The following is a 143,405-nucleotide window of genomic DNA, read 5'->3' as shown; positions in this document are numbered from 1 at the left end:
CCTATAAATCACGGGAGGTAAAAAAATCAGGGGCTCTTTTTCACTCCTTTAGTCTTTCACAGCACTCTAAAATTCATTAATACCCATCTCATCACGGCACAAGTGGACATGGTGCTGTAGCAGCTCACTGTGATAACCAAGACTTCTTTAGAGCGAGTGATTCAGAGGAAGGTACCTCCCTTCATGTCCTCAGCCGTCCACTTAGAAACAGTCAAGCTCAAGCAAACCAGGCTCACTAAATTCTTACCCCATCTCCTATACCCAAAGACATTCTCTGGAGCCCTGGAAGAGCCTAGACACTCACACCTGGGCAGCAGGTATGGAATTTCATTTGCAATTTAGCCACACACGCATGTTCAGATACCTTATCTTCCCTATCAACTTCACAAGCAAGGGAAAAGTACATTCAAAATGTACTGGGCATGCAGAGTGTGTTGTTTTTATAACTGTCGAGTCCAATCAGTTTTCTCTAAGATACTGAAAGGAATTCTATGATAGCTATTTCATAGTAAATTATCAACTTTGCAGCTCATTTATTTTACGATAAAGTTCTTCCAAAAAGCTCCTATGGTCAGGGAGGAGGGGAAGGAGGGAGATAAACAGAAGTAAATCACCTCTAACTGGAAGCAAAGAGCTTAGATTTAGCCCTAAAATGAACAACTCAAGAATAGCACAAATGGATCCTGTTACAATTCCTTTCTGGAAATAAGTCTATCTTTACCACCACATAAACTAAATACTATATGCAAAACGTACATAGAGTGATTTTCTTTATCAAGTTGGCTTGGTTTTACTTACGCATTAAGTTCTCCCGTTTTTAAGCTATACATACTGGTCAGGGTTATGACTTACCACGTGAAAAAAAAAAAGCAGGAACTTCGTAGAAGCCATTTTTCACATAGCAGTCAGACATCACAGGCAAAGAGCAGATCCTTTCAGGAGTGGAGTCCTGCTAGCTCCTACAACTAAATTATCGCCCCTTTGATTAACAACAGGCTATTGCACAAACTATGAGCTTGCAGCAAACAACTGCAATGATGTTCACCAGGTTTTAAAACTTTCATTCAGTAGAAATACTCATATACTAAGGAAAAAAACCAGAAGAGATGATAAAATTTGAATACATCTTCTAAAAGCAGGGATGAGGGGTTCCAAAAATTAAGCTACTGTTGATTTGTCTTTTCTAAGAGGGTTTGAAAATGATCAGCAGCGTTCAGTCATATGCCACTTTATCTGCCCAAGCACAGAGGCTACTTCATCAATTAAGATACCAGTAGCTCTAGGGAAATAAATGGGGGCATCGAGTGAAAATGAACAAAAGACAAAACAAAAGAAAATGGCATGGCCCTGTTCATCAGACAAACTTCTGATAGGCTGGTATAAAGGGGTTTTTACAGAAAGACACGGAATCTCCACATTGCTGTAGCTCTGTATGGTGAGTTCACCACCGCAGAGCACAGGCAAGGCATCTGCAAGCCCCTGTGCATACAGACACAGCAGATAACTACCTTGGGCTTTTGGCATTTTGCGTGGGGGAGAAAGAAGGGCAATCAGCCTGAGTAGGGGCAGGTGCCGCTGCTGGAGCCCTGTGAACAGCTTGTCCACCGAGATCAGTGGCAGGAAAAAGGCATTGGGATAATCAGCTCTGCCCACACCAGCCACTTCAGCACAGCTGGTTGGCTCAATATTCGTTCACATTTTCAGGGCACAGGCTATGACATCAGTCATGTTAGATATAAAACTCCTCACACACACAAAGCTTATACAGCTGTAAAGACACAAATAAATAGCTACTCAGTTTTTAAGACCATTTTATGACCAGTCCAGCAAGGTCACATGCTTCTGTGTGGAAGACCTAGTTCTGAAGCTCACCATAACCTTGCACTCCCTAAGTGATGTGCTACAAACACTTTTTCTCCCAGTTTTGCATTTCTGCAAACCTGCTGAGAGAGGATGTCTGTTCCATCACCCCGGGCAGATGTTAGAGAGCGTCGGCCCCGGCGCTGACCCTGGGCTACACCACTAGTGGTTGGCCTCCAGCTGGACTTTGTGGCACTGCTCAAGATCAAGATGAGAAACAAATTAGTTTACAATTCTGATGAGACAGACAATTCAGTAGTCCCAGTAGGCTTAGACCTTCAGCTTATTATGCACATGCATAACCTCCCCCACTCCAAGCAGAGTGCGTTACATCACATCCAAAACAAGAGAGCTCAGACCAACTCACAGAGACAGAGCTTCAGGGCTTTTTGTACCATTTGTACAGGACTTTTGTCGTGGCACAGCAAATATCACATCTTCATGCACAAAAAAAAACCTCACAGAGGATGGAAAGCTAAAGAAAAAGACCATTTTCACCTCAGTCAGCACAAGCAAGTTACGGTTCTCACTTGTCTTACACAGAAGTTCTGGATACCATTGAGTCTCGCACTGTGGCAGCTCTTTGGTGACCTCACCTCAGCGAGGATATTTTAGCCACACACAAACTTCCTAAGTCACGGTGTGCAATATCAACAGTGCAGCACGACTAAGCTAGAGCTGATCTGGGCACTGAAGGTAGTGTAGCCATGACACTCAGCTCAGGCCAAAGCAGCACTGACAACTCTTTCTCCAAAGCACACTCCAACCTACATGTAAACGAAGAACACTAATTACAATCCTCTCCCACAAAAAAAACCACACTTTCGTTCTCTGAAGTACTGTTGGCAGCCTACAGAAGTACTTTTGTTAAGATTTTTGTCCAAGCTTGCTCTTTCCTCTCTCCTTACTCCCGAGAAAGAAAAAACATTAAGAGATTTCATTTTTTTCCCCCTACTATTTAACATGATCAGTTTCTGTGTCTGGATGGTTTGAAATATGTTCTCCATCGGACAGAAAAGACTTGGGCAAATGACTGACCTTTGGAAATAATATTTATAATTTTAGAAATGTAAAACTTAACATTCTTTAGTAATCCAATATTAAAATACATTTAAGTTGATCTATTAAATGCTATGATTCAGACTTCAAAAAAAATGTGCAATAGAAAAACATTAACAACGTGTGTGGTTTAGAAAAATTCATTTATACAGCAGTTTGCAATGTCATGATGTATTTTAAATAAAAGAGCTACAGACAAAGGTATTGATTTTAGAGACTTAACTAAATAAACAGTATGTAAATTCTGTCTTTTTCTATAAAATTAGATCAGGACACACATATTACACTGTCTTTTTCTAAGGGAATGACAGCTATTGAATTTGGCAGACATTGGAATTTGGTTAAAGAGTTAAAGACCTTTGATCTTTGGTTTACAGTTAAATGATACCACTGTAAAAGGACAGTAGCGTAGTGGGCCAGACAGTATTTATGAGGCACAGCTGCGAGCGGGAGGTGTTATGGCTTCGGGCTCCCCGTAAAACAGCTCTGGGTCTTGTTCTGCATTACTAACACAATGTCAGCTCCGAGGACCATAACAGAGGTAGGAGTGACCCTGGCCAGGCACCAGGAACTGCTTTGGGTGCCTCTCTTGGTTTTCTGACAGTCCCCTGCTGACGCTGCCTTTTCCAGCCTGCACTGGGGCACCACGAGCAACGACGGGGTTTCTGGAGAGCCCTGGCTTGGGGATCACTTGTGGGGGGGTACTATAAATAGGAAAGTAAACTTTGGGCTGAATAATTTCCAAGGCAATGAATCTTTTCTACAAGCCCTGCGTGGAGCAGCTCGCTGGCACCCAGGCGAGCCCTTCTCCCTCCCACCTAGCTGTGGCGTGTCTCCCAGTTTATAGCTTGAAGAAGAGCAACACTGACCATCATTATACAGAAAAAAAAGAAAGAGGAAGATTTATTGATAACCTTTCTAACAAAGGGAAGATCATTCCCCAAGTTCCTTATTAATTTATGCTCCTCTATAATTATCACTTAGAGTAACCACTGGAGCTCTAATAAATGTATAATGAAAGCAAAACCATAGCACGCTGCGGTGCCTAATCTGAGATTACGTGTTTATAGTAACAAAATGTGCGATTCGAGCCTAGTTCGGGTCTTTCCATCCCAGCCCACTCTCTCTGAGGGCTGGGATGGGGTTTTTTCCCCCCCCCTTCTTTGTTATGTCATTCTGCAGACAGATCCCAGGCTGTTCCCTGTCACCCACCAGAGCAAACGGCTCAACAGAAAGCACAGTTGGACAGCCCTTAATTAGTGCTACTTGGGATAGGCAGGATGAGAGCCTGTGTCAGCATCTCAGATCCCCATTCGGTGGGGTCCTGAGTGCCCCTGGCTCCTGCCAGATGCGCCCGTGGGGAGGGTGCGGGGACGTGCTCAGCACCAGCCCCGATGCAGCCCTTCGGCAGCGGGAAAGGAGCACCGAGAACCAAGATGACAATCTGAAACGCAGGACACTGGGTCTTTTTCGCTCCCACCTGCAGTAATACAATGCATGCTGCACGACTGGTAATGTTGGCAGAAGTGTAGGAAATAATGTTCTTTATGTTAAATGGCCTCAAATTGTTCCGATACGTTTTTCATAGTATTTATTTCTCTAGGCTAGCACTACGCAGCTTAGCTGCTCTGCTGAATCACTGCTAGAGATGTGAGCATAAATAGATAAATATCAAAATGGCTTTGCAGATGTCTAAAAACCCAGAATGGAAATCAAAACGTTACTATTCAGCTATTTCAACACACAATCCCTCTATCTCATTTGAAAAGCAAGAGGGACCGCGCTGAAGTATTCGATTGCCTCTACTTATTAAGAATGTACTGTAGCATTCCACAGTAAATAACCAATTGTGTGAAAAAGCAGCAAAATTGTACCCCCATGACACTGACTTGCAACTGGAAGTTTGCCAGCAGGTGTATTCAAGGAATTGCATGGGAACATCCTGAGTATCACATTTTAGCTTCTGTTATTTTAACAATTTCACTTTCAGCTTAAATCAGGTGGAAACGTCGGCACATTGCCGGGATGAAGTTGCATCAAGGCACCGCCACCCAGAATTCCAGATGACTCACACATTCCTACCCAAACAAGTCGTGCTTTCATTTTGTTATGATCAACACTACACCCAAACTGAAGCTGATGCCATTTTTCTGTTGCAAGTTTGTCAGATTCGTAAACCTAGTTGGGCATCTGCTAACGCCTTCATCATCTGTGGGTAAACTTAAGCAGTTCAGATACTTTTTGGTTCAGAGTTTCTACCAAATTATTTGCTTTGGAGATTCAGTATTCATGGTGGCTTCAGCCACAACCAGTCACCTGCACTATTTCTGCTCCCAGACTGGAGGAACTCAACTGTTAAACAGCTAATGGTGCCTGGAGCCGTGCAGGACGCACACCGCCTTCCACTTGTGTGGAAACCACGTAGGATGCTGAGGTCTGCGAGTACTTCACAGACACCTTGCAGATCTCCACATCCAAACAATTAAAGCCATGATCACGAGAGAACAGAACAAAACCAAACGGGAGCTCCGCTGGCTTGTCATCCTTCTCCCTAACGCTCTACCAGCTACGCTCAGAGTTCAGGCAGTAAACAGCATGATTGATTGTCTTCGAGGTACAAGTAGCAAAAACTGGAGATTCAGCTCGTTCTCTCGCTCCATTTTTCTTTCACTGCTACACCATTAGAGCTGGATACCATCAATTTAAGCAGGTACAGGATCATACCCTAAAAATAACTCGCCTGATCTCTCTGTTTCTTGTCAGAGGAGATGTAGTCGGGGGCTTTGGCTACGGGGTAACGTGCTTGCGTTGCCGATTCCTACTGCGCTATCAACTGCCAAGACACTCTGTCGTTCACCACCCACCAACGTTACGGGGCACCAGGTGTATTTAGGAGGCAGAAGCCCCTCCATCCCGTCGGAATGGCTGCTGTTTGCCTGCACTCTGTGCCTGCAGCAGCTGCGCTCCCTGCCAGCGCGCCGCAGAAGCATGGTGGCTTTCAAGGCTGGTGGCAGCACTGCCTGCTTTATAAGGATGAATGAAGATGAAAAGGAAGACAAATAGAAGTGAATGAGGCACTGCTTTATGTGATTCATGATAGCTTGCAGTAAGCCTGTTAGCCTCCGCCTGGCTCCCTTCTCCGAGAATAATGGATAGTTACAGTGTGTATAGTGACATTGTCAAACCATCAGGAATTGCTGATTATAGTGCTAAATATTGATCTCTGCTTCACATGTGTCAAAATTCTTTCTTCCCTTAATTAGAACTTCCCTAAGCACCATACAAGAACAAACCGAATATATCAGATCTCCGTGAAAGGGAGTGTGATACCAGAATATAATTGTGACCTCTTGTCTTCTTCTTCTCTCTGGAGTTTTGAGATGACTTCAGCTGTCTATCCTGCCCTTCCCAGCACATGTGATAATCATACTCATTTTTCCCAATCTAACCATAGGAAGATTTTTCCAAGGCTGTGCTTTTCATCATTTCAACCCACCGGGGCTGCAGTCAGATGGCAGGGAAACTTAAAGTGCCAGAAGGTGCCTTTTTCTATTTGTTTGTTTCATGGTACACTGCACCAGGCAATGACCTGTGGCAAGAGTGTCACGCAAAACGGAGACAGGTTCACCCAATCAAAGGGAGCTTTAAAATTAACACAGATCCCTTCATTTCTTCGTGCGGGATCGGGGAAGGGCAATTTAATGGATGTCATAGTCTTCTGATTATCACCCTGCAATCACCAGCTATAAAAAATTAACTTTTGTTATCGTGATTACTCCACATTATTTATATTAAAAGCACATTTCCTCATCAACGGAGTCATGACAATTAGTACTAATTTTGTATTACTGTTCAATCATCTTTCCTACTCTTTACAGTATTTATAATACAAAATAATGAAAGGCCGTGATGTATGGTTTCAATTTACTCCACAAACTGAGCACTTAAGCCATTTATCTTAGTTTATCTGTAATATACTGGGGCTTGGGATTTTTTTGTATTGTTTTTCTTAAACATGACACAACGGTACATTTACCTTTAGTTTGATGTGCTTGATAAAAATCAATACTTCATTAAAAGATTCCCCAAAAAAGAAAAAACTGCTCAGACCAGTTTGAGCACGGGAAAGGGAGTGGGGATGAAGGAAGGTGCTCAGATTTAAACCACCGCCGTTTGTATAATCATGTATATGCAGTGCTATCCACTGCCAGCTTGCAAACCAACAGGGATAAAGATGTGCAATCTGTGGAAATCGTGAAGAAGGCAGAGGGAGGGGAACGGCCCCGTTCTCTCTGAGCTCACTGGGAAGCCAAAGAGACAGCAGTCAGCTAGAAAAGGGAGTTATTCCCCAGTACGAAACTTCTAGGAAAGCACTGCAACAAGTGGTTTGCTTTAACCTCCCTCACCTCCAGCCCAGAGCACACCAGCCAAGAAAATTCAACTTAATGGGAGTTCTTAATTGCTCTATGTTAAGCTTCTTAACAAAGCCATCCATTCCTCTCAAGGCACTGCCCTGGTTTTAATTTAGGATGAACTTCCTCAGCAGTGGCAACCATCAGCTGACAACACCACGGCAGAGCTGGAGGTCCTGAATCATGAACCAGCAGAGCAGATCCCTGGGAGGAGACAAGACATTTGGGGGACATATGGGGAACACTACACTTCCCCTGAGACACTGGAAGTGCAGTGAGCAATGCTGCATGGGCAATACTGGCTTCTCTTAAAGCCTGGAGATGCTCTGGGGTTTATCATCATTGTTTGGTTACTTGATCCTACTGATTTCAGTGCTTTCAAAACAACAAGAACACTCCTTGTACCTACCCAAATGGGCTCTGTTTCAATAAGGCAGATCATGCAGAAAGTCACGGTCAGGTAGCACCAGATCTCCAATTCCCACATGCCTCCTCTTTCCTTGGTCCAGCAGCCCGTGTGGATCAATGAGACAAGCCCTAGAAGCACACCAAGCACAACGTGCTGCAGCTACATCCCACCATGAAGAGCGAGCCCTGCTTCATGATCTACCTCATAAGCTCAAGTAGCTATTACTAAAAAGACAACCGATGCTTCTGAATGCCCGTTGTGTCCTTGGAAAGGGAAAACAGAAAGTACCTATCACTAGCACATTTTCTTTAATTCCAAATCACACTGAGGAACTTCCATTTTTGTAGGTTGCCCTTTTGCAAGAAGGAGTGATGAGAATTTGGATCTGCTTTGTACAAGTCCCTGCCTTAAGGAAGAACACCACAAAACCAGGTCAAGCTTCTCCCCTTCCTCTGGCAAGCCAGCCAGCATGTGATCCTCTTTCACACAGAGTATTTTACACTTCCGTGGTCCCAAAACAGGAATACTAAAAAGCCTTAAGAAGGCATGCTTATTATACAACTCACATGTATTCTGAGGGCTCACTACGCTTCTAAACCAATATTAGCATGTTTCATCAACAGGAGTTAGTGCTTCTGCTCACACAACCACCACTGACCTGGTTCATAGAGATGAGCATGTCCTCCATCCGTGGACTAAGAGGGAAGTGCACGATGCTGCTGATGAGGCAGAACAACACACTGTGCTTAAGCTTTTAAAAATACTGCAGATCACCAGAAACCTGGAAGAAAACATACCATTCCTTTATCCGTAGCACACACTGAGAGTGATTCGGGGGGCTGGAGGGGGGGGGGGTGGGTGTGCAAATGTGATCTGATCAATAACAGAGCTTTTTCTCTTCCACACTTACAGCCTCCTCATGAATCTTAACCAAGAGAAATAATAATAAGTGACAGGGAAGGTTTATGGTACTTTAAATAAGCAAGTGAGCCTCCTAAAGCTACGAGCAATGTTCTCTGGATATCAAAAATAATAACTGGTTTTGCAGCAGTGCAGCATGGAAACACAAGGGTATAAGATATACTGTACTTTAAGCTCTGTTTGATGAATCTGAGCACAGTTCCTGGGGGATAGATTACTTTAAACCATGCTCTTTTACTTTCTAATCCTGACTTGATTTGATTTGTACTTTAATACAGCTGCCTGGCAATTCAACAGCAAATAGAGACTATTTATGTAATCATATTGTAAGTAGTGGGACAAGAAGAAACTCTCTAGAACCTTTTTGGAAAATAGTTTGTTGTACTTTTTTATTTATTGAACAGCAGGGCTTCAGGCTTTTCAGTGCTCATTATAATTGGTTTTCTGCTTGAACTTTCAAAAACTGTCATGTCAATACTCAAACAGAATTTTTTTGCTTACTATATGGCTGTGGGCTCTATTTTCTCATGTGCTACTTGACAAAGTTCTTGTAATATCTCAGAGGCAAGTTCTAGAGTTTTAGTTGCTATTTAAGAAACTGGAGAGCAGGGTTATTTTATCTTCTCCATCGCTCTTGTTCACTTTCCCATAATTCTCCGCTGCAATTTACTGGGCTTTAGCAAACCGAAGAGGAAGTTGTCAGTCTGCTTCACGATAAATATTAGCTCTGGAAGTCATGGTATACCAGTGGTGTGGTTTCTGCTGATAAAAAAGAATGTATGACTCATGGCTGAATATGTAACTTTGAAGAACAAATGCTCCCAGTGTCAAATGGGGACAAAATTCAGTGAATCAGAAGAAAACCTAGAGGGTATCAATTAAAGACCCACCGGTTAATTTCAGGTGTCTCCTTATATTCCTCGTTTCCATCATTAGGAGCGAACACGTTGCCCCAGTCCTGGGGGGAGAGGTGGCTTGTTCCAGTCCTGTCCCAAAACAGTCACCATAAATGTGAATATTTTTATTCATGAAGAACTTCACCTGAACTGTTCATTTGCTCATTTTAAACAACAGTAAAATCTGACCTGCTTCTGCAGGGGGGGGTTGGACTAGAAGATCTCTAAAGGTCCTTTCCAACTCTACCACTCTACGATTCTAACAATTTTCTATGATGTTACAAACACCAGAGAATGAAAACATTAAGTTTATGCCTTGTATCTCAAATAACACCCAGTTGGTGAGCAGTGGACAAGGCTGTCATCTGCTGTGTTTCGTTACCCAGGTTCTCTAATGTCTGGCTACACAGCACCAAAAGGATGGTCTGGGAGAGAAAATTTTTACTATTTTAGTACTTTAACAAAGAAAATTCCTCTATCTGCATTCAGCTGCTGGGCTTCATTTTTCAAAAACACTTGGCCCTAAATGTTCTCTTGATACTGATGTTGCTTTACTAAACTGTAAGAAAAGGAGGCAAGGTCTCTTTTCTTAAAGCTGGGTAATGGCAAAGCTTCACTTTGGAATAAGTGTTTTTAGTATTTAAAGGTGGCTGTAAAGATGGCCTTCATTCACATAATACACCTGTACTGCAACAGGCTGTGGAGGAGTCTAAAGGAAACAAGCTCAGCTTGAATGAAGAACAAGGAATGGAAACGTACAGAGAAGCAGGACTGTTTATAATTGAAGACCTGCTTGTTTGAACAGCATTGTGAATAAATAAATACATGCCATTATTAAAACACAGCAAGCAGAATTTTGGTTAACTTACACCAATAAGTAAAAGGAAAAAACCAGGGGTTTATTCTTTATAAACCCACGTTAGATCACAAATTAATTACAAACTACGTGCCTAGAACATCGCGCATTTTTCCTAGTATTTAACATTGCTAATAGGAGGAAGCAGGCTATGAAATATTGTAAGTGCATATAGCTCATTCCATGGCAATTCTGGGAGTAGAAAAGCCTCATATATCAGAAAATGCCGTCTGAAACAATAATACAGTACGCAGCACATTTTTAAAGCTGTTATTCCTGTATAATATTTAGTCAGCGTGGATGTGTAAACACATGCAACTGTGAGGTTGTATGTTAACCAAAATCTGACACATGCTGTTGGACTCTGGAAATACAGGAGGAGGGAAATTCTGTGGCGTCATTTCAGTGACCAAAATTCATATAGAATTAACATTTAAACTTAAAAGCAAGCAGGCATGGAAATGCTGTTAATAACAGGCTGAATAATGCCCTCAAAGCCTTTTTTTTTAACAACAAAAAAAAATACTGTGCATTTTATATTAAAAAGCCATTTCATATAGAGCTCTCCTACAGAATTTATATTTGCTTTTTCATTTTCTTATTAATTCATGTTTCCTCTGTGCTTGACTTATGAAATACTAATACTGCAATCCATTTTTCCTTTAAAAAAAAAACCCAAAACCTATTCAGGTGATTAAAAAAATAACTGAAATTACAGTTTGTCATTTTTTCACAGCGTTTCCAGAGACAATGGAGGGTCAATAGTTTGGCAGAATCAAGGGAGATCGTGGTTTATGCAGTGCGTGTGACAACTGCATGCTGAAAAGGGAAAGCATATATGATATTGCAGTTTTGGTTCCTAAAACTATATCAAGGCTACTCTTTTAGTCAACTTGGAAATTTATATACTATACACTAACCCTGCTTTAATATCCTCTCTCTCTTTCCTCTGGGCATTTATTGCTGTTCTTTCTAGTTCAGTAACCAGTGAGCAGAAGGTTCATTAAAACTAATTGAATTGGAAACTTGTCTGCCCTGGGAAATGTTAACTCTTTGTTGTTATCTCTAGGAAATTCCTTTTGTTATTTTCCTTTGAATTATATTATTAGGCTTTAATGTATCAAACACCACCTTGAAAATATTGTCATTTCACAGTCTGTCTAGACAGCAACTTGAGGGAGGCTCCTCTTCAGTCCCCCTCCCCAGGTTTTCCCTAGCAGGGAGCAATGTTCTGGGTGGGTGAATCCAAGCATGGTGCCCACCACACTGCTGGTCTAACTCCTCCTGGAGCTCACCAGAAATAAAGTGGGGAGCAGGCACCTACCACGGCTCCTTCCCAAATGGTAAAATAAAGAGGAGAAGCCCAGGTTTTGGAGTCCCGGCTGCTCCGATGGAGACCATCGAGGCACAACAAACTCAAATACAAAGGACTGAACGTCGCAGGGAAACAACGGGGTAATGATCCTGTGTGGTGTAGTGAACCTCATTTTAACTTCCCTCTTTTAATCATTCCTGAGCAATGCTTACCAAATGGAGAAGGAAACAGTCACAGGACAGTGTTTTGCCCAGCCCTTTGTAGCTTGAAGGTATTGATGAAATAAAACACTTGATAATAGTCACAGTGGTAGATTTTTGACAGCTTTAAAAATCAATTGAAAATAACAGGCAACCCACTGTTGCTAATAAAAGTAAATATTTATGACTGATTTGACTGAGCTTCAATACCAGTCAATCACTTTCTAAAGGATCTTTGCAATTCATTAACCTCTTTTTACTGGTCTTGTCCCTGTTGGTATTACCCATTAAAAGCGAATAAGGGAGGGGGGCTTGATTTTTCTATTCTCATCATTCATAGCTTATTTGTTCATTCCCTCCATTCCCATACGTTGCTGTTAAATTGATTGTCTGTTTAGTCATATGAATGATAAAGTAGCTCTGCCAGGAAGAATGAAAGCATCCATTAATTCCTGAGAAGGGTGGGTTTCTTTGATTCAGCCTCAACCTAAACCAAAACTACTTTCCATAGTTTCCTACGACATCAGTAACTAAATTTAGACCGTAACATACTGCTGATAACAAGTGCCATAATTCTCCTCACTAACTTTCCGATGTCAAAAACTTCACAGAAAATCCTATTTATTAATATCTCTTAAAAGACTGCTGTGACCAGTCTGGTATCCTTAATCAGCAACATGACACAGTAACGAAAATAAAAGACAGCTACCTTGAGTTTATGATTTAAATATGGTTATTAAAAAACAATGTTTGTGTGCTACAGTGGAAGGAAACATACACAATTGCTCCTTTAAACAATGAAGGTGACGATGGCAGGTCTGACTTACCAACCTGATCCAACTCTGCTTTGGGTTTTTTGAAACTGATGAACCACAGCACTATTCCAAGCAGAGAGTTAAAACTGGGGAATTATACAGAGCCTCGTCCCTTCAAAATATCCCAAAGACACGTTGGAGACTAGATCTACAGGCAGAATACGTTACTTACAGTAATACCCTCAGTATTGTAGCCTAAAGGGCTTTCTAATCGCACACAACTCACTGTTATTGAAGAACTAGCTGTAGAGACAGATGGAACCTGTAGGATCTGAATTAAAGTCAACCTGGGGAAACTTTGCATTATGTATTCCTTCTAAAAACCACTTTTTTCTTAACTCTTGTCCCACAATCAGGGTATAACAATGAAGAAATCCTGTCCCATACCACAGGATCTCTTGGCAGCTCTCACTTTTAGCAGCTGGAGATGCACATGATGTAATTGTTTTCAAACCCACAAGTTTCCTCTACTTTCTTTTACAGAGAGCCACACAGGGCACTTTTAAAACATAATACTGTAAAATAAAAGAACTGTCCAACCTGTGAGGTCACCAAAGCCAGGGGCTTGCTCGAATGCCCTTGCCCAAAACTCACACTCTCCCAGTTTCCACACTTGGTAAGGTGCCTGTTAAATACCTGTCTGCTGAGCCAGGCTGTGCAGGGCAGGACCAGCACATCCCAGCCACCACCTTCCCCAGAGTGTCTGCTCAGAGTGGGAACCATTGACCATCCTCCTTGTTGAGCATCACAGCAATGAGGATGCGTTTTCATCTGGTTCTGAGGCATTGCAGGATTAATAATGCATCTTTTGCTCTTAACAGCTCTGAGGCAAATCTCTATTGTGAGGAGTATGGGCTGCTGCATAATAAACCCTGAAGAGGGGAAAATGCTGGCAGACACTGGGGCATCTGGGATGTAGGAAAGTTGAATGTCCATGAAACACCCCTGGAAAACCCTCCTGCTCTGCAGACCAGCATTAGGTGAAAGGGGTTTGTCTGCATTTGCCTGTTTGCTGGCCACACTCTAGATGATCCATGGGGACAGCACAGGAGCAACCACAAGCACCATCCCTCAGCACAGCGAGGGGAAAATCGAGCTGATACTACACATAACTTCACATCTCAAACAGCTTTGGGAGTACCATGGGCATGTCAGGGTCAGAAGCAAACCTTTCACTTCCATCTCTACCTCATGCTCTAGCTTGTGGTATCTCTAACACACTGAGCTTACTGCAGCCAAGGACAGCGGGAAGGACACGCAGGGCTCTGCATCGCTTTGGCTCATCGCATCCTGGGTTTAACACACCAGCACGTGACCCTTTCAAGATGAGGTCTCTGCAAGCAGTCCCTCGTCCTGTGGTCACCTCCAGGCTGGGGTACTGCAGTGTGCTGCAGCACGTGCCAGGAGGTCACCCCAAGCCCCCCGGCACACAACACGGCAGTGGGACGATGTAATGCCATGGACTGAAGGCAGTATATCTTTATATCACCATGGTAGGCCATGCTGATTCCTCATGGACTCCCAGGACCAATTCAAGATGATGATTAGAGTACTGGATGAATTATCTGTGCTGAAAATTCTTTTGACAAATAGACCACCCTTTTCTGCTATGAATTATCCCTACACAAACTTCTGTTGATACTAATTTATTACGTTCATTTATAAGTACTCTGATTTATTCAACGACTCATTTACAATATCAAGGACAACTAAAGCCTGCCCATGGACCACTCTCAGCTGTGTTGGGCTAAGCATTTATTTTTCCATCTGATTAAAGTCCCACAATGTAGTTTCTAGTCATTGATAGCTGCCCTACAAATTCAAAAAGGCTTGTGTCCCCAGCTGAGGGAACTCGGTCTGGATTTAAATGCCTTCAAACTTTAGGCCGTAATTTTTCAATTAAAGAACCTTCAGTCTGGATTTTTTTGTCCCTGACAGTACAGTTGAGTTTCAGACAGTGAGGCATGATTTCATTTCTGCAAGGTTTCACATAACCTAGAGCCGAAAATGTTCCTTCATCTGCTAGCAAATGTGTGCATTTCCTGCAGATTTCACTATTTAAGGTCATTCCCTCTTTTGCTCCAAAATTCAGCTTAAAACTTCCTAAGAGCAAGGTTTATGAACAGCAAAACAGCTGCTTCTGAACCTTAAGAGATGAGTTCTTAAACTTTCTTTCTGGGACTCATCATCACTACTTGTTCAACGTGATGCTGCACTGCCGTGTTACATGATGAATACACTGATTTCAGTTCAGGAGCAATATCCTGCCTGCTTGCCCTGGCTTCTGTTAGTTTGTCAGTCACAGCTGCGGTGACCTGGGCTATTGGGAAGGCAGCCCTGAACCCATCTAAATCAGCTTGTCAGTAGGGTTTACAGAGAAAGACAGGATCCAAGCAAGGTTAGGCAATATAAATTCTATTCAGATGGCAACTTAGATGATAAGATAAAGATCACAAAATCCATTTTATCATTGTCTTTCTTTGAGGATGAATGAAATCCTCTTTCCTTGTTTGCAGAGGGCAAGAAAGCCCTAAGAAACCTACAGAGATGCACAAGAAATGGGACAGAAGGACATTAATACAGATTTCTCCTTTCACAACACCAATCCCACTGGCTTTGTCTGGGTTATTATTCAGATCCAGCACGTAAGAACACTGGGAAGTCCCTGCTCTCGCAGTAGCAGCGTGACTCCAAGCCCCAGCTCCAGCCCATGGGGCTCCCCAGCCTGGTTCTGGGGAAGAGACTAAACCCCTGTAACCGAACCTTAACTTTCCTGCAAAAGCTTCATTTGCAACTTATGGAGCATTTTATAAATAGTCCTTATAACTTGAGCTCGGTTTCAAAATTAACAATCCATATGTTTAACCTATTTCAGGACATCCATATCTAACGCAAACGCGTGAGAGCCAGGCATTCAGGACTCTCTCACCCTTCAGGAAAAGTTCTGCTGACTGCAAGGGACTCTTAACTTGATTTCTTGTAGATAAATACAGAACATATTTACAGCTGCCAATAACAGATGTTCAGTGCAAATATTATTCCAGCAGATTTTTTAATCAGATGGTGTAATGCATGATAGTGTCATTGAAAAAAAATAGTATGAATACAGTGAAAAAATTGCCATTTGAAAGGCAAAACTATTTCTGCAGAATTCGTAATGAACAAGTTTTTCTCATCAGCAAAATGATGCTACAAGGCACACAGAACTTAGCTGTAAGAAACCAAATAATTAAAAATTATATACATGTTCACCTTTACGTTCAGGTGCAGAGGAGTCCCACACACCGTGGCCTGTGTTTGTTCAGCACCATGGAAACCATTTCACTCCATTATCCAAACATTATTTACATAAAACCGAGGGGGAAAAGGTAAGAGAAAATAAAAGTGACACAGGCAGAAATAATAACAGCGATCGGATTCACGGTGGAGAAGTGGGCAGGGAACCAAGAGGCTTTAATGAAATTTACATCCACCGAGGGGAGCGGTTTATGGGGAGCTGATTGCATCCAAACGGGATAAAAAGGAAAAGTCAAGCTCACGTGAAGCAAGACTTTCTCCTTCCTGTACTAATACTTGTACGTCTACTTCACCAGAGTGAAAAATCTTATTTACACAGAGCAGGGGAAACCTGGCAAGAGAAATACAACAATACAACAGGTAAACAGTCAGAAATCGTCACAGAATCATCATCGAAACTTGGTGATGACGCTGTATTTGTGAGAGGCAATCAAATGGTGGCCTAAAAGCAAGGTATGTGCCTCTCTGACAGGGACAGACACCTTTTGCCGAGGCTGCAAACAGCCACTCAACAATCACGTGCTGCTTAAAAGATTTTAAGCTTGCTGCTCTGAGGCTGCTCCTTAGCCTCACCTTGCCACTGCTGGCAGTGTCTGCTTTGGTACCAAACATGCAACAGCAAAGCATTTCAATAAATCATGCTTCTTCCATAACCTGCTGAATTTTTCCCAATGTTAGTCCCTCTCTAAAGGGAAAAGAACATCCAGGACAACCAGAAAAATCACAAGTAATATTAAGAAAAGCTGAATTAAGCACAAATTCTTCCCTGTTTGCCCAGATCACAAAGCTGCCAAAGCCAAGAATTCTGCAAACAGAAGAAGGGAAAGAACAAGCAAACCAAGAACCTCCTCATCCAGTTTTTCTGCCTCAGACTAAAGAACATCTCAACTGCAACTGCCAGCCTCTCCCAGGACAGCAGTTCCAACCGTGACATCAGCCACCTTGTCCACGACCAGAACACATGCACTGACCGGTTCCTCATGTGATGACTTCCAAAACAGTTTCCAGCTGAGTGTTGGAATGCTAAATGTTTAATGTCACTTAATTAAAAGAATTTCATTTTAATGCCTTTTGCACATTTAGAGACAATTAATGCAAGGTACTAAGTACTTTTAAATCGCATATCAGCCGAGAAGAGCTGAGGGTGATCAGCCATTCACAAGATGAACCTTGTCTGATTTGACAAAGGACAGGAAATCTCAGCCGAGATCTTGACGTGTTCTTCCAAGTGTCCTTCTTCAAGATGGGAAGTCAGAGAGAAGCAGAGGAATTGAAAGCTTCCTCTATCAACAGCACCTGCAGAATGTGGCAGTGCAGCCACTGCTACTCCAGAATAAAAGTAAGAAGACTTTAGCGCTCTGGTTATAGCCAGTTGTGAGCTGATCTCACCCTTGATGGCACCTGAATGTACAATCCTCTTCCTCCTCTATCGTGTCTTACAGTTACAGGTTTCAGAGCACTGTGATCTTGACTATGGTACTAACCGTATGACCTATTCCCTTCTTACTCATGGTTACCCACTAATCGAATAAAATGATTTTACCTGTACAATGTATATATCAGGGTGTGGTTTGCAATGGTTTGGAAGGAAAGGGACGACAGATAATTAAAATAATTCAGATAATCAACGATTCCATATCTTTAATTTCAAGATAACACTTTTCCATACCGTGCCTCCTCTTTCCTGAGTAGCACAACCACAGTACTTAGTAGCAAGGGGGGAAAAAAAGCCTGACCTGCATTGAAATTCCACTGCTGGAATATGTTAAAAAGAATTATAACCAAAAATAGATGTTGTACCATTAGCCTTCTGTGGAAAAAAAAATAAGTGGTATCTTTCTGCCTTATAGCAGGAAGTATAAATAGTCACTAATACACCATCTCCATATGTTAGACTGAACAACCACTCTGAAATACTGACCCCAGTAATTACTGGCTGCTCTAAAATACACGGACCGAGCACAGACCTGTTTTTTCTGTTTATCAGCTAACTGCAAAAGGAAGGACCTGGCTGTATGGGAAGACCCTTGTCCTCACTATCCCCCATTTAACTTGACTGCATGACAAAGTGATGCTTGCACGTTTTTTAACTTATTCTTGCTTTTCAGTTCGTGAAAACAAAGAGCTTCATAGGTGGCATAAGGTATGATTTGCTACAGCTGCAAACACTGAAGATCTCCTTATTGTCACTGCTTGTAAGCCCTTACCATCCTGTTGAGATCACTGGATTCACTCCCGATTGACAGAGACACGCAAGAGCAAAGGACATTTCACAGAGAAAAGGACATCAGGGAGGAGCAGTAGCAGAAGCAATGAGACCAAGATGTATGCTAAAAAAACACTACCATGCTGCAAAGCCATGTCCGTTGTCTTACAGATGACTGGATGCTAAAGAAGGCAGAGTAAAGGAAAGAAGCCATCAGATGACTGCAAAAACTGGAAGTTAAAAATACACAAGCAGCTACAGGAATACCGGAAAGGAGACCAAATACATCACAAATTGGATACCAGTGAATACATGCATGCATTAACAGTTCTTTTGAAAAGTCTAGTTTTATCATGAAGAATCCCTTCTAAATCCAGAAGGACATGCAGAGCTAGAAGGACAGACTTACCCATTGTTGAAATACACTTAAACCCAGTTTGTCTCCCTCATTTAGGACTAGTCTCACTAGGTGCAGCTTCATAGCTGATCTCTGATCTAGTTCAATAATTCCTTTGTGACTGATGCAGCATCATCTCCTTCCTTTTGAGCAATTCTAACTTTGATGTCTTTTCTCTACAGCTTCTCTTTTCATGTGCTAGTTTATATAAGGAGCATGTACTCCAACAGGAAAATGCTGACCAACCTTCACTGGTATATATCTGAATGTATCCCACAATTGCAGACATCCTAAATTATGGTAACTAGCCTGAGCTAAAAAAACCCCATAGGCTTTCTGAAGCATACTACTTCATGTATTAGTTAATAACCATGCACTAAAACACAGCACAACAGGTAGGTTTTGTTTGTTTTGTGGTTTGGTTTCTAATTTTTATGTTAAACGAAGTTTTTGACAGAGCTTTAAAAATGACCTTTCTCACTCTGAAGTGAAACAGGAACAAACCTGGTGTTTTCAGAGGTAGATTACCCCTTTTGCTCTTTGTCTTCCAGGAAGAAAAAAAGGCAAATTAGGTGAATGCAAAAGTCTCTAAAAGGGAGACCTCATGGGAAAGATACCACAACATGCATTTCCACTCCACTCCAAAGTTGTCAAGCAGAGACTAACTGCAGCATCCTTGCTATGAAGGGTCTGGTGCATCTGACCAGGCTCCCTCAGCCACAGCTTTTTCTTTTATGAGATCTCAGTGAATACTTCCACATCTTCTCTGAAACTTCCAATCAATACAAAAAATGAACCACACTTTGTAAACACTGTGATCACATCAATTGCTATTGTATTTGTAATTACATTCATTTATCAAATGTGCTACTGGGATGATCATAATAATCTCAACATATCCATAAAAACTATCTAACTAACATTATCTCAAGGTGTGCACACATTCCCAAGTCATGAATCATCCACCCTGTGTTATGAATTTGCTACCAGAAGTTACAGACAAGTATTTGTAAAAAAAACCCACAAAACTTGCCTCTGAAATATTTTTAGAGACTTTATATTCACGAAATATCATCTTCCCATGCTCATTTACCCTCCACAAAACAAAAATCTCAGGCAAAGCCTGTAATACTGACCCATCTGGTATTCTGGTGTATAAACAAGAAATAAGAAATAGGGGAAAAAACCCAGAATTTTTCAAAACTCTTAAGTTCACCTTCATAACACCGTGGGGTTTTTTTTCTCCTGAAACACTGATGACAGAGGTGCAGTTGCCCAAGCAGAAAGCAGAGAATAACAGTAGTACAAACAATATCACTGTGTATTAAACACTCCTGAAAAATATTGCATTGATATCTCCTCGTTTTGAGAAAGTGGGAGACGACAGACATCAGATTCTTGAACACATCACAGAGCAGGAACAGCGGATAGAAACCCTTTTTCCATCGCCCAGCAATCCCCTAACCTGAGGCAATCTTCATTTCTCACTCAGCCTTCAGCTGCTGAATGCACACGTTAGAGACTTATCCAAAACAGACACTGGGTGTGCACTAGTTAAGTGAACAGCAAAGAAGACAAAAGAGAAGGCAAACACAGTCCTCTAAGAACCTAGTTTTTGTCTGCAACCCAAGACTTGTTTTCCATCTCTGTGCTCTTTCTCTACGTGCAACCAAATGACGCACTCTGTCGCTCACACTAAGAGTCGACTGGATGGAGGAGCCACCAAACCACCTTGCAAAGGGTGTATACTGGAAAGATTAAAGATTCAGTTGCATTTTTCAGGAACTTTTAGAAATTCTACTGCTTGTCAGTTGCTTCCAGAATGCTAATAGCACAGTGAGCACTCACATGCAAAGGCCATCCTGAGCTCTCAACCTACTACGATAAAAGATATGTGGTCCTAAAGAGCAGAAGCCTTCAAATTCTGAGCTGGACGGAGAAGAGAACTGAAGACCTGATCTGTCAAGTTCTAGATTCTTCGATGACATTTACTCACTGAAGGGATGTGCATCACAGCTCTGTGCCAGAAGAACCCCGCTGTGAGCCAGTCTCATCGTTTTAAAGGTATGCTTAAAGCTCTAGATAAACTCTTCTACCCCTGAAAGCATCAAATAGCTTTTAGACAACAAGCTGATAGACACTTCTTTTGCCATTTTCCTTCCCAATGGCAGTCCTGTATTTCTAACACAATGTCATGCTAGTCTTCGCACTCTGTCACTCATGCTGTGGGACAGGGTGATACAGAAAGTCTCACAGAAGGTGTTGGAAGTTAAAGGTTAACCCGTTAAGAACTGTATGAATTAGTCACGGGGCACAAGCTCAACCAGTGTAACGCTGAACACAGACAGACACCCAGTAACATGACACAGAGTGCACTGACAGAGCTGCTCTGCATCTAGCAGAGGAAAACGGTATAGATTGAGTCATACAGAGGGAAGGAGCGTTACAATGTGCTTGAGGGCTGGTATGAGACTTAAGTGTTGCACAATGCAGCAAAAAACAGGAATCAAAAGATGTAATGAAGCCACTCTTCCCACTCCTCAAATGCAGTCATGCAGAAAGGCTGCTGCTAGCCTCCCCCTGCCCGTGTAGATCCTCCTCCCATCCCTCCACGTGCACTCAGGGCCATCAACAGGCAGGACTCTCATCAAAGATTCCATATGGGTGAAAGTGTCTTGTTGCTCATAGTCCCAAGGCTGAAGCCCAAGAGGAAAGAAAAAAAGAGGGGACAGGGGGTTGATTTCTGGCATGATACGGAGAATATAAACATTAAGATTTTGATCATTCATCAGTATTTCTGGGGCAGACATCCTCAACCATTACCAGGTGACACTGGATGCATCCAACAGGATGGTCTCCAAGCCAGACTCTGATTCCCTGTACTCAGTATTATGCTCCCCTCACACCACAAGATGTTCTACTGATGTTATAAAAGACTTCTACATGTTGATGGCATCAAGAACAAGGGAAAGTAGGAGAACTTGGCCCTGTAAGTCTTAGCTTGCTTTATGTTACTGAATTCTTGTACACAAGTCTTGCCTATTGCTTTTAGAACATACCTCTGCAAAAATAACATATGAAACATTGAGCTCCACTCTCAGACACGAACATTTCCTGGACATCCAGAGAGAACCTGATCTTGGAAAGTTCTGATCCTGACTTTTGCCTTTTCCCTTGCATGCTGACTGTGATGATTCCCAAGATTGTGATGATTCCCAAGCCCACTGAAGTCAATGGACATATTTTTCCCCTCCTGCAAATGGGTTTTGAACTAATGTCCTACAGGAGTACAAACATTTAAGACTGAAACCACAAGCTATTGCAGACGATTCTACCTGTGGTTACAGAACAGGCCTGTAATATTAGTTTACATATTTGGTTTTGAAACAGAGGAATGTTGGTCAATCACATGGATAAATAATTCCTAGAATTACAGGATAGCCCAAAAATACGGCATTTGCACTATTTTTTTAAAACATAAGAGTTCTCTACCCATATTTTATTGAGAGTCAACAAAGGTATAGAAGATATTAATAAGTGACACTTTAGGTCCTAATGGATAAAAAAAATCCACTAAAAGAGGATTGGCAGTATAATCTCAGCTATGATGATTGATTTGTTAGTTAAATCTGTGTTTATAATCAATTGCCCTCCAGATAAATAGGTGGTTTAGCCTGGGTGGTACATTAGATCGCTAATGAAAGATCTAGGGTTATCCCTGAACAATTATGTAGTCCTGTGCTTACAAAACAGCCTCATATACTGAGCCCATTAACAAAATTTAGGTATTTAAGTACCGTCCTTTGGATGTCCTAGAATATTAATTATACTTGATATATAAAACGTACTTAATTACAGCAAAATGTGAATCTGGATGAATTAGCTATGCACATAAAAAATTACACACATCCTTTTCTCTGTTATGAACAATTTAACATCAGCTCTGGAGCACGAGCTTTGTAACGCAGAAGATGTTCATAGTGAGAAACCAGCTGTGAAGCGACTTCAGAACAGAGGACAAAGCATCAGAGACCTCTTTGGCAAATGTTCCATGGCCCTCAGACACTGCCAGAAGCAACCTCTGCCATCGCTCCAGCGTGTGGCCAAGACCATCAGCACGTCCCAGGTAGAGCCGCAGCAGTATCTGCACCCATGGGAAATGATTCCCAGCCCAAAGGGGTTTGAATGGGGGTATGCAACATTTCCACCACTAACACACATGGAGAGCCACATGCTTTGAACATGCTTTCCTTGTGAGCAAGGCAGCATGAAAGTTCTTGGAAATGGTAAATACTTTCAAAAGATCGTAACACTCAGAAATGTTTATAAACATCTGCTTCCTTCAGCTACTTCTAATCATTTCCAGCCATTAGAATGAGCCACAAAAGTGAATGGTTATCCATCTTTTGACCAATGTCCTGCAATTTTCACCATTCTGTCACCACTGGTAACTGGCATCAAAAAACATATTCAGTGTATATTTACTGCATCCACCATAACCAGCAAAAGGAGCTCAAAGCATCGTGTTTAAACAACTCAGTCTTCTCTAAATGGAGAATTACATCTCCGCAGACATCTCCCTCCTTTCTCATTTTGAAAAGAAAATGACTGTGGCGCAGCTTACTATGTTGGGAAACTCTTGTACAAAACCTTCCAAACAGAGGCCCCATTTCAGTGTGGCTAGGAAGCAGCAGACTTTCTCACCTCTGCTCTGGAACTCCTGTGTCAGCAAAGTCCCAGTTTTCTGCCTGTGCCTCAGTGGTGCACAGTGACCCAAACCACAGCAGCATCACCTGAGAGGATCAGGAGACTATGGGCTAAAATATGTGAATTAAACAATTAATAGGAACAAATCTGAGCCCAAAGCTTTGTAAAGAACTTCAGAAGAACTAGCAAAGTATCGTTGGTATATAAATGCTTTGCAGCCAAGTCACAACAGCTTTCTGTCTTACGTGACCTGGGAAGACAGGTTCTGTACAACAAATAACCCAAGTTCAGGTTCACGGAGGGTGTACACGTTAGGCTTGAGCAGCAAAGGATTTTGCCTGCATATGGAAATAACAGACATCGGAAAAGAACACAGAATACTCGGTCACAGAAAGAAATGTTTGCTCAGTCTTTGAGTAAACCAGCTGTAGAAAACTGAAGGTCACTTTTGCTTCACTTCTCACCCTAAGTTCATTTGTTTATTCATGTTTGATTGTTGTTATTGGGGAGGATACATTACACTTTATATATACCTTAAAGAGCCTAAAGTATCATACATAAAGCAGTGATCTGTCCTGGTTAAATGAATGTTTAAAACATTCTAATAGCCCTGCCTCCACATGGATATACACCTCTGTTGAGTGGGGACAATGTACAATTGTTCTGCAGCTGTACCGCTGTATTCTAGTGAGAAACTAGAGAGATCAAAACAAACAATCTAATGGGACTCGCTTGGCTGCATCACAGTTGTTTATAAAAATGGCCTGTATATTACTGGTACATAAAAACCAGGCTGCTGGGCATCACACATGATCCCAAACCAGTGTACAAAGGCAAGGCAGAGACTGCAGATATCTATTCTAATGGAGCATAATCACCACATCAGATCGTATTTCTGAATAAAAGTGCACATCAACATTTTTCTGCATTCTTGGTCCTACCCTTAGTTTCAAATTTAAAAGACGAAATGAGCTTCCCAGAAGCTTGTGCCCAGGTGCCCACACCACACCATGCCATAAGCCTCGCCCACCTGTGTTTCACGTGCAGGATCATAGAGTCACAGAATCATTTTGGTTGGAAAAATCTTTTAAGCTGATGGAGTCCCAGTCCTCCCCTCACCCTGCCCAGCCCAGCACTGACCCACAGCCCTCAGCACCTCAGCTCCACGGCTTTGGGATCCCTCCAGGGCTGGGCACTCCCCCACCTCCCTGGGCAGCCTGGCACAGGGGCTGACACCCCTTCCAAGGGAAACAGTTCTGCCTCAGCTCCAATCTCAGCCTCCTCTGGCATAACTTGAGGCTGTTTCCTCCCATCCTTTCATTCATTTCTGGAGAGAAGATACCAATGCCCACCTCACTACAATCTCCTGTCAGGTAGTTGTAGAGATTGTAGGTCTCCTCTCAGCCTCTCCACCAACACAGCAACACGCTCACTTTGCCTGAGACTCGGAGAGGGGACAGCCTGGCAGGGAGCCTTGGGATGAAGCTGGTGATGCACAAAGAATTACAGCAATGCTTCCCTTGAATTTATAGATCTTGGCAGAATCACTCACAAGAAAAGGATAGAAGATGACAACTCTGACCCACCCTAAAATGTGGCACTCCTCCTACAATTCTGAAGTTACACATATCAAAACAAGAAAATGCACGACGAACAGTAAAGCGGAGAGCTGCTCACAGTAAGAATGGTGTTCAAGTGTCAATTACCCCAAGCCTCCAAGAGAGAAAAAACACTCCAGGTTTAACTTAATATTCTAGCTAGTCTCCTGTGTTCATTCTTAAAAACATGACATTAATGACATTAATTCCCCCAACAAAACTTTCCACTTTTCCTTTGTAATCAAAAGAACTTCAGAATTTTCCAAAAGCATGAGAACTCCATCACAGTGAATCTGATTTAATGCAGTGGCCAAGGCGAAATCCTCATTAAATCTTCATCATAAAATATCAGTTCTGCACTACTTTTTTCCACTTCTCAGCACTTTCACCATTGCTTAATCTTAAAAATGTTAAAAGCCCTTGACACTTACTACTGTCCTGTGTATTCACCTGAAAGCACTCATCTGCGTAACTTCACTGCATTCTAATGCCACTCCTTTCCCATCCTACAATTGATCACAGAATTGTTTTGGTTGGAAAAGACCTTTAAGAACATCGAGTCCATCCATTCCCCCAGCACTGCCATGGCCACCACTAACCCATGTCCCTCAGCCCCATAGCTTTGGGATCCCTCAAGGGATGGGGACTCCACCACTGCCATGGGCAGCTTGTTCCAATACTTGATAACCCAAACCATTGTTTTTTAAATAAGTAAATCAAGACCAAGTCTATGTAAACTCATGAAATCTGGAACTGCTCAGGCTTAAGATTGTTGCCTGAAGTAGCTCTGCATTTCTGCTAGTGGATGTAGGTAGTTAGTCTCAAGGTAGTCTAGCCACCTCATAAGACGTAAGCACGTGGTTTGCCACTTCAAAACCACTCCATTAATAACATCACAAGGAATTGAAAGTGAAGTCTGAAATAGATGCAGACTGTGAGGAAAAACAGATGGACATAATTAAAAGATCTGCCACATACATCCAACCTAAATCTAACAAATTTCTTGACCCTCCAGCCACCTCTGATTGGGATGCAGTCAAGTCTCGTGAACACCATTTGAAAACTTAGTTCTTTGATAGCTGTTTCACTGAAACTCTCTCAGGAAGCACCATTTTCCTGAGGAAGGTGTTTTGTTGAAGATCCACGTGAGATGGCTTAAAATACAAAACAACACAGTCTTCTTTCCTTGTTGCCACCAAAGGTGCCAGAATCTCAGAAAGACAGGTAAAAGCATCTTACCACTTTTAAAGCTCCCCTTAAAGTATGTAATCTTAGAAAAAGAAATAAAGTGGGAAGATATAAAATGCCCAAAGTTTCTGTAGAGTGCACCATATCCCAGAGAAACACAATATATACATGTCAAGACAAAATTACAAGTGGTAAATGATTAAAGCGGGAGGCCAGTATTAGAAAATACTCCTTAGAATTAAGTAGAGACCATACAACTGTCCTGCCAATGAGAAGCAATTACATCATACAGTGTACAAGTGCACCTCGGATGCTTTTGATGCAATACACATATCACTGGAGAACTGTCAAATTGTTGTAATTTGCATGGGAGAATTATAAATTAGCCATAAAATACTCTTTTGAAATGCAGGTTATTTCTATTTTGGAACTGCTGTGATCAGCAGTGATCCCCTGCACCCAGATCTCCAGGTAAGGCAATAATAAATCACAAGGCTCACCCTGTAGGCAGCACAGAGAACAGAGGGTCACTGACTGTCTCACAAATACATCATCAGATAGGCTTTCTATCCTAAGTCTTCACAGGACATTTGGTTTTTTTCAAGTGTCCAAGTTTATCCAAGCATCTGGGTGTAAAAAAGAAATGACATGACTGGTGCTAGATATGAATTCCTTCTGTCCATCCTCTCTCCGATTCCTGCTTTGTTGTTGATGTCTTTGGACTCCTAATTTCTTACAGGCAGTATTCTTGGTTGGACTTGCATAAAGTGAACCAGTGACTTCAGGGGCCTCAGTAATGTAAGGAAAGAAGAAACTGTAAGCATGGGGGGGCTTTGTTGTGGCCCAGAAAAATTCCTCATTTGTGTATTTCTACATAATCAGAGAGCAGCTGTAAGTCATTCCAAGTCACAGCTTAAAATGGCACTTTAAGAGGCACAATTCCCAACCTTAAAGTTTGACTGAACAGAGACCAAGAACTACATCAATTAATTCTTGTCTGTTATAGACTTAAAAGTGAGGGCCATTCCTCAGAACCTATCAGGAAACTGAAAAGGCAATAATAGCTGTACTTTGCACAATGTTTCTGAACAGCTGCCTTTGCCAACGTTTTTTCTGCCTCAGACCTTGTATAAAGTAGCAACAGGACATTTCCAAGTAGTGTTGCGCTTTGGATTTGATTTTACCTGGGAGAAGTTTAACAGGACATTTTTACAGGGACAAAACCTTGTGTCTGACATGCAGCTTGCATGCTAGTTCTGGAAGCTGCAGGTCATCTTTTAGGGAAGAACTTGCCACCTAACCCAAGAGCCAGGTTTTCCACTGGTTAAATTCAGGTAGCACTGTTCACTTCATGAGAGAAAGGCAGATCTGCCCCATGTGACTATCTGGTGGGAAGTTTTTTTCCCAAATCAACCTGTCAAACCCTTCTACTTGACAATTCCAACAATAATGACAGTTGTAGTCATCAAGAGAGCTTCTACATGTCAGTTCCAAAATCCAAAGTGCAGCGTTACACAGTGTTCCCAGCCTGCTGAAGAGATTGTGGTAAGGAAAGGCTCCAGTTTCCTCAGTCCTCAAGCTTGAGATCTACACTGGGAATCTCAAAACCTTCAGTCTTACAAGCAACACTCTGAACAACCTTAAGGTTGCTTCCACAGAATTTCTTTTGCTACCTTTCTTCTCAAGCAACTGGTTTAATTCACCCAGAAAGAATATCCTCTCATCTCAAACCCTTTAAGCACTGTAGTCCCATCAATTATGGCATAACGAGCAGTAAAACCCACTGCTATCCCATTGGGGTCAGCTGTGGTGGGGTTTGGTTCCTGGTGACAGACATGGGGAGGTAAAGCAGACAATGCCATCCACTGCTATCTGCTTGCTCAGCATTTGAAGAAACTTTGCGAGCACATTTTCCCCAATAGCTTTAAGTTTTCCCACTTCCCCACTGCAGATCAGCAGCTCTGAAGGAAGGGTCTTTGTCTTGGCTTTCTGTGCTGCTTTTTAAAATGACGACAGCACCAACAAAAATGAGATGTCCTTTAATTGCCCTGGCAATGCAGCTGGCAGTATGCCCACATTCACACAGCTACAGTCAGAGGTAATTTTAACACTGGCATACACTGATCTACTGAGATACGTTTGCCCACTCTATGACAACTGCCATCCCCACAAATCCAAAAAGCAGAGAGGATGCAAGGGTGATACAACACAACCTCCAGCCACTAGAAGCTTTAGAGAGAATTTAGGGAGAATTTCCTCTTAGGAGGACTGCTAAAACTGGGGTCACTTGTATTCAGCAAACACCAAAGTGTTGGTCAAACAAAGGAAATGAGACAAGGGAAGTTGTACTGCAGGGTAGGCACTCCCAAGAAAGTAATGCCTGGATCCCTTAGAAGTTATTCTTTAAGCAACTGGGCTGTTGATTTACAGAAACTAACATGCCCCTTGTCCAGTTATCCTTTTAGTACCTCCCTACCTTCAGTGGGCTTTTTTCTTAATTGATGACAATCAAATTTCTTCCATTTATCCCACATTCCTCAAAGCCTGCCAGTCTAAAGACTAATCTTTTTGAGCTACTACCTTTCATATAAACCCTCAGGTGGATTTCAAATCTGATATGATTACTAGACCCTAGATATTCACCAGTTTCCATCATATTTATCATACTTGCTTCATTTCCTAGGAGAAAGGGTCTGATTCATTAAAAATTATATGCCCCATTTAAGCAGGTTTTCTGCATACTTTACTCAGGGAAAAAAAATGCTGAATGCATTTTTTCCACATAAAGGTATGTCTTTTTTGTGATTTATCAACCTTTTATACCCTGCCTATAAGTGGATGCCTCTCAGTCATGTACCCTGGTGGTACATAACTCCTGAAAAGGGTGATAACAAGCACTTCCAACTTCCAGCTCAGAAACCACAACTATTCCAGACAGAACAAATGTCACGTGGCTTTACTGTTTATGATACTTCTGTGTTTTTACTGGAGCACCGTGATTCACAACTTTGATTCCCTGGAACGGTTAAATTCTCACTGGAACAGTTAAATTCACATTAAGTTTCAGTTCAGTTCTGAAAGACTGCTATCCAAGTATTTGTGGGTCAGATGCAATCCAAACAGTACTAGGGGTTTGGGTTTTTTTTTTTTTGTTGCAGAAGCACAGATTTTCACATTACTGTAATTCATCTGTCTTTATTACTTTGGAGATTTAAGTGATGATTTGCTGTTAGCTATGCCACAGTTAAGCACAGGAACTTTTAATAACATCTAGAATGAAATTCACTCTTGGGCACAGAGCTCAAACAAGGTTTTCTGGTCCACCTGAAGGCTTCAGGATCAAGTTTACATAGTCAGGCACCTTTGCACAACCTCTTTATGTTATGACAAATTTCATAGCTGAGAAGGAAAACACCCTTTTCAACACTTACCTCGTGAAATTGGTCCTTCCTTTCATTTCCTTTTTTGTTGCACAGGGTGTTATGGGATGGGAAAGGATGTTAGAAAGGGATAAAACAAGTAGCAAGAGGCATATACCTCTAAGGAAGTAAACCACCAAGAAGGGCAAGAGAAGACTGTTCTCTGTCAGCACACTGTTGCTTTGCAAATCCTGAAGCTAATACCAAAACTAATACCTCTGTATCTTTTAAATCAGAGCTCTACAACAGAAAGCTTATGAGGAATCCCTCATAAATGACAACCAGAAAGCTTGAAAAAGTAATTGTTAACATTTCTAGAGTACAAGCGAGCTCCAAACCCTCAACATACGTGAAAGCATAATTGTTATTTAACGACACTTGGCAGCAGTCACCATTAACAAAAACATCAGGCTGTTATTCAACCTATAGGAACACAAAGGTGGCATCTGATACACGAGAGCGCTGTGAGAATTGGCAAGGACTGCCCTTCAAGAACTGTCCCAAGTACTGAGCGCTGCCAAAAGCTACTTCTAACTTCAAAGCACAACCACTCATCTTACATGTAAGAGTTACTACAACCCTTTATGGTTAGTGCATTCAGGCATAAAGCAACTTAGAGGTATATGGAGAGATTCAGCTGTAGCTCAACCCACAAGAGTCCGAAACATCCCCAGATTTCTCAAGCATGCACCGTCTACACGTTTATAGCATAAAAGAAAATGCCTCCAGTAAAACACGGGGAGGATAAAAACTGCAGAAACAACGGGCAATTTTCCACATCCCTGTTCACACAAGTCTCAACAGATATTCCACAGACACAGCAAAAAGCTCCCACTGACCAAGTGTTTCGTTTCTTGTAATAAAACCTTGGAACCTCAGAGATGTGAAATCCATGGAAAGCAAAGGCTTTGCTGCGCTCTCTGCGGCTCTCGGGCAACTTCCTGAGAGCAGATGATACCTGGTACAAGGTGAGACAATCCTTGGGCTTCTCCAAACAGTGCTGTACACGGTGTGACACAGCCTGTGAGCATTACAGCTTCCTGCCTGCTCCACAGTCCTGTCGAACTCTGTTTTAAAAGAGTGGTTATGGGTAGAAGCTCTGCTTCTTTCCCTTACCATGCCTGTATGTGCCTTGGCACGAGATTTCTGCTGCTCCTATCATTTAGACAGCTTCAAATCAGAGTAGCTCAAATAATAAACCATTCCTTTCAGCACTGTGTGAGGTTCTATCTCAATCATTTTGATTTTCCCTTAAAGGAGAGAAATTGGGGGTTTGCCTGTAATCTAAAATGATAAGGTTTGTCCTGTAACACAGACAGTTTGTATTTCAAGTAACAAACATAGTTAATAGAGGCAGATGTCTAATTCTAAGGTAATATTAAACAATAAAAATATTACCAAACTAAGTAAAGCATCTTGCCACTGTTTAAAATGCTGTATGTCGTCATGACCTAGACTCCAGCTTACGAAAGCAGCAGAGATATTGCTAATACACTAGAACACTCCTATTTCACAACACAACTCCACCAGGGAAAGAAAAAGAAAACACCCTCAAAATCAAGACATTTGCTCTCAATTCATGGGACATTTATTCCACAACACACCTCTGTGATACCTCGATCTGCTCTACAAGAGAACCAGTACCTGACTCACGGTGCCATAGATGCTGGTGCAGAACACGGTCACTTACTAACATTAATGAAGGTGCACTGATAGTAATAACAAAGAGTCTGTGGGCTCAGTCCCTGTGGATGCCACTGAGTCTTACCTGCAGAATTAGACAATGCCTAGCAGGCAAGAAATGCACATATCAATGTGGAAACAGTCTCTTAACACAGCCATGAGAAGAACTGTCCTAAAAACACGCTTGGGATGCGACTGAGCTGAACCCCAAGTCCTCTGTGTAAGAACAGGAGATCAAGCCGTTCCTGAGCTTTCAGCTTTTGAGTTCCATTTTGGACTCCGTAATTACACAACACGAGAAGCAGGCAGTTGGCATGGAGAACGGATCTAGCTGTTGACAAAATGCTGCTATTCACAAAAGTTCAACCAGTCAGAAGTGCAGCTCTCCAGAAGGGCTCTGCCTGTAGGATTATGGGTGAGTTTTTCAATAGCCACTACTCCTTGGGCTGGCAGAACCAAAATGTAGCCATGACAAACTATGCAAAACGTTTCCATTGTGTGCAACAGAACTATAAAAAAAGGCCAATTCTAATTCCATATGGAATAAACAGAGGGGAAAAAAAATCACCCTGCAGTCAATGTTCGACTCATCTCTTATTGGTCTCCTGTTAAGTCAGAACCAGAGCATAGGTATCAAAGACTAATTTTTTCACTCCATTTTGGAACATCTTAATCACAGATTCATCTCAGTATGCCATTTGATACTGTTTATGTAGCTTCTTCTAGTTAATTAGAATACACCTGGTTCACTTGGCTTTTGGGAGGCTACAGATCCTAACCCAGAGAGTCAGGCATCTCTACCACCTCCTTGAGATTACAACATCAACCTGAAACCTGCAAAACAGAATGAAAAGCATTTTCTGGGCATAAACACCTTCAATGTTCAAGCTAAATTTTGTGTAAAAAGTACAAATGAAACCATATTGGCCGAAACTACAGGAAAACCAACCTCAGGTTTCATTTCCCTGCATATATGGCACATGCACTTCAAATAAGCACGTGTGATGGGACACTTCAAGGCAGACAGCAGCACTTACCTAAACATCACAGAGGATGGTGAATAAGCACACTCAATGTAATAAAATACATATATGTATGCATATACTTACTAGGTTTGGGAAAAGGACTCCATTCTCATCTAGAGGGAAAAAGGGAATGAGCTTCAGTCTTGCATTACAAATGTATTTCATGAGGCATTTTTCCAGGTCTATGCAAAAACACATGGCTCTGAATCTGTACAATAATAAACTGACTTAATTAAATCCCTCATTGCAGAAACGTGTACATGATTCTTCCCAATGTACATTTTAACCATAACCTAAGCCAAGTTCACCTGTTGCTAACGCTTCTCAATTTTAGGAGGGCTGTTAACTAAAGAATGCAATGTTGATCTCTACAAAGTTAAGAGCAAAGAGTAACATTCCAGAAGTGGATGCAGAAATCCAGATTTACGTTGGAAGCAACTGCACAGGGGACCCTAAACCCAAAGGCAGAGCCACTGCCACTCTCACGAACACACACAGTAAAGCCAGTCGCATTCCGCTTGTTAAAACATGTCGTCCAATTAATTTTGCCGCCCTTACTCAATAGTTTACTTGATGAATCAATTCTTCTGGTAAATAACCACTTCTGCATGCCATTGACTTCTGTGTGGGCAAAACGGATCTTTTCTTTTGGCACTAATGGTGAGTTTCAGAGCCAGCAGAGAAGCTACTAAGGGCAGGTTTGCAGGTAAACCAATAAAGAACATATGGCATTGACGAATCCACAGGTGACCAAGGCACCACCTGCCTCTGTGGGACAGAGTTTAAGACAAGCTTGGAAAAGCCAGCAGGGCCACAGAGCAACCCTGTTAGCTTTCAGCTTCCCATGTTCATTCAAACCAGCAATATGGGTGATGACGCACTTGTGCATTTTTCCCTCACTTGATTAGCTGCCAAGATCCTCCTTGGATATTAAATATGCTATGGGAACTCTTAAGGACAACTTTTTATTTAGATAGTTATATGACTAGTGAAAAATGTTATAACATTTTTAAAAACGAGGCTTTCCTGTAAGCACCATCAATTTCCTTAAAATGTTTGCTATGAAACCTTTATCTCGCAGAGAAGCTAAACATAAGGATACAGAGACAGGCAAGAGATATTTCTGCATCTATCTGAAGAAATCTCATCCATATAGAAACAAATTGCCATGGTAATTATCACTATCTTACTCGTAATTGTAAGAATAACCGTACATGGTTTATGCATATGGGCCGTTCCCATTCCGTTTGCTTTAATTCTCCCTAGAAAGAAATGATCTTTTATGGAGCAGAAGCATTAACTATGTTCTGGCAACCAGGAAGGGGAGGTTTATTGAGGTGCCCTGCCACACAGCAAACCCTGTCTGTGGATTGTGAAATGTTCCTGGTTGTGCTTCAGAGCAGTATTACCGGACACTGAAGCACCAAAGGTTCTAGGAACACTTATTAAATATTCACCAGCAAAACCTGTGGGTGCGCCAGGATGGTGCTGCCCAACGAGTCTCAGATGTAATCTGCATTATAGCACAGTTTGCTTACATTAGGCTTCCTCTGAAAACTACCTTCTGCAAAACAAGAAAGGGTCTGCATTTAAATATCAAGGGGGTGAGCGGATCGACTGTGTTTTGGGTTGTTGTTTGGTTGTTGGGTTTTTTCAGCACCATGTAAAACTAATAATCGAATTTCCATCCTAAAGCTACACATGGATTAGTATTTAGTTCTTCTTGTCACTGCAGGTAATCTATTCTGAAAGGCCAAAGAGTGAGAGGACTCATAACTCATACTCCTAGTCCGATTAGTCAGTGGAAATAAATGGTCAAATTCTTCTAATAACTGGCTGCCTCTCGGGAGGAACAACCTACCTGCCCCATGCCCAGTCTTGGGACACTGCAGGCAATACCCACCAGCTGACTCATCACTTCAGTGTAATCAAATCACACTTGTGTATTTATTCCTCAAACATTTGTTACACATTTGGTGGTTTCATTTTGAAGAAGGACTTTCATACAATCAGTTGAACTGGAGAGATCAGCCACGGGCTGGCAGAGCTCTGCCTGGAGCTGTGAGCCTCCAGGGCCACCCTGCCTGAGCCCAGCCCAGAGGGACACAATCCTCCCTGAGCAGGTCATGATTCCAACAGCAGCCCAGGGAGGGCTCAGAAACAGTGGACAAACATGCACCTGATATGTGCTTGGAGCCAGGGAATCGTCAAATTACAGAATCACTGAGGTTGGAAAAGACCTTTAAGCTCATCAAGTCCAAACCACTCCCACAGCACTATCACAGCCACCACTAACCCATGTCCCTCGGCCCTACAGCCACATGGCTTTGCAACAGGCAGGAATTGAGGCAGGTTATGAAGCTACAGCTCTGCAACTGCCTTTTATGAGCTTTTAACAAGACATGCTAGAGTCCTGACAAGTGAATGCAAGACCCCAGGTGTGTCAGCCTTTTTTGCTTTGGCTATATATTTCAAAGGCTACTCTTCCACGTTGCATACATCTTTCTCGGGGAATGCTGTTTCTAAATACATTACATTTCAGTGAGCACATTTCTATTTTCAAACAGGAGTAGCCAGGAGAGACATTACCACAGGAATAAGTAGTTAAAAATAAATCCATCTGCTGTTGCTGGAGGAGGAGAATCCAGGCCACAGCAAGGACCACCTCCTCACCTTGTGACCCAGGCTTGCTCCAAAGAGGACAGTTTGTCACCTACTAAGAGGATCAGACTGTGGTGTTGGGAAGACCAACTTCAGTCTTTAGAGAAGAGCTGAGCTGTGAGACCATGCTGGTAACTATTCAGCAGTGCCACCAGCCTGATGGTGAACTCCTCTGGGAAAATTTCCCATTTCAAGACCTGCAATGGAGAACTTAATTTCTCCATTTTCAGCTTAATCCTAGTGTTTGTATGCCTAAACTGTGCTTATCATTTGTATGCTTACTGCCTATTTATTGATCTTGAGGATTCATGTTTTAATCTTGATTATTAGTAAAGTAATTCAAATTAATGAATAAATTATGAATCTCTTTTAATGGAGAAGAGTCATGTTCCAAAACTTACACTTTAATTTACTCCCTACTGGTGTAAGTTCCTACTGAAGCTGAAGACTGCCTGCACAAGGATTAAGCAGAGACATCCAAACATAACCATATACCTTCAAATGTAACCAAGCACAGTAAAATAATCTCATAGGAAAAATAAACCATAACTCTCACATCACTAGAATCACATGTAGCACCAAACTTTGTTTAGAAGGTTTTTTTCCCCTCCAAATTTTGGCTTCAATTTTGTGAGGTTTTTTTTAAGAAAAGGAGCCTCTATTCCTATTAATAAATGCCGTTAAACTTGAATACAGAATGTTAATCCTAGCTCAGAGTCCTTCATAATCTGTTCTGTTTCTCCAAAGAAAGCTACAGGACTGAGCTGTTCATAAGAATGTGTGCACAACACTTCTACAGCAGGCATCTCGGATCCAACAAATTCTATCACCCATGTCCTTTGTATCCTCACACACCATAATCATTTTGAAAGCTTCAACACATGTCTCCCAAGAGTGTCACCCCCTATAACGCGACAGGCAAATCAGATTGTTACAAGAAGTCCTTAATTGCATCTCATCATCCGAGTTGTAAATGACTGTCCAGTTACAATCCAGGTAGGGCAACCAGTAAAGGAAGAGAAAAATCCCCTGTTCCTGACCCCAGACCAAGGGTGCCTTCCCTCACTCGCTGGCACACCATGCCATACGCTTCCCAGGCACACCATAACGCTGGGTAAACAAATGGCTTCAGGACATGCAGCACTTTTTCCCCTATTAACGCTCCAGGAATCCTGGCTTCCAATGTTTTGTGGTCCTTGAGGCATATTTCATATATTGTTTTTAAAGCTTATTATAGACCCTGAGGAGGAAAACTGAGATCCAATACGGTTTGACAGGTAAAGGGCACAGCGAAGGCTCCATACGTGTACCTGCTACAGGGGGAATGTGCTCACGATGTAGAAAACCCTTTCTGTGCCATGCAGAAAGATGTCCCCTGTGCACAGTTTTTCCAAGCGCTCCTTGCTGCTGCTGAGGACAATTTTTTACTCACTACCTTACTCTTTTCGTGCTTCCTTTCTCACTGTCTGTCACCTTGGTACTGTGCAGGTCAGCTGCAGAAACTGCACACCAAGGAAGAGGGAAAAACAGCATCATCAGTGTCCTCTCCATACGTGAAACAACGCAGTGACAAACAAATCTTTCTGTATAAAAATCAATGCACTTCACAGCAACTACAGGAAAGCCTACAAACACGTGGACATTTTACAAAGTCCTTCTGCTTGCTCATCAACCCAGCCAAGACAAAAAGCTTACCATTTTATCAACAGAGAGCACCTTTACTCATATCACTTCAGCATGTCTTAATGGTAGAGGACTCCTTACAAAACTCCCCCTGGAAAGCAGTCTCATCTCTCACATTGTTGCAGGTACTCAGAGTCTCCACTCAGTTTGGAAAGAAATGGTCTCAGGCAACTGCTTTTAGAAGCTGCATTTTGATAGATATTACATGGTTTGTACTTCACATAACTCTCAGGAAACAGTATTATGTCATTCTCTTCAAGATAATACCTGCTGCAGTGATAGTCGTAGGAAGAAAAACACTGTACGAGTACATTATGGACTCCTCTTTTCAGGCACATGAGATTATGAAGTACACAAGCCTGCTGCTGTAATAATTTCTACTTCTACAGCTCCTTCTAAAAATCTGAAAACTTTCTGCTCAGTCTTTGCAATGTTCATGTTTACATTCCAATTTTTTTCCCCACGTATTTGATGACAACTGTTTTTAACAGCAGAATGGCCAGACTCGCTCGCTGAGATACTACACAATAAATCTATACTTGGAAAAGTGGACAAGAGGGTGGTTAAACACTGAAATGGGCTGCTCACAGTGGTGGTGGAATCACTATCCCTAGAGAGGTATTGAAAACATGCATAGATGAGGTGCTGAGGGTCATGGGTTAGTGGTGGACCTGGCAGTGGGAGGTTACTGGTTGGACCAGATGATCTTAAGTCTTTTCCAACTGTAATGATTCTATGAAAACAGCACTGAAAATAAACTGCAGGTCAAACTGATGTCATATATTAACTCCATGTAATCAAAAGCAGTTCAGTTAAAGTATGCCCACCCCCAAAAAAATAATCTCACAAGAGGCAGATAAGCCCCAGCTCTTCCTTCAGTGCCCACTGTCTGGGCATGGGTGCACATGCTTCAGCCCCCAGCCCCACGACCCTCACCGAGGACACAGCCACCTCCTCACACTGCGTCACAGCTACCAAGGTCCCCTCGCACGGCCTGCAGCACCATCATCACCAAAACCATTTGCAAGGAAGATCTAAAGACAACTGATGGCAAATTTACTGTAAATCCCACAGATTGAGTTCTGGAGGCCTTCAGAAGACTGTGTGGGAAAATCAACTAGGACTGAGCACAGTCTGATACACAGAGAGGAGCAACGTGGGTGGCTACCTTCAACTAATGGGTTTTGATCAAGAGCCCACCAATTAAGAAGTTCAAGTAGAACCGGCAGCTTTTCAAACGTGAAGAGTTGCACCTTGTCTTGGAGGAAACCCATCCACATTTTAACTACAGCTTTCTGAGACAACAAAGCCTACCCGTCTTTTACTTACAGTCTTTTCAGTCAACATGCCCTTCCCTCTCCTGCTCTTATTTTTCCAGCTGCTTCCCAAACTGTGGGATAACCACGATTCTGTGATAACTCCCTCGTTACAGGGCCTTTATCCCAAAACAGGGAGGCACGGCTTAGAGCAGCACCAGTGCTGTTCCTCAGACAGAAGCAGATGCTCCTCAGACGCAGTGTATTACATCAGTTCATATAAGTGACAGGCAGAAAGACACTTCATTTACCCCACTCAAACAAGGAGCACTTCTTCAGGTCTCCTCAAACAAGGAGGAGTAAGGCAGGCCTCGCCAGCAGCCACACAGAGCTGACAGCGTGAGACACCGCAGCGGGTGTTCATCTTGCGCTGAGCACATCCTCACGCAAACACCTCACCACCAAAAAGGCAGAGAAAAAGGGGAGTGGGTGAAGGAGGAGCTGAAGGCAGACCAGTGGCATCCTGCCTGGCTGGTATGTTTATTCTAAACGGACGCATGAAAATCAAACTGTTAAAAAGAGGAAAGAGAACTAGGGAACAGGCAACTCCACGGCATTAAGGTAATCTGCAAGGTAAGCTGGAGCAGGTTTGCCCTCTGGGGATTTGTTGTGGGGTTTTTTAAAGTGAGTTTCCCTTCACATTTTTAGTTCACTTGTGCCCAAATCCAGGGGCATTCAGAGTTCAGCTCAGAAGCCTAGCAAATCCAGATGGGCTTCATAAACATTTCCCAATGATGCTTACATCGATGAGCATTTTTTTTCCTTTTCCATCTTTCTTTTCCCTACCAAGTTGATAATTCACACCGCTTTAACCCAGCAAAAAGGAATGTAAAGGCTTTCTTGGAGATAATCTGATGGCTTTTACTGTTCTGCCCACACCGCTGTCCAGCAGGAATATGTAACATTTCCCTCAGAAAGTACACACATCTACAGGCGACACAGAGAAATGCCAGATGGTAAACTTACACACACACTCTCCCAAAACCAGAAATGAAGCTATTGTTATTACACCAGTCAAGGAATCGAATGACTACGAACCATAATTTAGCTAAGATCAAGTGTAAAATCTGTTTAATAATATCCGATACATCCTCTATCTGGGAGATTATATCCTGCATTTGCAGGGCATTGACTCAGTAATCTAATAGGTCTTTTCCATCTCTGACTTCTATTAGCCTATGAATTATAACAAAAGGACCATTAGGCAAACCATAATTGTGGAAACAGCCTTTGACACATGAGACTAACTACTGCCATGGTGCAGGAAAAAAAAAAACCTAAAATTAAAACATGGACAGCCAATTGAAAGTAAAGCTTTCCCTTTATCCAAGTGCTAACTCACTTAATTAAAATTGTGATAAGTCAGAAAGTCACAGAGAAGGCACTTTTTCTACCCATCTTGTTAGGGAAAACCACCTTGTTTTGACAGCACAGCAAACCCTGTTTTGTCCCTGAAGGAGGGACGGGGACTGGAAGGTTACGGGGGATATTTCCCTACCAAGCAGTCATGCCTCGCAGTCTGGAGCAGCGCTGGCAGACTGCCTCGGCTCTGCTGAGCAAAGCACAGGGCTTTGCTTTCCACGAGCTTTACCTGGGGAAGGAAAAAAACAGCAAACCACAAAACCCAAAGAAGGCACAAAGCATTCAGCCACTGTTCAGTGATCGTGAGAGCTGGAAAAGGCGGCCATCCTCTAACAGTGCCGTCAGACCTTCCTGCAAGGGAGGTCATCAGCTTTGCAAACACCTTGGAGAGAAAGATAAGTTAACAAATGAAGTCACATGTTTTATACATTTATAGGGAATGTACACTTCACAAGAACCCAGCAGTGGCGACACCTGCAAAGAGGATCAGCCATAAATTCAGATTTCAGCTCCCTTCTGCAGGGGCTCATTTAGATTCCTGAGTTTATCCTGCAGTGGCCACGTCCTGCTCTCCCTCGATGTCACAGGAGCTGCCAAAACCAACGCGAGACAGAAGGGCTGTGGGTTACTTGTCCCCAGCATCTGCCCTCCCCTGACAGCACGGGTGCCTCAGGTGCTGCTCCTCAGCCCGCACCAGCACAGCCCTCCCACGCAGGCTCCATGACACTGCCACGTCCAGCTCACACTGACCACAGAGCCAGGGTCCCCGAGCATCAAGCACCAAGGGACGTGTCTGAGCTCCCACGCCAAGGCCTCAGTGCTCTGGCTGCATGGGCACTTCAGGGGTGCACAGGTCTCCAGGTGTGCAGAGAATTTGTGTCACAGGTAAGGGATCAAAGGCCCTGTGAGGTCAGGTCCCTTCAGCCCACAGTTGCAGAACCGCAGGGTCAGCACCCGCCGCTCAGAAGAAGGCTCAGGGAGCCTTTGGCATCAGCAAAGCACGACTGCCACGGGAAGTGAACCATCCTTAATGCACTTCTGACAAAAATCACAGCTTCCAGTTTTCCACAAAACTTCCCAAGCTTAATTAATAAGCATTTTTTACACGAACTGCTTCTCTTTTTCCATCACCTTCTAACACAAATGCTTACACAAAGCACATTCATTAAAGGCAGTATCATCTGTTTACGATGCTATTTGCAAACACTGCGAAGACAAAGCACTGCCTAATACCTTACCTTCAGAGATCCTATTGCTTCCAAGGTGCCTCGCTGTAGGAGCTGCAAACTGGAGCCAAGCCCATGCATCCATTTGCCGTGGAAGCCTCCCTGCACAGCTGTGCCACTGCACCATGGAGCAGACTCGCAGCACATCTGCTCACCCAGTCCCAGCCCGCTGCCACGGAGAAGCTGCCAACGATGCCTGGCCCTGCCAAACCGTGTGGCAGAGAGGCTTTATTGTGATTTATGGAACAGAGGGGTATCCAGGAGGGATTAGGGGGACTCTCAAGATCACTTCTGTTTCTGACTCGAGTGGGATTTGAAAACAGGTCTCTTCAAATGGCAGTGAGTAAAATGACACATTTCTGCAACAACAAGAAGCTTGATATGCTTAGAGCTGTGTTAACACTTCCATTTAAAAGCCAGTTTTCCAGGGGGGGTACGAGTTGGCAGTTGGTATTCTCCATGAGCTAAGAGTAGCCACACCTGAACTGTTTTTCTCATTAAAATCGGATCCAGCTAAATATCCATGCAAAGAGCCACTTGACCAAAGAGAATCCATAAAGAAGCATGCAGGCAACAACCGCTTGGGTTAAACAGGGAAGTTTTACCAGCCGAGGGTTACAAGGCTGCACTTCACAGCCGCCGGCTTCAGCAAACGGCACAAGCAGTGTGGGAAACAATCCGGCACTGGCAGGAGTTTAACAGAACTCTTAATGTTGGCTCAGTCACAAATACGACTGCCACACTCAAACAGGCCCCTCAGCACCACATCCTGCACAACTCCCACCTCTGGGACAACTGGGCTGCTCCAGTTCCCTCTTTGAATCATAGAATGCTGGGGGTGGGAAGGGCCCTTCAGAGCTCCTCCAGCCCCAGCCCCTGCTGAAGCAGGTTCCCCTCGCTCAGGGGGCACAGGAACGTGTCCAGGAGGGTTTGGGAACCTCCCGAGAAGGAGTCTCCACACCCTCCCTGGGCAGCCTGGGCCAGGGCTCCCTCACCCTTACTCTTTACCTCAAAGTGCTTCTGATATTAATTTTGCCCACATGTCCCATGACAAGCTCATTAAACTCCATTACTCTGACTCAACATCTTCTCTTTAATGCTACTTCCTTCTCACAAACGTCTGTGGCCTGTGTTATTTCTGCAAGAGTTAATCTGGAAAATGAAGTCACTGGCCATAATTCCCAGTCTCTGTACATTTTGGTTATCTCTAAACTGTTTTTTTGGGAAAACCCACATTACTTTCATCTAAAAAACATGACACACTTGCTGTTTGTCTTCTGAGCCATGGGTGTGGGTGCCCAAGCCCCTCGAGCTGTGGGAGCATCACCCCGAGCCAGCATCCAGGGCCCCGGGTCCTCTGCCCAGCCCAGCACGCACCGACACGCTGGCCCTTTTTGGGTCATCTTTGAAGTAACATTTTGTGAGGCACTGCATTACCAGTTGGAATCCATTGCTGTCTTCTGCATTCCCATGCACTGATTTGTAATCCAGTCTAAAGCACGAGATTTGAGGGCATGGTTCCTCCCGCACCCAAAGGCCCAACCGCTCCGACTCCTGTTTGTCTGAATGAAGAACACCATGGTATGAATCCCAATTAAATATTTGCTTAACTTGTAAAGGACTTGTGGCTAAAAACAGCACAGGATTTCTGTCTGAAATTGCACTCCGGTGCAGAAACATCTGTCACCACTGCAGGAAACAGACCTGCTCCACGCCTCCATGGCACACAGGTATTTCTAGCATTGCTTAGGGAAACTGCAACTTTCTCTTCCAAGATTTAACAAAGGTATCAGTAGCAGATGTTTGCAGATCATTCTGGCCAAACACCTCGCTCTGCTCTCACTAATATCAGTAACTTGCTTCAAATCTTCATGCCAACCACTCTAGTGGTTGATAGGGCTGGGACAAAGGATGGACTCGATGATCTTAAAGGTCTCTTCCAGATGAAGCCCTTCTATGATTATTTTGTATTTGTTTTGTAAATCTGCTCCAAAAATACAACTCTAAAACAAACAGATTGGAGGAAATATGTGTTTCCCAGACACAGCTACCTTACTCCCTTACAAATGATTACAGGGGTAATGTGAACATTATGAAATGTATTTGTTTTTGTTAGGAAATGAAATGAAGTAAAAACCTTACAGTTAAGTTCCATAAGCTCCGTCTTCAGCAATTAGCACAAAGATTCATTCCTATAGAGGTTTTGCAGGACAAAAGGCATTTGTATATGACTCGAAATTAATTTGTAACAGGCACAATTGTGTGTTACTGCTCTTGCTCATGGTCTCAGTTAAGCAGGAGATGATTCTTGCTATAAGTATCATAAATACATGACTTGGGGGTTCTATTCTTTGGGATCCTCTGCCATTTATATTTTTATCTATATAAACTGACATGATGCTACACTAAAAAGCCCTTAGTTTCAGTAGTACACTCACTACTGTCATAAAGCAAAATTCAGAGACAGGTAGCAAGAGCCATGTCACTACTCAAGAGTCAGAATCATTTTATTTGAACACCTCAGCCAGGGAAATAGCGATCTTTACAGTAAAACATACACACACACAAGGGCGAATTATTGCATCTAATCACTTGGCTTCTCAAAATGCTCGCTTACAGCTGTAGGGAAACGTTGCGTTTTGAAAACGTAATAGTCCTGAACCTTCACTGAGCAACTTCCATTAGAAACCAGACAAAAAGCACTGTTTGCAGGAGTTCTGTTTCCAGGGAAAAGATTCCTGCTTTTACACTTCCATGTCTGCAATTTCTTGTAACAGGAGAATAAAATTGTCGAAACTAAGCATCCCAAGCTACTTAAACAGCTCCAAAACAAAATTGCCCAGTAACTGGAGGACAGTATGGCTGCTTACATAACAAGCTTCTAGAACTGGAGAGGGCAGGGGGCAGGGAATACCCACCCCAGCAGCCTGGGGAAGCAAAGCAGCCTCCCAGGGCTGCCAGGGAGAGCTGGTCCCCTGCCCTCCTGCCGGGAGGTGAGGAGCTGTCGCAGCAGCTGACAGGGAGTGAGCGCAGAGGAAAACAGGAGAAATATCTGAGACAAAAAACGACAACCCGTGCAAACCCAGGGACAGCCTTAAAGAGGATAACATTTAGAAGCAATCCACCAGAACTGCAGAATCACACAGAATCACAGAAGCCACATCAGGCTTAAAAAACAGCGATCTCTGGATCTTAGAGGTACCGAACCTCCCACAGAACCTTCCGACAGAGCACCCTGGCCCTGTGAAGCAATTGAACACCTCATCTTCCAATGTGCTCACAAGAGCACATTTAAGCAGCCAAACAGGCACAGGTACAACTGCTGCAAAGCTGGGGAGTGCCCACTGCGACAGGCAGAGCAGTCCTGACTGGGGCCACACTCCTGCCACCAGCACCAAGGTGGGTCTCGGCTGTTGCCCCCTCCTCGCCCCATACCAGGGATGCACCGGGACACAGCAGCCCCCCACCTCCTCTGTCCATCATCAGGGCTGTTCTCTGCCTTCTAACCCTGGTTGAGTACCACTGAGTGGAAACTACAATCCTGTTTTTGCCCCAAAAGTCAGGCCCATCCTATGATCAGGCAGCTCCACTCCCCGTGCCATGACCTGAGCCCATCCCTGGCTCACGGTGACGTTCCCTCCCCAGAGCCAGAACATTTCCCGAGGAGCTGAGGGCACCCGCTTGCTCCTCCTACAGCAGACCCCTGCGTTGTTGGCCTTTGAAGTTTTTGCTCCAGAGCCTGTCACTTTGCTTTATTTCTTTATGAAGAAGCTGGAGGGGCTCCTGTTTTAAGGTACGTCCCTGAGCTACTGAAGAGCAAGGCACTGCGGGCACAGGCCCGGCCTCTGCCTCGCTGTCAGCCGCAGCGTGCGTGGGTGACATCTCACCTGGGATCTCACACAGGCCATTGCCAACTCACCAGCTGAGCAGCTGCTCCAGTAACTGAACTCAAGCACTTTCTCAGGATTATGAATCCCAGCCATTTCTGCAGGTGCCGTTGCAGAGAACGGGAACACGGAGAGAAGCCTTTTTGCCATTCTTTACAACCAGATTTACAGCTCCATTTTATCGACAGCGATTCTGACAGGGTTGTTGCAGTATACTGTGTAATTTCCATGGAACATTAAAATGATAGAATAATTAAAATTTTGGATTGATGTCTCTGTAGAAAACCAAGTTTTAGTCAAGAAAAATTACCTATGTGATGTTACTGAGTACTTGCTAACATGTGTGAGCCCCTATGCCTTTAATAGGACATGCAGCAAGCATTAGAAACTATTTGTGCCAAGTTTGTGGAGCAGATTTGCCCTATTAAAGCCATATCTTCAACCACCAAACCTGGAGCACTGGGGTTTACTGCATTACCACACACACACAGAGCAACAATCTCTGCCTTCCCAAAACCAGCTGCAACAGCTCAGCTGCTGCAGGTCCAAGGAGCCAGGCTCCAGGCACACCAAGGCAGGGTACATGAAAAAGCTGCACATCTGCATAGGAAAGTTGCTCAAGTATCATTCCTCTTAAATAGCAACCTTCTTCTGCATTAAACTCCTCCTCCATTCTGAGAGACACTCCATCATACAAGAGGGAGATGAGGAGAAAAACTTTGAGAGGCCAGAGCACCTTACCAGCATTACAGAAGTCCTCTCAGCAAGGGTCCTAAAGTTACTATCGAGATTTGGTTTCATACAGAGCACTTCAGGGAGGGGTGGGCAAAAATCAGGAGTTATCTGAACAGACATGAGGCCTATTCAACTAAATGTATTGTTTACATTTATCCAAAATCAGCTTTGTCACCAGTCACTCAGCAGCTTGGTACACTCTCCATCTCGCAGAAAACATCACACTGGAAACTCGGGCAACCACAATTCACCTTGCAGAATTAAGCAGGGCTGCCTTGCTGGTACCATAATAAACCTGACACATTTCTATCGCATCTACATCCAGTCCCAGCTATGCAGAAATCCCCTGCCTTCGGGGTTTTTCACAAGTCTGTGTGCCAGGTGTGCTGCTTAACACAAAGCACCTGTTTGTCAAAACGAGCTCTTCTGATCATAGTTGCACCACATTAAAATGCATTAATCCCATTCTTTACCTAGACAGATACTTTTAAATAAATTTAAATTCATTTAAAATAAATTTAGAAACGAAGCCCACAAAGCACAAGCTTCTTTGCAGAGCCACCCTTTTACCTCCAAAACAACCCAGGCCACAGCAGCCTGGTGAAGGCCACTATTTACTACTAAAATAGAGGAGCAAAGACAGGAGGAAATCAGAAAAACAGAGACAGAGCACACCATATAGAAAATGTCAGATATGTCAAAACATTCATGAATACCAACATCTCCCTCTGCACCATAAGCAGCTGTAAAGGTTGCTTAGGGCTAACGTTTCAGCAAGTGCAGATGATGCAGCGGTGGGTTTACTTATACATATGAAATCAGCTACAGGTGCATCCAGAGCACTTTGATGTCTGCAGCCAGAGCAGGGATTTCTACCTCTAAAGAAGAGTCAGAAGGGTAAAATCACATAAAACATGAATTTTCTACCTTTGACTACCCCAGACATAAATTCCTCCTGGCTGCTCTCTATGTATGTGACATCTGCAATGAGGATAATTAGGTAAAGGACTAAGAAAGCAAGTGTTGCTGATTGCATTCCAAAACTAATAAAGCTCCTACACGGGTCTCGTGCCTGCAGTAATTCATCTTCCCAGCGCTGTGCTCAGGAAGGACGGTTTCAGAAGGCGCTGCAACACTCCTGTCCCCAAGTCACCAACTGCGAGTTACTGTGGAAGGGCTGCAGGCAGGCACAGCCTCATGGAACTCAGAGCAGAGCACACACGAGGCCTCTGCTCTGCTGCCCAGGCCCTCAGATAAACCAGCCTTAAACTAAATGTCACGAGCTGAAGGCAAGGTACTGTATAAGCAACCACCCGACCTGAATCCCCCCCACCTCCAGTTGGTTTCCCAAGTTTGGAAACCGTGGGAATCTTCTCATTCTTCCCCATCCAGAGGAGAAAGGTGTCTGGAGAGGAGTGGTGAGACTGTGAGGGCTTCACTGGAAGCAGAAACGTGGCTTTCGGGTAAAATAAAGCAAACAGGTTCCATTCTCATGCACCAGCACATTGAAGGAGCAATGCAGGAGCAGACAGTGCAATTGCTCAAGCATAAAAGTTTGGTTCAAACCAGACCAGCGGCCTGATAGTGAACTACAAAACAAGGCAATCCTGCAGGAACGAACCAGGATGGGGCTGTCTGCCTTCACACACCAGCCAGGCAGAAAGAGCAGTGACAAATCCCATAATCAACACCAAGCTAAAATAATTCAGTTACTAACCTGAATTGCTGGATACCTACAGAAGTAAAGCCTTTAAATAAATCCTCCCATCGATGCCACCATTTAAAAATTACTCCTTCAGCTCCATATTCTGTGCTGAGCTTCCACTCCAGAGGTTTTTCTGAATGACTCTATAACTGCTTCCTTCTTTTTTCCCTTCTTTCTTTCTCCCTTTTCCTTCCTTCCATTTTTTCTTTCCTTCCTTCCCCCTTTTCTTTCCTTCCTCTTTTTCTCACCTTCTTTTCCCCTCAGGGGTTCGCACACCAGGGAAACCAGCAGACCTCTCCCAGGGGTGCCCGGGCTCCAGCTGCCCACCTCTCCCCTCCCCGCCTGTCGAGGGGGGATGTCCCGCAGGTGAGAGCCCCGGTACCAGAGCCCGGGCACGGCTCTGCCGGCTTTACTGCACGGCAGCCCACCCGAGGGCTGAGGGGTAACGAGCCTGGAGAGCTGCTCGGGAGCCGGAAGGAAAAGCCAGGGCAGGTGGAAAACGCCTGGCTCGGAAGGACAGCTTCTGCTCTCCCCCAGGTGCGGTGGATGATGCTTGTTAGAAAAGTTACTAGAAAAGGCACCGCGCAGAGCGTTTGGTGGAGGCGGTGGTGGGGAGGCTTCGTGCAAGGGTTCAAGCTGCAGCGACTCGGGCCTCGGCCGGGCCGTGTCCCTGCCCTGCTGACTGCCCCCAAAGAGCCCATTTTTAGTCGTCCTTACCTCTTCAGAATTCCTCGCCCGGCCACGGCACGCGCAGTCCCTACCCCGGCAAACCCGAGGGTCCGTTTCAGCTGTCGCCATCAGGCAGCCGCTCGGCTCTCGGGCCCTGCCGGCGGCGAAGGGCTGCGGCCGGCGGCCCCCGCTGGTTCCCGGGCCGGCAGGCCCGTGGGGAGCGGGCGGCACGGCTCCCGTCTCTCCCGCGGGGACACCCGCTCTCCTCGCCCGCAACATCCTCCCCGCGACCCGGCCGCCCGCTGCCCCGCTGCCTCCCTGCGTCTCTGCGGGCCGGGCGCGGGGCAGGGAGCCGACTAAACGGATTTCAGGGGCGGCATCCCCCACCCCCGGCAAGCATGATTTTATTTTTCCTTGACGCAAGAGGACGAAGTTTTCTGAATTCCCAGGCGTGCCACCAGACTTTCGTTTCCTTCTCCCTTGCGGTGCGGGGCCGGGACGCCGGCGGAGCGCATCCCCGCGGAGCGTAGCCTCGTCCCGCGCCGGGCGCGGGGGCTGCGGGGGTCGCAGGTGCCGCCGCGGTTCCTTCGCCGCTCCCCGAAGTTTCCAAGCGCGGCGCTGAGCGGAGCGGGTCCCGGCACGGCCGGGCTCCGGGGGAGCCGCCGGCCTCGCTGCGAAACCCGCAGCCCGGAGTCTTCAGGGGCAACGAACGCGCACACACGCACCCCCGGCCCCAAGCACCCGGCTTTGCTCCGCCGCCGGGCGCGGGGCTGCCCCCGAAACCCACCTCCCGAAGCCCCAAACCCCCCGTCGGAGCCGCGGGACAAGGCTTATAAATTCCTCTCCCAAAATACAAGGCGTTTGGTGCTGGCGCGGGCGGGCTACGGGGGTGTCGGCCGCCGTCGGAGCCGGGTATGAGGTGCCGCAGAGCTGCCGGGGACAAAATCCGGGCGCGGACCGAGCCTCCCGTGGCGGCTGCCGCCGGCCGGGACCCGCCGAGGCGCGGGGGTGCCGAGCGCGGCCGCCCGCCCCTGCCCTGCCCGCGGGCTCCGCCACCCGCCGCCGGCCCCGCGGGGCTCCGGCCCCCGCAGAGAGAAGACGACAGCGCGTTCGTTTACATGTTTTATTGTTGTAAACATTAAAATTGTCTTTCTCAAAGAAAGAGTTATCGGGAGGGGGAAAAAAAAAAAGCCAACAACAAAACAAACGAAGAAACAAACAAAACGAAACCCCTTCAGCGTTCCTAACTGTCCAACAGCACAGAAAAACGCTCCGTGCCCCGCGGCGGGGGCCGTGCGGGGCTGTACAAAGGAAAATACTACAGAACGTGGCAGTGTTAAAAAAATATTACTCGAACATAATATATTAACCGACAATTTCAGACGTTAAAAAACCGGAACGAAACTAACCGAAAAATTCAAAGTGCTCAGTAATTTCCAGGGAGTTACGTATAGTATAAGCACTCTGGAAACAGTCAAAAGCTGCTGCATGCAAGATTCGTTTAGCTTTAGACAACAAAATAATCAAGATATAAACTCCTTTTTTCTTTTAATCAACATCAACGGTACATACAACACTTACAAACAAGGAATGTCGGACAGCGCTTACAAACACTATGTGTCCCTTTGGGGAGGATCCCGGGGTCTGTGATACTTGTGCCCACCTATTTTACAACTGAGAAAATGTTTGAAGCTTAGGTAACTACCAGTCTTTATAAAAGCTAACAGACTACATAGTGTCTGAAATACTATTTATAGAATATAGACATTACTGAAATAGCAAGTGCCTATAACGCGGTCACCCTAGGATCGTCATGCTTTCCTGGTACGGAGAGGTTTCATTTGCTCTTTATTCTCCCTTTTTTTTTTAATTCCTTTTTTTATTTCTTTTTTCCCCTTTTTTTTTTAATTTGCAAACACGTTTAGCTTTTCTTTTTAATGGTTTTTTTTTTAGAGTTTTCCATATTTCTTCATAAATAGGCACAGAATATTTCTCTTTTTAAAAAGCCAAACTGCATCTGATAAATTTACAAGCCTTCGCCTTCTGTAATGACATGCCACCCACGCAACACTGAGGGTTTGGATATATTACAGCTTTCCTTTACAGCAGGAAACTTTTAAGTCTTTAGGAGGGTGAGACTTGTGGGTCCCCTGAACACTGTGTCACCGTGTGAGCCTCGGCTGCGCACCCAGCGTCGCCACACAGCTGCACCTTTTTGTTGTTTAACGAGAAGTCCTTAATAATAATAAATTCATTTATAAGCTGATAATAAAAAGTCTATACCATGGCGTTTGTGTAGTCCATGATCCGCATCCATGGCGCCTCAGAGCCCAAACGCCCGTTGGCCATCTGCCTGCGGGAGCTGAGTGACCCCGCGCCCAGTGGGAGGCCGGCACCCAGGGCTGCTGCCCCAGGCCCCCGCGAATCCCCCTGCAGACAGGCGACGGTTCTCTTCAGGTCAGTTGGAAGTGCAGGGGGAAAAGAGTCTTAAAAAGGTAAAGTGTCCAGAAAAAGTTTGTCGATTATTGCTGGCGGTGGCACCAAATCCTCGAGTTTCAGGTAGAAAATGCGTTGCAGCCCCTGCGTGCAAAGCGTGCGGAGTTCGGGGAGCTTCCCCAAGAGTTTGGACAAGTAGTTGGGGCGATTCAGCCCCCCGTTATTAAAAGTCACATGGTCTTTGAGACAATTTACAATCTTGTTTTGCAGCTCTTCCACCCTCTTGGGTTCCTTAAGCCCGTGCCTCTCTGCAAAACAGAAGGACGGGGACGTTAGAGGTCTGGCGCGGGCAGGGGGGAAAGGAGCTCGGCGGGGCCGAGCAGGGGAGAGGGGACACCGACCTGTGACCATAGCCAGGGCAGCGATGCAGGAGAAGGCAGAGATGTCGATGTTCATGTTTTGCAAGTTGGAGGAAAATTCAACAATGGAATCGATCCACTCCCCGAAGCCGCGGACGCACTGCAGCCGGTGCAGGACCACCCCATTGCAGAAGATAAGCTTGCCCTCCACTGGATTCGACCTGGAGGGGACGGGATAGCCCCAGAAGGAACCGAGAATGAATGTGCAAGAAAGAAAACACAATAGAGAAGATAAACAAGAGGAGGGGAAAGACAAGCTACCACAAAGAGGAGAGGATAAAGCAAAACCAAAAGAAATACCATGACAGGGGGGGGGGGGAAATCAAAACCAGAAGAGAGAGTGAAAGGGAAAAACTAAAGATTAAAGCAAAAGGGAAGACAGGGGGAGAACAGCTAAACAACTAATTACTCGAGGAGCAATAAATGAAGGGTTTAAGAGGCACCTAATTACCGAGGAGTTAATAAAAGGCAGATCAGTGGACCCTGAACGAGTTTGCTCCCGTAGCAGCCCGGCAGCCCCCCCGCAGCCCCGGCGCTGACCTGTACGCCAGCCGCAGCACGAAGAGCTCCAGGAAGGCGGATTCGAAGAGCAGGTCCTGGTCCGGCTTGGGCAGGTCGGTGAAGCCGGGGATCTTCTCTGCCCATCCTCGGATGATCTCCATGGAGCCGGTCAGGAGATCGTAGAACTGCTGGATGTGCTGAGTGTCGTCTCCGCTCATCTGGTAATCGGGGTTAGCCTGGAACTGGAAATTCATTTTAAAGCGCCCTTAATGAGGTTCTCTAAAGTATATAACCCGTGAAATTGCTAACCCCGCTTCTGGTCGGGGAGCCGAGTTTTCATAACAATTAAACCTCTCTCTGACCACCGAGGGCTTCAGGCGTCCCGGGGCGGTGACCGCGCGGCGCCGCCGCCCGCCGCGCTCCTCACGCCGCGACCCCGGGGCTCGGCCCCGGACGCTCCGCTCCGTTCCGCCCCCGCGGCCCCCGCGGGCATGGCCGGGCCGGGAAGCGCAGGGCTCGGCAGCAGGCCGCCGCTCGCCTCCCCCCGGCTGCCGAGGCTGTGCCGGCTCCCCCCTCCCCGGGCGGGCGGCGGGCGGGCGGCGGGCGCAGGTAGGTGCCTACGCGAGCTCGGTCCAGCTTACCCTGGAATAGTCCAGGCTGGTCATAGCCGGGTTGGAGTCGACATGGGCTCTCACCAGCGCACTGATCAGACTCACCGGGGGAGAGGGGGGAGAGGGCTCCTGGGGGCTCTTCGGTTTGGATGGCAGCCGACCCCTCCGGCCTTTGAGGCTGTCTGTGCGCACCACTGCAAGAGAGACGCTGCTCAGCCGCCGCGCGCCGCTCCGCCGCCCCGACCCCGGCCCGGCCCGCGGACTCACCCTCCTTGACCATGCCGACGGCCAGGCACTTCTGGAAGCGGCAGTACTGGCAGCGGTTGCGGCGGCGCTTGTCCACCGGGCAGTTCTTGTTGGCCAGGCAGACGTACTTGGCGTTCTTCTGCACCGTGCGCTGCGGGGACGGGGGCCGCGGGCCCGCGGTGTCAGTGGCCGGTCCTGCGGGCCCGGGCCCGCTCCCTGCCGCCGCCCCGGCTCTGGATTTTCTTCATTTTCCCCCTTTTCCCCTCCTTTTTTATTTCTATCTTTTCTCCCCGTTTCCCCCCCTTTTTCTTTTTCTTCCCAGGGCATTTAGCAGGAGCAAATTGATAGCGTTAACATCCGAGCTAACCTCGCAGCTCCTGGCTGTGTTTTATATGCCAAGAGGAGGGAAGGAGACGCTCGGTAAATACAAATCCGTGGGCATTCATATTATTTACATTCCTTGGAGACCTCCTCTATTTAAAATGATAAGATTATTCAATCAGGATGGTGAAATAAAGAGATCACTTAATTTTACCACAGGGAATTCTGTTCCACTTGGTTAGCTCAGACACAGTTCTCTGTCCTAACCAATTTCCATCTGAAGGGGAGAGCGGCTCCTGGCCCCGGCGGGTGCCCACGGTGCCCTGCCCGGTGCCCGCTGCTCACAGCCCTGCCCGCTGCCCACCGCCCTGCCCGCTGCTCACAGCCCTGCCCGCTGCTCAGAGCGGCTCCTGGCCCCGGCGGGTGCCCACGCTGCCCTGCCCGCTGCCCGCTGCTCACAGCCCTGCCCGCTGCCCGCTGCTCAGAGCGGCTCCTGGCCCCGGCGGGTCCCCACGGTGCCCTGCCCACTGCCCACCGCCCTGCCCGCTCACCTTGAAGAAGCCCTTGCAGCCCTCGCAGGTGCGGACACCGTAGTGCTGGCAGGCAGCGTTGTCCCCGCAGACGGCGCAGAGCCCCTCGTTGGAAGGAGACCCCCGGGAGGGCGGCGAGGGCACCTGGCTGTCCAGCAGCTGCGGAGCGTGGCCCAGCTGCAGGCCCGGGAAGGCCATGGAGGGCTGCTTGCGGATGGGGTTGGGGACGGTGAAAGCCTGCCCGTCCACGGCGTGGTGGGCCCCGGCCGGCTCGGGGTTCATGGGGACGTGGAGGGGCCCGTCAAAGCGCATCTGGCAGCTGGAGACGGGGGTGCCGGGGGGCGACTGCTTGAAGGAGAAGAGGGAGAGGCGGGAGACGGGCGTTTTGCGCTGCTCGATCATGTGCGTGGTGGCCACGTAGTTGGGGTGGAAGTTGTGCAGGGAGCCGGGGTCGTCCCACATGGGGCCGTGCTGCACCTGGAAGCCGGGCGTGGAGGGGGTGGGGGGCGACGAGGGCTTGTAGTACACGGAGCCTGAGTGGGACATCATCTCCTCGGACTGGGGGGGGAGGTGGCTGTGCTGCTGGTAGCCGTGCATCTGAATGTCTTCCACCTTAATGGAGGACTGCTGTCCGGACAGGGGCATTTGGTACAAGCAAGGTGGCTTCACGTCGTAGCTTGTGTTGTAGTTGTCCATAAAGGTACTGAAGCTGGGGAGAGAAGTGGTGGCAGTGATTTCAGTGTTGGTGAGGTCCATGCTAAACTTGACAAACTCCGGCGTTAGGAAATCGGAGCTGTACTCTCCCGAAGAGTGGTAACTGTAGCTCTGGGAGGCTGGGCTGGCTCCTTGGGGCGAGGACCCATACTGCGCCTGAACACAGGGCATGGCTGGAAACGAAACACCGTCAGATAGACTCGGCCCGCACAACCACCGCGCACCCTGCGCCCGCCCCGCTCCCGCCGGGCCCGGCGCCGGGGGGAGGCGGGGGGCGAGCGGCGGGGCCCCCTCCCCGCCCGGCCCCGCCGGCACGAAGCGCACAAACCTTCAGGCGGGTGAGAGGCGTTGTCGGGGGAGCTGAGGGCGGACAGCGTCGGCGGTCGGCGCGGAGCGGAGTTGCCGCGGGTTTAGCAGACGGCGGAGGCGCGCAGCCTGCCCAGCGCGCCGGCTGCAAGACAGACACACGGACCCACTCGTCAGGCCGCCCCGGGACGGCCGGCGGCGGCGGGGCCGGGGGAGGGGACCGGCCCTCCGCCCGCCGAGCTGCGGGAGCGGCGCCGGGGCAGGGCCGGGGCGCGGCAGGCTCTCCCTGCAGATGGGTTCGGGGCTGCTTTCATTTTGATCGGGAAGAAAACTTTCCGCGGCCAGGCTGTCACTTGGCTCCCGCTGGGGTTTTTTGGCCGGGAGAAAGCGGTGCGTTTTCCCGTCCCCGCCGGGCAGGCAAGAAGCGTCTCCCGCGGCGGGGAGCGGGGCGAGGCGCGGCGCGGGCTCGTCCCCTCCCCGAGGTGTCGGCACGCCGTGGGACCGCCGCCCGAGCCGGGCGCGGGGGACAGCGGCGATGCAGTCCGCGGATGACACGCGTCCGCGGCCGTCCCGTCCCGTCCCGTCCCGGGCAGCGGCACCCTTTGGCAGCATCTCCCGGGCTTCTCCCCAGGTGGAGAAGCGCCGGACGCGTCGCGGTACCCCACGGGACGGGACGGCGCGCACCTCGCGCGGCGTGGGGATGAAGGGGGAGGACGTGTAGCGTGGGGCGGGGGGTCGGGGGGGGGTGGTATCCGTGCTGCGCGCGGGGCTTCGCGCGTGGGCACTCCCTCCCTCATTCACTCACCGGAGAGCGGAGACCCTTGCGTGCATCCAAAGCGCCGTGCGGGCGGGTCGTCGGGGCACACACGCGGACAGCACGTCGCGGGCGCCGCGCTGCGGGACACGTCACGTCGCGGCGGTACGCGCCGTGCCCGTGCTCGGTTGTCGTTGGGGGGAAAGGAGCGGCGGCGGCGGCAGCGTCGCGCCGGGCGAGCGAGGCGGCGGCGGACTGTCCCTTCCCCGCAATGTGCCTTTGTTTATGTGGGCTCCCTGTGCCACAGCCAACGTGCGCCTCGAGCCCGCGCGCGTCACCGCGCGTCAGCGCCGCCGCCGTCCAATCAGACGCCGGCCCGGGCCCGCTTGGCCCCGCCCCCTCCCCGGCCCAACTCTCCCCTTTGGTAAATTTCCGACGGTGACGTCACGCCCGCGGGACACGCCCCCGCGCGCGCCGGCGGGGGGCGTGGCCTTATTTGCATAGAGGGCGGGAAAACGCGGCGCGGAGGATGGGGTGGGGGGGGGGAGTGAGAGCGAGGCGTGGCGGCTGCGTGTGTTCCCCCCACACACACACCTCCCCCCGCCCCCCTCCCCAAATACACACACACACACATACACACACACCCCCCTCCCCATTCGGCGTCATCAATGACGCAACCACCCGGCGCGCCAAAAATAGCGGGAGCTCCCGGGGCGGCGGGGATGCTCCCGGGCCCACGGGGGCGCGGACCCGCGCCCCCGTGGGCCCGGGAGCATCCCCGCCGCCCCTGGAGCTCCTCTCCCACCCGCCAGATTTCATTCGTTCCGCCCCCCGATTCGCATCATTAACGGCGTTGGTTTGGGTCAGCGCGGGATGGAGAAAGTGAGGGTTGAGGAGCGAGGGGGGAGGGTTGGAACCGGGGGAAGATGCAACGCGGGACTGGTTTAGTATAATTAAAGGTATAATTTATTGATAAAAACTATCAGTGAACGTTAATGATGTTGGTGCATCCAGCATGAGGTGCTCTGAAGAGGTTGCAGAGGGAGGGAGGGGAGCGCTCAGCCTCTTCCACAGTGGGTCATGGGAAGTAGGTGGCAACCCCAGGGCTTCCCGACAGACCCTCAGCCCACCTGCCAAAACAAGAAAGGCAGAAGTCACAGAAATGCATATCCTTTCCCGAAGCAGGCCGAGCTGGCCCAGCACAGCAGCACGTGGGGCATGGCACAATGGCACAGACGCGATGGTGGCAGTTGGGGCATGTCATGGTGGCACACCAGTGCTGGTGCTGCACCAGGGGGCGAGAGGCAGTGGCACAGGGAGCAGCCACATCCAGCCCTGTCCATGCTGTTTGGCAGGGTAAAACCAGCACCCAACACGGTGTGCAACCCGAACCTAAAAAGCCAACATTTTCAGCACAAAACTGTTGCCTTGCATAAAACCCACACAAAGCACTCACATAGGAATGGTTTGTGTGAAACTGTGATCATTTCTTCCTAATACGTTTCTCTTGCTGTAAGTCAGTCGTCATTCTCACTTGGAAAACGCTTTTATCTTTAAGCTCACACTGCAAAGGCTCCAACACCCAGGACAGACCGTTTCCTGCCGCCTGGCTCGCTCCCAGCCGCGAAGCCACTGCCACTTCGTGGTGATGTCCCCCGCTCCCACCGAGGTCTATCTGACAGGAGACGGGATGCTACGGACTAGGAAAGAAATCACCCGAGGCTGGGAGATGCCTCTGATCTGCAAAGACTGTGTGAAACGACATTCCCATGCATGGAGGAGCCGCCCTGGTTCCTCTCACCACCCCTCCAGTAGCTGGGCTGGCCACAGCTGCGCCCCTGCCACCAGCCCCCTGCCACCACCCTCGGCGTTGCTGCTGTCACAATAGCTCGTCCAGCCTATAGTTTCAAACACCACAGAAGAAACTTACTGCCAAGGCCCTTATAGGGATAAGTGATACATCTAATTACCATATCCTTAGAATAGATGTAATATAAATTTCATTGCTCACTTAAAAGTTCTAAAGTTAACAGCATAAACTTGAAGTTGGGTAATTAAGTAATCCTTATATAGACACTTATTAAAGTATTTATACATATTATCTTAAATCTACATCTATCATTTTGCCAATTAAAATTAGGACTTTAATTGCAATTAAGTAATTTAATTGCCAATTGAACAGCAAAATTGCTAAGTGACTAATTTTAATGCCTATTTTAATTACCAATCATGACTGGGGAGGGAGCTAATCAAGCAGTATCAGAGTAATGATGTGAAAAAAAAGGGAGAACAAACATTCGAGACTACATGCTTTTAAAAAGAACTCTAAATTAAATAAATGCAAACACAATTTTATACATGTGGTGAAATGCTGTATTTTGGTGCTTAAATACACAAGCACAAAGAACCTGTTTAATTACAGAGAAGAGGAGCTCTTCCCCCAAAGTGCTGGCAAGGGATTGCTCCTTGTCCCTTGTTTCTGCATTAGCCCCCCCTCCAGAAGGGAAGCCCAAATCTGTACACACAGGTAGGAGCTTTGTACTGTCCCTAACTCGGCCGGCTGAGCTCCCTTTGATGCTTAAACCCAAAAAAGTTGGTAAATTTATAATCATTTTGGTTGGAAAAGACCTTTAAGATCATCAAGTCCAACCACTCACCTAACACCAAAGATATAACACGATTCAAACTCCCTCCAGCATCAGACACAGGAAGACAGGGCCAGGAGCTCCCCTGTGCAGTGAGGTGCCCTTAGAGACAGCTCTCAAGTGAAAGCGGTGGGGGGGATGCCCAGACCCATCTGGCAGGGTGCTCACTACTGCTCCTCCTCCCCATGCTGGGGGCCTACTTCCCTGCAAGGCACAGGCACACACACAGAGGTGTGTCGTCACCGCTCGCACTCCCTCCCAGCACAGGCTGTTTTGACCCTGACCAGCTGGGAAAGGTGGACTGCATGTGAGCACACTCCACCAAGTCAAAATCCACCTTCCTGAAAGGCCCCTCCTACCCCTTGCAGGTTTCCAGACGATTAGAACAGCCTCCCCGGGAGGAAGCAGAGTCCCCAGGCTGTGCTGGGACCCGTGGGGTGCAGGCCTGCCTCAGGCACTGTCATGTGCAAGAGAAGCGCACAAGCTCCCGTCATTGCTCTCCGCAAGCACGGCAGAGTCCCAAGGAAAGTTCCTGTCGGTTTGAGGTGAAGCAGCGCGGGAGCTGATCCGTGGCAGCTGCAGGTGCACAACCAGCAGCAGAGAGGCCGTAAGCGGATCACAGCCACCACAATGAGTTTCGGTTGTTTGACACAGGCGGACAGCGGCTGTTCCGTGCAGGCCCTGCTGCTGCACCCCGAGTGGCAGTGCCAACGGCAGCCCAGCACAGCCAGACGCCGTCAGCCTGCAGGTACCGCCTGCGCAGGCCCGCACGCATCATGAACTCCACAAAACACCCACCATCGTCCGTTTCTGAGCACGTGAAGGCTGGAGCGTGTTCTGTATCTGGCAGTCTCGGGCATCGGTGTCGCGGGAGCTCACTGTGCGCTAAGCACAATTTCAGCTGTGCACGGGCAGCCCTGTGGCGGTTCCTGGGTCAGATGGGTGTCCCACAGCAGCATCCTGGCTTTACTCCTCCTCTTCTCCAGGCCAGGGGGTGCCCATGTACAACGAGCGCTGCATCTGCGTTATGTTTGAAGAGGGTGCTGTGCCGGCAGTGCACCTTCTGCACCTGGCCCTTCCCTACTTGGACACGCTCACGTACCCTGTTTTAACTCGGGCAAGCATCTCAGGATGACGTCTGGGGAGAGGGAAGCTTTGTCTCCTCTTCAACGGGGAAAAAGTTTGAGACTTAGAGTAAAATGGGTACCAGCTATCGGAAGGCAGGATGTGTATGAGCCGGTTATGCCACCTGTACCAGGAGGCTGAGAGCCCAGGGGCAAGGTGGTGACAGAGCCAGAGCCAGAGCTCTCGCGATCTGTTCCTGCTCTGTGAACACATGCTGCGAAGGATGTTCACACCCATAGATACCGGTGTTATCTCTGGGGGATCCCAAACCAGTGGTATCACTTCAGCGAGTACCTTCCAGAGGGAAAGAGACCCAAAGTATCTTTTTGTCTAATTTCACAATAGCGCTTCTTCACGTGTGGTGCAAAGTCCTCGAACACGAGCCCGAATGGAAGCACAGGCAGGCTGCCCGTTAGACACAAGCGCCGTGCTCCCGCTCTGCCGCAGCGCCCGGCCCCGGCGCTGCCAGAATCGGCTGCGGATCAGCGTTTTGGCGGCGGCCGCAGTGCCGGCACTGCCCTCCCGTCCAGGACAGGCGAGGGCTGCAGCCCGGAGCGGTGAAACAGTGCAGGCGCGTTCCCGAGGGCACCGTCGGGTTTCCCCACAGCGAGCAGGCGGCAGCAGCACAATCTGCGGCGTTGGACGCTGGTGGGAAGTCAGAGCCCCGATGCGAAGGCAGAGCCGTCGGAGTGCGGGGCGGGGGGTCACCGCCAGACTCGGACGTGAGTGGAGTGGCTTATCTCCCTGACATTTTCCTAAAACTTGCGAAGGAGCACCATTCTCCCTTCTTTCCTGCTCCTAGTCCACTGCTGGAACGCCACCGCGCTGGCAGTATCAGACGATACAAGGTACTTACTACGGTACTCTTTATTTCCGCTTTATATTCTTATTACGACGTGACTCCCCCACGGCAGACTACAAAGCCGTGTTTGCCCTTTGTTGTCCCCGGCGCGCACGCACGGCGGGTGGCGGGTGAGCGCTGCCCGGGCCCGTGGCGCGGAGGCCGGGCGCGGTTCGCCCGCGTCCCGCGGCGGTGAGAGCCGCCCCGCGCCCCCGGCTGCCGGCGCCGAGCCCAGCGCCCGCCCGCGCCGCTCCGCCGCCCCCGGCTGTGCACGACGGGCGGCCTTCGAGGGGAGCGGCCGGCCGGGCCGCCCGCCCGCCCGCCGCTGCCGGCCGTGTGCTCCCGTGCCCGGCGCCGGCTGCCGGCGGCCGCGTCTGCCCGCCCCGCAACCGCGCTGCCGGCTCCGCGCTCCGCCTCCAGCCCGGCCCCAGCCGCGCTGCCCTCGCCGCCCGCCCGCCGCTACCTGCCTGCGCCGCCGGCGCCGGGAGCGGGGTTGGGCCGGGCCGGGGCCGCCGCGCCCCTCGCCGCCGCCGCGCGTCAGCGCCCGTCAGCGCCGCGGCCGTGACGGCAGCGCGGGAGCGGCTCTGCCCGCGGCGGGGGCGGCGAGGGGCGGCCCCGGGGCGGCGAGGGGCTCCCGCGGCCCCGTCCCCGCCCCGCCGCCGCTCGGGTCGCGCTGCCGTTGGGGAGGGTCGTTCCTTGTTTACGTTTCGGTTCGTTTGGGGTTTTTCCGCGCCGGCCCCCGCGTCCCGCCGCAGCCCGTCGTCCCTTCGCGGCCGCAGGTCGTCCGGGGAGCGCCGCCGCTCCGCCCGCAGCCCTCGCACCCCCAGCCCGCCCCCCCGGGGGTGCGGGGAGCAGCTGGGGCCAGGCCTGCCCGGGGACGCGGCGTCGTGGTTTGATGTCAGTCGAGCGTCCTCTGGACGGAACCCATTCCAGAAAACGGGCTATTTTCAGTGCCTTGTAAAGTTTTCTTACATAAAACACACATCCATACACTTAAACACACCCCCCACGCATACATACTGTAACACAGACGTAGATGGGATGTTAAACTTGGCAGCATCTTCTTAAAAGGTTTGAAAATGCCAAAAGTAGTAACTACGCTGCAGAGACTGTCGCAGCTCCTCATTTGCCATTCATTTCCAAGCCCACGTTACCTGATAAGGATGCCAGCTGGGCTGGAACAATGGCACCACCACCCCAGGACACGGCGGCACCAGCCCCTTTGCTGGCGCCAGGATGCACCGGGTGCAAAGTACAGCTCGGTGGCCTCTAGAAGTGAAAGGTGTGGTTTGAGAACCGAGCCTGCCCCGGGGCCATCTGCGGAACCAGGGTGATGGAGATGGGAGCAGCGGGCAGCTGCCTCCCGTAGCCACAGCTCTGGCACCCAGAGGGGATCTCTACCCCCTGCCCTTGCGTTTCCTCAGCTCAGGAGCCCCCACTAGCAATGCTCGAGCAATCGGCGTGGCGAAGGCGAGGCAGAGCGCCCCGGGGCTGGCGCCTGACTGTGACGGCAGTGGAGGTGGCCAGAGCTTGTGTTATCTCTTGCCTGGCATCTTTGGGAATCGCCTCCGGGACTGGCTCCAGGCTGTTCTGCCAGCTCTGCAACCCCCCCAGGAATGTCACTCCAGTGATGTATTGATGCCGCGTGTGCTCTAAAATAGCATAATTACACATTGTTTTCCCTGTATTTGGGGAATTAACTGACAAAACACAGAGAAATCTGGTTTAACTGACTACTTTCCTGAAGTGAAATCCTTCCTCGTTTTGGGAGGGATGTTTTTCAGCAGTTCTGGGATCCTTCCCCCTCATACAGACCTCAGCAGTACACACCCTGGAGACGCTGTCGTATTTGGCTGCGGAAAAAACAAAGTTCACTGGAGCTGAGGTTCCCAGTGCAGCCCTGCCCAGCACACACCATATCAGGAGCTGTGGCTGGGCTCCTCTCCAGAGGGACACTGAGGCGGTGCAGGGGGTTCTGTCTGGCACTGCCGTGGTGCCAACAGCCTGCCACAGTGGTGATGGCCTCACCGGCACTGCCATGGTGCCAACAGCCTGCCACAGTGGTGATGGCCTCACCGGCACTGCCGTGGTGCCAACAGCCTGCCACAGTGGTGATGGCCTCACCGGCACTGCCGTGGTGCCAACAGCCTGCCACAGTGGTGATGGCCTCACCGGCACTGCCATGGTGCCAACAGCCTGCCACAGTGGTGATGGCCTCACCGGCACTGCCGTGGTGCCAACAGCCTGCCACAGTGGTGATGGCCTCACCGGCACTGCCGTGGTGCCAACAGCCTGCCACAGTGGTGATGGCTTCACCGGCACTGCCGTGGTGCCAACAGCCTGCCACAGTGGTGATGGCCTCACCGGCACTGCCGTGGTGCCAACAGCCTGCCACAGTGGTGATGGCCTCACCGGCACTGCCGTGGTGCCAACAGCCTGCCACAGTGGTGATGGCCTCACCGGCACTGCCGTGGTGCCAACAGCTTGCCACAGTGGTGATGGCCTCACCAGCACTGCCATGGTGCCAACAGCCTGCCGCAGTGGTGATGGCTTCACCGGCACTGTCGTGGTGCCAACAGCCTGCCACAGAGGTGATGGCCTCACCGGCACTGCCGTGGTGCCAACAGCCTGCCACAGAGGTGATGGCCTCACCGGCACTGCCGTGGTGCCAACAGCCTGCCACAGTGGTGATGGCCTCACCAGCACTGCCATGGTGCCAACAACCTGCCACAATGGTGATGGCCTCACCGGCACTGCCGTGGTGCCAACAGCCTGCCACAGAGGTGATGGCCTCACCGGCACTGCCGTGGTGCCAACAGCCTGCCACAGTGGTGATGGCCTCACCAGCACTGCCGTGGTGCCAATGGCCTGCCACAGTGGTGATGGCCTCACCAGCACTGCCATGGTGCTGATGGCCTCACCAGCACTGGTGTGATGCCAGTGACACTGCTGGCATCGCTGTGGTGTGGATGGCCTCACCAGCACTGCTGTGGTGCTGATGGCCTTGCCAGCACTGCCATGTGCTGCTTGCTCATGCCGGATCTTTCCCCTTCATTCCAGTCAAGAAAATAATTTTCCATTGAGGCCATAAGCTGAAATAGAGATATTTTGAGTATTTTACACAATGTCTTTGAAAACTGTTATGCTTATGACTAGTGAGTGGGAGATTCGTGCGGCAGAGCTCTCATAGCTGCGGTGGAGCATGCCAGCCCCGCCGGGCGCCAGCCTCCTCCTCCGTCAGCACAGCCCAGGCTGAAACTGCGGCACCAGCAGCTCCCCCTCAGTCACAGGCCAGCCAGGCCATCTCTGGGCTGGTGGGTGGCTCTGCCCGTCAAAAGCCAGCTCCCCCACACTGGGGCGTGTCCCTGAGCAAGGAGCTTTCCCCAGGGCTGGGTTTGCATCTCCCCACTTCCTCAGGCAGCCCCGGCGCAGGAGGGGTTGCAAAACCACTTTCATTTCTAGAGATGTCGAAGCTGTGTTTGGCATTCGTTGCTCAGAACCAAATCTGAGTTACAAAACCGAGTCTCTCTTTTAGGAAAGAAGGCTGCTGAAGTGGCTCTTTCACTGCTGAAGGTATTGATGACAATGGACAGAGTGTGATAGCTGCTGAGGTGGGGCCTGGGCACCGAGGTGGGGTCTGGGCACCAAGTGACAATCGGCAGGAACAGAGTGATGAGCATCGTGTGTCTGTCCATCACTCGTGTGACAATGACCACCCTCTATAGCTGCCTCTGCAGCGGGTGTCAGGCTGTTAGCAAATGCCAGGGTACAAGTTGAGAAGCACGAGAATTCTGCTTCCCTCCTGGCTGAAAGGCTCACACCACACTGCAGGCTTCAGTCAGTAGCGGTAGAACTAAGGAAAACCAACTGAGGATAGTTCTGGATTTGCAAAACTCTTTGTGTACGTGACAGCTGCTGTCACTGGAGGTAAATGGTAGGGACAATCAACCCATTAATGCAGGATGTTAATTGAAAACAGGACAGGGAAGTTTGTTACTACAAGAATAGTTATTAAAACATCATTTTGCTTTATAGAATCCCTGACTTCAATACAGGCTATGAGGGAGTTCTGCTTTTAAAAAGTTAATTACTTCTCAGGCCTTCAAAAATGATTTACCAAAATTGTAAAGATAGTTTTTAAACCAGCAGCTTTCAAACACTGTCACAGGATATCAGCTGAACCTGATTTTCCCTTTCACTAGGAACTGTGCTTTGCTTCTGTGTAAGTTCTGTTGCCTTGCAGGGCTTTCTCTGGCATTGTGCTCCGGGCACGTTAGTGGGTCACAGCTGCAGCCTTTGCGGTTGATGGAGGTGTTAATGCAAAACTTCCTACAGGGCTGGTGTGCAGGGAGATGTGGGTGTCACACATCCTGCCAGCAAACCCGCTCAGCGTGGGCTCCTCTCTTCATGGGTTCCCAGGTCCTGCCAGGAACTTGCTCCAGCACGGCTTTCCCACAGGGTCACAGCCTCTCTCAGGCATCCCCCAGCTCCTGTGTGGGATCCTCCCCAGGCTGTGAGTGGGTCTCTGCTCCCCGGGTCCTCCGTGGCTGCAGGGGCACAGCTGCCTCACCCTGGGCTGCACCACGGGTCGCGGAGCAATCTCTGCTGCAGTGCCTGGGCACCTTCTTCACCCACTTTGATGTCCACAGAGACCTTCTCACGTTCTCACTCCCTTCTGCTGCAGATTAGCCCCTGTCCAGCAGCTTCTTCCCCTTCTCCAATATGTTAATCACAGAGGCTGATGGGCTCAGCTTTGGTCAGCGGCGGGTCCATCCCAGAGCCAACGGCACTGGCCCTGTCAGATACAGGGGAAGCTTCTGGCACCTCTTTTTCTTTAAAGACACCTCTGTAGCCCTCTGCTACCCAAACCTGGCCACACAACCCCACTACAGCTGTGCATGCTGGTTGTGCTTGCAGGCACTCCCCAGCTGTGACCACCGCCAGCACTCAGTGACAGATCCCCTCACGTGGCCTGGAGCCTGCCTGCACCCCTTGGCACTGCCCAACCTGTGGGCTCAGCAGGTCCCCCAGGAGTCACCACAGCAAGCAAAACCTCCAACATCACCTCAGGAGGACCCATATTCGCCACCTCTTGGTGAGCTCCGGAGGTGGCTTCCAGCACCTCAGCCCCCTCGCTCTCCTGACAGTGCTCGGCGGCTTTCAGCGCGGCTCTGCTGAAGTCTAGTGCCAACTCAGCACTCGCACCCAATGGCACACAGAGCACATGCTTGCCATATCCAGCCAAGGAAATAATTGTGCAGAAACACGTGAGTAGTAATGCACAATGAATAATGAAAGTCTTCTTTGCAGCATTTGAAACACAGGAAGTAATAAGCACTGGTTTGAGAAAGAGTAGTGTTAAATACAAATACCCAAAAATAGCTTAACCAGGACACAGAATGGAGGAAGAAAAGGGGGTTTTTTTTTGAGTTCTACCTAAATGGTGTTTGATTCTTCAATACAAAAAAAATAGATTGATGCTGAGTTAAAAATTGAATCCCATTGCTGTTACTGATAAATGAAAATACATAGTTTTTTGGATGAGGGAGCTTTAATAATAAGAGGTATCACAGAGAAATCAAAATCAGATTGGATATTCACCAGATTGTTCAATACAAAGGCCAACAAAACTAGGCCATATTGATGTGGTAAGCAAGAGGAAATATATCAGCTTCCAGATCACAACATTCCAGTACAAGATATCATGGGAAAACCAAGTCAGTTTTTATATCAGTCAAAGTCCTATTAAATTAGCCCACACTCTGCAGCAAGCAAATCCACAGAGCTGGCCCTTATTGACATACTGATAATGAGATGTAAATATATTGCTTTCTGGTTCCCAGCGATCCAGCAACCTCCAGCACTCACTACGAGTGACCTTGCCCAACCTCTGCCGCAGTCAGGCTGGATGGGCAAGTGTTGCCAGGCTGTCAGTAGCCACTGCAGCTGGTACCAGGCCTGGGGACAGGGACAGTGAGCAGAGGCAGTGGCTGAAGCTTCCTCTGCAGTTGATGGGTGATGCAGTTGATGGGTGATGTTTCAGCCAGATGTTTCCAGCCATGTCCCAGCCAGGGTGGTTACAGCAGCGCGAGGCCGTGGAGGTGATGCGAGGCTGTCCTTGCTGCTGGGCTGAATCCTGCTCTAAGAAAGAGACAGTGCTTGGGAGCAGTTGTGTTCATGTCATGGGGGCTGGGATGAAACCTCCCTTCTTTACCTGTGCAGAAATGGATTGTGTCGTGCTGCTGCAGCCATGTAGCCTGTGGTCCCTGCTGGGCAGGTTGCTGAGCCTGTACTGCTCACCGGAAAAGGCCGAGCTAGGGAGGGAACAATGTTTTGAGCTGGAGTCTTTGGGCTGGGAGGCTTGGCTATGTTTCTTTGGTAACTTCTATGTCATTTCCATGGGACTTTGACATTGCTTTATTAAGGTTTTTTAAAGAAATATAACAATCCTAGTCATTCACCTAAAACAATGGTCATCAAATGGCTTCATAAGAACTCACTCCCTCTGCCACACGAAGTTCTTATTCAACATACGAAGATCTTGTTTAACACACACTGTAATGGGGTTTTTTTTCTGTTGCTGCATTCTGGTTCTGAGTAATCTCTTCTTTGTCTGTCTGAGCATGGCAACACAACAGAAAGTTTAAGTTCAAGGTGCACTGAAGGAGTTATCGCTACACAGCCTGGTGTGTCCTCCACAAGATGAACCCGAGACTCCATGTGCAGTATCCCTTACAGGAAATTGTTTATCGAGTAATAGCAATAAACTCCTATCTGAAGGGTTTCTCGGTTATTCATGTCTCTGACATTTGTTGCCAGTGAGACTTTCACTTTGCTCAGTCTTTCATTAACAACAAGTTCTTGTTGTCCTTCAGCTTCTTCCTAGTTATTTTTAGGTTCGTTTGCTGTACTGTGACTGCCTGGCAGCAGAACCACCACAGGATGTGATAGATGTGTTCTAGATGCTCTTCTAAGACAGCATTTGTGTTCATCAGCTTGCACTAACACAGAGGAATAAAGCGGTTGCTCTGATACTTTTATGTAATGAAAATACATACGATAATGACTGAATTAATTCTTATTATAACTCGGTAATTATAATATTGCTGAAACGAGATGAAATGTAAAGCTCCCAGTTCCCTACCAGCTCAGAAGTAGCCTAGTAACAGAAATGAAGCCCAACTGGATTTTTTACAGGAGCGATTAGCAGTACCCCTCATTTTGGTGTCCTTTATGAATCTGCTGTTTCCCACATTCATCAGGAAAGTGGAAAAAGGTGGTTTTGCACGAGACTATTGATGATTTCTGAGGGCAGAGCACGGTGAGTACAGCAGGACCCTGATCAGCAGAGGAAGTGCAGGGAATAATGGTTCCCAAAACCTTGAGAAATCTCAACCATGATCTGCAACCATGAAAAATCATCATCAAGTGCAAAAAAACACTTGTCAGCGTGAGGCCACATCTCTAGGTCTGTTTGGTTGTACATGAAGCACTGCACACCTCATCCTGTAATGTCCCAGAACTTCCAAAAGATTCTCATCTTCCTCTCGTCTGAAGAAAAGGTTTATGTACTGGATTCCAGATGTAAGCCGAAGCACATAAAGAACAGAGAAGCTACACGTTCCCCTTGAAAGTGGAACACTGGAAGCTGAAATGCTCCATAGTAATGTAAAGTAAGATTGATTTAAGATGAAGGGCATGAGCCTTGCCTTCTTGTTATTTCACACAATCAGAAAAGGTTTTCCTTAATTGTAATGCTGTTGCAGTTCAAGCTGAGCTGATGAGCATGCTGTGTCACCAGAAGGTGATGTGTTTCAGTGAGGGCCTGTCTGTTTCTAAAACTTTTCCAGGCATGTCAAAGAATGTTTGTTCCAGGAGAGAGCTCGTAATATCTCTTCCTTAAAAATACACCACTTATCAAGGAAACTAGGAAAAAGATATAAAAAATCATACTCATGATGTTTCTGCATGCTGGGGACAGAGCGAGAGCAGCAAGTGTGGAGTAAGGCTCAGAGAATGAGTCAGTGCCTTAAGAAATAACAACAACAACAACAACAATAATATTAATAGTGTGCTCCTGCAGAGCTGGGGTAAAGTATTTTGCAGGTATTTAAATCAGTCATTCTCTGAGAAGATGTAGAGTGTCCTGGTGAATGACCTGTCCGAAGGAGACTGCCGTGGTGGTTTTCCAGCCTCTCCCTTGGCTTCGCAGATAGGTCTGGAAACTCCAGGCTTATAAAGACAGCAGAAGCATTCCACTGTCTGTCTGCTTGGGCTTTATCCTCTCTGCAATCCCGTGTAATTGCAGCACAGTCTGTCTTCTGGAGCTTTACAAAAAAAGCCCCTATTTGCCTCAAATGCTGAAATGTTAATTTTCATCTCTGATTAAGCCAAAGACCAGCCGAGGCTCCTTTTATGAAGTCAGGCAGACTCCTACCTGCTTCCTGAGGGCTGAATTTGGTGGAGAAAACCATTGTAATATTGTGTAATTAATTTGCCAGTCAAATAATTTCTGCAGGGCTATAATTTACTAATCTGTCTGCAACTCTAATGAATCTCTCAGTTCAGTACTTTAATACTGTTTTCTGCCTTTTAATCTCCTTTTTAATCTCAGACTTTCACAATTCTTTACTGTGGGCTGATTTGTAACCTGTATTTTTGGGATGTTCTTATGGTGTTCTCACTGGGAACAACGAAAACCCGGTCAAGGCTTAGAATTTGTCACACACCTTGCATGGCTGGGAACTACTGGAAGCCTTCCTTGCTTTATTCCTCCCTTTCACCACACACAAGGGAGTTAATTCAACAAAAATCAAAGATGTAAAAGCACAGAAGAAAAAGCAATTTGTATTTGACTGCAACCTCGTTCAAGCTCAGTCTAACACATGGGCAGCACTTCCTAAAGGCTCTTTCCCAGCAGTGCATTCCCTGGTGAGTGGCAGGAGATAAAGACATTAGCAATCTCTTTAAATGTTTAACTTTGCTAATCACAACTCTGTCCTCGTTTTGTTTGCTTGTTTGTTTTCAAATACATACATCATTTAAAATGGTTTGGTAAGGGGCACAAGCAAGTCGTTAATGTGTTGTTCATAACCTCTGAAATGTGTTGCTTTATGGTTTTCCCGATCTCCATCAGGAATGTTTTTTGAAGGAGGATAGGAGTGCTAAAGAAAGTATAAATAACATAAGAGATTCATGACTATTCTGCACTGACTCACTGGATACTTGCAAACAAATGGACAATGTGATCATACAACACAAGAAAATACCCTGAGCTCTTCATCTATAAATGCTGTGGCTCCAGTGCCTGGCCAAGGCTTGTAACACCATCACCCAGAGGGCTGCAGTGAGTGCCCACACCAGCTTGGGGACAGCACGCGGCAGCAGGGACCTGGCACAGTCCAGGCGGGTGTGTGGTTGCTCGAGGCAATGAGCTGGATCATCAGATGTTTGGTTTGTACTGCTATACTTTGCTTCTGCGTTTTACTGAAGGAGAGTGTTTCTTTTAAGAAGGGATTTTGAGTGCAAATGTTTAATGCTAGGAACAAGTGCAGGGGCAGGAAACTGTATCAGAAAGAAACACCAAAGTGACTGTCTGTCTCTTCAGAGTCCCATTGGGAGCACTCTTACAGAGCCTGTACATTGGGTAACTCTGAAACTGAGCTCTCTTCAGGATGGACTACAGAAATCCATCATCCTGGAGAAAAGCCGATGTGGAAAACACAGAGCACACTTAAGCGTTCTAGTGAGAATCAATGCAAGATGCAAGAACATGAGCAGGTGCAATGAAAACGCGGTCCCCAGGGACAAGGAAAGCCTCTGAGAGAGGTGCCTGAGGTTTGTGAGGTACCAGGAATGAGTTAATCCCACCAAGGAATGTGGAGGAGCTGCCAGTTAACAGTGACACTGTTTTTCCCTGATGTCAGCACAGAAACCCAAACACAAAGGGGCAAATGTAGTCCTCTGAGAGAGCTGTTGAGAAAGCTTGAATGTGGAGCTTGTGCCCTGGCATCCAGCAGCATTAGAAACTGCTGGGCACCAGATGACAGAGTGTTTCCTGGAACCAGAGGCTGCCTCCAGACATCTGGGCAAGGCTGTCGCTGTGGGCGATGGTCGGAAGGATGGTGAGATGGGCATGTAAGATGTTGTTGCATTTCAATACAGGCAGCACAGAAGCTCTTGTATTGGTTCCATGGGGATAGTAATTAAATGCTTGCTGATACACTTTGGATCTGTAGCTGCTCCTCTCAGCAGCGTGAATATGCTCTGCCCAGATCTGCCCCCTGAACGGCAAGTTTCACAATTGAACTGACTGTCCATCAAGGCTGAGTAATCCGTAAAGGCGTAGTAATATCTGTATTATTCATTTTCTGCTATTCTGAAGTCTACAGAAAGGTAAACAAAAGGAGAAAACCTGAAGAGAAGGTTTTAAATTGCTTTGTGTTTTTATTGCAGGGGTTAGTATTAAGCTGCTCTGCACCCATGGCTCAGCCTTGCCACCAACCACTGCTATTCTGTGCGTTGCATTAACAGGCATGTCAAATAGTTTGGGTCTTGTGTTAATTATGAAAATCAAATTCAGTAACTCCTAGAAAGCTGCTTCTTAAAATCTGTTTTGAAGGAAGTCAAGCTGTTAAACGCTGCTCTCTGACGGGACAGAAAAACGTGAGTCGCTGAGGTGATGAATGTCACAGTGGGGCACGCTGCAGGAGCCGTGCTCGGTGGCAAAGGGTCTTCCTCATCTCAGGCTCCGTGAAACGGGTACGGCTGCTTGTGGCAGCTTCTGATGAGAGTATACATTAAATGCACTATAGTACCTTGTGCTGTAGTAGAGATGCATATCAAGGGGAGAATACCATGTGTCGTGCAGATAGTGCTTAGATTCTGAAAGTAAACCTCAGCAGAGAGCGGCACCAGGTAGTTTCTGCCAGAGCTGATGGAAGTTGGTGGTTTTGTGGGGAATATGCCACCAAAAGAACCTGATTGGGTGTTTTTTCTTTTAGTATCAGGCCTCTAAACCTCCCAAGCCCATAGAGAGGAATCTTATCCTAGACAAGGTGTATTTTATGTCACAATAACGAATCTCTTACTTGACAACTTGGAAGTTTATATTTGTTAGGGAAATCTGAGATTACCGAAAATGTGAGGCTTTCACCATGAGGTTGGTGAGTCCCTGGGACAGGCTGCCCAGAGGGGCTATGGCTGCCCCATCTCTGGAAGTGCTCAGGGGCCGGTTGGATGGCGCTTGGAGCAACTTGGCCTGGTGGAAGGCGTCCCTGCCTATGGCAGGCGATTTGGAACAAGATGATTTTCAAGTGCCTTCCAATCCGTTCAATGATTCTATGTCCTGAAGATGAGGGCGTTTCGGGCAGGCCCTGAGGCTCTCCTCGCTTTGCTCAGACACCGAGGAACACGGAAGTGTCCGACGCTCACAGGGCGAGCACACCCTCACGGGCGGGCTGTGGGGACAGGGAGGGCTTCTCCCCGTTGATGCCTCGCCCGGGGCCGGCTCCGCTCGGCAGGACGCGTGTTCGCTCCCATTATTCCACCCTCAGTGGCCAAAGGCCGCCCGTGGGAGCTCCGCTGCCGCCGGGGCCGCGCCCGGAGCGCCGGAGGACGGCGTGTGGGGAGAGCGAGCGCGGCGGGGCCGGCGGCTCCTGCTGCTCCTTGGCAACGCCCGGCGGACGGGCCTCAGCAGCCGGGGATGTAGCTCAGTGGTAGAGCGCGCGCTTCGCATGTGTGAGGTCCCGGGTTCAATCCCCGGCATCTCCAGTGGCTTCTGTTTTTTTTTTATTTCCCGTGTTTTTTACGTTGTTTTCAGTCCCCGCTGCGGGCGCTGCCGCCGTTACACTCTTTCTTTTCCCCGCGGGGTTCCCCGACGGGAAGAAGCGGCGCTGCGGAGGGGAGCCACGTCGCGTCGGCGGGGTTCGGCCCGGACCACCGCCCGCAGCGCGCCGGGCCCAGCCGACACGACGTGGCTCCCCTCTGCAGCGCCGCTTCTTCCCGTCGGGGAACCCCGCGGGGAAAAGAAAGCGCGTCCGTGAGCGCTGCGGAGTGAGTCCGCCGCCAAAAACACAAAATGCATTGGCCGGGAATCGAACCCGGGTCTCCCGCGTGGCAGGCGAGAATTCTACCACTGAACCACCAATGCACGCTTGAAAGTCTATTCCCGGCTCCTGGTTGTAAGCATCCGCCCGACACACGCCCCGGACTTTGTTTTGTTGTTGTCAATTCCATGTTCTTACACAATAGTTCTAAGAATTTATTTCCAGAAAAAAATAAAAAGGAAGTATTACAAAGTTTGCAATGTCTGTTCGCAATCCTCTAAAGGATTAACAAAAACATCCTAGAAATTTGTGTAATGTAGCCATTGTGCTTTATAGAATCACAGAATCATTTAGGTTGGAAAAGACCTTTGAGAACGTTGAGTCCAACAATTAAAGCGGCACTGCCACAGCCACCACTAACCCATGTGTCTCAGCCCCCACAGCTACACAGCTTTGGAATCCCTCCAGCGATGGGGACTGCACCACGGCCCTGGGCAGCCTGGGATGGGGCTTGACAAGCCCTTCAATGAAGACATTTTTCCTAATCTCCAATTTAAACCTCTTTGTATAATTTCAGGCTGTTTCCTCTTGTCCTCTCTCTTGTAGCTTGGGTGAAGAGATCGACCTCCACCTCAACACAACCTCCTGTCAGGGAGTTGCAGAGAGTTCTTACATCTCCCCGTAGTCTCTTCTTCTCCAGGCTGAGCATCCCCAGGTCCCTCATTCACTCCCCATCAGACTTGTGCTCCAGCCCCTTTCCCAGCGCCCTAGTGGCCATCTCTGGACACTGCTGCACCTCAGCCAGCATCTCCACCTTTTTTACATGTAAAAGCTTTCAGATCAAGTCACAAAAGGTGTATTTTTGATCCTTTTCCATACTGGATGGACTTTGCCAGAGCAGGCCACTACTTAGCGTCTTAGAGGCTTACCTGATCTACAGATAAAGGAATCATCATGGTGCAATGTTCCAACTTAGGTTCCTCTGTTTTGTCAGTTGATGCAGCTATGGATCCCAACATTTCAGTGCAGCATAACTTTAGTGTCTAGTGATATCAATAGAATGCCATTGCCTGCAGTGCAATGTAATGATGCCATGTGCTAATATAAATTATGTACAGTCTTGGCATTCAGTTTGTCTTGGACACACTCCCAAGAATGGCCACACGTGAGCCAATGAGCTCAAGGAAAAGGAACATCAAGTGTTTTGCCTCAAGAGAGCGTTCCAATGCATGTATGAGAAGAATGGCAGTGCTCAAGAACACACCCCACCCTGAATTAACACCTACCACCAACCACCTCAAAGGAAGTCAGTAGGTGTTTTCTTCTTCACAAACACTAATTTGGCACTACAGATAATGTTCCAGTTTCCTGTGTGAACATGTGTTAGCACCAAAGTGTAAACCTCCCTATAGAGTCCTCTGCTTACCTGCCCAACTGCGCCTGCAGGCCATCGCGAGGCTGAATGCGTACTGGATGTGTAAGGCAGAAGCGGAGCAAAACTTGTGTTCTCAGTGAACCTGGTAAGAAAGTCAGGGTCATGATTTGCTCCCTGGCTGGCTGGATATCAGGCGACAGCATTTCCCAGCCACCCCCAGCCCAGAGGAGCGATGGAAGCCAACAACAATGATGCCATCACCATTCCCTTTCCCCTAAGCTTAACTGCACTTTCTTACTTTCCACTGGCAGAACGTAACATAGCAAATATCTCAAGTAATAACTGTTGTTTAGTTTGTTGCTTATGGTTGCATCAGTCAGTCTTGAAAAACCATTTTCCCAGACAAGCATAGGACTAGAAAACCCCAAAGCACTTGGGCAAAAACCACTCATATTGAGAAGATTCTAATTCACTATTTTAATATATCTTTAATATATTTTAATATCATCATGTTAGGGATGCTCCTGGCAAAATGTCACTGCAGAAGGGTATGTGGTGTGTCAGCCTGGCAGGACAGCACAGGCCATCATTCAGTGAAATTGCTGTCCTAAACAAAATTGAAGTACAAATACTTTGTAAAAATAAAGGTGTTTCGAGCTGTCATCTGTAAGACATACGTAATTTTAGTAGTTCAATAGATGGCTTGAATGGACTCAAGAAACCGACTTCATACAACAAGGTTGTAGCATCTAGGGAGCTAATTTTAGTCTGACTGCTTAAAATGGACTTTTGTACATTTCTAGTCAATATCTGACAAATGGGTGGGAGGGATTATCTTGCCAGGGACTCAGGACATCATCCTCTTTGCTTCTGTTCAGAAGTCTTTCAGGCAGCTAAAGAGACACTGTAGGCCTTCACCAGAAACAAAGAAGAAAAAGCTTCTTACAGGAAGAAGGGGAAGGGTTTTCTTAGGCCTTTTTATCCCCCAGAAGGGGACAAATACATTTATTTTCCATCCCAGGTCATTATTAAAGGGACTCTGATCTTGACGCTTCTGCTGCCGAGCGGAACCAAGGAGCTGCAGGTGCAGCTGCTGACTGTGCCCTGTACCTCTGAGGAGGATGCTGTAGCTGACGGGCACCTGTAGCCTCAAACATCCCATGTTCAGCTGGTACAGCTGCAATAGGAACAAGGTAGGGATTCATAGACAGTCAGTGGTAGAGCAGCTGAAATCAAGCTTAGAACTGCAGGTGTGGATTACCTGGGGTGGGGCAAGTGGATGTCTTTCAGCCCCTCCTCCCCAGCTGGTGTGGACATGTGTTCCCGTGTCCTGTGAAGCTGATTGCCACTGTGCAGCCACCCGGCTTCAAACTGGTGTTGCATCAGTCCCTGTACAGGTACATAAAAAAGAGAAAGGGTGATGCCACAAATGTACCTGTACTGATTGATCTCTTCAAGTGGAACTGTACTAAATAGAATTGTGTCTAGAAATAATGCCTACAGAGTAACTCAGACCAAACTGAAATGAAACATATCTCTTTGTAAGAATTAGCTGCCCAGACAGTCATTTCTCATGTCTAACAAACACATACTTAATATTATCAGGAAATTCAAGTCAAGACTTCTTACTGGCCCCTAAAACAGTGAAAGGTAACTGCAGGCCTTCCTAAGTGGCTTCTAAAAGCCTCTTCAGTAACAGCATCCAACACAGGCTCTTGTCCCTGTTTCCAGAGTGCAGAAAATGTGTACCATCCCTGGCAAGCCCTCTGCTGAGTGGAGTACACGCAGTTAAAATCAACTTGGTTTTAACAGGTCACGGAATAAGCTGGGCATTTAAAAATATCCACCTACCCAAAAGGACAAATGAATATATATTGTGGAGCCTTCAGCAAAGATTGTTGAAACAAAACAAACAAAACAATCGTGGTAATCTTTTAGGTAAGACTTATAATGTAGAACAACTTGTCAGTGCAGGTTAAAGTTTTAAGGCCTAGCAATTTTGACAGCGTCCCTTTGAGCACAGTGAGAGCGCAGGGACGAGCAGGACAGCAAAAGGTCACTTGGTCACACATCTCTGCTGCCTCTTTTAAGTTTATCTCAAGACCCACTAGGCACGTCCCAATTAATTATTTAAATCTGCAGGGAAAAGTAGATGAAAAGATAGAACCTTAAATTCTGGAGATGCTCAAGACGGCTGGCATGGCCAAAAATAGTGCCAAGAGGAAGCTGAGGCGTGGTATCTAATCCATGGGCTGCAGACACCCAGGGACGTCATTTACAGCCAGAAACGTTGATTCGTTTCAGATACCAGCCAAGTGGAAACTTCTGGATTTTCCTATATCCCTTTGTTCTCAGCTGAACAGTTCTGGATTACAAAAGGTCACCAAACACCAATTGACAATGATATATGTGGTTATTTAAAATAACTTCTCCCAACACAACTATTGATTATGTTGCTAGTGATCTGCATAAGTTCCTTGTACACCAGTGGACACCAGGAAAATGTCTGTCCCAGAGGCTATTCAAACAGTCCCAAACAAGAGCCATCCGGCAAGCAAGGCATTGAAATGGATGGACTCTGGGGGAGAATGAGCAACTGAGGGTCTGTATTTCTTCATTACAGACTGGAACATTAGACTAGGGCTTTCTAAGTGACTGTATATGCCTTCAAACAGGCTTTCTAAGATTTTGTCCCTAATTAATCGCATGTAGACGATATCTGGATGAAAAGCAGATGACTCTATTCACCGGGGCTGATTTTGGTTTGCCGTTATTTGAGAGGGAGCAAAAATAGCACCAATTTCAAGAAGCCTTTTCCATTCAAAATCTCTCTGTCTCTGGCACATGTAAAGAGCAAATAAATTTAGATTTCTTTTTCATATTCCCTGCCACACCAAAATTCTTTAAACAATAGAAAATAAACATACTTAGAGAGTCTCAGCAGTCTTGCTTTCTAAAACATACCGTCTTTTCTCTCCCTCTCTCAATGAAATTAATGTTTTCTACTAGACCTAGCTCAGCTGTTTGCCTCAGAAAAATCCAGACACTCCACATCACTTCTTTCCACCGCCTGCCTCTCCAGTAGCTAAGCTGCCTGTGCTACCATTGCAGGGAGAGGCCAATTAATTATTGTGTTTGTTCTGCAACAAATAATGTGACCCGTGACCTTATCCTTTTAAAACTGTGATTTTTGCATTTGTTGCTGTGGCTCAGCCCTGATGTGTTATCTTTACACAACAGCAAACAATAAGACATAATTATGATGATAACACATTAGTTCTAATAGAAAAGTGAGCTACTTTCTCTTTTCCAACACACACACACACACACACACACACAGTGGATGTTTTCATCCATTGCAGGGGGGAAATGTTTGAATACCAGCAATACAGCCTGGGTCAGACAGTAAACCGAGTATCTGATATGAAGCAATACAATTGTATTTCTGAAGGATACCTGACACCAGCAGCCAGAGATGGGAACACTTCTAAATGTTTAATCACAGCCATGACTAAGTACTTTTATTTTCCAATGGGAGGACTTACCACGGAACCTGCTTGAGAAAAATCTCAGTAGGAAATTCTGCTTCTGTTTCTGTCACTTCATTTCAACTCTTCTGCAATTATTATTACCCCTTGCTCCTCACAAAGACATTTTCCTGAAGACAGATTAGGAGAAAACATATTTGTGAACGTATGAACAGATTTTCTCCTTATGATACATAACTTTGGCATGCAGTCAGGAAACGATGATAATCTTTTTCTCCATCTTCCCCTGCTAATGAAGAGAAACTGCCTCTGGGGTTAAGGACAAAAGGTGAACTCTCCCTGAACACAATTTACACCTGCTGAGCACATGATTTCGGGCATCTAAAATTCTTGTCTTGGCAGGTGTCCCAGGGCCCAAGCCATACGCACAGAGGCTTAGGAGGTAATATTTTCATCTAGACATTAAATAAAAAACAGACTCAGGAAGGATGAATTTTGTGGGACTTGAAGGCATCTCATTTTTTTTTTTTGTTTAACCTTGTTAAAATCTTTCACCACTCAAACTTACGAAGATCAATCTTTAACAACCAGTAACTAGGATAAAAGCGCAGTTGAAGAGTAACTAAAAGACAGTTATAGTTAAAAAGAAGCCTAGTCGAGGGAGATAAGAAATGCCCATCCCTTGTTTGTTAGTAGCTGCACCGCACCGAGAACATGTGAATAGCATGTGGAAAGGGAGATTTCCAGGTGAATGTGATCCTGATAACACCCGTGGGTGGACTTCCCTTTTGTTAAAACAGTAGCACAGCACTCTCATTTTCTACCCCTTTAAGGTTTTGCTGGTTTGGTGCAGTTTATGAAACACAGAAATGCCAGGGTGCAGAATATGGTTATGTGAAAACTGGAGGTAGGCACATTTTAGACTCATACACTGCCTTGTTTTGAATCAATCGAGAACTATTATAAACTGATATTGCCAATGCAGCCACATCTGGGTTAGCATCAACCTGAAGGGGTGGGAAGATAGCTTATTTCCTCAGTCCTAACACATTTATGGAGATGTTTTGAATATCTGTTAAAGCCAGACAAAATGGCAACATTTAGCAGCATGTTACTGCACATGCATGGGGTGGGTATTCACGTCTAGAACCTGTGTGTGTCTGATCCTGCTGAAATTATTCACCACAAATTGCATCTCCATCCTTTTTTTTTTTTCCCCTAGTCCAATTATTCTTCTTCCTGTCTCACACTCCCAACAAAAGCCACAAAACAATACCACTCCCCACCTCTGAATGAATCCACTTCTGAGGGTTTTTCCTTTCTTTTTCCATTCTTTCTCTTCAGCTGAGGTATTTCCATGGGATTCTAAGTTTGAACATCTATGGGAAAAGCTAGTTACAGCTGCCACTCGAGATCTTATTTCCTTTGAAGAGCACTACGATATGTCCTAATGTGTCAGGGATAAAACCTGCTTCTAGCATTGGTGGCCTGAATATCACTTACTTTGCAAAACTTCTGAAATCCAACCCTTGCAGTTGTTTACTGACTTTAAATGCCACCTGGAGAGTTGATAGCCATACATTATTATTACATCTTCAAATTTAGATCGTCTAGTTATATCTGACCCAAGAAGGAGGGATTAGGTTCCTACATGCTCCTCGGATGGGACCTGTTGCTGACATTTGGCTGGCTGACAGGCAACTGGAGCATGCCTAAAGGGCACTCTGGGAGGGAGATGTGCCCCATCCTTAATAGCAGCAGCAGGTTGTTTTTCTGTGCCTAGTAGAAAATACATCTCATGCTGCCTGTAAAGCTTGTTGACTAAGCAGAGAGCACGGAAGAACAGCAATAAAAGCAGTTTCTGGGAGACAGCCAGGAAGCACAGTTAGAGACAGAGCACAGTTCCCTGTGTGCCTGGAAAGCAGGGAACCAGGGACAGCCCAGAGCACAGGGTGTGCAGTAGTCCTGTATGTGACACACAACTGCATCAGGCAACTGCTACAGGCAGTGGATGAGCAAAGACAGACCTGTGATGGGCTTATGGCTGTAAACAGTCACAAGATCAGCTCATGGTTTGGTTCCCCACATGGGAAACAAGATCCCAAACACTTGTGAAACAACAGGTGTAATGCACTAAAAACGTAAATTTGCAGGGGAAGGTACAGTCAAAAGTTTAGCAATGAGTTTTGGAGGGGGAGAAAAATCCTGGCTTATTACTTACGTGTGTCTGGCTTTCCCACCACAAAAGAAGCAACAGCCAGGAACTTTCAGATGATTCCCCGAAAGAACATGGCTGTTTTTGTCAGCTGTATCCCTAAGAGCGTGGGAACCAGGATGAGAAACAAAGAAGGCCATTAGAGACCATAACACTTGCAGCAGCTTTTCTAAATCGTTTTACTTGGTACCACAGAACAAAAAGTGGTAGGAAGAATGAGAATACACAAAATATCCCAATGGATCACCCAGTCAGCAGCTCACTCACAAGCCTTACACAAGTGCCTGTGGAAGTTCATGACTGGAAATCTGCAGTTTTTGAGAGGTAAGGAATTGGAAATGTTTCAATCCAGGAAAACAAACCTGCATACCTGTGCTGAAAAACTAGAGATTCGCCTTGTCCCAGCACTTGTGCTCCATGAGAGTGTGAGTGTCACTCTGCCGTTAGCTGTGCCCCAGAAGGGTATTGTGCAGCCTGCCCACAGGTGGAAGGTCTGGCTTCTGTAAAGACCTGGATGATCTCAGGGTTGAAGTCTCTCTCCTGTGAAGACAGCCTAAGTCGGGGGTGTTCATCCTGGAGAAGGGAAGGCAACCTCCAGTCCCTAAAGCGGCTGACAAGAAACCTGGAGAGAGGCTTTATACAAGGACTTGTAGTGGCAGGACAAGAGGCAGTGGCTTCAAACTGAAAGAGGGGACATTTAGATGAGATTTTAGGAAGAAGCTCTATCCTATGAGGTTGATGAGCCCCAGACACAGGTTGCCCAGAGAGGCTGTGGCTGCTCCATCCCTGGAAGTGTTCATGGGTAGGTTGGATGGGGCCTGGAGCAACCTGGGCTGGTGGAAGGTGTCTCTGATCATAGCAGCTTCCTTCCAACCCAAACCATTTGTGTGATTAGCTGCTAAATTGTGCTTCTGCCAAGTCTGGTACAAATCTGGAGCTCACAGGGGTTTCATGAGAAGTTTCAGTTGAAGTACTGAAGAGCTGACACGTATCAAGCCGCTGAGACGTCATTTCTTGACCAGCCACATGTCCTCCACTGGGGAGGACAACCAAAGATGTCAGTTTCTATATATCCATTAGGCACTGCACGTTGTTTTTGTCAAAGGTGGTTCCTCAGAGATTCAGCACTTTCCTAGTCTAAGATTTCCTCTGTGAATCATCCAGGTTATGAATATCGCGGCTGTACTGCAGATAAACAGATGTGTCGAAAAGGTCTTCTCCCTCTCCTCAGCACTGCACTTTGACCCCCTAGGCAAGCGGGGAAGGATCTCCAGCAGATAAATCAATATAATATACATTAATATGTATTAATGTAACATAATGGACCTGTTCCCCGCGTATCTGTTAGGGAGAAACCTCTCTGTGACCCAAAAGTGAACCATCACCAGACCCTCTCACAAACGAAGATGGTAAATTCAATCAAATACCACTTCCCGGTTCAAAGGCAAAGGCAAAGAACCCCAAGAAACCACAATGTCAGTGTGCTGGGGCTGCGCGGCCCGGAGGATGGGCCGGGGCGGGGAGGGCCGCGACAGCCCCGGGTACGGGCCGCGGTGAGGGGGCGCGGCGGGGCCGCGGCGCCGGAGCGGGAGGGCGGGAACAGGCCGCAGCGGCGGGGCCTAGCGCGCCGCCCGCCTGCCAAGCGCCGGGCTGCCGCCGGGCCCGGCCGCGGCCTGAGGCGGGAGCGGAGCGGGGAGGTGCCGCGCCGAGCCGCGCCGCCGGGGGTTGAGGCGGAGCGCGGGGGGAGCTTGGCGAGCTGCCGGGGGCGAAGCGAGGCGTGCCGCGGCCGGAGGAGGCGCGGAGCGAGCCGGCCGCCCCACACTGCTGCCGCCGGAGAGGGACCCGGGCTCGGCCGGGCTGCTGCAGTAAGTGGCGTTCGGTGCTTAGGTGCGGGGGGTTAACAGCGGAAGGCAGCGGCGCGGCTTTTCCAGAGCCCACTTCTGCAGAGTACACCAGGAGCTTATGCTGCCGAGGGCTCCCAGCCTCCTCCTCGCTGTTTTATTTAAGCTTAGAATGGCCCCAAACAAATGGAGTGCGTGGCCCGTTTATGGGTCTCTGCTGCTGTCCTGTTTGTCTGCCTGTTGCCACCCTGCTCAGGGGCTGAGCTCCCCGAGAGTGCCCTCGTAAACGGAGACGCAGCCCTAGAGTCTCTGTTTATGGGCAGCTGTTTGCACACGGATGGGTATCTATATATAACAAACAGGGGGGGCTGCAGGGCCCTTTAGCTAGATTTTCTTTCTCGGATAGAGCTGATGGAGTACAGTGTCTCCTATTATTAAAAAAATATGGATTCTGAGCAAAGAGTGGTGTAGCTGTAGTTACACTGAGCTTTGGAAAATGAAAGCGGTTGCTTCTCACTGGCACTGGACATATTCATAGGACCATTTCTGGGTGAGAGCCTGTCAGTGTAACAGGTAAGTCCATTTTTGAGTTCTTGTCTCTTCAGTAAACATTCATCATCCCGTTACTACAGGAAAAGATATACTTGCGTGTGTATGGAGACCTTGAGTTTAAAACAGCCAGGCTTACTACCAGCTGAACTTGCCTTACGGTAGACTGGTAGTGAAGGTGCATTGGGAGCGGGCTGCTCTCTACCCGCTGCTCGGAAGCAGCGGCTCTCCCTTCTCCACTCAGAAGTAGTTGCACTTTTTCTTTGCTTCACTCCTTGCTACCCATCCTGATACCTCTTTACCGCTATCTGGCACCTTCACATCAGAGAGCTGTGCCTGCCGTAGCAGGGATGAACTTTGTGGAGAGGCAAAGGCATTGCAGGGCACGTCAGAAACACCTCTCCAGCACAGTCAGTTCCCAGCTACACGCAGGACAGCTGCAGGGACAAGGACTGCTTTCCCTAGAAGGCTTGGAACACAGCAGTCTTGTCAGTCTGTCGCCACTACAGACTCCTGGTTTGTCTTGTAGTGGTTCTCAGGTGTAGACTTCTCTGTCTTATTTTCATTCTCTGTACTGAGCTGTCTTTGAACCACGACTGCTCTGTGGTGGGATTTCCACCCAGGGTTCCCTGAGAGGTTTGTTCAAGTGTGATTACCCTGGCACTGGCCTGAAGGCCCAGAAGTCTGTCTGCAAGACCATCTTTTGAGTGTGGATAAGAAGCAAGCTTGGAGATGCAGCTGGTAGGAGTGTGGTGTATTTTTTAATTGATGTTAATCAGACCTTTTCTTTTTCTCCCCTTATTTGTAGGTACGGTTCCTCAGAGATGTTTACTGATGAGCAGTGACTGGTGATTAGCTTGTAAGGACTCAATCTGGTATTTCAAGATCTTCAGGAGTTGACAGCAAAGGCAAAATCATATTGGCTCTTCTGTAATAGCAGTAAGTGGAATAAGATTAATTTCAAAGTTACCCATTTACCAATTTTCTTTAGTCTCACTTTGGATGGAAGTTTTGAGTAGCACATGTGGCCATGAGGAATTGGACACGTGCTTTGTATCTAATTTGTCGCGTTAATTTCATTGTGTTTATATGGATGTACACTTTATTGTGCTTCATCATGTGTGTGCACATGTATGCATCTGCAGGAGCGTAGCAGTAATAACTTGTGAGCTAGGCCTTTATTTCAGGGTATAGTATTTTCTCTAGAGATCCATTTCTACCTGGTCATCTGTTACTAATTCAGGAAGCTGCATGGATGTAGTAGATTCAAAGGCCATTAAGGCAAACCAGTTTTCCAAATGAAAGCTCATGCAGATTCCTCTCTGCTAACTGCTTTGTCTTTACACAAGTCTCTGCAGGCTTTAGCAGGTAAAAGAAATGTGCTTTTTCTACAGTCAGCTTGCAGTTGTTACTTTCTCCTTTTGCATGGTTTTAAAACAAGTCCTGTGTCCAGTTCTGGGCCCTCCCCAGCTCAAGAGGGACAAAGAACTTCTGGAGAAAGTCCAGTGCAGGGCCACCAAGATGATCAGGGGACTGGAGCATCTTCTTTCTGAGGAAGGCTGCGGGACCTGGGGCTGTTTAGTCTGGAGAAGACTGAGGGGGAAGTCTCATTAATAGTTACAAGTATATAAATAGTGGGTGTCAGGAGGTTGGGATATCACTTTTTTCTGTTGTATCTGGTGACAGGACAAGGGGTGATGGAAAGAAGCTGGAATACAAAAAGTTCCATTTAAACAAAAGGAAAAACTATTTTCCTGTTGAGGTGAGGGAGCCCTGGCCCAGGCTGCCCAGGGACGGTGTGGAGGCTCCTCTGGAGGTTTTGAAGCCTGGACACATTCCTGTGCGACCTGATATAGGTGGGACCTGCTTCTGCAGGGGGGTTGGACTGGATGATCTCTAAAGGTCCCTTCCAACCCCCACAATTCTATGATTCTATGATTTGCAAGTAGCTCTGGTAAGCAACATGTTACTTTTGTCATAGTGCTTGTTTACCTGCTGGCAAGCAGGACTTGCAGAATTATTTCACCTGAGCTCCGTTTGAACCAGAGGTCTGACACTCTAGTTGTATCAATCAGATGATCTACTGTATGCTGCTTGGCCTTCCGGTTGGAGTTAGAGCCTGCATTTTTCTGGGGATTATCTTTGTCATGGCAGGTGTGTCCTGCAGCTGATGAGAACTCAGGGACACGAGTAGAACTCTGCCTCCAGAAGCGCATGGGTGACTGGGCATGCGCTGGCTCTTTTCCTTGCTGGGCACCCTCAGAAATGTGGGAGACCACGAAAAGCAAATGAAGGGCAAAAAGGGACATGGACATGAAATAAAAAGTTAAATGCTGTAGATCCTGCTCTGGCAGGGGGGGTTGGACTGCATGATCTTTCGAGGTCACTTCCAACCCTTAAGATTCTGTGATTCTGTGAAGCACTGAGGACAAAAGTGGGAAGATCACCCTTTAAAGAAGAAAGGCCTGGTGTGCTTCAGCTGCACAGCTCTTGCTGATGGAGCGGTCCCCCATTTATTCCAAAAAGCATCTCTTTAGCAAACAGTTTTTGTTAGGTAGCGAACAATTTGTAATCAAAACTATTCTACAGTGTCAAAGCATTGCTTTTAGAAACAGCCTTTGTCCCTAAATGAGAATAAATGTCCCTGTCTTTGAGCTGGATTCCCAAACAAACCTGTAGTTCTGTCGCAAAGGTGTTTCCAAGAGCCGGGTAAGCTCAACCTAATTGTCATTTCTCTGCTGGCTAGGTTCAAAGGCTTGGACTGTGCCTTTTGTTTTTTGTCTTAGCGACATGTTTCTCAAACCCACTGTTGATTCTGATTTCAAAATGATACTGAATGTATGGCCCTCCTCTGAGATTAGATTTGCATGTACTATCAGATCTTGATCTTTAACTGGTTTATAAAACTAGGCTACTTCCTTGACACACCTAAGCAATCATGTAATTTGTAGTTATTTTTTTGAGCAGGTACCTGTTTGTGTATGCAGGTCTATGTCCAGTCTTGTAAAAAGCAAAATACCTTATTTGCTAATCCTTTCTCCTTTAGTGTTTGTCTAAGGGAGAGAAAGACTGTGGGTACAGTTCAGTATTAGGATCAAGCTGAATTGGTAGACTGTCAAATCAAGCATCTGTGTTAAATACGAGGGGAGCGAAGAATATAAGAAAAAAAGGAGTGAACAGCTATAAGTTAACTATATCTAACAAGAAGATTTCTTTCTAAGTACAGTAAGAGGTTTATGGTATTTACGAGTTGGTATTGTGTGTGTGGTGAGTTTTACTTCTGACACTAACCTCCACTAATACAGACTACAAGAGTGATCTTGGAAGGAATTAAACTAGTTGGCACAAGAACAAGAAAGTATGAAAATCATCCTGTGTATACATCTTCAGTAACCAGGCCAAAGAGCAGGTTTCCTTCTCCTAGAATGGCAGATGATGAAGCAATCTTTCAGTAGGACAGGAGGTTGTTTAAATGCTTTAATGATAAAACTTGATAAATGCATTAGGATGCTTGCATGGTGGGAAAGCTCAAGATACTTGTGACTTCAAGGTATTGTCTCTTTCACAGAAACATACTGCTTCCTCTGGCAAGATCATTACTATGTGCAATCCCAGAAAGAGATACTCCATCCTCCTCCATCATCTGTAAGACTTTTGGTTTTGTAGGAGAGTAAAGAAACAGCAGAAAATAAGTGGTTAGATTAAAAATACAGATACAGGAAAGAAGCCAGAAAAGTTTGTTCTTTGTAGGATACAGCTTAAAGCAGTTGTGCTGTCATCTAATGCTGGGTGGCAGACTCTTGGTACCTGAGTACAGGAGGAAAATCCAGCAGTTTGAAGCAGTGGGAAGCAAGAGAAGGAATGAGGATGGTATGCTAATTTTTTTTGCTCTGTTTTTCTTTTGTTTTTGTGCATGACAAGCACTGTCACTACTTTTGGGCATGATAGCCAATCTACTTGCCTGCACTGAAGTGTGGGAAGGGTCAGCTGCTGCTTGGCTTTCACTCATTATTGCAGGGTGGTCTGTGGGGTTTTGGGGTTTTAAGTTGTGTGTTCAGGAACTTAAAAATTTATGTTGTGGTCTGTGAGTGAAAGGGACCTGTAACCCTCTGAGCTGTCAAGATAATTATGGGTTATGTTTCTGCACTTGGTTGGTGAGATAGTTCTTGGGTAATTAATAAAGTTGCATAATGTGTTTAAGAACCCAAAGTAACCATTATAGGCTTTAGGAGAGGATCTGGAGCATGGATTCTGTTGTGGTGCTACAGACATGTTTTGTACCCTCTGGAACTGTTTCTTGGTGTGTGGCTTCATTGTAGATATGGCTTGCAGTAATTCCATGTGGAAATCATGAGGGCATGAGTCAGTGACCCACACTTATGCTAGTGGTGTAGATAAGCTTTGGTTGCCCTTTAGAGGGTGCTGCTCTGTGCTCTCTTTCTCTGTCCTTGCTGGCTAGGAAACGAGTAGTGCAGGGCAGCCCAGGACATCAGGCCTGTGTCAACTGAGGAGAGCAGTGCTTGGTGACTGTTGAGAATGCTGCAGGGGAAACTTCTTCAGATTTGGTTGGTTTAAGCTTTAATCAATTACTTTGAAGGTGCTTACTTGAGTTAGTGTGGTCTGACATCCTATGTGGCATAGTGTTTACCACTTCAGTCATTTAAAAAGCAAACAACAGAGAGGGGGTAGGTGATCTTGTTAAGGGTGGAGCTGATAGGATTATTTTCTGATTACGTCCCCCTTTCCTTGTTATTTGGCTACTTCCTGCATTGATCCACCCTGCAAACTGCCTGTGGCACACTTTCAGAATAGTACAGCTTCACATGCTGAAGTTGCCCGCAGTAAGAGCCCTAATTGTGGCTTGTCTTACTGCCACTGCCTTTACAGTGGCCATCTTTTAAGTAGTCCTGCAGGAAGGATCAAAAGCTGAGTTACAGGGAGCTGAGAATAGCGACTTCAGCTGTCTAGAGAAGCAAAGGCAGTGCAGGACTCAACTCAGCCTGGAGGAACATGAGTCTGGGGCTCTCATCATCCCAAACTTACCTGAGAAGGTTTTGGAAGGAGTGAAAAAGTTGAATTAGATGATGCTACTGTGCCAATGGCAAGTTATGCAAACTGTGGTGCTGATGATTATAAGTTTTCTATTTTTAAGTCTTCCACTGAGTGACTCACTTTATTAGATGTGTTCGTTTAAAATGGAATGTGAAGCACCCAGATTCCATGGTAATGGCCTCATAAAGCACACAGATATACAACATAACAGATTGGATTTCTTCTCTTAATTTAACAGGTTTTGCATCTCATACACCATGTCTGATGGCAGCATACAAGGCGTCACACACTCCCATTGCTAAGCTCTACAGTTTGTATCCATCTGGCTCGTCACTTTTGCTAAAGTACTCATCTTTCTTTGATCTCTAACTCTCGAATCTGCATCTGAATTTTCTGCCATTCTCCTTCCCTCATTCCTCTCATTCTTTCCCCTGACTTTGGCCTTGAGCTTCTTAGATCCATCCCAGTATCTTAATTAGAAAGTACTTGAGTACAGAGATGCTGGTGATTGCAGCATTTCCTTCTCAGTCACCTGGCCTCCTCAAGTGGGAGTAGGTTACACAACTCAGAATCAGATTCAGCCAACATTCTTGCAGCTACCTGGCCTGGGCATTGTGGGGAATAAGGAAGGCAAGTCACTCCTGGGATTTGTATCAGCCCGATGATAGCTGCTGGGTGGCAGATGCTTGTCACGTGGGACACTGTTCAGAAACATTGACTGAAGGTGGATGTTGAAATCACTTCTTTAAAAACCAGGATGTAAGTTGCACTTTGCATGCTTTCTGGTTTTTAAATGTGGGCCTGAAAGGGAAACAGAAGGATCCTGCATTTCAGAAGTGTCTTAATTGATGGGGTGCAGCCCTTGTGCATGATGCAGGAGACCCAAGGCTTGTGAGGTTCCCCTGGGGACCGTGCTGAGGCAGAGTCACCAGCCTGGAACCCTGAAGTGGGCTGGAAGTGACTATGCATGCTGCCTTAGACTACAGTATGTGCCAGTCTGCGTTGCTGGTTAAGAAACACAGCAGGAGGGAGCGGTTCCTGCTGTGATGACAGCTTGTATTAACTTTTCTGACTTCTGGAAACTGAAAGCATGAACTTGTCCTGATGAGTCTTTCTGTAGTCTCCATTTCACCCAGACTAGCCACCGCCCCGCCTCCACCCCTGTGTTTCCTTTTGAATTTAAAGCCTGTTACTTCTTATCAGGAATCCTTGAATAGCTGGAAGTTTGAGCTAATGTGCCTGTGAACCTTTACTCATTTGAGAGTTCACTGAGAGGTGTTCCCTGAGGGTGATTTACCTTTGTGGACAGATGATGCTGTAGGCTAGCTCCTTCCAGGGTGCAGCTGGCTGCTCCCGCGCCACTCACGGGCTCCTCACTCCTGCTACAGCTGGTTCTGGAGCCAAACAGTGGCTTCAGCCCATTCTCAAATCAAGGACATGGGCGCAGAGGGTGCCATGTATGGCCTGTATCAAAACTAAGGGTAAGACTTAACGTGTGGATTTACAGTGTCAGGTAGCACTTGGAGCATTAAAGCACTGTACACTGCTTGAGCCATTTTTAAAGGTGACTCAAAGTGTTTGTGTTATGGAAAGATGGCATTTCTGACTGCCTCGCTTCTCATGCTGTCTGCTATTACAATTTTCATTAAAATAATATTCAGTTTCCACCACAAGCTCTCGATCTCAGCTTGGAAGAGAGCCAAGTTTTATTACCTACTTGTAAAAGATGAAGATTTTTAAGTGTAGGCTCTTCTCAGTTTATGTAGGACTCTGTATACAGCCTTTGTCTTAGCTGGGTGGACTGCTGCCTTTCTCTTTTTGTCTCTCTGCCCTGGTTCGTCCTGCTTGGTGCTGACAGCAGCTTTTAGCAGCTGTTTTGGGACAGAACTTGAGGAAAAGACTCTCAAGTGTGTTTAGGGAACCTCTAGTTTCTCTTTGGCTGTGTGCTCACTAGGGCAGTATCTAAGCCATTCTCCTGGCCAGAGGAGATCTTGTGTGTACCATTTCCCTGATGCAGTGCAGTTCCTTTTGGAAAGGAGCTTGAGCGTTTAAGCAGGGAGAAGGATGCAACAGGCCTTAGTAGGGCCCCACTGAAGAGGCTGGAGCAGAGCCTCGGTGCAGCACACACAGCCTAGCACGTATCTACCACATCTCCACTGGCTGTTTGTGTGGGGCTCTGCCTGTCTGCAGTACCTGCTAATGTCCTGAGCTCAATTCAGCCTAGTCCAAACACATCTGCTCATGCCTCACAAATACGAGCTCGTTGGTTCCTGGGATGAAATGGAGATGTTCTAGGCGTTAAAAGCACCGTCTGTGGGTCTGAATGCCTGTCCAGTTTTGCTTTGGAGTGGATTACGTTAAGCCGTATTTTCCTTTCTGTCCCTGAAGAAGCTGCTCTTACCATTGGTGAGCAAGATTTATGTGGCAATTTAAGCAGCTGGTCTCCTGGGAGTGTTCCTTTCTCCGGAGAATTGCATATCATCTGGCTGCCAGCCCTGAGGAGAGCTAATGACACAGGTAGCCCCTTGCCGACAGCTGAGGCATGAGACTAGAAATCCCTCCTGCTTAGAGGACACTGAGCCTGCTGCCTGCTTTACGTTAAATGTTACCTTGCATAATCAAAGTGGCAAAGTTTCTCTCTGGCTCATCTCATTTCACTTCAGTGTGACTAGGACAGCTGTATCTACAGTCGGAGCTGTGCAGTCTGGTTGCAGGAGTGATCCTGAACCCCATTCCCTTAGTGCCTGTACCTTTGTGCCTGCTCTGGTAGTGCTCAGAGCAGGCTCTTGGTGTCAGCTGAGTTGTCGTGATCAGGTTGTGTTAGGAGAAAGGCTTGTCATAGCTCTAGGCGGATTATGTATGCAGTGAAAAACCTCTGCTTGTTTGTGGGAGGAAGCTGTGGGGCAGTTGGATCCAGTTGTAACGGCCTGTGGGCAAACACATTTGTGTTCTAAGGATATTGAGCTGGGACAGCAGAGGTGAGTGCTTCCTTGCTGTCCATTCTGGTCCTCTTTTGAGGTTATTGCCTTCACTGGATTTGAAGCAGTGTCTGTACTTTGCGCTTCCAGGCTGGTTAGAGGTACACTTCAGTCCCCCCACCTTGTCAGTAGCCATGTATGTGTGGCTGCAGGTGAGGCAGCCAGCTCTGGAGGCAGTGGATGTCTGTGGGCACACAGGGGCTGTTGCAGCCCCCCCGGCTCTGCCTGCCTGTGGGTGAGAGTGCTCTCAGGTGCCGGTGGAGCTCTGCAGGCTTCTGTGTGAGTTGTCTTGCTTGCTCTGTGTCTGTAGAGCAAAAAGTTCCACTGGTAGAAATGTAAATGTGCAAAAGGTTAGTATGGCAAGAGACTCTGGTTAACTAGACATCTTAAGATTCTGTATCTCATCCAGAATTTCCAAAGAACCAATTCTGAGTTGAACTTTCACTTGATTTTCATAATCAATTTAACTTCTGAAGACTGTCCTTTATTTGCACACATGAAGGGCTATTTACTGCATGCAGTTGGCAGTAGAGTTTGTTGGGTTCCTAATTGACATTTTGTATAGGAAACTGTTAAAATAAAAGCTGTTTGCTTGCCTCTCTAGTATTGTGTTAGACGTGGTGACAGATGCTTCAAAGCTTTCTGGATCAAAGTTAGCATTGTGAGGGCATGGGGGCTTTTGTTGTTTTTGCTGTTTATTTGTTTCAACAAATCCTCTTATCTTGAAGAACTGGTGTTTATCCCACTTAATGAATGGGACCCTATGGCATCCATAAAGAAATGTTGCCTGTCAGCACTTGTGAGCCCAACAGCAGGGTAGAGGGGTTATGGAAGGCACGTTAGCACGGCAAGCTCCTGCTGCTGATGGGAAGTGGGATGAAGATGGAACAGGGAGCTCCTGCAGCTGAAGCAGCTGAAAGCAGACACCTTGGGCCTGTGCCTGCTATTTGCAGAGGCCTGTTTGGAGATGGAAACAGAGATGTAGCTCTCCGAACAGGAAGAGCAGGTGTAATATTGGTCATTATTTTATTTCCCGGCCCAGGCTCAGCTTTTATTCTGTGTGTGAGCATATTCTGTTTGAGGGTTTTTTAACAAAAAATAAAGTTATCAGAAGAACAGATATTTCAGACTCCTGAAAAATAGCTTAAGGCCATCTACATAACTCAGAACTGTGGTGAGTGGTGAGCTTATTTCTCCTGGTTGCTGTCATAAGTTTGTACAGTGTTGTTGTACAGACAACTAGGGAATCTACTATACAACTTTAGGGGAATTTGTGTGGGTTTTTTTTCTTCATGTCTGCAATGGTATTTCTAGCCTGGTTCACAATGAGAGAAACTTCAGGTTTAGGTTGATGCAATAAGGGGTTTTAGATCTATATCTAAAGCTGTAAGGATCAAATAGCTACATTGTTTCTTCAGTTTTAAATATTTGGGGTATTTTTTTACAAGTATTGATAAAACACTTGTTAAAAGGCCTCCTAGAGCACACATCCCTGAGATGAGGATTTCCTTGTTTTAAAAACAAAAGTAAATTACTTCCAAAGCTGTCTGTGAAACTGCGTTTTGAAAGGAAACTGGCATAGGTGATGGCCACAGCGACTTTTAGTCAGTACTGCCCTGATTTGGTCCTACTCAATGCACATGTAATCTTTTAAATCTGGTGGGTACGAACCTGGTCTTCAAAATGAAGTCATAGCAAGGCTGAAGGATGGTGGGAGGACAAGAAGTGAGGATTAGTATTGGCTGTGGTTCCAGTCACCCTGGCTCTGCAGCCCGCCCCAGCGCAGGCTGGATTTGCCCCTGGGAGGAGAGTGCCTTGCTGTACGGTGGGAGGTGTTGGTGCCCAGCACGTGGCCAGGAGCCTGTTGGGTTGAATTTGCTGTCTAACAGCTGCTGAGCTGTGTCTTTTTCATTTGTTTGTAGCTAATGAACTTTTGCAGAGTTTAGTTGAAGAGGGATAAGCAGGGATTTGTGCTTCAGCCATCGCCCTTTCATACTGAGCTCAGTAAAACCTTGCAAGGATGCACTTCCATTTGTTTTCTGGAAGGCTGGTGTCTCTGCAGGCATGTAAGCCAGCTGGGAAGATGCTAATTTGTTCTTTCTAAACTCACTTGGATTCTAGAGCATATTGTGTTCCCAAAACAGGCACTTGCATGGGTTTCATGCTCTTGAAGGAGCTCCTTTGCTGATGTGTAAGGTGTGTGAAACTACTTCAAGACTGCTATCAGTTTGCATTCTGAAAGACAAGTTATTATTGTAGCAACTTGAGGAAACCTTATGGTAGAAGTGTGCAGTACACAGAGTGCTTGGATGATGTGTCTATATTCACCATCACCATATGCTTCATGTGGCTAGAGACGGTCTGTCAACTGCTGCTGATTGTGTTAGTTGTTTTACTTAGCTGGAGATGATGAGTGTGGTGGTGGCAGTGCAAGATTTCCAGCTGTTGTTCTAGTTCTTGTGCAGCACTGGATTTCATATTGCATTATGACTTCATGAGTATCCAGAGGCATTTTCAGCTTTGAGGTGGTAGGGTTTAGCTGATAGTTAGGTTTTCCTTTTTGATTGGAGGAGAGTGTGGGAAGGGTGTGACATAAGTCTACAGGATAGCTCTGATTCTGAGGTACTCTGCTCCAGTGGTAGGACATTTCTCAGGTTGCTCAAATACTACCATGCGAGACTTGTTCCAGGCTGATGGCAGAGCCACCCTGCAGGTGACAGGCCTGTGTCCTGGCATGTGTGGCTGTGCCACGGGCTGGCTGTGCCCTGGCAGGTCCCCCCACAGGCAGTACTCCTCGTTGTGTGCTCTCTTTCCTCTTGCAGTGGTTACCCGTGTGTGATGCAGCAAGGTAGTGGACTGCCAACCAGACTGGGAGCCTTGCAGCCTGTGGGAGCTGCAGCTGGGGAGAGGCAGCTGCACTGCAGGGGACTGATTGTCCCCCTGTACTGACCAGGGAAATGATTGTCCCTTGGTATTTAGCACGAGGGAGGCCGTACCTTGAAAGCTGTGTTCAGTATTTGGGCCCTCACTACAAAGACACCGAGGTGCTGGAGCGTGTCCAGAGTTGAACACCAGAGCTGGGGAGGGGCTGGAGCACAAGTGTGATGGGGAGCAGCTGAGGGCCCTGGGGACGTTCAGCCTGGAAAAGAGGAGACTGGAGTGAGGTGGAGATCAGTCTCTGCTCCCCAGTAATGAGTGATAGAACAAGGGGAAATGGGCTCAAGGTGCCCCAGGGGAGGTTGAGGTTGGAGCTGAGGCAGAACTGTTTCCCTGAGAGGGGTGTCAGCCCCTGTGCCAGGCTGCCCAGGGAGCTGGGGGAGTGCCCAGCCCTGGAGGGATCCCAAAGCCATGGAGCTGAGGTGCTGAGGACTATGGGCTTGACAGTGTGAGGCGAGGGGTTGGACTCAGTGTCTAAACGGTCTTTTCCACCCAGAATGATTCTCTGATTCCGTGATGCTCTGCAGTCAGTGGGAGGGGAGGTGCAGGGGTGGCCAGGGCAGCCGGGCTGGCAGTGACAGACAGCACCCTGGCATGGAGCACTTCCTACAGATGGCTGTTACTGGCTGCGAGGTCAGAGACCTCTGACTCATTGCGTACTCCTTGTTTCCATGGAGGTGCTGTAGCTTTTGAGGCCAGGCCTCCGCAGTAACTTCCCCTTCAGAAACTTCCCTTGCTGCGGGTGTTTTTGTCTGTTGCCTTTCCTTTCTGCTCCTCCCCGTCATGGCATAAAGGAAAGATGAAGTTGATCTTTTTTGAGACTGAAGTATGAAGTAAATGGAAAATGTGATACTCTACGTAGATGCCAAAAAAGATCATTATGGTGGGAATCTTTAAGAGCATACATGCTGCTCTTCAGAAAAGCTGCAAGCCTTGGCCTTCTCTTCAATCAGCACTTGCAGATAGTACATACGTACAACATCTGTACATCACATCTTTGCATACCAGAACTGTGTGTGGAATTTCCCTCCACACTGAGTGTGCTGTAAGCAAAGTGCACAGGGAATGAAGTTAAGATCTGTGTCATCTTAAGAATGAAGTTTTCCTGTTTGGCTTATGTCTTCATCGCATCGTAGAATCATAGAATGGGTTGGGTTGGAAGGGACCTTAAAGATCATCTAGTTCTACTCCCCCTGGCAGAGGCAGGGATACATTCTGCTATCTTGCTGTAAGAGAAAAGAGCAATTATGCTAGCTGGGAGAACTAATAGAAGAAAAGAGAACTGTGTACAGCGGTGTAGTAACATACAGTGTTTCATGTTTGATTGTACTTACAAGGCCAAAGAAGTAACTGTGCAATTCTAAGTAGTTTGCTGCAAATCTTGACAAGCAAGCTGTAGGCTGCCAAAAGTAATGGTTTCTAACCCAGTCTGGTGTGTTTGGTGTAAGATGGGCAGCAGCTGTGCAGGGAGGGCTGCAAAACCTCTGGATCAGGAGGCACATGGTGAAGCACCATGCTGTGTCAGACCAGGGCAGTGAGGACAGAGCAAGGAACTGAGGAAAGGGCCGAACCCCTAAGCCAGGCTTTGGATGAGGCTTACTGAGGCCTCCCCCTGCCCCAGGCCTGGCATAGGGAGCCACGGCAGCTGACTTCTCCTGGCGTGGGGCCACTCCTGCTGCATTGTCAGTCCGCTGGTGTTCCAGCTTTGGCACGGGGCTGTACACATTGCCTGCTTCTGCTTTAAGTGTCAGCGGTGCTAAATCTCTTCTATGGAGATGGCTGGGTGAGTGTGGGGCTTGGACAAAGATGTCTTTATAGCTGGAGGATTTGGAGCACTGACGGGAGTCCTTCAGAGTTGATGTATGTTGTTTCTCAGACGATGCGGGCTGCCCTGGTCCTGGGAAGATGGATTAGGTTGTGCCTGCTTAAGATTCGGGTCAGTTCCATGCAAATTTTTCATTCAGTATCTGAACACTGGGTCTTTTAAGAATTTGCCTGACCCACATAGGGCTGGTTTTAAACCCTCTGTAGCTAGGTGATAACGTTCTGCACTTATTTTGGGGCATTTAATCTCGTTCACTGTCTTTGCTGCTGCATCTCACTGAAGGACCTGGTTCCTGACTAGCAGCGCGTTGCGTGTCCACCGTTCCTGGGCAGGACAAGCTTTGCTGGTACACGGTGAATACAGGGATCAGAATTCCTGGCCAGAAGGCAAGATGGAGTGCTGTCAGGCAAATGTGATCGTAGGAATAGTCTGATGGGACGGGAGGGTAGCTAAAGGTGATCTTGTCAGGCAGCTCAGCTGTTCTGTTGTGATAAGGACTTGGTGGCCATCTGGCTGATGACAGGTTGTTCTTGTTCTGCTGTTGCCACAGTATTGTAGGCACTTGTCAGGCATACGAGTACTTAGCACTTCAGTGGGGGTTATGTGTACATATCTACTTGTATATCAGAGTTCTGTTTTGTTGTTCAGCTTTCACAGCAAATACCAGAGCATTCTGGCTTGTCTCTGTCTAGACTTTGTTTAGATATTATTAATACTGCAATGAAAATCGCTAATTAACATATTGCCACCCTAAGTTTCAGTTTGTCACGACACTGTCATTAGTTTCTACTAATGGTCTGTTCTGTGTAGCCTAGATTCTAACGTGGTAAAAACTGACTATTGATTTTTATCTTCTCTTCTTACAGTAAAAAATGGCATTTCAGAAGGCAGTGAAAGGAACTGCTCTCATTGGAGGAGGTGCCATAGCAACAGTTTTTGGCCTCTCTCAATTTTCTCAGTATAGAAACAAACACGTAAGTATTAATTATGATTTCTGATAAAATATGAAACTTAAAATCTGTTTGAGCGTATGTTAGGCTCATACGAATAGTTTTGTTTGGAAGGGAATGCCAAGAGCCTCTCAGCTTGATCTGGAGGGTGCTAATCTGGAGGATGGCATTAAACGATGTTTCACTATTGTAGGTCTTTAACCAGTGGGGAAGTGTGATTCTTGTAAATTGCTTTTCGTGTTTAAAAAATGATCTTTGTGTACTACGGGGGATTTGACTTAGTTGCAGGAGGAGTGGAAAGTGCTGACTGAAGTGTAAACACTAAGTAGAGTTTGGACAGTTGTTTTCAAACCTAGGAGCCTGAAGTGGAATCACTAGCACTACCTCTGAAAGTCTCAGCTTCAAAATAGTCATGGTGCCGGCTCTCACTCTGTTCAAAAAGCTGGAAACTATTTGAGGGTGGGACGTGTGCCAAAGAGCTCACAGGGCTCCTGCTTGTGGTGAGCGTTGGCTCCTGCCTGGGTGGGCACAGCCTCGCTACTGGTAAGCACGAGGCACGGTTCAAAGTTCCAGGTACCTAAAGCTCACAGGCAAAGTTCCCCGATCGGTGGAGGATGATGTTGGAGACTTACTGTTAAAAGATTGGTGGCAGAAAGAGGTGAAGGAGGTTCTGGTGTCAGTTTGTGTGTTCGTTCTTGCTGGTCAATGCAGAAGCCCCTTGGCTCAGTAACAGGAACATGAGTTGTGGACTGCTTTTAGCAGAGCTCGTGTGGATCAACAACTACTCTTTGTCTCAAAGCAAATAAATGTTTGTCGTTTTAGTGCAGTTGTGCTGTGCTTTAGACTCTGATAAAATAAAAGAACCATGTCTGGACTCAGTAGATGTGTGTAAGGGAAAGTCTCTTCTGATCTTGTGTTAAATGAGACTGGCACCTTGCATCCGGCCAAGATATTTGCAGTCATTGTTCTCTAAAATAGTTGCAATAGGTGTAGTCCAGGAGCTCTGTCCTGACTTGCTTCAGGCTGGGTTTGAAGAAGTTTAAGCCCAAGGAACTACCTCCTTCCTTTGAGATGATACTGTCTGGGCAGCTAGGTGAGCAGCGGCTCTTTTTGTCTGATGTTTTCTGCTTCTCACCTAGACTAGATAAAGAGCTGACTGATTATAAGCAGTTACTCTGTGAACTGCTTCAGATGCCACACATTTACTATAAGCTGCCGTTCAAATTGGGCAAGCTGAAAATAGGTAGAGCAATGGATTGTAATGGTCTCCCTGAAGATAAACCAGTGGGCGATGGGAGACAGTGTTTGCTGAGCTCCTGGAGGTGCGTATTACATCTGAGTAAATTCAAGTTGGGATCTGGAGGCCGTTTCTGTGGGGAGAAGGAGGAGCAGCTGAGCTATTGATAAACCAGATGAGATGAGTCATTTCTATGGAACCTTGCTAGAAAGTGGATAAGCCAGGATCCTTATGGCTTTAGATACTGTTGCAGAAAATAAAACCTAGCATTTAAACTGAGATTCCCATTGGGCTGCCTGACTTGCACCTAGCTGATGGTGCTGTTTCTGGAGAATTAGAGTCCTCTTTATCACAGGATTTTACAATCTGGCTTCATTAGTGTTAAGTAAGAGAAGGAGTTGGAAGGGAAGGGTGATGTGAGCAGCTCACTTGTAGATACAATCTTTCAGGATGGGGAGAATTCCCATTTTTCTGAGAATGTGTGGCCACAGAATGGCTGTTGTTAGCCATTTCCAGAGACAGATGGAAATCCCAGGTTTTACAGAAGATGATCGTGTTGTCCAAATGAAATAAGCTGCTTGTGCCCCCATTCCTAACCCAGTTGTGTAGAATCTGCCTACAAAGGGTCTGTAAATTTCCAGCATATGTGTAAGCAAATGGATCTGTCAAGTGAACAGCGTGTCGTATTCGTGTTGTACTAAATTGCACATTTCCCACGTGATGTGCCTTAAAACTGCTGCCTTAAACACCTAATATAGGGCAGCAGGTGGAACATAACTGGAGGGATTGACACAAAGGAAGACAGTCCATTTGTCGTGTTGACATATCTAAGCTGTGGGCATGTCCCCCAGCCCAAGTGTCCTCTTTTTAATAATGCCTGCCAATCAAACGTATGCTAGGGCAAAGATCTTGTCTTCCTTTGCCAGGGAAGGATATTGCCCCAAGATGTGCACTAATTGGCTACACATTGTAGGAAATACGTTGTTATTTCAAGAACAGAATCCATCACGTAATAAGACAGAAATAAAATGCTTCAGTTTTTTTTTTTCACCCATTTTGCTTCCCTGGGTGGCTGGATGCCTGTGCTATGGATAGCACCCTGGAATTAGGGGCTCCCACTTATGGAACAAAAACCTCAGCTGCCTAATAGTCCTGAACACTTAGGCTAGTGTCTTCCATGTTTTCCATGTTCACTTGTCTGCTGTTTGATGTTTCGGTGAAACTTAGTTGTCCCTGGTAATGCCAAGGGAGATGCCAAAGGGTGGTAGCAGTTCTGCTGGAAGGTCATTTGGATTTGTTGGTTATGCAACGTAGTGAGAGGTTTGTCTGTGAAAAGGGAGCAGTATTGTCAGTTTCTAGTGTTGAAGTTTCAGTGGTCCTTGCTAGGTTTGAGGGGCAAAGCCTGACTGAGCAGAGCGGCATGCATGGCACTGGTAAGCTTGTCTGCATGTAAACAGCTGTACAGTGGTTACACCATGGAAATCACAGAATCTCAAGGGTTGGAATGGACCTGCAAAGCTCACCCAGTGCAACCCCCCTGTCAGAGCAGCACCACTTAGAGTAGGTCACACAGGAACTCGTCCAGCTGGGTTGGAACGTCCCCAGAGAAGGAGACTCCACAGCCCATCTGGGCAGCCCCTGCCAGTGCTCCCTCACCTCAACAGGGAAGAAACTTTTCCTTGTGTTTCTTTGGAACCTCTTCTGTTCCAGCTTGTACCTGTTGCCCCTTGTCCTATCACAGGCCATCACTGAGAACAGCCTGGCTCCATCCTCCTAACACTCACTCTTTATGCATTTGTAAATATTAATGAGCTCACCCCTCAGTCTCCTCTTCCCCAAGCTGCAGAGCCCCAGCTCCCTCAGCCTTTCATCACAAGGGAGATGCTCTACTCCCTTCATCTCTGTAGCCCTGCACTGCACCCTCTCCAGCAGCTCCCTGTCCTTCTTCAACTAAGGGGCCCAGAACTGGACACAATATTCTAGATGTGGTCTTATGGGGACCACCTACTGCCCACAGCCCTTCTCATACACTGCAGGATGCCACTGGCCTTCTTGTCCACGAGGGCACGTTGCTGGCTCACACTCATCCTGCTGCCCACTCCATTGATTCAGGTCTGTCCTGGTTTTCAAGATTTCTAACCCTATTTATTTTCTGTGCACACACAGGTGTACTGACATTTTGGGGCACATTCCTGCCACAGCAGCTGAGGCAATACAACCTGAGAACAGTTCTCTCTCTATGGCCTAGGCAGGCCTACACAGTGTTTAGTAAATTGCCTTTAGAGTGTGGTGGGTTTTTTGACAACACTCAGTTCCTGCTGGGTGAAGGGAGATGGGAACATGTGTTGACATGGCAGAACTTTTGTTCAGTTTAACTTATGATAGATTAATACTGCACTTTTGTGTCATTTCTAGTAACTTGATAACTGGGATATTTACTGAATTGATAAGCTGGGTTAGCTTAATGCTCTGTTTAAGCGAGTAAGTAGGAATGACACTAATTCAAGAGAAACCTCTTTCAGTAAATACACAGGAGTGGTTCTTTCATATTGAATAACCATTACCCTTAAGGAAGCTGGTCAGGCTTCCTGTGCCTTACTGACTTAGGCTGTTGAGAGCAAATGCACAAGTCTGACAAGGAGGCTTTTGGTTAGAATAAAGAAAACAAACCCTTTTCCAGACAAAAGAGGCTGGTAGTGCAGAGGTCTGAAGAAACTAGTCCCTCCTGAGCTGTTTTCAGGTAAATGTACATAGACTCTTACATTTCTTTCAGTGCTACCACTATAAGTGTAATTAATCTTAACATAGGAACTCTCAATATCATGGATGTTACTTTGACTACCAATCACAAGCTCCTGAAAAGAATCGCATCAGTGATGAAGTTGGACCCCTCTGAGACATAAAACACACAGGCTAAGTGCAGAATTGATTGATTTGGCTGCAAACATTCTGATGCCTGAATGGCAGAGGTGATACAGCCAGCCTTTGCTAGCTGTTTCACCAGCACTTGTAATGCTAATGGTGACAGGAAAATGGAAATACCAGTTTCTCTTGCTTTATGTGCCTTTATTCTAATGCCTTGAACCGAGTGGTCTAGGCTTAGCCATGAGGCAGGTTTTCTTTGATGTGCAGAGTCTCAATTGTAGACAGCTCATGAGTTAAAAAAATTACCGTTGTTTTTTTCCTCTCCTGGTAATCCTGAAGGGAAGAGGCACTGCTTTGTTTTGGGAGTTGTGGGATGTTCCTGTCTTTTCCTAACTGAACCCACCAGGCCATCCTTGTCTCTGGTGTGTAAGTACACTGTTGGTCAGTAGAGGCTGTGCACCAAGGTGCATCCAGTGGAGTGTGATGATGAGCTAATGCATCAGGGCCTGCTCTGGGGTTTTTTAACCGCTTCCTTTTTCTTGCTCTTTTTTTTCCTTTTGTAGTGAGTAAGGATGATGCATTTGACTCTGCAAACCTACCTGGAGGTTAACATTAGCAAATCAGCAAGAACACTTGCTTATGGATTACTAGATCACTTTATAACTTCATGATTAAATTCAAACTGCCAAACTAAATTTCTTCTTGCTAAGAGTGTAATCAAAACCATTCAAGGAACTCTTGCCTGAGACATTGTAGATATAAACAGCAATTGCTTATTTCAGTAAACATACTTGTTCACTGCCAAACTAATCACGTTATTGCAGATGGAATCCCTGTGTGCAGCTTTTCTTCACCCTCGCATTTAATTGACAGCAAGATGAATCATATCTATATCAATTCCTAGTGTGCTAATTGCTTTCCTTATATTTCAGTGCTGATCTGCACGCTCTTGCAATAGCAGTGGCTATCTACTTGGGACTGTGTTCCCTGTTTTACTGTAAGCTCTGTCATAGAATCATAGAATCACAGAATGGGAGGGGTTGGAAGGGACCTTTAGAGATCATCCAGCCCAACCTCCCTGCCAAAGCAGGTCCCACCTAGATCAAGTCACACAGGAACGTGTCCAGGGGGGTCTTGAAGAGCTCCAAGGAAGGAGCCTCCACACCCTCCCTGGGCAGCCTGGGCCAGGGCTCCCTCACCTCAACAGTCAGATAGTTTTTCCTTATGTTTAAATGGAACATTTGTGTTCCAGCTTCTTTCCATCACCCCTTGTTCTGTCACTGGATACAACAGTAAAAAGTGCTGTCCCAACCTCCTGACACCCACCGTCTAGATATTTGTAACTATTAATGAGATTCCCCCCCCCTCAGTCTCCTCCAGGCTGAACAGCCCCAGTTCCTGCAACCTTTCCTCATAAGGAAGATGCTCCAGTCCCCTGATCATCTTGGTGGCCCTGCACTGGCCTCTCTCCAGCAGTTCCCTGTCCCTCTGGAGCTGAGGAGCCCAGAACTGGACACAGGACTCCAGATGAGGCCTCACCACGGCAGAGCAGAGGGGGAGCAGAACCTCCCTCGACCTGCTGCCTACACTCTTCTTGATGCACCCCAGGATGCCATTGCCCTTCTTGGCCACAAGAACTTTGTTGTACATAAAGTGTTTAAAAACAAACAAAAAAATACGGTGAAACCCAAATGATACCAGTACTTCTTGAAGGCAGAATTTTGTGTCTCCTGAGTGCCCTGATTCTCCTGAAGTTAAGTTGTACTCTTTGAAAGTTGTCACTTGTTTTGCTGAAGAAGTAATAGTGCAGACCTAATTTTGAGAGGGTTTAAGGAAGTTGAACATACGGAGATGAACTTGATCAACCAAAACAGATGCAAGACTAAGCCATGGGTGTTTCTGATCTTCACAGTTGCTGCCTTGTCACCGTTGTTCACAGAGTCATATTTAGGGAAGCTAGGCATCAGCTGATTGGCATCAGCTCTCTGTCTGTACTCTGAAATGATACTGCACTAAAACATGTGCTTAATGTGAGGGCTTACTGGGGAGAAACCAGAGATTGTGCAGGAAGCGAGACAGGAACACTGGCTGTGCAACCCAGAAAGCTGCAGCAATGTTGCAGTTTTCAGGTACTCAAGGGAAAAAACAACTACCGTTAATTTCTGCTCTGCTTTTAGGAGGAGAAGCTGTGCAGAGCTGCTGCTGGAGATGGGTGGTGGGGAGGGAGCACAGCAAACCTGTGCAGGAGCGTGGGGGCATGAGAGTAACCTTTGCAGACGCAGAGGAAGGAGTGAAGACAGGAGTGGCTGGATCCCCGCAGCATCTCCCTCCTTGTGTCTGTCACTCCCTGGAAAAAGCACAATCTGGAACTGGATTAGTGAACCATACTTCAAGGACATAAAAGTTTCTACCATACTTTGGAGGACATAAAATCTTTTGTCACTGCTGGAGATAAGGAGGCTGGGGAGCATGGGGCAGGAGGCTAAAGTAGGTGAGAAGGCACAGAATTCATTGGTCAGAAGAGTGATGTGGTGGCTGAATTTCTTTGACGTGCCAAAACATTCTTCCTCCTCTAGTGAGGAGGAAGCTTTGCCAGCTGCCACCTGTTTGTATGCAAACACATGACTTGTGAAAAGGCTGTAATGGTGAGGTTCACCAGCATTCTTCTGTGTGCTTCGCTTTGATTCAACCTCTGTGCTGCCTGTGTGTGTCTCATCATGCTTTCAGCTCCTGGGCTGGCAGCACCTGTATCTCTATTTGAGGGCTGCAGTGAGCTTAAACAAGCTTCTAATTAGGAGACCTTCCGTTGCTGTGCATTGTGGTCAGTAACTGGGCCTGGGCCACAGTTGGTAGAGTGCTTGATGCATCTGCTCACGTATTGGGGGGTGAGCTTGTGCCTCAGCCTTCCTGAGCTAGGGGCTGTGGCTGGCCAGACTGGATGTGGCCCCAGTAAAAACCACAAGCACTGTGCCTGGGAGAAAGCAGGGATGAGACTACAGCTTGAGTTATAATTTGCCAAACTTTGTTTGTTTTTAATTTTCACTTTATTTCCAGGAAGATATAAATCCTTCACATAAAGTGCAGCACTGTGCCTGTGGTCCAGCTTTCTGTGTTGAGTTGTAGCCTGTGTGCAATGGAAGTGGTTGCTGCTATCCTGAGCAATTTGCATGAGCTACTTGTATTATAGTCGATATAATCTCTGATTACAGAATGAATTGACCATTAATTCTCTCTGGAGTGTTCACTTCCTTTAGACATGGACACTAGTTATTGTACTTTCAGTTGGATAGTGGTGCTAGGACCATTGAGAAATAATGCATTTCCATCATAATACCGCTGAAGAGGGAGCAAATATAGTTGGACAAAAATATTCAGGTTGTCTGCACCATATGATCTGAGCTATGGCTTTCTGTGCATGGCTAGGTTGGCTGTTAATTTACAGTGGCCACGTTGCAAGAATCACTTTTACCTTTAACTCATGAGATCTGCTGACAGAGCTTGATGACAACCAGGGAACTGGTTGGTACAGAGGAACTACACCCTTTGGGGAGCTGCTCACAGAAACACACGTTCAGCTGCATGTGTGAACAGATGGTGGCAAGCGACCGAGTTACCTTTTGCCAGTCAAGCTGGTTTAATACAGCAGGTGTATATTCCCTCCCCATTGGAAATGGCCAGGAAAGTGGCTGCAGTTCCTAAAACCTGGAGGTGGCTTACGTTAGCAAAGAGCTTTTCCTAGCTGCAGCGATCTAGGAGCGTCTCTGTGGAGAAGGGAGCATGTGGGCTGAGCAGGCAGGGCAAGCGTGTGTGTGGTGGGGTGTTTGCAGCCTGGGACTGGGCTGAGGAACTATTTCTGTGGCAGTTGTAATTCACTGCTAACAGTGCAGTAAGCAGTAAAGCTATAGAAACAGCTGAACGACTTGCTTAGTTCAGTTCATTCAAGGAATGATTGCAAATAAAAACTTGAATGGGAGAGCTTCCTTGTGCGTTGTATAGATGGAAAGAGAGTAGACAGATTGCTTTAGATGATAAAAATAAAGTATTCTTTTGTTTTTTGTCACTTGAATTTGTACTAATTTACTCTTTCCTGTCAAGGAGATCTGAACAGGAGCTGTTTTACATCAGCTAAGTCTGCCATTTAGACTAGAGATGGGATCACGCTTGGACCTTAGACTCTGGGGTTTAAGTGGGTTTTTCTTGTGATGAGTGTGTTTGTAATTTTCAGGAAACCCTGAAAATGTTAATTCTTAATTTCCTGCTTGTTTATTTTGATCCATTCTGAGTCGGCCAGTTCTTCTCTCCTGTTCTCTCGTCAGGGTAGTGTAGGCATTTATTTGTTTTCAGGTACGTATTTAAAATCAATAGTGGATAAAACAGTTCCAAAGGTAGTGCTGGGTACTAAGGAAAGCACTCCTCCTAACTGAACAAAATTCAGAGCACCAAAATCCAGCTATTTCTGAAAGAAGTGTCCCAAGTGATGTTCTCCAGGTGTGTGTGGGGGCTGCTGCCAGGCTGGGATGTGCTGTGGATGTTCTGACTCAATGGCCATTATCTCAGCAACCCTTCCCATGTTGTAAATGCGGGTGCTTTGTTTGCCAGGTACACTTACGTACCGGTGGTTAATCCTGTTGTGGAAAGACGAGTCTTTCGGATCTTAAAAAACAGTGAGAGAAATTCGCTGCCTAGTTTTGTGCAGAGTGACAGTTTGTGAGGAAAGGAGCTGGAACAAAAAAGCAAAGCTAGAGCTGACAGTGAAGAGAAAGCAAGCATGGATTTTGTGGTCTTGCACCCTATTTAACTGTCTGAGTAACTGATGTCTGCCTACAGCCCATTGTATATTAAATTAGTGTGAAGAGTATGAACCCACAGCTTGTAACATAGATGATGTAGTATTGACCAGTCACAGGGTTTGTGGATTCCTGTGACTTCAAAGGTTTTCAAAATTGGGTTTGAATTAATGCTTTCAGAAGACAGCCTTCAGAAACTGGTTAAAACCTGACAGTTTAAGCTGTGGTCCATAGCAATTGACCGAGCAGGCATGTCAGCCTCTCTCCCCGCGGTCACTCAGTGGAGAGCAGTGCTGGCTCGTGGGATGTCAGGCATTCTCAAAGCCCTTCCAGTAAAATCTGCACTTGTCTGCCAACTGACACATCATTAAGTTTTGTCACTTTGTCCCTTAAAGAAAAGTTGTAGGACATAAATTACGTGGCTTAGAAGATTTTCAGAAGGGATAAGGGAATAGTGTTTCTTTGGTGTTTGAGTATACTGCATTTGCCGTCGTCCTGTGGACCTGGCCAAATCTGAGCTTAGATTAATGCCCCTCTACAAGTCATCAATTCTAAAATATAAATTGTACATTGATCTTTAAGTGTTGTGCTTTGATGGGTTTTATTGGTAGAGAGCTGAGAGCCTGGCTATGCATCTGGTTATTGAAATACTTCCGAGCACCCTGTAACATCTGACGTAGCGGGAGGCTGTTCCTAGGAGTAATTAACATCAGGAGTAGCACTTGAGCACAGCATTGTATTGAAGTAGAAGATTAAGTAAATTTGTGCTAACCCTTTATGGTTTTAGTACTGTTTGTTGCTCCATAATGTTTTAATATGATATTATTATTAAACATGGATAAAGTGACTGGGAATATTTGAGTTTGCCTTTATGGCCATAGTAAATGCTGTGGTTTGATTGGGGCGGGGGGGTGTGTACACACATGTGTATACACAATAAATACAGATCCTCGTGTGTTGTTTTTAATCTTTGTAGGGTACCTTTGTGCGTGTTCAAGCTGCAGAAGCTGTGACTGTTCCAATAAAGAAACATTTCCCCACAAGAGAAGAACAAATTCTGGCTCTGCAAACCACAGGTGAATTTGATGTCCTTGTTATAGGCGGCGGAGCGACGGGATGTGGCTGTGCTTTAGATGCAGTCACTAGAGGTAAGGCTTGAAAATTTAATTGCATTCTTATTCGTGGATTACATGGTTTATAATAAATTTATCAGATTGGCTTTTCAAAAGTACTCGAAGGTAGAGAAGGTGCACTCTGAATCCCTGGTTGTAAAGCTACTTCTGTTCCTGGAAGCTAAAATGAGCTTGAAAAAATGTCACTGTGTTTTGTTATTTCAGCAGAGCCTTTATCCTCTAGGTGCTTGTGTGCAGATGTCTAACAGACCTTTTTGCTGAATGCTCTGGGATGGACTTCTCATTCTCTGTTGCTCCTTACTTAGTGGGTTTATCCATAGTCACATTTCTCTTGTTTGCACAGGAGAATATCTGCAGCACAGAGAAGGCAAGACTTGCATGACACTTTTAGCAACTGTTTTGAAAGGGCCAAGCATGAGTTCTAGATGAGGCACCTTGGCTTTCCAGCTTGTATTTCTTATGAGATATGTACAGTTTCTGCTCATGCATTGCAGCTGCTTGGTTTGGAGAAGCCTGGGATTTCAATGGAAGGCATTAGCGTCATTCAGTCTGAAGGGACATAGTGTCCACCTACGCTCCCATTTCCCCTCTTGTGGGGAATTAGCTGTGTAACTCCTTTAAGAAGCTCCTAGGAGAAGCAGGATTTACTTTATGCATAGCCTTAACTTAGAGAAACCTCAAGGTAAAATGAGTTTAAGCTAATGCTTTTTACCTGACTTCTGCAGGAGGATGAGAGCGTGTGTGATGATGGTGGGTTGTTGTCCAATAGGTGTTTCCCAAGAGCTCGTGCAGGCGGTCAGACATGTGAAGAGCTCTGTTCAGGGTGTAAAAAGCAGGACACTAATGCCCACTCTGTCTGTGTCATCCACTTCACACAGTAACTTTGAAATTAGCCAGCAGGTTCTAATCAAATTTCACAGCTCTCAAGGAGAAGAAATGATTTTACAAACTTAATGAAAATAGATCTTCAGATACAGAGTTGAGAAGGCATGGGTACTGTTTCTGTGGGAGAGGCTTTAGCATTCACTCCTGCTCTTTTAAAATGCTGTATTCCCCCAAAATATCATGTTTTTACCCAAAAAGCTGTGTAAAAGACCTATGAGAAAAGCTTGTCCTGAAACGCGTTCTCTCGGTTGTTTTTTTTTCAGTACAATCAGCCAATGAGAGAGAACCAACCTTCCCCAGTTTTCTATGTTTGTAGACCTTCCTCCTGATTTTGGAACTAAAATGCTAAAGAAAAATAATAGTGTAAAACACAGTAGGTAGCCATGAAATTCTTCAGGTTCCTTAACCTATAAGATGCACCTCATAAATAAGAGGCAGCACTCTAGGAGTGTTTTCTAGTTTGGTTTGGAAAATACTTGTCCAGAAGGTGTGATAATTCTGAAATAGAAGCAGCATTAAGGTCTGCACCAGTAGTGGGTACATACAGACTGAAATCTGGTTATTATTTTTTTGTGTGTGTATTATTAAAGATGACTTCAGATCTTTTCATTCCTGCTTCTGCTATGTCCTGGTAGAAAATGCAGTTGTAAAGCGTAGAGAAGTTATTATAGGTGATCTGTGTTTATCCTCTTACTACATATTCTGATTACATCAGTAGATTTCTGAAGTGTGAAATATTCCTAGGCATTTGGTTAATGAGTTGTGTATTGTTGCTGTTCATTCATGGAACTTGCTCTTTTATTATGTTTGCTTCGCTTAACAACAAATTTTGCTTTTCATGTCTTTAATACATCTTTGCCAAATTATTTCTGATTGTATCCATTAATCTTCAGTCACATTTGACAAAAATAAATGACTCTGATCTTTGGAAGTTACCAGTAATAATTAGATTGGTTTTTTTAAGGACATAAAAGTTTTGAGAGACCACTAGATGTTAAAATATATGTGCACCAACCAATAACATGAAGCACCCCTCAAAGAGGGTAAGGAAGGACCTGAGGGATAACGTTAATGCAGCTGGTGCCCTTCTCCTTGGGGGTGTATTGGGTTTGGCAGCCAGGCTAGTGAATTTAATTCATGTTTTGCCTTGCCAGCCTAACTGAAATTGTGGCAGTGATGGAGGCGGTCTGTTAGGCTAACTTCTGTAACACAGATTGTCCTTCCATGTATGCTTTATAAGTGGTCAGTCGCCATGTGCTTGTCCTGTAGTGCTTGTTTTGGCTGGCTCTACTTACTCTGGCTGTTGAAAGCCATCAGTCATTGTCCTGTAGGTATGTGCCAAAAGACATGGCCAGGCTCTTGCCTATATCCTTTCATTAAAAGGCATCTGTAGTCACCAGTTTCCTGCAACTCTTCCTTCTGCCATCCTATAACCCAGTTAGTCTCCTCCATGGAGATGGTGCCAGCACTTGCCCTGCACGAGGGACGTGGCATATACAGCATTGGGGTGTGTGGTTCCATGGTGACTTCAGTGCAAAGCAGTGTGCTTTCAGCTGTGGAAGGCTTTTTCCAGGCCCTCAGGGCAGTTTGTGCAACAAACATGCCCACCTCATTTCAAGTGTTCCTTAGAATAAGCATTATACCATTTGGTTATTGAGGCACTCGGTGTTCTGGGTTTGGGTGACTGTCTGTGAGCTGTGAGGCTATCCCTTCCTTGTGCTGGCCAGGCTCTCAGTGCCCACTGCTCTCAGGAGACAGGTATGGATGTTTCAGTAAACACTTTTATCAAATGCTCATTACTGAGTTGTAACTAATGTTTTGTGTCTGTGTGCCTCTTTCTCTGGCAAGCTCTCCCTGCACGGTGAGTGTCCCCACAAGTGACTCTCCTTTGACTCTGGGTACCTCATAAGCAGGCAAAGGTGCCAGATGCTTGCGTCTCTGGTATGCTGTTGGAATTATTAGTCTGGTGGGTTTAGAGCTCTCTGCTGCAGAGAGTTAAAGGTATTGGTGAAAATACCCTGCTTCTGCCATGAATACGGACTGTGATTTGCTTGAGGGAGCATGGCCCCTATAATGTACTGTAATGCCTTTCTATTGTGAAATATCCAGGTTTTAATGTGCTTCTGTTTAAGTTCTGTTTTGACTTTTCCCTTAGGAAGGAGGCTAAAATTTTTCATTACAATATAGACAGTGTGCTACACTTTGAATACAAATTTATCCATGTACAGAGTCATTTTTCTTGTGATTGTCTCTACCCTAGAGAAGTGTCTTTAATGAATTACATACGAATTGTGTAATTTAAGAAGTTAATTTGGTTTTCTGGTAACACAGGACTAAAAACAGCCCTTCTAGAAAGAGATGATTTCTCATCGGGGACCAGCAGCAGGAGTACTAAATTGATCCATGGTGGAGTGAGATATCTTCAGAAGGCCATCATGAAGTTGGATTTTGAGCAGGTAATTGTTTATGCTGGGTGTTAAGCAAAGATCGCTGGTAGACATTTCGCCTATCCCAATTACAGCCAAGTGTCCTTTTCAGTTTTTCTACTCGACTGTTGTATTCTTCAGCCACTATACGTAGAAAGTGTCTTCTCCAGGAGAGCTTTCCAGACTAGGGAAATCAGTGCTCCTGCCCTTTGCTAAATTCTTCCATGGCCGATCTAATTGCCTTACCTTGCAGACTGTGTATTTTGGAGAAGGAACACAGAGACAGGGCTGACTTCAGAATAAAAAGAGCTTCCACAGAGTCACAGAATGGTGGAGGTTGTAAGTGAACTCTAAAGATCATCCAGTCCAACTCCCTGCTACAGCAGGTCCACCTAGATCAGGTCACACAGGAAGCCTCCCACGAAGGAGCCTCCACACCCTCCCTGGGCAGCCGGGGCCAGGGCTCCCTCAGGCACACAGTGAAGAAGCTTTTCCTTATGTTTAAGTGGAATTTTTTGTGTTGCAGCTTTTCTGCCCCTCAGGATGAGAATTTGGGGGAGCGAGTGGTTGTTCCATTTATTCTGGAATGGGGAAAGAAAATATAGTAAATGAGTGATTATATATAAATGCTTTTATACATCCTTGTGTTGGAGGAAGTGTGATATTCTGAGAAATGGGTTTGTCTTCTCATTGAAACCTCTCTAACTTAAAGTATATTTTAATGTCTGTAATACTGCTACAGAAATGGTTACTTCTCAAGGAAAAGATAGATAAGCCATGCTGTTATCCAGCTATAGAAATCAGCCTCTTTTCACAAAGATCAACTTCATGTCGATTCTTACTGACTGATTTGGAGAAGAACACTTAGACGTTTGCAACTTGGAGTTAGTGTGGGATTTAGCTGTGGGAACTGGCGGAGAAACTGTACCATGGGATGAGTGCTAACCCTCCTGAAGTGCCTCCTGCTCATAGTTAGGAGTAACATGGCTTATGGCACTTCATGTTGAAGTGAAAAACTATTGAGGTGACCTGCCAGGACACCAAAATGAAACTAATGAAACTGAGTTTTCTCGGTAAACATTAACTTCTGAACTTTTCAGCAAAGCTCAGTGTGTTTTTGAAAGAGCAATAAAAATGATGCAAAGCAATTCCTTTGGTAAACAGTTTCTTGTTAAATGCTGCATGTGGAGACAAAATGGAGTACACTGGGACTCACGTGTACACTTCTGCTTTTCAGTACAAGATGGTGAAAGAAGCGCTTGAGGAGCGTGCAAACCTGCTTGAAATTGCTCCTCACCTATCAGCTCCTTTGCCAATAATGCTACCTGTTTACAAGTAAGCTCTACTATAGCATCTCTCTTTACCACAGCTTTTGATGAGGAAGCGATTTCCCTGGCGAAGCTTCCAGGTGCCTCCTGCCAAGCATGTCTTTAAACCTGTCACGAGCTTTGTCCTCCAGCAGGTGAGGTGTTGCTGTGCTGTAGAAGCAGGGAATTTGCTCCTGGCACCACGCAGCTATCGCTATGGTCCAGGAGCACATCTTGGACTGCAGCTGTTCAGTGCATGTCTGTCACCACAACTGGAGCTGGAATGAGCTCCCCATCCCGGGGTGTTACTTCTTCCCGGTGCATCCTTCAACACATGCTGTTGAGTCCACACAACCACCGGTGTTCAGTGCAGTAATTCAGTGCACTCGCCTTCCACAGCACACAGCAGCTTGGTGTTGAGAGAACAGTTTTCTTCTCCTATGAAAAGGAGACTTCAAGTGACTTGAGTTAGGTTTTTAGATCTGTAAGAACAATTCCTCACTGTAACAGGCTGCTTAGAGCATTGAGTTTTTGCTGAATCATCTTAATGTGTGGGTTTGTTCCTGACTTAGTAGAAGGGGCTTGTAGTAGCTGGAGCTTGAGTAGGTGAGCAGTCAGCTGCATTTGTTTGGTCCTGTTTGTGCAAGAGACATTAGTTAAAGTGTGCGCTTGAGGAGGCCGCTCAGCTCACACACACAGCCTGTTTTTTTCTCTCAACTCGCAGCTTTAGTACTTCCTTTAGCTTTTGTACTTACACTGCAGTACAGAAAGCCAGTCTGTGATCCTAATTCTAGAATAAATGAAGCCTTGAATCTGCTTGACTAACTGCAGTGAGCAGATCAGTTGAAAGCAGTAGTGATCAGGACATAAGTTCTGGCATGTTTATGTTACATTGTGGTACCTTTTGTGATAGTGCAAAGTAAAACTGATGTAATCCAACTTGCTGTGTTAGTTAACTTGTTCTGTAGTGCAACAACAGTGTGTGCATGCACTTAGAAATGTTGAAGGGGTTTTATAATTTCACCTCATGGAGGTGTTTTTTTCCCTGCAGATGGTGGCAATTGCCATACTACTGGTTTGGAATAAAACTCTATGACTTCGTGGCAGGAAGTCAGTGTCTGAGAAGTAGTTACGTGCTCAGCAAGACAAGAGCCTTGGAGCTCTTTCCAATGCTACGTAAAGACAAGCTTGTTGGAGCTATTGTCTACTATGACGGTATGTTACCCTTCTGTGCCTTCATTATTGTGTTGTGCTGTGTTTTGAGGGGGGAGAAGCACAAATCTGCAACTGTAGATTGTGTATGTTGATTTTTTAAAAGGATGAACAACAACTTGAAGGATTCAGCTTGCTTCTTAAGCATTAAATTGGTGTCTAAATTCTGTTTTTCATGACAGGAGCTTACTGGGTGTAGGAGAGAATATATTAGTTTCTTGGCTAGCAGATACAGTGACATGTGAAAGCATTCCAGTGTTCTGGTTCTTCCCTACAGTATTCCAACTGTGCATGATTTTGCTCTGCACTTCCCAGACTGAACATTTCTTCTGAGGTATCACAAGTCAAGGAAATGTGATCGTTACGGAAATGTAAATGGTTTTCTGTAGCAATTCCACTCTGCAAACAACTTCAGATCTATCTAGATGACCTGGCTGCTGGTTGTGCTTCCTGCACTAGGCTGGATGAGGCCTGGGTCGGTTACTTTTTGTATCTCCAGTGAAATAGGAAAGATGCCTCCAGCTCGTGTTCCTTAATCTGTTGTATCAGCTAATTTTAGGAATGTTTGCGTATAACACGAATTCAGTGTCTGAGTGGGAGAAAATAGAGATGCTTTCTGCAAGTCTTTTGACGTTCATTCAAAATAGAGCGATGATTTGCTAGAACTCATTGCAGTCGCCTAGAAATAGCAGTTTTCATGTTTGAAAGTGTTCATGTGTATTCATGTTTGGAAAGAGTGTGACTCTTGTTTGTAATGCAAGAATGGGAAAGTCTTTTGCCTTGTTCTGTGAAATAAGTCTGGTAAGAAGTCCAAGCCTAGCTGTTTAGTAACAGGTGCTGCAGAGGATCTTCTAAGCAAGGAAGATCACTGTCCCTCCAGACCCTACACATGTACAAGGCAGTCTGAAACAAGATTAGGGAAGGTTTGGTTGGCTTACTTGACAGAAACTTTGCTTGTCTGAAGTGTTAAGAGTTACAGGTGTCTTGAGCTTTATCAAAACTGCTCTGTCTCAGTGCTTTCTACATTAGGCAAGTTACAAGGGTAGGGCAAAAAGCCATAGATTCCTTGTAGGCTTGGAGGAGCCCTCTGATGAAGGAATAGCTTAAATACTGATTTGCTTCAATAGCGGTACAGTCCTAGTTAATTTTTACCTGAAGATGTAGTTTCTGACCTTTGGCCAGCCAGAAGGGTCTTCACAAAAAATTGGTTTTAAAGGCAGTTGTTTTCCCTTTTTAGAACTGCATTTACACTATTCACCAGCTTACCAGCAGGGGCTTTTGTACTGGGAACAAGTGGGAGGGACTCTGGAAACACACTGGACTTGGTATTTATGAGGCTTCTGGCAAAAGCATATGTTGCTAATTGCAAGTTGTGTCATACAGAGCCCAGCAGAATGGAAAAAAGAATGTGTGGGAATGTATCCATATAGGTTCTAGTCTGGGAGTAGGCTGAGATTTAAAGGGTGGACTTGGTTTTTACTTACCTTGATGGAGTCTGCACTTCCTTGATTGTATTTTTAAGGAAATAAGACATTACTTAGAAGGAAACTTTTTTAGGGGATGATGTGGCATTTTTTGTGAACTACAACAAGAATTGCTTGTTGTACACATAGAAGAAATTCAGATTTCTTTTTTCATAAGCTATCCCTTAGACTGTTTTAAGGGATCCCAGGGGCATGCAAGAAGAACAAAGTGGTTCTCTTAACTGCAATTACACTTCTCATAAGAGCACTATGACTACAAATCTATTTATAATCTATTGCAGTTTTTTCTGAGTAAATAAATAGTTTGGATGTGTCACAGCTATTTATTACTCCAACATTCCAAAGATAAGCATTTACAAGATAGCCTTAGATTAATCTTCAAGTTTCTTGGACAAATAATTATTTTAAACAGTGTTATAATAAATCTGAAAACTCAGCACCAAGGTGCCATGTGGCCTCTTAGTGGGAAACATCTGTGCAGCGATACGGAATGACTGGAACATATCTCTGGTGGCTTTGTTGCCTTCCCAGGCAATAGGAAACAAACCCACACTCTGCATATTGGAGACAAAGAAATGTAAAGCAGAAAAAAGGGGAAATGTACAAATTTTTGGTAGCAGTTTAACAGGGGAAGCGGGTTGTGTACCGGCTCTCTTTATTCATACCAATGTCAGAGCAACAGCTGCAACGCTAGTGGGACTCAGGCTCCTTTGGTGAGAGGTATCAAAAGTAGACTTGAAGTTTGCTGACGGTGAAGTGCTACTTCGTGCCGGTGTATTTGGCCTTACTTTGCTTGCATTAAAAGATCACAGCTTAGCTACCCAAGTTTTAGGCAGAGTTTAAAAAAATGATGTTTCACAGTGAATCTCAAAGCTCCACTTCATCCAGAGTAAAAGCCTTCCAACTGCAATGTTAAATCAGTTGTTAACATGCCACACTTCAGAACTAGGTTTTGCCAGGAGTGACTCTGCTGTGGCTCAGCCTATGGCTCGTGTTGTGTCATAACACAGCAGTTATTTTGTTGTGATCAGTTAACCCAGCTTCTATCTGCAGTGTGTTTTTTGATGTTTCAGCAATCACACTTTAGATCTTGTGAATTATTATACTTGAATTTTAACAGCATATTTTGATGCCCTAAATCTGGAGGAATGAAGGCAAAAAGGGAAGTAGAGAATCACAGAATCTCAAGGGCTGGAAGGAACCTGGAAAGTTCATCCAGTGCAACCCTCCTGCCAGAGCAGCACCACCTAGAGCAGGGCACACAGGAGCTCATCCAGCTGGGTTGGGATGTCTCCAGAGAAGGAGCCTCCACAGCCCATCTGGGCAGCCCCTGCCAGTGCTCTCTCACCTCAACAGGGAAGAAGCTTTTTCCTTGTGTTTCTTTGGAACCTCCTCTGTTCCAGCTTGTCCCCATTGCCCCTTGTCCTAGAGAAGGGGATGATGAGATTGAATTAAACGCTTTTTTAGTTCTTTCAAAAGGTTTAGTCATAAGATGGAGCATTAAATAAAGGTAAAAATATACATACAAATGTCTTAAAGTAGGTCATATCTTTATCTCCTTTGCCCATCCCTTCTCTGTCTTCCCTAAATAATGAATAAATAAATTGGCCTTTTAAGAATGGAATGTTTTAATGGATTCTGTATATACAGTTAAAAGTAGTTGTATTTTGTTCTCTTGCTTTTCTCTGTTCCTGTATCTATCATATTTTCCTTGTGTCTGTAGCCATTAGTGGCACCTACTGTCCATGTCTCATGGCTTGGCACGTTGATCACTACCTCCAAAGGGAATGACTGGAAACAGTCATTATGGAGGTTACTATTCTGTTTGGTAAAACCACCTGTCCAGTTACGGCTTACTGGAGTGAATAAGTCGTTTTCCTTTTGCAGAGGAAAGATCGGGAATGTTCTTTGTTTTGTTTTGTAGCTGCTGGTCAAACTGGTGGCATGTCAAATAACCCATTATTCATGAATATGTAATGTTCTGAAACGTTGCTGTGATCTTCTTAATTACATTTTTAAATTGTTTATACAGACAAAAGAAAAAAAAAAGGTACATTGTAAATGTTGGAAGTACCAGCAAGAGCAAATCAGACTTTACCAGAGGCTATTCTTGCTCTGTCTCGGCATCAGGAAACCCAAGCATATGTTGGATGTTAGCCTGGGTGTACACAATGTGTCCTATTTATTCAAGGTTTTCTTTGAAGCCACAACTTACAAGTTTGTTTCTTAGGGGTACATGTCAGACTTAATTTAGCATTTGTTGGTATTAGGATACTCGGGAATAGCAAAAAGGCAACATTTTGGGGGGAAGAACGTGGCTGCTATCTGAGCAGTGATCTGTCAGTTCCGCTTATGTAGCTCAAGGAAAACTGGAGGAGCAGCGCTGTGGAGGAGCTGGGCTGAGATCTCGAGATCATAGGCAGAATTATTCTAAAGCACTTTAAATGGGAGAATTAATCTCCATTTAAATTATACATAGTTCATTGTGTTGAGAACTAGGAAACACATTAAAGCAGAGATCCAACTGGTCAGAATATTTCAGTTTAAAGTGTTTAGGAAGTCTGAGTGGCACAGTTCTCTTTAAGATGCATTGTTTTTTTATCTCTGGGTGCTTGCAGACTTTTGTGCGTAACGTGTTTTGCCTTGATAGGTATGTAAGGAAAATGTGTGTTCTGGAATCAGTCACGAATTTAAGATTGTAGGGCTCTGTTGACCCTGCTCTTTGAATTTACTGTGATCTTCTGAAAGCAAGAATTAACACGTACTGCTTCTGTGACTGTTCTGCCACATCCAGCTATTTGATTGTGTCAAGTGTTGTTCTACAAATTTCCAGCATACTTGGTTCGTTATTTTTTGCATTCCCAGTATTTTTGTATATATTCTCTCCTGAAATATTTCAATAGGGAGGTTATTTAAAGGTAGAAAAACAAGCTTTGGCAGAGGATTTAGCTTTCCTTGTTTACAACAAACCCCATGAGAAATCCTTCCGAGGCACACATGACACACAGACACACACACACACAAAAATCAATGCAAAAGAGTAGGGCATTCATTAAGCTGTCAGAAATGGAATAAATGCTTTTTTAAAATTTCGGCTCTTGTAGCTGTTTTTCCTAGTGTTTGAGTGTGTCCTGAATTGCGAAATGTTGTAGCTTTATATGATTCATATTTGACAAATTAATATTTTGAGACTGTTGAGCTGTGGGAGGGGTTTTTTACCCTATTACCGATGCAGACAACTGTATGACCGGTGTTTTTTCTTTGCTTGGATATAAAAACTCTTTGACAGGTTGTCACTAAAAAGACTTTCAGTAGGTCAAATACACAGCTCTCCGTATGTCTCGGTATTTCAAAACCGAAGCTGGGTGAGTGAGAGAAGCACTGTAGGCACACTAGCTGTGGGTATAACCTGCAAAATGCTCCAGCTATTCTCCATAGCCCCTTGCTTTCAAATGCATTTTGCCCCATGTTCTGTGTAATAGAGTTGTGCGTGAAATCCTGAGCAGGCGGGCTGCTACAGCAGGGCTGGTGGAGGCAACGCTGGCTGCCTCTAGTGGAATGCACACAGAATGAAATGCAGGGCTCTGGCCAAACCTATGGAAGCGATAGCATTTTCCCTTCCTGGCGCTGGTGTAAACACTAGTGGGGATCCGTTATAAACGGCGCTTCTGAGCTCTCTGTGAGGACCCGCTGGGTCTCTATTTGCTTGCGGTGCTTCTCGGTGCACGGTGGCTCAAGTTGTGCCGTGCCTCGTTCGTCAGAGCCCTTTTATCGTTTTCAAAAGGGATAAAATCAATAGCCCCGAATGGCTTGCATCTTTAACCCAGTTTTGCCTCTGTCACCGGGTGCAGCCGCACGAGCCTCCCTGCAGGAGCAGCCCTTTGCTCCTGACAAAAGGGACGGCGCGTCCGCAGCACTCGGCTCCCTTTTGCTGGAGGCGTCCTTCCCAAAAGCATGCAGATGATAACTGCATCTCCTGCTGTACCTGTAACAATTTAATTGTGTAAGTCAGCCCAGTCAAGCATCCCCAGCTCATGACTGGGAGACATGAAATTCATTGTCATTATTGTCCCTGTCATTTTGGATCATTATATCCTGCTGCAGAATTTTCCTCACTCCAGTGCTTTCTTACCTCCAGGAAGCAGGGATTATGGCTGAGGTTGGGGTGGGGGCAGGACTGTGAACTACATTTACCTCAGGGGAGCCACAGATTAAATTGGCTTTGCTCTCTGACTTGCTGGATTCGTCTGTTTGTACGCTGTGGGTTTAAGGTTGGAAATGATGAATATTCGAGTGAATTCCGTGCCTCTCTCTTTTCTTTTTTTAATGCCCATATAAGCAAAGGATGGTTTTTGCATCCCTTAAGAAGTGAACGGGGAATAATTCTTCAGATCATGTTACCTAAAAGATTTAAGATTATTCCTGAGCAAAACGACATTATTTGCACATTGTGCCACAAACACCTGAGAGTTCCCCAGCGTGTCGTGGCTTTTAGGGCAAAGACTCCATCGAAGCATATAACGCTGCTGTAATTTATATGTGTGCGTTTTATGTGAACTTAATAGGCGGTCATTAGTTAATATGTACACTGTTCCGTATGGCAGGTGGGGTTAGATGTATGTTGAAGGAAATCGAGTTATGGGATGCCTGTACATCTTACTGCTCCTTCCCTTGCTCTGATAACTGTGCCTGTGTCGTTTGGTATATGGGGCCATAGCAGCTGTGGTCATTGGGAAGGGTTGGGAAGGTGCACATTGCTCATCTCCCATCAGCAGAGTTCACCTCTCCCAGCACCTCCCAGCCCGTTTCTGTATCCATTTGTGTGCTGGGTTTCTCTGGGTCCAGGGCAGAACTACCAGTCCTCAGGAGTAGCGCTGCCTCCCTCCAGCCCTGGCGTCGTAGCCTGTCCCTCTCAGGACTTGTTCCCTGTGTGCTTCAGCCCTGGCTGGTCTCTGTGGGGTCACACAGCAGAGGTGGTGTCCTGCCTGCAGTAGCAGTCAGATCGATCACTGCTTCGTTTAGCCTTAACCAATGGCTACTGCAGTGTGCCAAGCAAAGTTGGCCTCCAATTGAAGATTGCCCCAGATAGGAGCCATTGGTGCAGGGAGCACTGGTCAGCCTGTGTGCTGGTGAGGCCATGTGCTGGGTGGGCATGGGGAGCAACGGTCAGCCTGTGTGCTGGGTGAACATGGGGAGTATTGATCAGCCTGTGTGCCAGCATGGGAAGTGCTGGTCAGCCTGTGTGCTGGTCAGGCCGTGTGCTGAGTGGGCATGGGGAGCACTGGCCATGCCATGTGCCGGGCGAGCACACAGTCAGCGGCACGGCACTGACATCACCGCATCTCCCAGCCCCAGCAGCCCCGCTGGGACAGTCGGTGACGGTGACATTTTAGTGCTGTTTCCATAATCTGACAGTGACAACGTTTAGTTTCGTTCTAACGCTGTGCTTTCACTGACACTGACACGGCGATACGATTGCAGTGACAAGTTGCAGGCTGATAACAAAAGAAGTGGGAAACAACGTCACTATAAAGCAGTAGCACAGAGCAGTGATTCCAAATTTTGTCTGGAAATTGTGATTTACTTTTGTGTTTATAGTATAAGTTTTAGCTTCTATACTGTACCTTGGCAATAGATTTGGACAGACATTGCAGGTATTGGAATTTCAATTTACAAAAACCCAACCTTTTATGGGCTTCCTGCCTCTTGCTCACACTCCTCAGTTGTTTATAACTCTGTGTGAAAATTGGAAAGTGTCATAGTTTCATTCCCTAATCTTCATTGTGTTGTTCTTTGTTTTTTATCCATACATGCAATTTGTTTGGTCACAGATTCCTCCATTCCTTTAATCTTGCCTTAGGAAAGTAGTCTTGAATTTCTTAAGTTCCCTAAGCTTGCCTTGTAAAATAGTGGTTGTGTTGCATCTCGAGCCGTCTCTGCAGCACACTCTCAAGTGTGTGTGTGTGTGTGTGTTAACATTTGATAAACGTAGGTGCTGTTGGTAGATGGGCATTAGTTCTTTCAAAGCCTTCAGAAGCAGAACCTGAAAGTTGGATGCTGCTGGTTACCTCTTTACCTCCAACACTCACAGGCACAGGGAAGCTTATTTCTTGTGGTCTAAGCTGGTGCTGAATGGACAAAGCAAGAAATGATTTAAAACAACTGCTACTGGATTAAACTTGGTATCAAATCTGAGTTCTGTTAGAATAAATTTACCTGGGAGAAGGCCAAGCTCCAGGCTTTCCTTTCCATTAAAGCTCCCACAGAGTGGGGGCTGAAAACACATTTTGAGGCACACCTTAAAGAACTAGAATATATGGGATACGTGGGGTTTTTCCAGTGCAAAGTGCTTATTTAGATGTGTGCCGTTTTTTCTTACCTGCCTGGGCCATAATTCAGCTGCACAGATAACGCAGTGGAAAGCTGACTTCCAATTACACATGATTTGTATGAGAAGTATTAGCAGTCTGTGTGACACTGCTGTGGTGTTGTATGTGGGTGTGATGGAACTGATTGAGTCAGAACGCTCTTCCCTCTGAGGCAGTCCAAGAACAAATGTGTGCATGCTGCATATCCTAGAGAGTCTGTTAGTTTGCAGCGAATTTTCGACTTGTTTCATGTGATTTGGACAGAAAGACTGGTTCAGGGCTGAGGGCATTTCTAATGACTGTGACTCACAAGCCAAATTTGGTGCTTACCTCTGAACTCCTTCTGTTCGGGGATAAGGACTTGCTGGGCTCTTTCTCAGAGAAGTCTGGGAACTATTCTGAGTCACTCCAGCTGATTCATGATGCCTAAACTTGAATATAACCGAACTCTGTATGTACGACAGATGTTGAGTTCCTGTTTTAATGCTTCTAATTAAACTGTTCATGAAATTAAGCACTTATTTAAACATCAGAGTACACGGGCAGTCCTGGTGACTTCATTACATACATTGATGTGTCATTGTTGCTCATCAGCCTTGAATTGGGCAAGATTCTGCCAAGGTTTGTATGTACACAACAAGAGATCTCGTGTGCAGATGACATTGATTTAATGCATTGCTGTACTATGTGCATGCAATTATCTAGTGCAAGGCTGTTGTAAGAATGTAACCTATAGATAGAGAAATACTTTAACTTTGAGCATATCAGGGCCTTTGGGGAGAATGGGTGTCATTATTGTGGTGATCCTGTAACATCCCCGTCTTCATGCTGGGTGATTCTGTGGTAAGTTTTGGGGTGTATTCGCAATCCAAGGGACTGCCTGGTGAGTTGCAGTTAAGTGTTCTAATCGAGTGGAGCTCACTGGTATTGGTAGAGTAGTAACATACAAAGAAGAGATTAGGTTGAAAGTATTTAGTTTGCCTTTATCCCTCCCAGCTTTTTAAAAGAAAAGGAAAAATCCCCGTGCTGACTTGTACGGCTGTATTATGCAGGGATGTTAAACCGTGACCATCCTGTGGGCCTGATCCTCCTGTTCAAATATTTCTTGTAATGTATTTTTCTGTTCAAAAGAAGCCTGGTAGCTGGTTCTGTGGGAAGATTTACCCTCTCAAGAAAGTTCATTAAGACTGTCATATAGCTTCTTGCATGGCTCATTTCCAACTCCCCGTTAAACCTGACCTCCACAGCAATGACTAGCTGTGCCTAATCAGAGAAGACTGTAAATTGAGAAAAGGTGAGAAGGCTTTCGTGTCTGTTGCAGGGAACAACCTGTTCTTTAAAGCAAGAAGTTTGCAAAACCCCATCTTGCAGATAGGCTGTTGCAGCATGAGCCAAAGTGTGTTTGAAGGGATTGCCACAATGCTTATGAGCATTGCTATGTGACTTATTGTCATGCACCAGGTACACTCAAGTAACAGTGAGTTAGTTCTTAGCATAAAAAGGTTAACGTGAACAAAAGACACCCTCTTAGGGTTAAAATGCAGCCACTGGCTCCAGCATGCTGTTTATCTTCAAAGAGAAGAAAGCAGGGACTGGTACAAGAGTAAAAGATGCCAGAGAGTGACACAGGACAGAATATACTAGAACCACCAGAGTGCCTTATTAACTCTGTGGTTTTCACACAATTCTCCTGCATCAGTCAGAAGCAAATTTCTCCCGTCTGTGGGCTTTGTTACCACTGCTGGCTGTGGTTCAGCACTGACAAAAATAAAACTGAATGTACACTGTGTGCACTCTGTGGGAGGATTCTCTCAGTGCCAGCGGAAGCATTGTCTGTTCGTCTTTGGAGAAATACAACATTTGCTACTAAGGAATGAAAATAGAATTTTCCTAAATTACACAAAAATAAGAAATTATAAACCAAATGGCATCACTGTTGGTCTTATCATGATGTAGGACACACTTAGACAAAATGTCTTCACGCCTAAATGTCTTCGGCAGTATGCCTTCTAAGAATAAGGGCTTTTTTAAGGAAGATTCAGTGTTAATTGAACAAAAGCCCTTAGGCCAGTGTTTTGTTAAAAGCTAGGGTGGCTACCCTTAATAAAAACTAAGGTGTCACCCCGTTACAAGGAGATGACAGCAGTGAATAATGAGATAGATGATTCTTTGGGCTTTTCTTGCTAGAAAGAACTGAAAGGGTTTAAACATCCTCATGTTTTCTGGAGATATCACTGGAGGAGCTGCAAAGAAAACTCAGCATATGCTATCAGTTGGCTCTTGGACACTTCTCCCGAAGATGTAGAGGTGTGGCTGCCTTTTGCACTGCCGCTGAGATGCATCCAGCTGACAACAGAGGAGCGCTCTCCAAACGAGCCCCTGAGCAACAGGACCGAAGCGGCAGTGACCTCTCCGGGGCAGGGTGTTTGTGAGCATCTGTTGTTGGTGAATGTCATAGTTACAATTTCACTGTATTGCCTACAGGTTACTTATGAAATCTTCGGGAGCTTACTCATTTATGGAAAAAGATGCCAGATTAATTTGTCTTAGCTATTCCGTTGTTATAAAATAGCTTTTTGACTTATAACATTTAGAAGAAAAACCCTTGTGGTACCACAGAGGGGCTGCCTCTGGTAGGAAAGGGGGTAACTCTTTTCTTTGGTTTTCTTTGGAGCACCAGTGCCGCTGTGAAGGACTGTGAGAGCAGAGCTGTCTTAAGTAGGTAATCCAGGACCTCCCAGAGAAGCTTTTGGAATGCTTATGTCAAGAAGGCTTTGCCTGTCTGTTCTGGAGGTATTTAAGCACTTTTCTCTTAGGTTTGGAGGATCTCCAAGTCTTACCTGGGGAGTATGGTGTTTAACTTAAAAGTCAAATAGGTCGAGATGCTGAATCTTTGCTTTGGTTCATCCTTCCGTTTCTCTCTGGAGCGGTAAGGGTCGTCTGCATTCCAGACACATACCAGTCTCCTTGAATTAAACGTTCCTGGTTCCAAACTAGCTCACATGTAAGTAACTAGTTTTACTTTAATCGGCAAAGAATGCACTTTGTCCACTGTGAGTGGTGCTGCAGTAAGAACTGATCTGTGTGCAGTACCTTGATAATGGGGGGTGTGCATGGAGGAACAGAAACCACTTATTCAGGCATCAAGAAAAAAAGATAATTGCATATACAGTGCGAGGTTGGAATGTAATTGTCTGGGGGAAAATGTACACATGTGAGCTGGAGGGATTTAAAAAAGCCCAAGCTGTGCCTGAGTATAAAAACTACTGTACTGTGACCCTGTCTCTACCAAACTGTTGCAGTATTATTCTCCACAGATGATAAATTTCTGAGCCAGGGAGTCACTCTTCATTTCTTTCCAATCCAGACCTCTACAGGTCTCTGCTGTTTATGCTTTGAAATACTCTAGGACTCCATGCTGTAGATCACATCAATCTGAAGCCAGTGGGTTTTTCTAGATGTGTAGTTAATCAGGAACTGGTTATTTCCCAGTCCTCTTCCTGCAAATACATTACACGGGCACTCCGAGTTCCTTTTGGACAGCTGAGAATTGAGTAATAGCCAGGGGTTTCTCACATCAGAATAATGATGAGGGGAAAATGGATGAGAGTTTCAGAGAAAGCGTGAAAATGTTATCTTGAACCCAGTGGTCCAAATCCTGAAATACACTGAGCGTATCCTTAGCTGGCTCTGGCATTCTGAGCACTAGGAGTTTCAACAAAATGCAGAGCAGCTCTTGGATCTGAGGCTTAATAAACAGTTGTTACTGGGGTATTTATTCTTTTTAGAAATTACACCTGCTTCCACATTATTTATTCTGCTGATTGGCTTCTCTGGATTGCTTTCTGTCTGGACAAATAAGTGACAAAACTGGGAAGAGGCAAGCTTGCAAAATTTAAACAGTAAGGCTTCCCATAGACCAAAGCTAATATTGGCTAATCCTGTCAGTTGTGCTGCTTTTGTGTGATGAATCCACACCCTGTGTTAGCCAGAGAAGCCAGCTTGTGTCAGGTGCCACCTTATGCACTGATGGCAAGAACAGGTTGATGGAGGATCAAAAAGTAACTAAGGAAACCCTCTTGGCCCTGGGGTGCTGCTAGAGCAAGAGAATAAATCCTGCTGCACAGAAATGGGGACTTGAGACTTTTGTTTATACATGAGCAGCACTTATCTGAGGGTAGTGTGTCATCAAGCCCCACGATAAAGAGGGATGTCTTCAGAACGCTGCACTTTGAAAGCCTTTGGCTTCAGGCTGGAAGAGCATCTCCTGGGTTGCTTTGGAACACGTGCTGTATTCTGCTTTACATAGAGGCAGCTACTGTAATGCAATTTGTCGCTGTTCTTTGTCTTTTATCTGTCTGGTGCTCCTCCTGTGTATGAGATGTGCATTCTCCAAGCCCCGAGTTAAAATGTTAAGGCTTGAGGTAGACCTCATAAGGTCATTTTATCCATCCCCTGACACTATTGCAGCATAAATGTTGATGTATTTATTAAATGATTTGCCTGCCACTGCTGACAGATGGTTGTTTAGTCTTATGCATCTTGTGTGATGGAGCATCCCCAACTTTTCTTGACATCTTGCTCAGTTGTTTTGCTGTTCTTTTTTGCAGTTTATTCTGGGCATTGTTTGCTTAGTTGAATTGAAGTTACTGTTTGTTTCTTCATCGGTGCTTTATCATGTTGCTGTTTCTGTACGCTCCGCATAACTTTTTCCGTACAGTTGAAGACTGATTGCCCTGTATCGTCTCGGCTCTGTTAGAATGAGGAGTTTGGGGAGGGGAGGTGCTGCCTCTGAGGCCATTGATCCCATCTTTATAACTTTGCCCTTTTAGCTGGGAACAGATTATTTGCGCAGTGGTTCGAGATTGCACAGGCAGAATCAGAAGGACCAAACTTTACATAAATCATTTATACTAAATGTTGGGAATGCTGGCAACATAAATCAACTACAATATCTATTATAAATTTATCACTTTATCAGTACTATCTTTGATAGAAGCGGTGCAAACACGTGGGGAAGTGAACCGTGCCTCAGGAAGTTTAGCCCTCTCATAAATTAATTATTCAGGCCACACAGAGCCTGGCCCCTTCAATGTATAGTAATTCTTTCTAGCCAGCATGCAGGACTTTAACTTCAGTGGCAATAATAAATAGGAAAAGTCTCAGGTGAAGCCAGTATTTCAGAGTAATTAATCATCTTCCCCTCACGGCCCCTCCGCCTCTCTCTTGGTTTTCTTTAACGAGGGAATTTCAGTAATAAATCTTTAATGATATATGTTAAGAATCCTTCATTAATTCCTGTCTGCTTATTTCTCTCTCTTTTTTTTAGTGCTTTTATGTTGTATGTTGGCAAGTTTAGATGCATATCCAAGAAAAAACAGTTACAGAAAGCTGGTAGTTTGGCACAGTCTCTGAAGGGCCGCTTCTCGGCTGTGGAGTGTTGTGTGGTACACGTGCTGATAGGAATTGTTGGTTAATACCGGTCAGAGGGTCCAATGAGTGCTTAGGTACAGTCAAAGAGTTCCAGCACGACTGCACGGGGAAAGGTAAAGAAAAAAGTGCTTTGTCCTCTCCTAAACTGGAGGTGGGTGAGTACTGCTGCTCAGTCTGGCGTTGTGCAGAGGCTGCGAGCGCGGTGCCGCCCGGGCGGCCGGAGAGGCCTGCGTGGGGAGCGCAGCCAGGCGCCGCTGCTGCGCTCGGCTGCTCCGGCACGGCGGGGATGTAGCTTTAAATAATCCTCGTTAGGCGCGAGCAGCCATCACGCCTATGCGATGTGACAGGGACAGATGTGACAGATCGGTTCTGACACACTTCCGTACCACAAGTCCGTGGCTGGAGGTGACTGGTGTCCTTCCTCTGGTCCCTCCGCTGCAGGACAGCACAACGACGCACGGATGAACCTCGCCATCGCCCTCACTGCTGCCAGGTACGGCGCTGCCACCACCAATTACACTGAAGTGCTGCGCTTGCTCAAGACGACAGACCCGGCCAGCGGGAAGCAGCGTGTGTGCGGGGTGCGCTGCAGGGACGTCCTAACAGGTGTGTGTGTGTGTGTGAGTGTGTGAGTGTGTGTGCCTGCCCCGGGGCACAGCGAGGCACGGGCCCGGCAGCCTGTGCCCACCCGCTGGCCGTGCCGCACCTCGCACCCGCGGGCCCGCAGCATGCCACGCCGTGGGTGCAAGCCAGGGCTTTCTGCACCGGGCTCTGCCACACCACAGTTAGAACAGAAACCACGGCCCTTGAGCAGAGTGCGCTCTCCTCATTAAAGAAACACAGAAACAGCGAAAGGAGGGAGGAGCGGGGAACACTGCTGTTTGTAAATATCAATGAACCGACAAAGGAACCATCTTCCCGGAGTGCAGTGGCATACCATTAGTGTCAATCATCTTTAACTTCTGTCAGATTTTTCACTCAAATCCCAGTGTTTTGGCAGGGTAGACTAAGCTTTACATCCAAACCCTTCTGTCAGGCAAAGATGATATTGTAAAATGCTCCGTGCTGTACAGTAATAATCCCATTTACCAAGTGCACGGGTTGAGACTGAAATTTCTCGTTTGAGAGGCAGATTTCAGCTGAACATCCTCTGCCCAGTCTACTTTCTCCTGTCTTTGCAGACTAGATGGAATTGCACTGTAAAACGTTTTCTTTCAGATCTGGTCTTACGTGAAAACTTTGTTAATTTCTACAGCCCCATTCCGGCTGTTGTGTTCAGACAGGCACAATATACTTTACAGTAGGTTAACTTCATAGACAGATTAATAACAGAGAGTGTCAGTGAGCAGGAAAACAAATGGTGTATGTGATTGATACTGTTTTCTTTCACAGGGCAGGAATTTGATGTCAAAGCCAAATGTGTTATCAATGCTACGGGACCTTTCACAGACTCTGTGCGCAAAATGGATGATCAGGAAGTACCAAACATCTGTCAGCCAAGTGCAGGCGTGCATATTGTGATGCCTGGTTATTACAGGTAACGGGAGTCAAAGCCTGAACCATTTGTAACCATCTCTGTTGGTGTCTGTGATAAATAAGCCAGTGCTGGTGGGTTTCACCCTAGTTTCAAATGCACAATTTAATGTTTGTTTTGGTTTTTTTTTTTTTGAGGAGTGTTCTGGCACTGTGCCAGTCAGAACAGCTTCATACATTCAGAAAATATGACAGTCTTGCAGTTCTTACTTAGAACTCACCACAGCAGAACTCCTGCTAAAGCAGAAAGGTGTTTGACAGAGCATCTCCAAAAGATCTGTGAAAGGCACCTTGGCTGCATTGACTGCTTGTTCACCTCTCTAAAGAAAACAAGAAGCATATAAAAACCTGCAGAGAGGCTACCACCTTCCTACAGAAACTTTGTCCTGTTAAATATGAAGATCTTAAAGCAACAACACTCTGCCACATTACAACTCCACTCGTAGTGAATAGGAACGTACCATGTAGCCAATATAACAAGCAGCCAAAAAATAACATGGTTAAATTCTAACAGTGTTGTGGACGTCAGTCCACTCACCCAGGGTTGTTTGGGTGGGAAGGACCTACCTACCTCTGCTGACTGTGTTAGAGAAGAGGTTCCCATGCCACTCGGTGAGCACTGTCTGCACACTCCTGCTTCTTATTTGCTACTGCGAGAAACCAAATCCCCTTCTGCCCAGTAAGCCTTGTGTGTTGAAACTCAAATATTACCTTTGGTTTCTGAAGTCATTAGCATCCTAATGGAAATTCACATTTATAGACTTATCCCAATTCTGTTGATACAGTGCACTCAGAATAATGCCTTCCATATCATCATTGCACTTCCCTGTGAATATGAATTTAGACTCCAGTGCACAACATGTTGTTTTTGCCAGAGCTATCCCAATAGGGCACGACCATAGCCTGTAAAATTGAGGCATTTTTGGCCTAGCATAAAATCACTCTTACATTCTGTTCTTTTTTTGGGTGTCTTTCCACGTGAAAAATGGGAAGATGGCCTGATAGCAGCATTGAAGCACTACCAATGTGGAGAAATGGGTTGTAATCCTAGTGTCCTCACATACTGTGAGAAGGATGTGTGTGGATGACGTGATGGCCCTACAGCAAAAACGTGTAAAACTTTAAAACTTGGACTCACTTTGTAAATTCCAAGTAGAAGAGGGCTCGGTAGGCATGAGTGCTCTATTTATTCAGCAGGAACCTAATCATTTTAACTGGAAACTCAGAGAATCCTTGTTCTACTTGTTCCTGTGTATGTCAGCATGTGGGCATTGCTCCTCTGGTACAGTAGTATCTGCCCACATACTGCCTCCATAGTACAGCTGATAAGATGAAACTGGACTGAATTTCCTTGAAGTGGGATTGCTTAAACCAAGCAACTGTCTGCTCAATAGAAAACACGTGTGGTATTCCATCTTAGTTGTATCAGGTCTTCTCCTGGTGCCAAGGAGTGCTGCTCAACAGGGATTGTCATTTCGCTGTGTCCACTTGCCTTGTGGAAAATGTTTCATCGGATTTTGACCCATACCCACACAAATGAAGGTTGTTTTTTTTCATCAGGCAGAGGTGTTTAGCTATAAACGTAGGTAAAGTTTTCTAGGACTAATGTTAACCTCATGCACTCATTTCCCACGTGTTTCTTGCTCGTTTGTGTGCTTCATTAATTGTCCTGGTATTCCTCCTCTCATTCATTCTATTTTTACTGTACACATACCTATTCTAGCAGCTGTGATAAGGCTCTTTCACTCCCTCTTGTTTATTATCTGCTAAAATAAGATGGAGTTTTGCTACCTTGGTTCAGGTAGGCTTCCTGCCTGAAATGTGTCTGTGGATGCAGTACTTTTTTTCCCCACCTTCCCAGCCAAATTGTGGATGTTCTCCATCTTTCTTCACTTTTCTTGTCTGCTGTGAATTTCGACTGCCAGGTAAACTTGCCTGCTAAACTTTAATTCTGCTCTATGCAAAGTCACCTGTTTGTTCTTAAACTGCATTTGTGGTGCTTCAGTCAAATGCCTCTCCAACTAGAAATCTTTCATGTAGCTGTTCTGCCCTGTGAAATGCCATATTTAATGTCCAGGAATTAACCACTTGCTGACTTCAGGCTCAAGTGTTTTGAGCCGACCTTCAGTTAAATCATCTTGCCTGGTTCAGTAGTCAATACCTTCTTACATTCCATGTGCACTTGAGCCATCTATTTTCAGGGTTCTTTCCTGATTTGCCACTTACTCGACATACATTGTCCAGTTATCTGCTCTGCTTTTTGGGATAAGTCTTTTTAAAGTTAGACACACTCCAAACACATCCAGTTGTTTAAAGTCAACTCTTAAACATCACACAATTGCTTCACCATTAGGCTGGGTATCTTGATGTTTGCTTTACCGACAGAGTCACTTCACAGCCATCTGTATTATACTCCAAGACCGTTTGCCTGTTTCTGTGTAAAGGCATCGCCTCACTGCAGAGTTTACATCCTGAACTTACCCATTTTAGTAGTCTTTAAAGACTATTTTAAAGTGGCCGATGCTGCTGTAGCTCATACCCCATGCTTGCATCCATTCTGTAATCATAGGAGTTCATGTCTTATAAAAACACGTGGTTCCAGAAGTGCTCTTGGTGTGAGCAGCGTGACCCCAGAGGCGTTCCAGAGCAGTGAGATTTGGGTGTTAGCATGCTGCTGTTTGATGGGAAACACCTTATTTTGCATTTGGTTTTGTGGCTCTTAAAGTTATTCATACACAGTGGAGCAAACATAGCAATAAGAGATGGAGAGTGAGCTTCCCAGGATAGCTGGTAGTCATTAATTCGGTAAATTAATTGGTGTATGGGAAACTCTTTCATCCTTCCTCATCATTTGCTGTGTAATCTGACTGAAAGCACTTCAGTCCATAGACGTTGTGGTGAAGCTCAGTTTTAAGTCTTCACGTGTCTCTCTTCCCCGTTTGTGACAGTTTTCACAGAGTCACGTGAGAAACAGTGTGGTACTTCTGAGGAAGCACCTGAGGTTCTCCGACCGTTCCGATGCTGTATATTAAATCCCGAGTCTCCTCCGTCTCTAGATCAATAGCGCTTTCATTTTAAAAAGTAATCATTTGTCTGACGTGATTTACCTTTCGCAAATCTGTGTTGACTCCCCCTATTAAATTGTCCTTCTCCAACTGTATGCTTAAGCTGTCTATAAATATCATCTTGAAAAAATGGTCTGATATACATGCTCTATATGAAATTTTCAGCCTCTCCTCCAGCCTTCCCAGATATTGAAAACTTTGCTTCAGTAGTTTAGACTTCCCAAAAGTGAAACATGCAGTGATTCAGCTTGCAGCTCTCTTGAATAGCTAACTCATAGCCAAGCAGGTCTTTGTGTTAATAGTTGAGTCCATTGAATTATCCCCTCTGATGGTCCTTGTTACCACCTGAATGCATGTGCCTCATGTCCTCCTTCCATGTACTTCCCACATCCTCCTTCCTTTACCAGGAATAGGTGCAAAGCCCAAAGACTGCTAAACTGGCTGCAGATGTTTCCACAGGGAACGTCTAGCACCTGAAATGAAAGTCAGCCTCTTGCCTTTAAGTAAAAATGAACAGAAAAAGGGGCAGCTTAAGTAGTTTCCTGTATGAAGACTGTTTATTTTGAAGTAAACTTTCTAGAAGTCTTTTGTTGTCTGCGGTACAAGCAGAGCTGTTTGATAAGCCACGAGGGTGACTAGCTGGTACCTCTGGATTTTTTATATGATACCAGAAAACATTGATACAAAAACTGAGATTCCCTGCATGGAGAACTGCTCTTTTTCTTCATTCTACTGTATCATTTTGTTTGTAACACTGGGATAAAGAAAGGGAAAAGAATCTCTGAATGGTAGCATCCAGTTACTTGTCCCATTTGCCTTTTTGTTTCCTTAAAAACGGGGCTCCCCATTCGGGAATGCAGGAGATGGGATCGTCTAGAGTATAGCTCTTGGTCTGAATCCCTGGGGAGTCTGTGGCTGTTTGTTCCTGTTGGAGTGGCAGGTGGTCAACAAACTCGGGCTGTGCTGTCACTGGAAGTTTGCTGTTTAACTGTGCTGATGAGGCTTATGATCTCAGTGTTGATACTCTCCTGTTTTCTCTGCTTTTTCTCTCTGTTGCTCACCCTTGCCCCCTCTTGCCCCACCTTCATTGCAAATGCAGGTTGTGGAAGTCATTGGAACATTGTAAGTCTTTCCTTTTGTCCTCTGTTTAGGGCAAATAGATAATTGATAATTTGAGTTAATAGTATTTCACCTTTAATTTTTCTCATTGCATACTTAGACACATCATTCTAGAGCTAAGGTTCTGTTCTTCCTTCTGCCGTTTTCATGTGCATTCTGTTTCACTTTCTCTTTCCTTTTGTGGCATAACATGAACGATGGTCCATTGTTTGATTAAAAGAAGTTGCTCATGCCATAATGAGTTGCAAGTAATTGCACTTGAAAATTCCCAAGTGTTTGTGATTGAAATCCCAAGGAGCAGGGTTTTCCAGAGTGAGTGGAGATGTGAGGTGCCAAAGGCGTGGTCGTTCACTTTAAGGTTGTGTTCTGCTGACTCGCTTAGGAAATCAAATTCCAGCAGTATCTGCATATCACATCCAAAGGCCTTAGTGCCAGAGGTTTGGAGAAATACCATTTAAAGTCATGCCATGGCCACGTGCAAAATCTCAGGTCTTTATTTTTTTTCAGTCATTTGCTCTAAGAACAAAGGTAACGTTCTGTTACTTAACGTGTGGCACAAGGTGCGCAAGGAAAGAATCCCTGGCGGTGCCTGACCTGTTCTGAACCATGTCCTTTATTTGTTTCAGCCCTGGTAACATGGGTCTGCTTGACCCAGCCACCAGTGACGGCAGAGTGATCTTCTTCCTGCCGTGGGAGAAGATGACCATCGCAGGGACCACAGACAGCCCCACTGATGTCACTTCCCACCCCATACCAACGGAAGAAGATATCAACTTCATTTTGAATGAAGTGCGCAACTACCTTAGTGTTGACGTTGAAGGTAAAAACTGGCAGCTGTGGTACTTCCTGGGATGGTGCTGATGGGACTGGGGTGTTTTGGTTTGAACAAATGCTGTCTGCCTGAAGTTTTCCCATGACTCTGGTAACTTGGGTGTTGGGGTGTTTTTCAGACTAGTGGGACACAAGTGTGTCATGCTCTATGGTTCAGAGCTGTGAAATGGTATGTTTGCAGGTACCCCCACGCTGCTTGGACCTGTGAGAGGGGAATCAGTTGATAGCTGCACGTTCAGGTTTCACGTGCCTTTCACCTGGCTGGTGCCAGCGGCCCAGCTGCACACCCGAGTCACTCTGGTCTCTTTGGGTGCCAAGAGTGAGCTTTTGCAGAACTGGGACAGTTTGGTCACACGGCAACTCAAGGGCATAAAGAACTCTCCAGTTTTTCTTGAAGGAGAAGTTGTTCTGACTTTTCCCTTGCCTTTGTTTTTCTTTCCCTTTTTCTAGGAACTTTATTCTTAGCATCTGCTTTTCTTGGTACGGTAGATGTCCAGCAGTGTCAGCTTTCAGTGGGAGAGGACAGTAGAATGGGCAAAAAGCAGAACCTACAAAAAATATTTGGTGACAGTTTCCCTTCAGTAGCAGAGCTGAGAACACATCTGTTGTAAGACACTGGCCTGCTTTGACTCAGGGCTGGTTTAAAGGAGAGATACTTCTTTGCTTCGTGGTGAGGTTGTTTGTAGATGATTGTGCTTTGCACTTCCATGTTGCTGTTGTAGCAGCTGCAGCAGCATTGAAATAAACCTGAAAGATGCCTGGTCAGGAACATCACACCAGCCTTAGATGTAGGAAAACTTGCTGTCCAGAGATGGGAAATGCTACCTGATTTGTTTCTTCTGGTGGATAATTGATGGCTCTGTACTGAGCCTTCAGGAAAGGTACCTGCAAGTCCCCTGAGCAGATGTCGATATGAGTAAGTGCAGGAGGCCAGACAGGTAAGTGGTAAAGGCTGTGAACAAGACAGAGGTTTTGCAAGGTGTTTCCACAGAAGGACATTGTGAAGTGTTTAATTCTTTAGAAGGAAACCTACCTAGGTGCACGCTGTTTTTCACATATGCAATTAGCAGTGTTTATAGATTGCTTGTTATTGAATTAACAACTGTGCTGGCCATATCAACTCACTGCAGACCTGCCTTTTTGCTGCCAGAGACAGTGCCAGGGTTATCAACTTACACAGGCTTGGATGTGTTCCAACTGTTTAATTATAGTGTCACGCATGCTGCTTTTTCTAGTTTCATTAGTTTATGAACGTAATATGGTATCTTATTTCTGTGATTAACACTTCATTTTGGCAGGTTAAACATGCTGGCAGAGCACCACTGATTTCTGAAATCTATTTTGTGTTCTTTGGGGGATATTTTTACACACTTTTACTGGTTTTTCAATTATCATTTATTTGAAAGTTGTGTTAAAGAAAAAAACCCAAAATCCCAACTCCTTCAGTATGAAGCCAACCGGTCCATTTTCCTGTTGCACATTTAATAAGCAACAACATTACATTATTTTTCTATTGATGTCGTGTTTTACATATTAAAAACAGTGACTTTTGGAGGCTGGGATGTTTTCCAACAACTGTTAAGGGTTTTTATGACTACCTGATGCCTTAAGGTTTTCTTCCTGCAAGTTTACTGAGAAGTGGAGGTTGACTTTGGTCAGATCTTGTAACGGGGCAGGAAGCAGAGGAGTAGCATCAGGGATGAAAGCCCCAAGTGGCCATTTAGTCAGGCAGGGCCTAGAGAGGGACACATTTCTGAAGCCATGGTGAGGAGGAGGCAGGAGTGGAAGAGGCAGTTGCATGTAAGAGACGTGGCCTTGTGCTGGATGGGTTTTGGCTAGTCGGTTGAGCCCTTTCAGATTGCAGTGCAGTAGCAAACTCCAGCATGGGGTACAAGCTTTGGGGATGTGCTGCAGCCAGCCACAGCCTTGCCAATAAGTTTTCCCTTTGTATGTGAGTGTAACTGCGCTTCTGATAAGGGCTGTGGGTAAAGATCACTTGTCAAGACAAAAACTTGGAAAAATAACCTGCAAGTTAGAGAAAAACATCAAATGTTTTTCTCATATGGAACAAACTTTGTTTTGCTTTCTAAAATGTAATGTAAGGACTGTTGTGTCAGCACAGGCAGCCAAGGAGAGGACTTGGTGCTGGGATGAGTGTGTTGGTTTTGGTAGGCTTTGGGCTTTGGTGTTGAGGGTGTTTTTTTTGAGCTGATAGGTGAGTTTGACAGTTGAATCTCTCTCGGTTGGTCAATTCTCAGGATATCTCTGTTCTGCTGGGTTTTTAACCAGTTTGAAAAATGGACCTGTCTGACTTTGTTTTGAGCTAGAGAATATTGTTTTGAATCCTGCAGCCCAATTGATTCCATTATTTTGGAGACTCTTCTCTAGCTTTTTAAGTTGCTCAGCTAACAAGCATGGTGTAGTGCAGTCCTTGTCTCACAGCAAGGATCTTCTCAGGGGCAAGGCCACAAAGACCACGGGAGGGATACGAGATAAATACCCATCGGTTCCTGTCTGACTCTGGCCGCTCTTTGGTTGTTCTGGACAGTGAGAAGAGGAGATGTGCTGGCAGCATGGAGTGGCATTCGTCCCCTGGTCACAGACCCCAACTCCAAAGACACGCAGTCAATTTGCCGGAATCACATCGTTAACATCAGTGAGAGCGGCCTTGTCACCATAGCAGGTACTGGAGGTTCTCTATGAGTAGAGCTTTGTTGGCTTCCCCAGTGTGTTTTATTCAAACCTTTTCTTGTTACAGGATAATCATTCACATTGCTATGATAAGGTAATGGTCCATCAGTGGTCCACGGCTGCCTTGTTGGAGCAAGCCGAGTAAGAGTAGTGTGACATGTAACACAGAGTACATACCAACTTTGCATTCCAGTTGCTTTCCCCAAATAGCAAAGTAAATGTGTGGTTGCAGGTGGGAAGTGGACAACGTACCGCTCCATGGCGCAGGACACCATTGACGCAGCTATCCAGGCACACCATCTGAACGCAGGCTCCAGCAGGACCATTGGACTGCAGCTAGAAGGGGCTGAGGACTGGAGTCCCACTCTCTACATTAGGTTGGTCCAAGACTATGGACTTGAAAGTGAGGTGAGCCATGGTTTCTGTTGATGCTCTGACGTTTCTCTGTTCTGCCACTAAATCTAATGCCAGCATCACTTGTACAAAGGTCTGTTGAGCCTGGTAAGAGCTGATCGTCCAGCCAGGGCAAAGAGAGTTGCAACAAAAATTCTAGTAACTCTTCTTCTCTAGTTCCTTTTTCTCTTCCTCCTAATCTTGACTGTTTCCTGCTTTAAAATTTATAGCATGCTAGAGCTTTGTCTTCTTCTGAGCCCAACAAAGTCTACACTTCAGATAGAGATCCCAGCGTAGCAGAAGAGTTGAGAGCATCGTTAGTCACAGTTCCATCGATACCTACATAGTGGTGTCAGTGTTGGCCTGACCCCTGCACAGCACAAGTAGCTTCTTCCCACACAATCAGAATCTAATGCCTACTTCAGCTTACTTGTTATTGGTGGTAAGAAAAACGTGTGTTTATTTGAGGTTCTTTCAGAACCATACTGAATTTGTTTCCAACTCCCTAGGTGGCTCAGCATCTAGCTTCAACATACGGTGACAAGGCTTATGAGGTGGCCAAAATAGCCCAGGTTACAGGAAAGAGGTGGCCTATCGTTGGAAAACGTCTTGTGTCTGAATTTCCTTATATTGAAGCTGAGGTATGTGGACAAACTGCATATTGCTCTTTGATTCTGTTCTTGGGGCAAGCAGGTCCTAGAGCAGGTTAGTCTCAGGCTGTAAAACATCCCGTAAGCCCTCTCATTTGGTGAGGTCCAGGTTTTGTTTCCGCTCTTGTGTTTTCCCTTCCCCAGAGCACGCTTTATTTTTCTGTTTATGTACACACATATAATTATGCAATGTCAGGTTTTTATTTCATGCACACACATTTGAGCCCAGGTGCATTTTATAGAAAGCTCCAAGGAAAAGAGAGCTCCTCAAACCTGTCTCTCGAGTGGGTGGGAAATAGCTACAGAAGGTTCGTTCTGTATGGCCAGCCCAGCAGTGCGGTTTGTGGTGCCAAACATAATTTCCAACAATGCCAGCCTCCTTTCTCATCTGCATTTCCCCCCCCTTGGCTTATTGTTGTAGGTTGTCTATGGTGTTAAAGAGTATGCTCGCACGGCAGTGGATATGATTTCCCGACGTACTCGCCTGGCCTTTCTGAACGTGCAAGCTGCAGAGGAGGCCCTGCCAAGGATTGTAGAAATCATGGGCAAAGAACTCAACTGGAGTGAGCAGAAAAAAAAGGTGCAAAGGGCCTTTTCCATCTGAAACTGTTCTCTTTTTTTCCTAAGTAGTTTCCATGTTAACAATGTAAATTGGTTGAATAGAAAACTTCAAGTGATTCTTCATTCTCCTGAGAGAATGATTCTCTTCGGCATGTTTCATTTATAAAGACTTTATCAAAATCACTGTGAAATGTGTTGATATTGGCCAGGGGCTGGAAGGGAAAGGGGAGATCTGTATTGTGTTGTTCCCCAGCCTTAAAAATGAAAGCAGACTTGGCATTGCTCTCCTCACCAGGACCAGCAGGAAGGAAAATTAACAAGAACTGCATGTGCTGGTTACACTCGCAAAGCCAACTGTGGCTTGTGAGAGCTCACTAATGCCAGGAGGGATGCAATGGCTGCATTCCTTGAGTGTCTACTGGGGTCTCTTTTGGAAAAGTTTCCTCTCAAACAAGCCCGAGGCCTCTCATGAGTTACTGAGCACCTCTTCTATAACTAGTCTTGGACCATTTTGAAGTGCTGCCTTTTTATAGCAGTGTAGCACATGCTCTATTTCAACTTGACAGCTGAGGCAACTCAGCCTTGTCTATCCAGAAGAGCATTTATTGTTATTATTTAGTGTAGCACTTACAGTAAGACCATTAAGTAAGTCTTTGTTGGTTTGAGACTCTAAGGCTAATTTGTGCACTTTGTTGGGGTATATAAGAGGAGTCTGGTGGACTTTGGTTGGTCTCCCAGTGCACCCTCACAGGCAGGTCCTTGCCAGATGAAGTGGTGTGGGTGTACATGCCAGGGAAGCCTCAGCTGCTGCTGCAGACATCGCTGAGCGTGCTCCTTCCTGCTGTTAACTGCCACTCAGGCCCCTTAATGCTGTGCCCATTCTTCATGAAACGGGTGGATACACCACATGTGGATACACCATGTGTGGCATGGGCCTAAAAGCATTTAGGCAGTTGTTAGAAGTCTGTACTAGACTTGATGTTGCTTTTCAAGACTAAAAAGTGCCCAGGCTTAACTTTTAAAATATTTCTTGGCCACCATCTGCTTGGTTTTTGGACTTTAGATAAATTCCAGTGAAGTGGAAGAAGCCAATAAACACCACATTGAAAGCAGTTGTGTAAGAACTTGCTGTTCCTCAGATACACCATGTTCCTTTCATTGTTGTAGGAAGAACTTGAAGCTGCTAAGAAATTTCTCTATTATGAAATGGGCTACAAAGTAAAATCTGATCAATTAACAGACAGCTCTGAAATCAGTCTAGTGCCTTCAGATATTGAAAGGTAAGTAGAGTAAGAGAGTCCCCTCTGCTGCTAGGAATTAATACCTGTCATTCTTCCGAGCACAGTTTTTCCCACCGATAATCCTTATCTTGCAGGTACAAGAAGCGATTCCACATGTTTGACAAGGAGAAGAAAGGGTTTATTACTATACTGGATGTGCAGCGTGTCTTGGAGGTAATGTTTCCTTGTGTTCTCTTAGTTTCCTTTTTAAGCCTCTTATCTAAATATCCAAGCGTGGCATAAGTAGAGCTGAACCATCCTGCTGACATACTTCTGTGCTGGTTTTTTGTTGTCTAGAGCATCAGTGTGCAAATTGCTGAAAACACACTTCATGATATTCTCAATGAAGTGGATCTGAACAAAAACGGACAGGTTGAGCTCAACGAGTTTCTGCAGGTGGGTGTTCCTTTGTGACAGCAGAAGCTGTAACTTCACTGGCCAAAGGCAGAACTGTTCAATTTTTTCCCTCTTTGCTGGTTGGAGACTGGGTGAGGGTTACTTGGGTAGATGCTGTAGTGGGGAAGTCATTTGCCAGATGGCAAGGTGAGGGGCACACAGAGCCATCCTCAGGCAGCTCTGAGATCCCAGGATTTGTTTTCATGTGCAGAACCAGTAAGACCCAAAGAATGGGTCCAATTTACAAAGAGTAACACGGTACAAACCTGGATTGGGCTTTTAAAGTACAGAAATGCTGTTTAAATATACTCCAAATGACAGTTGTCCGTTGCAAGGTAAATGGCACAGGATGCACACTGGCATTCATCTGGGTCTGTTCAGTGATTAGTAGTCTCTGAACTATTTTGAATGCGTTAAAGAATGAGCTTGTGGTTAAAGCCCATCCAGTCCATCCTGTCCCATGTTAGCTCCTGGTCTGGCTGACATTACTCAGTTTTGAAGGCCATTACATTGGCAGCCCAAACACCTGCTTTTTGCAGGGCTTTACAGTAAAATTCAGGGTGCTGCTGAAAGGCTTGTTTGCCCAGCTCCTCTCACATATGCAGTTTGCCAGCCAGCTTTGTTTTCATGGAGTCTTTCTTGGTGTGGTATTTCAAGTGACTGCCATGTCTTTCCTGCATGGTGGCAATGATGAATGCCGAACATGAGATAAATTAATGCTGGGGATTTTGGTCAATGTCAGCCCTTTCTTCACTGTGTCAAGTTAAACAAACAAGATCAAGGCAAAGGAAATGGTAATTGTCTCTCTCGAGATGAGCTGTAGATAAGAGCAGCATTGTTGAATCTAAATGCAGAAAATCTTCACAGGTTGTGTCCAGCATTAGAAAAAAGGACTATTTATTTGCCTAAAATGCAGCAATTTTCAGCTGTGTAACTGGAATGCACTTGGGGGAAGGGCAAAAAAAAACCCCAAGCCGTGGAGGGGAAGGAAGGAACAACAACTTTGGGGATTTATGTTTCCAAATAAAGAGAAAACTACAGCTGGATTTCTGGGTGCAGACAGGGCTCTCTCCCTCTTACCTCCCTTTGCATGTGGAAACTACTTGGCAGGGGGGAAGCCACACTCTCCTGTAAGGGCTGTGTTAAACTGTGACTTGATTAGTTTGGGTATGTTTTGGTTAAGGAGTTGAAATAACCAGTAATTGCATAATCTGTGGGTTTTGTGGTGGCTTTCTGGATTTTTTGCTTTACTGTGCTGAGTGGGCTCAGTAAGGGTTCCCTGCCCTACGTCACAGCACCTGGGAAATACGAAAGGAGAGTCACTGTTCTGGTATAGCTTCATAGGGGCTTTTATAAAGCTGTGTAACTCTGGCTACTGGCTTCTCCTCTGCACTTCACAATGCAAGCTAAGTATACAGACATCCTGGCCTGGATCAGGAACAGTGTTGTCAGCAGGAGCAGGGAGGTGATCGTTGCCCTGGACTTGGCTGTGGTGAGGTTGCTCCTGTGTCCAGGTTTGAGCCCCTCTCTAGAAGGAGGACATTGAGGTGCTGGAGAGGATCCAGAGGCTGGGCTTCCAAGCTAGGAAAGGGTTTGGAGCACATCTCAGATGAGGAAGGGCTGAGGGATCTGGGGCTATTTAGCCTTGAGAAAAGAAGGCTCAGGGGAGACCTTCTCACTCTCTACAACTACCTGAAAGGAAGCTGTTGCAAGGAGGGGGTCAGTTCCCTAGTAACAAGCAACAGAACAAGAGGAAACGGCCTCAAGTTACACTCAGGGTGGTTCAGGCTGGATGTGAGGAGGAATTTCTTTGCTGACAGGGTTGTCAGGCATTGGAAGGGGCTGCCCAGGGAGCTGCTGGAGTCACCGTCCCTGGAGGGGTTTCAGAGCTGGGTGGATGTTGCACTGAGGGCAATGGGCTGGTGGGTGATAGGGCTGGGACAGAGGCTTAAAGGTCTCTTCCATGAGCTTAAAGGTCTCTTCCAGCTGAAACCATGCTACGAGTCTATGATTTGAGGCTGGGGATTGCCCTGGGCACTGCTCCCTTGTGCCTGTGCCCCTGCTGGCAGCGGAGGCAGAGTGCAGCATGCCGGGAGCTGCTGCGTAGCCAGGCAGGAAGGGCGGCAATAAAAGTAACAGGAGGTTGCCACGGAAGGAACAAAATGCATTAAATGTTTGCTTAATTTTTGTAAATGGATCCGTTAAGCCAGTTCCCAGCACTTTTGTGTTTGCCTTCTGAACACTGCCAGGTAATTGAGTTTTGCCGGCGAATGCTGGTCGCCGTGCGCAAATATCTGGGGTGGTTTGTTGGAATACAGGAACACGCTGTGGCGGGGTGGCTGCGCTGCCCTGCGGGTGGGGAGCACGGCCGTGCCAAGGGCCTCGCTTGGCCCACACAAACAGCGGCTGGTGAGAGCTGAGCCTGGCAGAGGCTGGTACCTGCAGGCGTTTGGCACAGAGAGAGCGGAGCGACAGGCTGTGGCAGGAGGCAGAGCTCTGACAGTTGTAGGTGCACTCCGACCCATCTCGCGCCAGTGACTCTTCTTGTGAGGACTTGCATACAGAAGCCTAGTGCTGCTGTCATTTATGCTTAAGGACTGAGGGAGGCCTTGGGAACTAGTTTTGGTATGTAAAGACAAAAAATCCTCGCCACGTTAAATCAGGAGGAAGCTTTTTCCCAACAGCAGCTGTCCTCGGGGTCCCGACAGACCCACGTACCAGAAACCCTTGTTTGCAAGGCAATGCCAGAGGGTCAGTCAGCTCTTCTGTGGTCACTTACCCAGAGAGCACATGGTGTAGTCAGGCCGGACAGAGCCAAGCCTAGTAGAGTGCATCCCCAAGCAGGGTGACTGGCTGTGAGGGCAATGCCTGTCCTCTTAGGACCTCCCTCCTGGTGCACAGGGATCACTCTGGAAGTGAGGAGGGAGATGAGGGAGATCACCATGCCCAAGCCATGGCAGACTTCTCTTTCTGGCTGTAGCTACTGCTCTGCCTGCTGCTGGTCCTCTCCTTCCCAGCTCATCAGCTGCTGTGCCTCAGGGCTGCGCAGGGGAATCACAACACCTACAGCCTCGCTGGGTCTGTAAAGCGTGGGGTTCCCTTCTGTCCCTTCCCCAGGCTGCGCCTCCCAGCCTTGACAGGGTTGATACCACATTTGCATAGGTCCAGCTGCAAATATAATTAGTAGATTTTCCTGTGGAAGGGAAGGAATCTGAAGGATTCTTAGCACTCAATGAGAGTAAGAAATTGCATTTTGTAAGAGCGGATTGCTTCCCAGAGTAGTCTTTGACAAGATGACTGCATGTAATTTCAAGTCTAATGCTTGCTTTATCCATGGGATAAAAAAGAATTAGCTAAAATCTTGGCACTAGTGTGTGTTCGTTAAGATAGAGCCGAGTCCAGTTTCGAGGACTTAAAGGCAAATTAGTTTTAAAAGTCTATAAAGGAATTTGGATTTGAAAGCATTGTGGAAGTCAAGTGCAGTATCTCTGCAGAGAAAGGCGTGTGAATGAGAAAGGGCCGGTGCTGTATCAGGAATGGGGTTCTTCTGTCAGATACATCTTCCAGGTATTAAAAAAAGCAGCACCTGTGAAGTAGATGAGGTCTGCATTCTGCAATGTCCCTGGAGTAGATGGGTTCTCCTACATGGTGCAATGTCCCTGAAAACCCCTGGTGCTGGTGGTTACCTGCGCTGTTAGTTCCCAAGGGATTGTGTTTGGTACTTCCCCTCTTCCTGCCACCCACACCCTGCCAAAACCTTTGCTGGTATTTCTGGAAAGTGTAAATGAGCTTAGAGGCGAGTCTTTGAAACCCCACAGCAGTTTTACACATGGAAAAATCAGTTCTGTGTATTCACTAATTGCTTTGTCCACAAGCCAGTAGCGAGTGTTGACTCAGACTGGAACCGTGTGGGTGTCCCAGAGGCAGGAGAGCAGCTGTGCCCCCGCACCTCGTGGGAAGGGGTGGGCAGCACCGGCCTGCGTGACTCGGCTGCTGCTCCATGCAGGGCTTCTGTGGTGGCTGCTGGGGCCTGCCACGGGTTGTAGTCACCCTGCTGTCCCTCGTGCTGCTTCCTGGGGCCTTTCCCGAGGGGCTGCACCACCTGCCTGTGTTGTTTGTGTCGCACGTGGCTGACGGGATGCTCTCCCTCTCTACCCCAAGCTGATGAGCGCCATCCAGAAGGGGCACGTCTCGGGGAGCCGGCTGGCTGTGCTGATGAAGACGGCGGAGGAGAACCTGCGCCAGAGGATGGTGATCCCGGTGGACCGCAGTGGCGGCGGGGTGTGAGCCAGCTCAGAGCCGGCCCCGCTCACAGACATTCCAGTGCTTCTCATCGCCCTCGCCTGTCCCAGGTGACCAGTACCTGCCCGTCGCTGTAGCTCATACAAAAACACATTGGTACATTTGTTTTCGTTATTAATGATTTTCAGTACAGCTCTTAATGCTCCAGCATGTGGCCTTGTGGATTGGGTGTGCTTTAGGGGCAGGGGTTTATTAACTAGAGTTCAGGAATGCAGCGTAGAAGGATCTGGGTGCACACACAAGCACGTGCGTGCACCTGCTGCCTTGTTCATTAACTTTTGTATTGCCTTCAACGAGAGCAATGCTCAGAAAGTGAATCCTGCCCTTAAATGGATTGCCTTTGGTTTTGCCTCTATGCATTTAGTATGGAAAAGCTGCTCATCTGTCCTCTTCGGCAGAGAGCAAGAGAGGGAAAGCTGATGTTCTGGATTGGAGGTGGTACAACAAAAGAGACAAGACTGAGGCAGGGGTGACAGAACTGCCGTGAGCCTCCTGTGGGTGGGTGGTTTTGCTGTTATTTCAGTGGTACCAACACTTGGCCAGACAAGAAAATATCAGCGGTACGAAGCTGGAAAACAACGAGACATCTTGATTAATCACCCAAGCTAATAATTTAGTTAAAAGCTAGGGGACAGCTTTCCTTTCTCTCATATTAATAAAAGCAAGCTTCCTTCAGGTGTTGGTTTATGCTGTCGAGTGCTTGGTGTGGTTTCCAGCTTTGGACAAACGCTGCTGATGCACAGGGTACGGCAGGGTTTGATTGCATGGCAGCCTTAATTGTCTCTTTAAAAATGCTCAAACACAAAGTGAAACAGTGACATTTGGTTTGCATTCCCCTAACTTCTCTATAAACATCAAAGGGCTATTTTTCAGCAGATTAAGGGAAAAGGAAGAAAATGAGGAGCCCTCAGTTGAGCTGCTTTCCACACGTGTGCCTGGCTGTTTGCCTTTCTGTTGTTAGGCTGGCTAGGTTCAAGGTCAGGTGGAAGATTTCTGCCTAACGTTGACCAAGGCAGGGAAAAACATAAGAGTGGTTTATTGACAGATTTGTCATTCTGTTCTATTCTTTGAGCATAAACACCAGCTTACAGCCCAAAACAAGCTTCGGTTCCAAGGTGTCAGAATTTCTACTTGTGTACAGTGCTGCATTTTAACTGATGTCACCACTTCACTAATGGCAAACAGCAGCACAGGAACGAACAGCAGTGATTGCTTTGATTTTTGAAAAGGAAAATGATTACATACGCAAAAGAGAGATACTGAGGGGTGTTAGTCTGTAGCACAGTGAGCACAGATGCTGTGTTTGGCTGGAGAGGCAGAGTCCTTGAAAACGAAAAATGCAGAGGTTTAAAAATACAGTAGATTTAAAAAAACAAACCCAGAGGGTTTGAGCCTTTGCAAGGCTCATTGAAAATGCAGCAAATGGTTCTAATTCTGTCCATCCAAGCAGCTGGTATGGTCTGGAGGAAGGAGACATCTCAGGTAAAATGCCTTTCAGATGGTTTCTGCATGTTAAGTTTATTCTGATGCTGCCTTGTGCCAAAAAGCAGAGTGTGAAGGGTTATGGCTCTGTGGCCTCGAGCCCCGTGCCAGCGAGGCACAGCCTGTGTGCGTGGGCAGGCAGCACAGCTCACAGCGTGAAGGGATCTGTTGTGAACAAAGGGGTTTGTTTCTGTCATCCAGTAAACTTTTCTTTCTGAAACACATTCCAGTGCGTTCAGGTGAAGTAGGTAATGTCTGCCACAGCTTCGTAGTCCCAAACCCCCTTTCAGGTAGGCACACGGTCACGGATGTTACACGTGCTGCAGAACTGGAGGGAAATGAATGTACAATGCACGGGGTACCCTGGTTCAGTGAGCTCAGGGAAGGGGGTGGGATTCCACCATTTAAAAGGGAAAAAACCAAAAGTAATGATACCTTTTCCAGGCCACATAGAGATATTTACAATTTGTAACATCTCCTGTATGGTTCAAATAAAACTTGTCCTGCACGCCTCCATAAACGGCACTGTTAAGAATGAATGATACAAGTTTACCTGTAAAGCCAGGATCTTCTGCTGTGTACCCAAAGCGTGCTCCCTGTTCTCTTGTTCGAGGAATATTGCATACAGAACATGACTTTGGGATTTTCTTGGCTCTGTGTGTGTCCACGGCTGCGGGTTTGCTTTGCATCTTAGGCACTTTACTGTCATGCTTCCCTGCTCTTCTGTACGGCACAGCGAGCCCTTGTATGACTACCTTGTGTAACAAGAGGAGATTGCATGTGTGACTTAAAACGGCTGCTTCCATGTGGGGGTGGGGGGGAAATCTAGAAATGTTTATTTATCACCTCACGTTTGTTTCAGGAATGTCGCTTTTCTCGTGGGTTGGGGTTTTTTGTCCACGTGAATGTACTGTAGCAAGAGTTGTAAAATGTCACTGCCTTGCATTGTTCTGATCCTAGGTGGGAAAACAGGACCGTGGTGGTGTTATTTTTCCTTTTCCTTTTGGAGAGGGGAGCTGGCTTTCTGGAGGGAGGGGTTATTTCGTGCTTTAAACACACTGCAGGCAGAGGGGCAGCGTGTCCGTGTGGGTTGTGTGTGTGTGTGTGTATGGACACGCGTGCCCACACACAAACACCCCGCCTGCTCCCCACGTGGCACTTACCTCTCTGTTAGGTTCCTGTTCTTGGCTGAACTGTTAAATGCTGTGTTTTGAGGCTGGGTTGTCATTTTTATAACTGTCTTGGTGTTTTACTGCCGTTATTTATTACTTTTGATATACAGAATGAGCCGCATGCATTTATAGAGCAATAAGAGGATGTATTTAATGTGCCTTGTTTTTAACGGAGTAAGAAGTGAAAGCATGAATCAATAAAACGGATTAAAAAGGGTCCCTTTGCTGGCAGTCTGTGGTGGCAGTTGGAGAAATACCTCGGATGAGCCTTGGGAAAGTTTATTCTTACAGGAAAAGCATTCAGATAGGTGCTCCTTCGCAAACATAACGTGATTCTATGTCCGCGCTTTCCTCTCTTTAGCTCGGAATTCAGCACTTCACGGTTTAAAAGTGAGAGTTTACAGAGCACTGGGCATTCCCAGGCGGTGGGAGCTGCGCTTGCTGGCCGCTGACACTTGGGGTAAGGGACCCTGCTCGGCCGTGGCGGGCTGGGATTACAGCCAGGCGATGGGCCGGGGTCTGGGGGCAGGGGGGCGTGGGGGGAAACGCCACTCGCCAGCGTTCCTTTGCACACTGATGA

The 143,405-nt window shown here is 46.3% G+C and overlaps 2 protein-coding genes and 2 non-coding genes across 5 annotated transcripts; 2 read left to right on the top strand and 2 right to left on the bottom strand.

Annotated features, from left to right (window-relative positions):
• Positions 1-49,959: 49,959 nt before the first annotated feature.
• Positions 49,960-53,694, bottom strand: NR4A2 (nuclear receptor subfamily 4 group A member 2). The gene is made up of 7 exons (XM_062004778.1): positions 53,614-53,694; positions 52,593-53,458; positions 51,742-51,871; positions 51,505-51,668; positions 50,903-51,105; positions 50,345-50,523; positions 49,960-50,251 (listed from the first exon to the last, which is right to left on the bottom strand). Exons 2-7 carry the CDS (start codon positions 53,454-53,456, stop codon positions 49,995-49,997), a joined length of 1,797 nt encoding a protein of 598 aa, XP_061860762.1. The 5' UTR covers positions 53,457-53,458; positions 53,614-53,694; the 3' UTR covers positions 49,960-49,994.
• A 16,962-nt stretch (positions 53,695-70,656) lies between these two features.
• Positions 70,657-70,728, top strand: TRNAA-CGC (transfer RNA alanine (anticodon CGC)). Its single transcript has one exon. It is a non-coding gene; the product is annotated as a tRNA-Ala (tRNA).
• A 308-nt stretch (positions 70,729-71,036) lies between these two features.
• Positions 71,037-71,107, bottom strand: TRNAG-GCC (transfer RNA glycine (anticodon GCC)). Its single transcript has one exon. It is a non-coding gene; the product is annotated as a tRNA-Gly (tRNA).
• Positions 71,108-79,804: 8,697 nt separating this feature from the next.
• GPD2 (glycerol-3-phosphate dehydrogenase 2) lies at positions 79,805-143,042 on the top strand. 2 transcript variants are annotated; one of them, XM_062004989.1, is made up of 19 exons: positions 79,805-79,946; positions 80,329-80,495; positions 81,280-81,410; positions 94,130-94,237; positions 104,079-104,250; positions 107,452-107,576; positions 108,784-108,881; positions 109,905-110,068; positions 123,792-123,956; positions 124,743-124,887; positions 129,694-129,887; positions 132,447-132,581; positions 132,822-132,997; positions 133,492-133,623; positions 134,054-134,212; positions 135,361-135,473; positions 135,569-135,647; positions 135,771-135,869; positions 140,031-143,042. In XM_062004989.1, exons 4-19 carry the CDS (start codon positions 94,136-94,138, stop codon positions 140,154-140,156), a joined length of 2,184 nt encoding a protein of 727 aa, XP_061860973.1. In that variant the 5' UTR covers positions 79,805-79,946; positions 80,329-80,495; positions 81,280-81,410; positions 94,130-94,135; the 3' UTR covers positions 140,157-143,042. The 2 variants fall into 2 exon arrangements, with proteins under 2 accessions (XP_061860973.1, XP_061860972.1); XM_062004988.1 differs by lacking the exon at positions 80,329-80,495.
• Positions 143,043-143,405: the final 363 nt, after the last annotated feature.

The sequence above is a fragment of the Colius striatus genome, chromosome 11 (assembly GCF_028858725.1).
Source record: "Colius striatus isolate bColStr4 chromosome 11, bColStr4.1.hap1, whole genome shotgun sequence".
Lineage (NCBI taxonomy): Eukaryota > Metazoa > Chordata > Aves > Coliiformes > Coliidae > Colius > Colius striatus.
This window is presented reverse-complemented; position numbering and strand designations above follow the sequence as displayed.

Coding starts and splice junctions, on each gene's coding strand:
- NR4A2 (XM_062004778.1), bottom strand. CDS start 53,456: ATGCCCTGTGTTCAGGCGCAGTATGGGTCCTCGCCCCAAGGAGCCAGC. Junction 51,669..51,741: donor CGTCGGCATGGTCAAGGAGG/GTGAGTCCGCGG, acceptor TCTCTCTTGCAG/TGGTGCGCACAGACAGCCTC. Junction 50,524..50,902: donor GTGCTGCGGCTGGCGTACAG/GTCAGCGCCGGG, acceptor CGTCCCCTCCAG/GTCGAATCCAGTGGAGGGCA.
- GPD2 (XM_062004988.1), top strand. CDS start 94,136: ATGGCATTTCAGAAGGCAGTGAAAGGAACTGCTCTCATTGGAGGAGGT. Junction 134,213..135,360: donor GGAGTGAGCAGAAAAAAAAG/GTGCAAAGGGCC, acceptor TCATTGTTGTAG/GAAGAACTTGAAGCTGCTAA. Junction 135,474..135,568: donor GTGCCTTCAGATATTGAAAG/GTAAGTAGAGTA, acceptor CTTATCTTGCAG/GTACAAGAAGCGATTCCACA.